The 144,179-nt window shown below is 43.2% G+C and overlaps 7 protein-coding genes and 3 long non-coding RNA genes across 15 annotated transcripts; 4 read left to right on the plus strand and 6 right to left on the minus strand.

Annotated features, from left to right (window-relative positions):
- Positions 1-8,193: 8,193 nt before the first annotated feature.
- Positions 8,194-12,678, plus strand: LOC139838138 (uncharacterized). The gene is made up of 7 exons (XM_071827498.1): positions 8,194-8,716; positions 8,822-8,886; positions 9,603-9,728; positions 9,823-10,507; positions 10,559-10,696; positions 10,950-11,184; positions 11,289-12,678. The coding sequence occupies exons 1-7, from the start codon at positions 8,194-8,196 to the stop codon at positions 12,676-12,678; spliced, it is 3,162 nt and encodes a 1,053-aa protein (XP_071683599.1).
- An 883-nt stretch (positions 12,679-13,561) lies between these two features.
- On the plus strand, positions 13,562-107,491 carry LOC127344746 (probable bifunctional methylthioribulose-1-phosphate dehydratase/enolase-phosphatase E1). 2 transcript variants are annotated; one of them, XM_071828445.1, is made up of 12 exons: positions 13,562-13,800; positions 26,875-27,011; positions 27,095-27,190; positions 101,787-101,906; positions 102,258-102,347; positions 102,819-102,980; positions 104,847-105,002; positions 105,142-105,291; positions 105,371-105,472; positions 106,485-106,594; positions 106,669-106,787; positions 107,021-107,491. In XM_071828445.1, exons 1-12 carry the CDS (start codon positions 13,575-13,577, stop codon positions 107,110-107,112), a joined length of 1,560 nt encoding a protein of 519 aa, XP_071684546.1. In that variant the 5' UTR covers positions 13,562-13,574; the 3' UTR covers positions 107,113-107,491. The 2 variants fall into 2 exon arrangements, with proteins under 2 accessions (XP_071684546.1, XP_051227038.2); XM_051371078.2 differs by lacking the exons at positions 13,562-13,800; positions 26,875-27,011; positions 27,095-27,190 and adding exons at positions 99,529-99,788; positions 100,068-100,204; positions 100,287-100,382.
- LOC127344748 (copper transport protein CCH) lies at positions 91,427-92,535 on the minus strand. The gene is made up of 3 exons (XM_051371085.2): positions 92,281-92,535; positions 92,062-92,137; positions 91,427-91,966 (listed from the first exon to the last, which is right to left on the minus strand). Exons 1-3 carry the CDS (start codon positions 92,284-92,286, stop codon positions 91,839-91,841), a joined length of 210 nt encoding a protein of 69 aa, XP_051227045.1. The 5' UTR covers positions 92,287-92,535; the 3' UTR covers positions 91,427-91,838.
- On the minus strand, positions 92,680-95,998 carry LOC127344747 (uncharacterized). 4 transcript variants are annotated; one of them, XM_051371082.2, is made up of 2 exons: positions 95,857-95,998; positions 92,680-94,641 (listed from the first exon to the last, which is right to left on the minus strand). In XM_051371082.2, the coding sequence occupies exon 2, from the start codon at positions 94,549-94,551 to the stop codon at positions 93,001-93,003; it is 1,551 nt and encodes a 516-aa protein (XP_051227042.1). In that variant the 5' UTR covers positions 94,552-94,641; positions 95,857-95,998; the 3' UTR covers positions 92,680-93,000. The 4 variants fall into 4 exon arrangements, with proteins under 4 accessions (XP_051227042.1, XP_051227044.1, XP_051227040.1 ...); XM_051371084.2 differs by having other exon boundaries at positions 92,680-94,644; positions 95,857-95,995; XM_051371080.2 differs by lacking the exon at positions 95,857-95,998 and adding an exon at positions 95,173-95,824.
- Positions 107,492-108,800: 1,309 nt separating the features above from the next.
- Positions 108,801-109,682, plus strand: LOC127338734 (amino acid transporter AVT6B-like). The gene is made up of 2 exons (XM_051364737.2): positions 108,801-109,243; positions 109,364-109,682. The coding sequence occupies exons 1-2, from the start codon at positions 108,865-108,867 to the stop codon at positions 109,528-109,530; spliced, it is 546 nt and encodes a 181-aa protein (XP_051220697.1). The 5' UTR covers positions 108,801-108,864; the 3' UTR covers positions 109,531-109,682.
- A 7,327-nt stretch (positions 109,683-117,009) lies between these two features.
- Positions 117,010-121,358, plus strand: LOC127344749 (uncharacterized). Of its 2 annotated transcripts, XR_007878175.2 has the most exons (4): positions 117,010-117,751; positions 118,328-120,744; positions 120,896-120,932; positions 121,042-121,358. It is a non-coding gene; the product is annotated as an uncharacterized lncRNA (long non-coding RNA). The 2 variants fall into 2 exon arrangements; XR_007878174.2 differs by having other exon boundaries at positions 117,010-120,744.
- A 10,253-nt stretch (positions 121,359-131,611) lies between these two features.
- Positions 131,612-132,155, minus strand: LOC127344750 (uncharacterized). Its single transcript, XR_007878176.2, has 3 exons — positions 132,037-132,155; positions 131,836-131,931; positions 131,612-131,675 (listed from the first exon to the last, which is right to left on the minus strand). It is a non-coding gene; the product is annotated as an uncharacterized lncRNA (long non-coding RNA).
- Positions 132,156-133,135: 980 nt separating this feature from the next.
- On the minus strand, positions 133,136-137,514 carry LOC139838139 (uncharacterized). The gene is made up of 2 exons (XM_071827499.1): positions 136,353-137,514; positions 133,136-135,258 (listed from the first exon to the last, which is right to left on the minus strand). Exons 1-2 carry the CDS (start codon positions 137,512-137,514, stop codon positions 133,136-133,138), a joined length of 3,285 nt encoding a protein of 1,094 aa, XP_071683600.1.
- An 829-nt stretch (positions 137,515-138,343) lies between these two features.
- On the minus strand, positions 138,344-138,934 carry LOC127340102 (uncharacterized). Its single transcript, XR_011755947.1, has 3 exons — positions 138,835-138,934; positions 138,638-138,746; positions 138,344-138,459 (listed from the first exon to the last, which is right to left on the minus strand). It is a non-coding gene; the product is annotated as an uncharacterized lncRNA (long non-coding RNA).
- A 1,348-nt stretch (positions 138,935-140,282) lies between these two features.
- LOC127340103 (protein MOR1-like) lies at positions 140,283-142,075 on the minus strand. Its single transcript, XM_071828446.1, has 6 exons — positions 141,978-142,075; positions 141,793-141,894; positions 141,445-141,627; positions 141,251-141,362; positions 140,465-140,541; positions 140,283-140,363 (listed from the first exon to the last, which is right to left on the minus strand). The coding sequence occupies exons 2-6, from the start codon at positions 141,841-141,843 to the stop codon at positions 140,292-140,294; spliced, it is 495 nt and encodes a 164-aa protein (XP_071684547.1). The 5' UTR covers positions 141,844-141,894; positions 141,978-142,075; the 3' UTR covers positions 140,283-140,291.
- Positions 142,076-144,179: the final 2,104 nt, after the last annotated feature.

The following is a 144,179-nucleotide window of genomic DNA, read 5'->3' on the forward strand; positions in this document are numbered from 1 at the left end:
ATGCCGAAGTGCCAGTTGCTGTTTTCTGCTGTTTTTGGTTTCAGAAATCCTAGTAAGGAAATATTCTCGGAATTGGACGAAATCAAAGCCCAGGGGCCTATTTTTCCACGAAGCTTCCAGAAGTCCGAAGACGAGACGAAGAGGGGCCACGGGGTGGCCAAACCCTAGGGCGGCGCGGCCCCACCCCTGGCCGCGCCGGCCTATGGTGTGGGCCCCCCGTGCCGCCTCTTGACTTGCCCTTCCGCCTACTTAAAGCCTCCGTGACGAAACCCCCAGTACCGAGAGCCACGATACGGAAAACCTTCCAGAGACGCCGCCAACGCCGATCCCATCTCGGGGGATCCAGGAGATCGCCTCCGGCACCCTGCCGGAGAGGGGAATCATCTCCCGGAGGACTCTACGCCGCCATGGTCGCCTCCGGTGTGATGTGTGAGTAGTCTACCCCTGGACTATGGGTCCATAGCAGTAGCTAGATGGTTGTCTTCTCCCCATTGTGCTATCATTGTCGGATCTTGTGAGCTGCCTAACATGATCAAGATCATCTATCTGTAATTCTATATGTTGCGTTTGTTGGGATCCGATGAATAGAGAATACTTGTTATGTTGATTATCAAAGTTATATCTACGTGTTGTTTATGATCTTGCATGCTTTCCGTTACTAGTAGATGCTCTGGCCAAGTAGATGCTTGTAACTCCAAGAGGGAGTACTTATGCTCGATAGTGGGTTCATGCCTGCATTGACACAGGGACGATGTGATGAAAGTTCTAAGGTTGTGTTGTCTTTGTTGCCACTAGGGATAAAACATTGATGCTATGTCTAAGGATGTAGTTGTTGATTACATTACGCACCATACTTAATGCAATTGTCTGTTGCTTTGCAACTTAATACTAGAGGGGGTTCGGATGATAACCTGAAGGTGGACTTTTTAGGCATAGATGCAGTTGGATGGCGGTCTATGTACTTTATCGTAATGCCCAATTAAATCTCACTATACTCATCATGATATGTATGTGCATGGTCATGCTCTCTTTATTTGTCAATTGCCCAACTGTAATTTGTTCACCCAACATGCTGCTTGTCTTATGGGAGAGACACCTCTAGTGAACTGTGGACCCCGGTCCAATTCTCTTTACTGAAATACAATCTACTGCAATACTTGTTCTACTGTTTTCTGCAAACAATCATCTTCCACACAATACAGTTAATCCTTTGTTACAGCAAGCCGGTGAGATTGACAACCTCACTGTTTCGTTGGGGCAAAGTACTTTGGTTGTGTTGTGCAGGTTCCACGTTGGCGCCGGAATCCCTGGTGCTGCGCCGCACTACATCCCGCCGCCATCAACCTTCAACGTGCTTCTTGGCTCCTCCTGGTTCGATAAACCTTGGTTTCTTTCTGAGAGAAAACTTGCTGCTGTGCGCATCATACCTTCCTCTTGGGGTTCCCAACGAACGTGTGAGTTACACGCCATCAAGCATATTTTCTGGCGCCGTTGCCGGGGAACTGAAGAAAAGTTACACCACAGAGATCTCTAACTCCCACGTCAACTTTGCGCCAGCAGCAAATTTCTGGCGCCGTTGCCGGGGAGATCAAGACACGCTGCAAGGGGAGTCTCCACTTCTCAATCTCTTTACTTTGTTTTTGTCTTGCTTAGTGTTATTTACTACTTTGTTTGCTGCACTAAATCAAAATACAAAAAAAAATTAGTTGCTAGTTTTACTTTATTTGCTATCTCGTTTGCTATATCAAAAACACAAAAAAATTAGTTTACTTGCATTTACTTTATCTAGTTTGTTTTATTTACTGTTGCTAAAATGGCCAATCCTGAAAATACTAAGTTGTGTGACTTCACAACCACAAATAATAATGATTTCTTATGCACACCTATTGCTCCACCTGCTACTACAGCAGAATTCTTTGAAATTAAACCTGCTTTACTGAATCTTGTTATGCGAGAGCAATTTTCTGGTGTTAGTTCTGATGATGCTGCTGCCCATCTTAATAATTTTGTTGAACTATGTGAAATACAAAAATATAAAGATGTAGATGGTGATATTAAACTAAAATTGTTCCCTTTCTCATTAAGAGGAAGAGCTAAAGATTGGTTGCTATCTCTGCCTAAGAATAGTATTGATTCATGGACTAAATGCAAGGATGCTTTTATTGGTAGATATTATCCCCCTGCTAAAATTATATCTTTGAGGAGTAGCATAATGAATTTTAAACAATTAGATACTGAACATGTTGCTCAAGCTTGGGAAAGAATGAAATCTTTGGTTAAAAATTGCCCAACCCATGGACTGACTACTTGGATGATCATCCAAACCTTCTATGCAGGACTAAATTTTTCTTCACGGAATTTATTGGATTCAGCTGCTGGAGGTACCTTTATGTCCATCACTCTTGGTGAAGCAACAAAGCTTCTTGATAATATGATGATCAACTACTCTGAATGGCACACGGAAAGAGCTCCACAAGGTAAGAAGGTAAATTCTGTCGAAGAAACCTCTTCCTTTAGTGATAAGATTGATGCTATTATGTCTATGCTTGTGAATGATAGGACTAATATTGATCCTAATAATGTTCCATTAGCTTCATTGGTTGCACAAGAAGAACATGTTGATGTAAACTTCATTAAAAATAATAATTTCAACAACAATGCTTACCGGAATAATTCTAGTAACAACTATAGGCCATATCCTTATAATAATGGCAACGGCTATGGTAATTCTTATGGGAATTCTTGCAACAATAATAGGAGTTCACCCCCTGGACTTGAAGCCATGCTTAAAGAATTTATTAGTACGCAAACTGCTTTTAACAAATCTGTTGAAGAAAAGCTTGGAAAAATTGATATACTTGCTTCTAAAGTCGATAGTCTTGCTGCTGATGTTGATCTTTTGAAATCAAAAGTTTTGCCTAATGAGAATCATCATAATAAAATTGTTACTACAGCAAATGCCATCCAAGTTAGAATTAATGAGAATATAAGATTAATGGCTGAACTGCGTGCTAGGTGGGATAGAGAAGAAAATGAAAAACTAGCTAAAGAGAAGAATGTAGCTAAAGTTTGGACTATTACCACCACTAGTAATGTTAATGCTACACATGTTGCTGCACCTCCTACTAATACTAATAAAAGAATTGGTGTTAGCAATGTTTCCACTTCTAATGCAAAGCGCGAAAAACTGCCTGAAACTGCTAAAACTGCTGAAACTGCCTGTGATAAAGCTGCTGAAATTTTTTCCAATATTGGGGATGATGATCCCATTGCTTTAGATTATAATGGTTTGAATTTTGATGATTGCCACATCTCTGAAGTTATAAAGTTCTTGCAAAAACTTGCTAAAAGTCCTAATGCTAGTGCTATAAATTTGGCCTTTACACATCATATTACAAATGCTCTCATAAAAGCTAGAGAAGAGAAACTAGAGCGCGAAGCCTCTATTCCTAAAAAGCTAGAGGATGGTTGGGAGCCCATCATTAAGATGATGGTTAAAGATTTTGATTGTAATGCTTTATGTGATCTTGGTGCAAGTATTTCTGTTATGCCTAAGAAAATTTATAATATGCTTGACTTGCCACCACTGAAAAATTGTTATTTGGATGTTAATCTTGCTGATCATTCTACAAAGAAACCCTTGGGGAAAGTTGATAATGTTCGCATTACCGTTAACAACAACCTTGTCCCCGTTGATTTTGTTGTCTTGGATATTGAATGCAATGCATCTTGTCCCATTATATTGGGAAGACCTTTTCTTCGAACTGTTGGTGCTATTATTGATATGAAGGAAGGTAATATAAAATATCAATTTCCTCTCAAGAAAGGTATGGAACACTTCCCTAGAAAGAGAATGAAGGTACCTTTTGATTCCATTATAAGAACAAATTATGATGTTGACACTTCGTCTCTTGATAATACTTGATACACACTTTCTGCGCCTAGCTGAAAGGCGTTAAAGAAAAGCGCTTATGGGAGACAACCCATGTTTTTACCTACAGTACTTTATTTTTATTTTGTGTCTTGGAAGTTGTTTACTACTGTAGCAACCTCTCCTTATCTTAGTTTTGTGTTTTGTTGTGCCAAGGTAGCCGTTGATAGAAAAGTAAGTACTAGATTTGGATTACTGCACAGTTCCAGATTTCTTTGCTGTCACGAATCTGGGTCTACCTCCCTGTAGGTAGCTCAGAAAATTAAGCCAATTTACGTGCATGATCCTCAGATATGTACGCAACTTTCATTCAATTTGAGAATTTTCATTTGAGCAAGTCTGGTGCCATTTTAAAATTCGTCAATACGAACTGTTCTATTTTGACAGATTCTGCCTTTTATTTCGCATTGCCTCTTTTGCTATGTTGGATGAATTTCTTTGATCCACTAATGTCTAGTAGCATTATGCAATGTCCAGAAGTGTTAAGAATGATTGTGTCACCTCTGAATATGTCAATTTATATTGTGCACTAACCCTCTAATGAGTTGTTTCGAGTTTGGTGTGGAGGAAGTTTTCAAGGATCAAGAGAGGAGTATGATGCAACATGATCAAGGAGAGTGAAAGCTCTAAGCTTGGGGATGCCCCGGTGGTTCACCCCTGCATATATCAAGAAGACTCAAGCGTCTAAGCTTGGGGATGCCCAAGGCATCCCCTTCTTCATCGACAACATTATCAGGTTCCTCCCCTGAAACTATATTTTTATTCCATCACATCTTATGTGCTTTTTCTTGGAGCATCGGTTTGTTTTTGTTTTTTGTTTTCTTTGAATAAAATGGATCCTAGCATTCACTTTATGGGAAAGAGACACGCTCCGCTGTAGCATATGGACAAGTATGTCCTTGGTTTCTACTCATAGTATTCATGGCGAAGTTTCTCCTTCGTTAAATTGTTATATGGTTGGAATTGGAAAATGATACATGTAGTAATTGCTATTAATGTCTTGGGTAATGTGATACTTGGCAATTGTTGTGCTCATGATTAAGCTCTTGCATCATATGCTTTGCACCCATTAATGAAGAAATACATAGAGCATGCTAAAATTTGGTTTGCATATTTAGTTTCTCTAAGGTCTAGATAATTTCTAGTATTGAGTTTGAACAACAAGGAAGACGGTGTAGAGTCTTATAATGTTTTCAATATGTCTTTTATGTGAGTTTTGCTGCACCGGTTCATCCTTGTGTTTGTTTCAAATAAGCCTTGCTAGCCTAAACCTTGTATCGAGAGGGAATACTTCTCATGCATCCAAAATACTTGAGCCAACCACTATGCCATTTGTGTCCACCATACCTACCTACTACATGGTATTTTCCGCCATTCCAAAGTAAATTGCTTGAGTGCTACCTTTAAAATTCCATCATTCACCTTTGCAATATATAGCTCATGGGACAAATAGCTTAAAAACTATTGTGGTATTGAATATGTAATTATGCACTTTATCTCTTATTAAGTTGCTTGTTGTGCGATAACCATGTTCACTGGGGACGCCATCAACTATTTATTGTTGAATTTCATGTGAGTTGCTATGCATGTCCGTCTTGTCTGAAGTAAGAGAGATCTACCACCTTATGGTTAAGCATGCATATGTTAGAGAAGAACATTGGGCCGCTAACTAAAGCCATGATCCATGGTGGAGGTTTCAGTTTTGGACATATATCCTCAATCTCAAATGAGAAAATTATTAATTGTTGTTACATGCTTATGCATAAAAGAGGAGTCCATTATCTGTTGTCTATGTTGTCCCGGTATGGATGTCTAAGTTGAAGAATAATCAATAGCGAGAAATCCAATGCGACCTTTCTCCTTAGACCTTTGTACAGGCGGCATAGAGGTACCCCTTTGTGACACTTGGTTAAAACAGTGCATTGTGATGATCCGGTAGTCCAAGCTAATTAGGACAAGGTGCGGGCACTATTAGTACACTATGCATGAGGCTTGCAACTTATAAGATATAATTTACATGATGCATATGCTTTATTACTACCGTTGACAAAATTGTTTCATGTTTTCAAAATCAAAGCTCTAGCACAAATATAGCAATCGATGCTTTTCCTCTATGGAGGACCATTCTTTTATTTTCAATGTTGAGTCAGTTCACCTATTTCTCTCCATCTCAAGAAGCAAACACTTGTGTGAACTGTGCATTGATTCCTACATACTTGCTTATTGCACTTATTATATTACTCTATGTTGACAATATCCATGAGATATACATGTTACAAGTTGAAAGCAACCGCTGCAACTTAATCTTCTTTTGTGTTGCTTCAATGCTTTTACTTTGAATTATTGCTTTATGAGTTAACTCTTATGCAAGACTTAATTGATGCTTGTCTTGAAGTGCTATTCATGAAAAGTCTTTGCTTTATGATTCACTTGTTTACTCATGACATATACATTGTTTTGATCGCTGCATTCACTACATATGCTTTACAAATAGTATGATCAAGATTATGATGGCATGTCACTCGAAATTATACGTGTTATCGTTTTACCTGCTCGGGACGAGCAGAACTAAGCTTGGGGATGCTGATACGTCTCCGACGTATCGATAATTTCTTATGTTCCATGCCACATTATTGATGTTATCTACATGTTTTATGCACACTTTATGTCATATTCGTGCATTTTCTGGAACTAACCTATTAACAAGATGCCGAAGTGCCGATTCTTTGTTTCTGCTGTTTTTGGTTTCAGAAATCCTAGTAAGGAAATATTCTCGGAATTGGACGAAATCAAAGCCCAGGGGCCTATTTTTCCACGAAGCTTCCAGAAGTCCGAAGACGAGACGAAGAGGGGCCACGGGGTGGCCAAACCCTAGGGCGGCGCGGCCCCACCCCTGGCCGCGCCGGCCTATGGTGTGGGCCCCCCGTGCCGCCTCTTGACTTGCCCTTCCGCCTACTTAAAGCCTCCGTGACGAAACCCCCAGGACCGAGAGCCACGATACGGAAAACCTTCCAGAGACGCCGCCAACGCCGATCCCATCTCGGGGGATACAGGAGATCGCCTCCGGCACCCTGCCGGAGAGGGGATTCATCTCCCCGAGGACTCTACGCCGCCATGGTCGCCTCCGGTGTGATGTGTGAGTAGTCTACCCCTGGACTATGGGTCCATAGCAGTAGCTAGATGGTTGTCTTCTCCCCATTGTGCTATCATTGTCGGATCTTGTGAGCTGCCTAACATGATCAAGATCATCTATCTGTAATTCTATATGTTGCGTTTGTTGGGATCCGATGAATAGAGAATACTTGTTATGTTGATTATCAAAGTTATATCTACGTGTTGTTTATGATCTTGCATGCTTTCCGTTACTAGTAGATGCTCTGGCCAAGTAGATGCTTGTAACTCCAAGAGGGAGTACTTATGCTCGATAGTGGGTTCATGCCTGCATTGACACAGGGACGGTGAGAAAGTTCTAAGGTTGTGTTGTGCTGTTGCCACTAGGGATAAAACATTGATGCTATGTCTAAGGATGTAGTTGTTGATTACATTACGCACCATACTTAATGCAATTGTCTGTTGCTTTGCAACTTAATACTGGAGGGGGTTCGGATGATAACCTGAAGGTGGACTTTTTAGGCATAGATGCAGTTGGATGGCGGTCTATGTACTTTGTCGTAATGCCCAATTAAATCTCACTATACTCATCATGATATGTATGTGCATGGTCATGCTCTCTTTATTTGTCAATTGCCCAACTGTAATTTGTTCACCCAACATGCTGCTTGTCTTATGGGAGAGACACCTCTAGTGAACTGTGGACCCCGGTCCAATTCTCTTTACTGAAATACAATCTACTGCAATACTTGTTCTACTGTTTTCTGCAAACAATCATCTTCCACACAATACGGTTAATCCTTTGTTACAGCAAGCTGGTGAGATTGACAACCTCACTGTTTCGTTGGGGCAAAGTACTTTGGTTGTGTTGTGCAGGTTCCACGTTGGCGCCGGAATCCCTGGTGTTGCGCCGCACTACATCCCGCCGCCATCAACCTTCAACGTGCTTCTTGGCTCCTCCTGGTTCGATAAACCTTGGTTTCTTTCTGAGGGAAAACTTGCTGCTGTGCGCATCATACCTTCCTCTTGGGGTTCCCAACAAACGTGTGAGTTACACGCCGTCAAGCATATTTTCTGGCGCCGTTGCCGGGGAACTGAAGAAAAGTTACACCACAGAGATCTCTAACTCCCACGTCAACTTTGCGCCAGCAATGGGCCGCCTCAAGCTGACGTCGAAGGAATCCAAGACCTTTGTTCTTGAGGATGAAGCTGATCCTACGTGGGGTTGCCCAGAGTGGGCGATCGTTGGTAAGGTCCTGGCTCCGAATACCTTGCACATACAGACGATCAGATCTGTTGTCAGACCGGCCTGGGGGAACCTTAAAGGTATTAAGGTGCATCCGATGGGACCGAATTTGTTCATTGTTGTCTTTGAATCAGAGACGGATATGCAGAAGGTGATGAGGGGTTCTCCATGGGTCCTGGGTAAGAATGCTATTTTGCTGAAAAGATTTGATCCGTTAGTGGAACCTATGGACATAGTTTTTGATCGCCTGCTGTTGTGGGTGAGGATTCATGGTCTGCCTTTTGCTTTAATGAATTCTGAGAGAGGTTGGAACCTGGCCGAGATGATTGGCGAGGTGGATCACCTGGAAGTGGATGAAGATGGTCGTGCTTGGGGTCCTTTCCTGCGGGCTCGGATCAATGTGGATATATCTGAACCCCTGATGCGATGTATTGGGGTTTTCTCAGCGAGATTAAACAAGACTTTGTACTATGAGGTGAGATATGAGAACTTACCCATGTACTGTTTATCTTGTGGCTTAATTGGGCACTCAGCTGTGGTGTGCCTCCATCCTGCGGAGAGGGATGAGGAGGACAAGTTACCTTGGAGAAATGGCAAAGTATGTGTTCCAGAGGTGAAGAAGAAAGAACGCTCGTTTTCTGGTCAAGGGTCGAACTCAGGCCAAGGATCTAGTACGCAGCCACCCGCCAAGGAGAAGAAGAACAATTAGGTGACCTCCCCTAGCAAACCCCGTAAGCCTAGAGCGAGGAAACAACCGGTGGGGGCTGGAAAAGAAGTTGTGCATGCTGGTGAAAACATCAAGGCCGGGAAGAAGAGGAAACAGACCAGGTATGTCCCAAAGATACCACAGCCTGTGCTTATGATTGAGAATGGGCCAGCAGCAAGTATTCCTCCGGCGGGGACAAGAGATTGTGGTGAAAATTCTGAAGAGGATCCACGGAGTGAGGAGTCACAGAAAAGCCAAAAGAATAGTTCAACTGTTTCAACATCTCGATCGGCGGATCTGGCGGAGGCTGATGAGCAGCCCCGCCGCACACAATGATTTTCCTATGTTGGAACTATCGAGGTTTGGGGTCGGACTCGACAGTGGGCGAGCTTCGTTGGCTCGTCAGGAACTTTCGACCTACCTTCCTTTTTCTGTCGGAGACGAAGTTGAAGGACAAAAGAGTATAGAATTTCATGTGGACAGGTACTCTAGTAGTTTTGCTGTTAGTTGCGAGGGTCTCAGTGGTGGACTCGCGCTTTTCTGGTTGCAGCCTTTCTCGGTCGATCTGAAGGGATTTAACGCACATTGCATCTATGTGGTCATCTCAGGTGATTCTGGAGACAAATGGCGAACAACCTTTGTGTATGGGGAGCCTCGAAGGGATAAACGACACGAATTTTGGCAACTTCTCCGACGTCTTCGGACTGAGTGGGACGGCCCATGGCCGTGTTGTGGTGATTTCAACGAGGCACTTACACATGATGAGCACTATGGCTCTAGTCGGACTCACAAATGCAACTGTTCCGAGAATGCCTTGAGGATTGTCAGCTTGTTGATCTTGGTTTTACTGGGCCTAAATATACTTGTTCGAATAGACAACAAGCGGACACTAATGTGAGGGTGAGGCTTGATCGGGCTGTTGGCAATGGAGCTTTTTCTGCGATATTTGATAACTGCAGAGTGGAGAATGTCATCAGAACAACGTCAGATCACCTAGCTCTAGCTATCTCCTTGGAATCCTTTGCGGCACCGGTGGCTCGGTCTCCGGTTCAGTCAGGATTCAGACTTGAAGCTGCATGGCTTCGCTCTCCCGAGTACAAGGACGTGATGCAGTCAGCGTGGGCGGCAAGCAAACTAGGCACTCCATCGCTCCAGGGTACTTGGGCTTCACTCCATTCGGTTGCGGTTTCACTCAAGAAATGGAGCCAGGAGACCTTTGGGTCCATCAGGAGGAAGATCAAGGGTTTTGAGCGCCAACTCCTTTTCCTCCGCGTCGGGCCATTATGTGATGCCTCTATTAAGGAGGCGCGAGAGATTGAGCTGAAACTCTGTGAGTTGTTTGAAGCAGAGAAAATAATGGCTCGACAACGGTCCCGTGTCGAGTGGCTGAAGGAGGGTGACCGCAACACTTCCTTCTTCCATGCGCGTGCGTCGGCAAGGCATCGCGCAAATACTATCAAGGCCCTGGTTCGTGAGGATGGGTCTCGATGTGACAAGCTACATGAAATCAAAGGTATGGTGGAGAATTTTTATGAATCTCTGCTTACCTCTGAACCTTGTGAAGCTACTGATGTGGTTCTTGAGTCTATCCGTGGAAGAGTTACAGATTATTTGAATGCAGACTTATGTAAAGAGTACACGGATGAAGAAATCAAGATTGCACTCTTTCAAATGGGTCCCACTAAAGCGCCGGGGCCTGATGGTTTCCCGGCTCTCTTCTACCAGACACTGGGACTTCATCAAGGAAGAAATATGTTCGGCTGTGAGGGGTTTTCTGAATGGAGATCCGATTCCTGAGGGACTTTGTGATTCAGTACTGGTGCTGATCCCCAAGGTGACCCATCCTCTCCATCTCAAAAACTTCAGGCCGATTAGTCTATGTAATGTATTATACAAGATTGCCTCCAAGGTTCTTGCCAATCGCTTGAAGCTGTGTTTGCCTGATATCATTTCAGAGCATCAAAGTGCTTTCGTACCGGGGAGGCTCATCACTGATAATGCGCTTATTGCTTATGAGTGTCTGAATACAATTCGGAAACAAAATGCCAAGAGGCCCTTCTTTGCACTGAAGATCGATATGATGAAAGCATATGACAGGGTCGAGTGGCACTATCTGCAAGGATGTTTGAGCAAACTGGGTTTTGCGCCTGCATGGATTAGTTCTGTGATGAGATGTGTCACAGAGGTACGGTATGCAGTTAGAGTAAATGGTGAACTAACTGAACCGGTTGTGCCCACAAGGGGTATTAGGCAGGGGGACCCAATCAGCCCATATCTCTTTTTGCTTCAAACAGAGGGCTGTCTAGTCTGCTTAAGGAGAAGGATGAATCTGGTCAGCTACAAGGTGTTCGTAATGGCAGACTTGGACCACCAATTTCTCACCTCCTTTTTGCTGATGATAGTATATTTTTCTCGAGAAGTGACGACCGTAGTGTCAAGGCTCTCGATGAAACTTTGCAACTGTATTGTGATGGGTCGGGACAGAAGATTAACAGGGAAAAGTCATATATATTTTTTGGCACTCATTGCGATCAGGGCGTTAAACAATCAGTTAAGGATGCGCTGGAAGTACACTCTGAAATTCTCCAGGACACTTATCTTGGGATGCCTACCTTTGTTGGACGTGTTCCCTCAGGATCCTTTCATTTCCTCCAGGACCGGCTGTGGAAAAGAATCATGGGTGCGTCTGATCGCCCCCTTTCAAGATCGGGCAAGGAGGTTTTTATTAAGGCGGTGTTGCAAGCTATACCGGCCTTCATTATGAGTTGCTTTCAAATCCCAGTTACCAATTGTGATCATATGCGAAGGGCTATCGCGGATTTCTTTTGGGGAACGGAAGAGGGCAAGAAGAATATGCACTGGCGCTCCTGGGAGTGGCTTTCTTCTCCTAAACAGTTTGGAGGACTAGGTTTCCGTGACCTGGTACTCTTTAACCAAGCCATGCTTGGCCGTCAGTGCTGGCGTTTACTCACCGAACCTGAATCGCTGTGTGCAAGGGTTTTGAAAGGAAGATATTTCCCTGTAACTGATTTTTGGCATGCAACCAAGCCGCGATCATCTTCCTACACATGTAGAAGCATTCTGTTCGGGAAGGAGTTGATCAAACATGGCATCCGCTGGGGCATTGGCGATGGCAAAAGTACGAGACTTCTGTCTGATCATTGGATTCCAGAGTTAGCTCCGGGCTTTCTTAAACCCCGTGGCCCTTTGCCTGAGGATGCTTCAGTATCTCTGATTATGGACAGTGATCGGATGATCTGGGATATTGACCGTATCCAGACTTTGTTTGATGAGGAGACAATAGTAAAAATCCTTCAAGTCCCCATTAGCAGGCATGGTGGTGAGGGTTTCGCTTCTTGGCCACATACCAAGAACGACGCGTACTCTGTCCGGTCTGCCTACCACCTGGCACGGACGGAGGCTTTTCATCTCGCAAGAAGCATGCCCAAACAGGGGCTTTCATCGACAGCGGAGGACGAATCTCCTCTATGGAAGAAGTTGTGGGCGATCAAAGCTCCAGGAAAAATGAAAATTACTTTATGGCGCTTCATTCATGACTGTCTTCCATCGGGTTATCAATTGAAACATAGACGTATCCCGGCTTCGGACGCCTGTGTGTACTGCGGAAGAGTAGAGCACGCCGTACATACGATGATGTTCTGTCACTTTGCAAGAGATGTCTAGAATGAATTGAAAGCATCCTTTCCGATCAAACTACAGAGGAAGAATTTCATTAATCCTAAGGTTTGGACCTTTGATTTCATCTCTAGGTCCGACCATAGGGGGAACACTTTGGTGGCAGTGGCTTTCTGGCATCTTTGGAGTGCAAGAAATGGGGTGCGCAACGGTGATCATATGAAGAACCCCCGAGAACTGGCCGAGCAAATTAAAGGGTATGTTGACATGATTGAGCTGCACCTATATAAACCTCTCTCTAACCATAGTCGTGATTCCAAATCTTCTGTTGCTAAATGGAGTCCGCCGCCAGAGGGAAAGGTTCAGGTAAATGTAGATGCAGCTATTTTCAAGACCTCCAAGCGAACGGGAGTTGGCGTTGTGATCAGGAACCACAGAGGTATATGCTTGGCTGCTTGCAGCGAGCTCCTTCTTGAGGTTGCAACGCCACAACTTGCTGAAGCACTGGCTGCTAGACGTGCACTGTCTTTCGCTAGCGAGGAGGGTTTTGATAAAGTCGTGTTAGCTTCTGATTGCATGTCAATGATACAGCGCATCAAGTCCACCACCATGGATCGCTCATACATGGGAGTGGTGATCCAGGATATACATAAGATGGCGGCGTCGTTCTCCTCCATCTCTTTCTGTCATGTCCCCCGTAGTCTCAATGAATCGGCACATATTTTAGCCCGCAGGGCTGAGTTGTATGGTTTTATTTCTTTTAGACATGTGATACCGGATTGCATCCGGGAAACTCTCTGTACTGATTATATTTGATCAATAAAGTGCCGAATTTCTCTCAAAAAAAAAAAGCCGCCACCTATCGGAGCGCAGGTGCAAAACTCACCCCACGCAGACCGCAGTCCCCAGACACGCGAGGAGGAGGAAAAGGCGACAAGGGAGCCATGTCGACCGGTGGCGCAGAGGCTGCGGCAGCGGCGGCGGCGGAGGGGATGGCGTCGGAGGCGTACCTGGCGCGCAACGCCGTGCGGGAGGCGCGGGAGCTGGTGGCGGAGCTCTGCCGCCACTTCTACCTACAGGGCTGGGTCACCGGCACCGGCGGCAGCATCACCGTCAAGGCCAACGACCCAGCCGTGCCCCTCGCGCAGCAGCTCGTCATGTCACCGTCAGGTACCTAACTTCTCTTCTGTTCCTTGCTTACGTTAGCCTGGCCTCACGGTGAACGAGCCCAACCTGTTCGATGAATTGTTAAGCTGGGGTGCGAGTTCCCACTCTCCCTGTTCTCCTGTTCTGTTCCTTGATTCAGTTAGCCTGATCTCACGGTAAATAAACCCAAACTATTCGATTGATGCTGTTGCCTTTGTGTCGAGTTCGCGCTTGCTCGTTCCGCTCAGTGTTTTACTAGGCGAAGTGAACTTTTATTATGAGTGTGCGGTGGTTCAACTGATGTTCTTTCTTATCGTCACTGACTTGTTTGCACGACTAATACTAGCTTGCACTAACCTCCCCGATAAGTGAAATGCGAATTGAAAACCAATTCTTAGAATTTTCCCCTACCTTGTGTAGTAGGCCTCTGTTTTCTTTTAAAGATGTGTTTGGGGGCACTCGACACTTTTAGACATAGTTGTCTTCAGTATTGTTGCACTCTGAAGAAACTTTGATTATAAGTACCTCTTCAGACTTTCAACATATGCTACAACACTATATGCTTCACATCGAGGTAATTGCACCACAGGTACAAGAACTTGCATCGTATGTGCATTTTCATACAACATCTTCCAAAACGTGTTCCACTCATACAAGAACTTGTCCAATATGTGCACAGTTCATACAATTGAATGTGGTGTCGACACGTGGCAGTTTGGAGGCGGGAGAGGAAGTTTTGCATCGCAACGTTTCAGAAACTGGATAATTACGAAGAGGTCCTCCCACCTCTCTGTATAACGACCGCGCAGAAATCACGCGCAGGACGTTGCCTTCCTTCTTTCTCTTCGTCGTGGGTGGCGAGGACGCAGCCGAGTTCGTGGGCGGCGGCGGCGGACATGGCGGACGATCCACGCCGGCGAGAGTGGCGAGACGAACCTCCGTGATTGCTTTGATACGCGTACAGCACGCGTCCGTTGGGAACCCCAAGAGGAAGGTGTGATGCGTACAGCGGCAAGTTTTCCCTCAGTAAGAAACCAAGGTCTATCGAACCAGTAGGACCCAAGAAGCACATTGAAGGTTGATGGCGGCGGAGTGTAGTGCGGCGCAACACCAGGGATTCCGGCGCCAACGTGGAACCTGCACAACACAACCAAATTACTTTGCCCCAACGTGACAGTGAGGTTGTCAATCTCATCGGCTTGCTGTAACAAAGGATTAGATGTATAGTGTGGATGATGATGTTTGCAGAAAACAGTAGAACGAGTATTGCAGTAGATTGTATTCGATGTAAAAGAATGGACCGGGGTCCACAGTTCACTAGTGGTGTCTCTCCGATAAGAATAAGCATGTTGGGTGAACAAATTATAGTTGGGCAATTGACAAATAAAGAGGGCATGACCATGCACATACATGTTATGATGAGTAGTGTGAGATTTAATTGGGCATTACGACAAAGTACATAGACCGCTATCCAGCATGCATCTATGCCTAAAAAGTCCACCTTCAGGTTATCATCCGAACCCCCTACAGTATTAAGTTGCAAACAACAGACAATTGCATTAAGTATGGTGCGTAATGTAATCAATAAATACATCCTTAGACATAGCATTGATGTTTTATCCCTAGTGACAAAAGCACATCCACAACCTTAGAACTTTCTGTCACTGTCCCAGATTTAATGGAGGCATGAACCTACTATCGAGCATAAATACTCCCTCTTGGAGTTACAAGCAAAAACTTGACCAGAGCCTCTACTAGCAACGGAGAGCATGCAAGATCATAAACAACACATAGATGATAGATTGATAATCAACATAACATAGCATTCACTATTCATCAGATCCCAACAAACGCAACATATAGCATTATAGATAGATGATCTTGATCATGTTAGGCAGCTCACAAGATCCAACAATGATAGCACAATTAGGAGAAGACGACCATCTAGCTACTGCTATGGACCCATAGTCCAGGGGTGAACTACTCACACATCACTCCGGAGGCGACCATGGCGGTGAAGAGTCCTCCGGGAGATGATTCCCCTCTCCGGCAGGGTGCTGGAGGCGATCTCCTGAATCCCCCGAGATGGGATTGGCGGCGGTGGCGTCTCTGGAAGGTTTTCCGTATCGTGGCTCTCGGTACTGGGGTATTCGCGACGAAGACATTAAGTAGGTGGAAGGGCGGAGTCGGAGGGCTGACGGGGGCCCCACACGCTAGGGCCACGCGGGCCCCCCTGGGCCGCGCCGCCCTAGTGTGGCGGCGCCTCGTCGCCCCACTTCGGTTCCCTTTCGGTGTTCTGAAAGCTTCGTGGAAAAATAGGCCCCTGGGCGTTGATTTTGTCCAATTCCGAGAATATTTCCTTACTAGGATTTCTGAAACCAAAAACAGCAGAAAACAGCAACTGGCTCTTCGGCATCTTGTTAATAGGTTAGTGCCGGAAAATGCATAAATATGACATAAAGTATGTATAAAACATGTAGGTATTGTCATAAAACAAGCATGGAGCATAAGAAATTATCGATACGTTGGAGACGTATAAGCATCCCCAAGCTTAGTTCCTACTCGTCCCGAGTAGGTAAACGATAACAAAGATAATTTCTGAAGTGACATGCCATCATAATCTTGATCAATACTATTGTAAGCATATGTAATGAATGCAGCGATCCAAAGCAATGGTAAAGATAATGAGTAAACAATTGAATCATATAACAAAGACTTTTCATGAATAGTACTTTCAAGACAAGCATCAATAAGTCTTGCATAAGAGTTAACTCATAAAGCAATAAATTCATAGTAAAGGCATTGAAGCAACACAAAGGAAGATTAAGTTTCAGCGGTTGCTTTCAACTTGTAACATGTATATCTCATGGATAGTTGTCAACATAAAGTAATATGATGAATGCAAATATGCAAGTATGTAAGAATCAATGCACAGTTAACACAAGTGTTTGCTTCTTGAGATGGGAGGAAATAGGTAAACTGACTCAACATAAAAGTAGAAGAATAGCCCTTCGAAGAGGGAAGCATCGATTGCTATATTTGTGCTAGAGCTTTTATTTTGAAAACATAGAGAGCATAAAAGTAAAGTTTTGAGAGGTGTTTGTTGTTGTCAACGAATGGTAGTGAACACTCTAACCCCCTTGCCAGACAAACCTTCAAAGAGCGGCTCCCATGAAACATTTTTATTTTTGGGTGGCACTCCTTCCAACCTTTGCTTTCACAAACCATGGCTAACCGAATCCTCGGGTGCCTGCCAACAATCTCATACCATGAAGGAGCGCCTTTTTATTTTAGTTTTGTTCAGATGACACTCCTCCCCACCTTTGCTTTCTCAAGCCATGGCAACCGAATCCTCGGGTGTCGTCCAACAATCACATACCATGGAGGAGTGTCTATTTTTGTAAAATTATGAAGGTTAATTAATTTGGGACTGGAAATCCCATTGCCAGCTCTTTTTGCAAAGTTATTGGATAAGCGGATGAAGCCACTAGTCCATTGGTGAAAGTTGCCCAACAAGATTGAAAGATAAACACCACATACTTCCTCATGAGCTATAAAACATTGACACAAATCAGAGGTGATAAATTTTGAATTGTTTAAAGGTAGCACTCAAGCAATTTACTTTGGAATGGCGGAGAAATACCATGTAGTAGGTAGGTATGGTGGACACAAATGGCATAGTTATTTGGCTCAAGGATTTGGATGCACGAGAAGTAATCCCTCTCAATACAAGGCTTAGGCTAGCAAGGTTATTTGAAGCAAACACAAGTATGAACCGATACAGCAAAACTTACATAAAAACATATTGCAAGCATTATAAGACTCTACACTGTCATCCTTGTTGCTCAAACTCTTACTAGAAAATATCTAGACTTTAGAGAGACCAATCATGCAAACCAAATTTCAACAAGCTCTATGTATTTCTTCACTAATAGGTGCAAAGTATATGATGCAAGAGCTTAAACATGATCCTTATGAGCACAACAATTGCCAAGTATAAAATTATTCAAGACATTCTACCAATTACTACATGTAGCATTTCCCGTTTCCAACCATATAACAATTAACGAAGCAGTTCAACCTTCGCCATGAACATTATGAGTAAAGCCAAGGACATAAGTGTTCATATGAAACAGCGGAGCGTGTCTCTCTCCCACACAATGAATGCTAGGATCCAACTTTATTCAAAAAAAAAATCAAAAACAAACAAAAAAAACATGCAGACGCTCCAAGTAAAGCGCATAAGATGTGACGGAAGAAAAATGTAGTTTCACTAGAGGAACCTGATAATGTTGTCGATGAAGAAGGGGATGCCTTGGGCATCCCCAAGCTTAGATGCTTGAGTCTTCTTGAAATATGCAGGGATGAACCACCGGGGCATCCCCAAGCTTAGATGCTTGAGTCTTCTTGAAATATGCAGGGATGAACCACCGGGGCATCCCCAAGCTTAGAGCTTTCACTCTCCTTGATCATATTGTATCATCCTCCTCTCTTGATCCTTGAAAACTTCCTCCACACCAAACTCAAAACAACTCATTAGAGGGTTAGTGCATAATCAAAATTCACATGTTCAGAGGTGACATAATCATTCTTAACACTTCTGGACATTGCACAAAGCTACTGAAAGTTAATGGAACAAAGAAATCCATCAAGCATAGCAAAACAGGCAATGTAAAATAAAAGGCAGAATCTGTCAAAACAGAACAGTCCTTAAAGACGAATTTTTAAGAGGCACCAGACTTGCTCAAATGAAAATGCTCAAATTGAATGAAAGTTGCGTACATATCTGAGGATCACTCACGTTAATTGGCAGAATTTTCTGAGTTACTTACAGAGAATTCAACCCAGATTCGTGACAGCAATAAATCTATTTCTGCGCAGTAATCCAAATCTAGTATGAACCTTACTATCAAAGACTTTACTTGGCACAACAATGCAAAAAAATTAAGATAAGGAGAGGTTACTACAGTAGTAACAACTTCCAAGACTCAAATATAAACAAAAGTGTTGTAGTAAAATCATGGGTTGTCTCCCATAAGCGCTTTTCTTTAACTCCTTTCAGCTAGGCGCAGAAAGTGTGTATCAAGTATTATCAAGAGACGAAGCATCAACACCATAATTTGTTCTAATGATAGAATCAAAAGGTAACTTCATTCTCTTTCTAGGGAAGTGTTCCATATCTTTCTTGAGAGGAAATTGTTATTTAATATTACCTTCCTTCATATCAATAATAGCACCAACAGTTCGAAGAAAAGGTCTTCCCAATATAATGGGACAAGATGCATTGCATTCAATATCCAAGACAACAAAATCAACGGGGACAAGGTTATTGTTAACCGTAATGCGAACATTATCAACCCTTCCCAAAGGTTTCTTTGTAGAGTTATCAGCAAGATTAACATCCAAATAACAATTTTTCAATGGTGGCAAGTCAAGCATGTTATAGATTTTCCTAGGAATAACGGAAATACTTGCACCAAGATCACATAAAGCATTACAATCAAAATCATTGACCTTCATCTTAATGATGGGCTCCCAACCATCCTCTAACTTCCTAGGAATAGAAGTTTCAAGTTTTAGTTTCTCTTCTCTTGCTTTTATGAGAGTATTTGTAATATGTTTTGTAAAGGCCAAATTTATAGCACTAGCATCAGGACTTTTAGCAAGTTTTTGTAAGAACTTTATAACTTCAGAGATGTGACAATCATCAAAATCTAAACCATTATGATCTAAAGCAATGGGATCATTATCCCCAACATTAGAAAAAATTTCAGCAGTTTTATCACAGGCAATTTCAGCAGTTTTAGCAGTTTCAGGCAGTTTTTCACGTTTTGCATTAGAAGTGGAAACATTGCCAACACCAATTATTTTACCATTGATAGTAGGAGGTGCAGCAACATGTGAAGCATTAACATTACTAGTGGTGGTAATAGTCCAAACTTTAGCTACATTGTTATCTTTAGCATTTTCTTCTTTCTCCCACCTAGCACGCAATTCAGCCATCAATCTTATATTCTCATTAATTCTAACTTGGATGGCGTTTGCTGTAGCAAATGACTTAATATCTTTATTTTCATTAGGCATAACTTTCGATTTCAAAAGATCAACATCAGCAGCAAGACTATCAACTTTAGAAGCAAGCATATCAATTTTCCCAAGCTTTTCTTCAACAGCTTTGTTAAAAGCAGTTTGTGTACTAATAAATTCTTTAAGCATGGCTTCAAGACCAGAGGGTGTATTCCTATTATTGTTGTAAGAATTCCCATAAGAATTACCATAACCATTACCATTATTATAAGGATATGGCCTATAGTTGTTACTAGAATTGTTCCGATAAGCATTGTTGTTGAAATTATTATTTTTAATGAAGTTCACATCAACATGTTCTTCTTGGGCAACCAATGAAGCTAACGGAACATTATTAGGATCAACATTTGTCCTACCATTCACAAGCATAGACATAATAGCATCAATCTTATCACTCAAGGAGGAGGTTTCTTCGACAGAATTTACCTTCTTACCTTGTGGAGCTCTTTCCGTGTGCCATTCAGAGTAATTAATCATCATATTATCAAGAAGCTTTGTTGCGTCGCCTAGAGTGATGGACATAAAAGTATCTCCAGCAGCTGAATCCAATAGGTTCCGCGAAGAAAAATTCGGTCCTGCATAAAAGGTTTGGATGATCATCCAAGTAGTCAGTCCATGGGTTGGGCAATTTTTAACCAAAGATTTCATTCTTTCCCATGCTTGGGCAACATGCTCATTATCCAATTGTTTAAAATTCATTATGCTACTTCTCAAAGATATAATTTTAGCAGGAGGATAATATCTACCAATAAAAGCATCCTTACATTTAGTCCATGAATCAATACTATTCTTAGGCAAAGATAGCAACCAATCTTTAGCTCTTCCTCTTAATGAGAAAGGAAACAATTTTAATTTTATAATGTCACCATCTACATCCTTATACTTTTGCATTTCACATAGTTCAACAAAATTATTGAGATGGGCAGCAGCATCATCAGAACTAACACCAGAAAATTGCTCTCTCATGACAAGATTTAGTAAAGCAGGTTTAATTTCAAAGAATTTTGCTGTAGTAGCAGGTGGAGCAATAGGTGTGCATAAGAAATCATTATTATTTGTGGTTGTGAAGTCACACAACTTAGTATTTTCAGGAGTACCCATTTTAGCAACAGTAAATAAAGCAAACTAGATAAAGTAAATGCAAGTAACTAATTTTTTGTGTGTTTTTAATATGGAGATTGCAAACAAGACAGTAAATAAAGTAAAGCTAGCAACTAATTTTTTTGTGTTTTGATATAATGCAGCAAACAAAGTAGTAAATAAAATAAAGCAAGACAAAAACAAAGTAAAGAGATTGGAAGTGGAGATTCCCCTTGCAGCGTGTCTTGATCTCCCCGGCAACGGCGCCAGAAAATCTTGATTGCTTTGATACGCGTACAGCACGCGTCCGTTGGGAACCCCAAGAGGAAGGTGTGATGCGTACAGCGGCAAGTTTTCCCTCAGTAAGAAACCAAGGTTTATCGAACCAGTAGGAGCCAAGAAGCACGTTGAAGGTTGATGGCGGCGGAGTGTAGTGCGGCGCAACACCAGGGATTCCGGCGCCAACGTGGAACCTGCACAACACAACCAAATTACTTTGCCCCAACGTGACAGTGAGGTTGTCAATCTCACCGGCTTGCTGTAACAAAGGATTAGATGTATAGTGTGGATGATGATGTTTACAGAAAACAGTAGAACGAGTATTGCAGTAGATTGTATTCGATGTAAAAGAATGGACCGGGGTCCACAGTTCACTAGTGGTGTCTCTCCGATAAGAATAAGCATGTTGGGTGAACAAATTACAGTTGGGCAATTGACAAATAAAGAGGGCATGACCATGCACATACATGTTATGATGAGTAGTGTGAGATTTAATTGGGCATTACGACAAAGTACATAGACCGCTATCCAGCATGCATCTATGCCTAAAAAGTCCACCTTCAGGTTATCATCCGAACCCCCTCCAGTATTAAGTTGCAAACAACAGACAATTGCATTAAGTATGGTGCGTAATGTAATCAATAAATACATCCTTAGACATAGCATTGATGTTTTATCCCTAGTGGCAACAGCACATCCACAACCTTAGAACTTTCTATCACTGTCCCAGATTTAATGGAGGCATGAACCCACTATCGAGCATAAATACTCCCTCTTGGAGTTACAAGCAAAAACTTGGCCAGAGCCTCTACTAGCAACGGAGAGAATGCAAGATCATAAACAACACATAGATGATAGATTGATAATCAACATAACATAGCATTCACTATTCATCGGATCCCAACAAACGCAACATATAGCATTACAGATAGATGATCTTGATCATGTTAGGCAGCTCACAAGATCCAACAATGATAGCACAATTAGGAGAAGACGACCATCTAGCTACTGCTATGGACCCATAGTCTAGGGGTGAACTACTCACACATCACTCCGGAGGCGACCATGGCGGTGAAGAGTCCTCCGGGAGATGATTCCTCTCTCCGGCAGGGTGCCGGAGGCGATCTCCTGAATCCCCCGAGATGGGATTGGCGGTGGCGGCGTCTCTGGAAGGTTTTCCGTATCATGGCTCTCGGTACTGGGGTATTCGCGACGAAGACTTTAAGTAGGCAGAAGGGCGGTGTCGGAGGGCTGACGAGGGCCCCACACGCTAGTGCCGTGCGGGCCCCCTGGGCCGCGCCGCCCTAGTGTGGCAGCGCCTCGTCGCCCCACTTCGGTTCCCTTTCGGTGTTCTGGAAGCTTCGTGGAAAAATAGGCCCCTGGGCGTTGATTTCGTCCAATTCCGAGAATATTTCCTTACTAGGATTTCTGAAACCAAAAACAGCAGAAAACAGCAACTGGCTCTTCGGCATCTTGTTAATAGGTTAGTACCGGAAAATGCATAAATATGATATAAATTATGTATAAAACATGTAGGTATTATCATAAAACAAGCATGGAACATAAGAAATTATCGATACGTTGGAGACGTATCACTCCGCAGTATGGTACGTCTCGTGGCCGTCCTCGTTTTCTGTTTCTCCTCTTCTTCTCTGTGTTTCTCGTCCACGGCCATGGATTTTCGTGGGGCCGATCTAGCCATGTGTGGACGATTAGCTGCGCAAAATCAGTGGGAGACGCCGTTGTACTGCTTAGGGATAGGTTTGGGCAAGGTTTTGGTCGAGATGGTAGGTGTTCATGTAAGGCGCCAGTAAATTTTGATCGGAAAAGCTGTGATTTTGTGTGATGAAGAAGTCGAATCAGCTCGGACCAATGCATCTACTCCATTGGTGTTATTGTGTTTGCAACAATGTAGCAGTAATCCATCTAGTTTATGAAGTTTAGGTCCAAATCGAAGCTGCACAAGTTAACTGAATATGAGGACTCAATTTTGTACTGAATTTTAACTGAAAATGTAGAGGTGGAAAAGCTGCCATTTTTTATGATGAATAAGTCGAATCAGCTCGGACCAATGCATCTACTCCATTGCTGCTATTGTGTTTGTAACAATGTAGCAGTAATCCATCATGTTTTATGAAGTTTAGGTCCAAATGGAAGCTGCACAAGTTAACTGAATTTTAACACTTGCATTTTTAACTGAATTTTGACACTTGAGCTGAATCCTGCAGATGATCCAGATAGATTTACTGTTGAGTTTGAGCACAATGGGTTTTTCTGTGGTCTGAAGGAGCATTTGGAGTACATTGGTGGGACTGTGGATTTCTTTGACAATTGCAACACTGATACTTTCTCACTTCTCTGGCTTGTGGATTTTCTTAAGCAAGGAGGGAATGAAATGACAGAGAGAACAAAGTTCTACTGGTGTGTTCCTGGGACTGACATGAGAGATGGATTGTGTCTCATTGAGAATGATGGTGACATTCTTGCAATGATGGCAGTTGTGAGAGAGGTGAAGACACTGTCAGTTATGGTTGATCACAACAATTTCTTGCAGGGGCTGAGGACAGATGTTGTGGTGCCAATTCCAAGGAAATACACTGGAGGTGGAGATGAAACATAGCAAGAGAAAGAGATTGTTGATGAAGAACCTATGTCATATGCATGTCTGTCATTAGGAGAGTTACAAAGTGAGGATGAGGATGATGTTGACACTGACAGTGACTTCTATGACAGTGATTATGATGCTGAAGATGGTGATGATGATCTGTTTGCAGACAACATTGACAAAGATGTTAATGACCACAATGAGTGCACAGACATTGTTGAGTTTGAGGATGATGCTGGGCTTGACCATGATAATCTGAAACTGAGCAATGAGCAGCAGAAGCTTTTGGAATACAGGTTCAAAGAATTCAATCCTGAAGTAGACATGGCAACCCCTGTCTTCAAAGTTGGAATGTTATTTTCTAGCATGGCTGAATTGCTTGTTGCAGAGCAGATAGACTCCAAGTGGACAAGCTTGTGCATAGCTGTTATAGCATAGACACATTCAAGAAAGCTTATGCATACAATTTGACTCCTCTTAGATCCAGGGTTCATTGGGAAAAAATGAATGCACCAATTGTGCATCCTCCAATCTACACAGAGGTCATGGGAAGACCAAAGAAGAACAGAAGGAAAACTCCAGAGGAGAAGGAGCAACATGGAGTCAAATCCATCACAAGAGCAGGTGTGACTATGCAATGCTCTGTGTGTGGAAACCCCAACCATAATAAAAAAAGGACATTCCAAGTGGGTATTGGATAACCTAAATGGAGCTACCAATGTGGAAGATGATGATGTGGATGATCCTTCTGTCATGCAACACTTAATGCCTATCACTACTGACCCTAGAAATGATCCAATGCATCAAATGAGAACACTGGTGCATCAAATGGGCCAAGAGGTAACTCCATGATCCATTACCAATTTTTCAATCTATGTTATTTGATTCAATGTTTCCCTGTACCAATGTGTCAACCAATGTTTCAACAGGCAGCAGCTCACTTCCCTATACCAAGAGTGCAACAACCATTACCTAAAGAAAGTGCCTTTGTAGTGTCTGCAAGAGAGGAACTACCACCTACAAGGCTAACCACTGCAAGTGCAAGTGCAAGAGGAAGAGGAGGAGGAAGAGAAGCTGGAAGAGGCAGAGCTAATGCACAAGCAGATAGAGGAAGAGCAAGAGGAAGAGGAGGAGGAAGACAAGCTGGCAGAGGAGGTGCAAGTGCAAGAGGAAGAGGAGCTGGCAGAGGAGGAGCAAGTGAAACAGGAAGAGGAAAAGGAAGGAAAAGAAAAGAGCCAAATATGGCAGAGGAGGCCACTTCATCACAACCAACTGTGCCAACTGCATCAAATGCAAGAAGAAGAGGTTACAACACAGGTCTAGGATCAACCTACTACTTGCTTTTTGGTGATGAGCAACCCAGAAATGAGCAACCTAGAAATGAGTTGCCTGATTTGAATGAGGCATTCCCAAGTGACAATCCTGAAGAAATTCCAATTAGTCAGACAGCACCTCAGTGATGAATTTGTAATGTTCTAACTGAATGATGTTTAGGATCATATTTATATTTCTAAACACTTGAATGCTATCAGTGCTACTGAAATGATGTTTGAACCCTACAATTTGTCTTCCTCTGTTACTGATGCCTGAATTTAAAGCAAGTACTTGTTGGAATTGAAGCAAAGATTCATATTTATTCCATAAACATAGTTGGTTACAAGCATGGTTTTCATCTAAACAAGCATGGTTACCACCTACATTTCCCAATTCTATCTCACACTGATCATAGCAACAAGCACTCAGCAGACAGAGAACAAGCACACAATTACATATTCCCTCCAATCCCTCCTTCTAAGCTCCTGCCTATGTTTCTTCAACAATTTCTTGTTCTCTACCTTCCTCATCTCTAGCTTTAGCTCCATCAGCAGCAATGAATTCTCCTCTTGCAGTTTCTTCTTCTGCTTGTAAGAACAAACATCAACCAAGTCAGAAACTGAATTTCAGTTAACACACCAATTTCAGTTAACACAGAAAATTAACTCACCAGTGTAGATGGAGACGATGATCCTCCTGCTGTCGATGACTCCATTGCCCAACCATCGTCATTCTTCCAGAAGTACTCACCTGTGATCGTCGCCCACGGATCTCCCTCCTTCCAGATGCGCATGTCCTCCTCCTTCAGTTTGCTGGGGGTGGTGGCGGGGGAGGCTGCCGCAGGCTGGCCACCTGAGCCTCCATGGCGCCAATCTGCTCCTCCAGGCTGACATTGCTTGGAATTGCCGGCCGCCAGCCATTGGGCTCTGCCATGGCCGCCCTCTCCTCCTCCGATGCTAGGCAGCAGTACAGCAGCATGTACTTCTGGACCAGCTTCTCGTACCTCCATTGCCCCTCCTCTGCAACCCTCTCCTCTGTCGCCGCAGTGCTGCCATGGCCTTCCTCCGCCACCGCATGTCGCAGCCCTCCGCGACGGCCACGAGCAGGAGCAGGTGCTGGAGCCACGGGCTTGCCACTCCACCGTGGCCCTCCGCGACGGGCAAACCCTGGCGGCGGCGGCCGGCCCGTGCTGTCCATGCTCCCCTCCCCTTGGTCCGCCATGCATCTAGGGTTCGCCGCCGCAGAGAGGAGAGGAGAGGGGAAAGAGACGAGCGGAGAGGAGAGGAAAGCTTCTGGTCGCGCGCGAATCTCGAATTCTGTAAGGACTTTTCTGCAAAAACGGTTTGACGGTTGACCAGGGATGCGTGGCAGCTCCAGACACCACTTGTACCAACGGTGCACATCCAGGACAAGTTGTTGTACCACCTGAACACACTTTTGAAGGTTTTGTATGAAAATGCACATAGGGTGCAAGTTCTTGTACCTGTGGTGCAATTACCTCCTTCATATCACTAACAAAACTTGTCAACTGATTTTTCTTTAAAATTTCGTCTCTGACACGATTATAGAGTAGTCGTATAATACAATGGTAATGTTATTTTTTAACTTGAGTTGACCATAGGAATGATATGTAGTGTTGTAAGTTCAAAAAAAAGCATATCAGATACTATTCATGTTGATGAGCTTAGAAATATTAGTGACGAGCTGACAACATGAGTCTTTATCTGGTTTAGGCGTGCAGAAGAAGAGGATGGTGGCAGACGACATGTACGTGATGGCAGCAGATGGCAAGATCATTTCTGCACCGCGAGCAAAGCCATGGCCACACAAGCACCCAAAGTGTTCAGACTGCGCACCTCTGTTCATGAAGGTCGTCAGGATTTCCTTTGTTTTATTCGTTCTGCCGTTTCAGATTCCCTTTGCATGTTGTATGATTTCCTTGATGTTCTGCAGTCTTATCTAATGCGAGGAGCCGGGGCTGTGATTCATAGCCATGGCATGGAGACTTGCATGGCAACAATGCTCGTTCCTGGCGCAAAGGAGTTCAGGGTGAGTCCTCCTAGTCTTTATTACGTTTCCCATGAAATTCAGCTAATGCACAAAATCTGCTTTGTGTTTCCATGAAATTTACCTAATAGTGCTTACTAAGAATGGCAATGGCAAAACCTAGACACATCATGTCTGTGGTACTTAAGATCAAGACTTCTTTATCCTTAGGCAATGCAATGCTTATAATAGAAGTGAAGTTGTGCGTTGTTACAATGAGTTGTGGTTGTGCCTCTAGGGCTCCCGGGATCCGGCTTATAAAGACGCACGGATCTAGGGTTTACATGGAAAGTCCTAGCCGGAATACAAGTTGCCTAACTACGGTACATTACATTACATTGGCGTTTTTCTCGCCACCTTGTCAGTTGCCTTCCCCGGATCCGCAACTGGTTGACGGGTGCCCGCCAGTGTCGTGGCTTGTCTTTTTTGGCACGACATTGGAGTCTCGTGTTCAAGTGTTTGTCTGTGTCGCTTTGTGGTTTGTGTGAGTGTGTTGGTTGTGTGGGCTTGGCCCCTTGCTGTAGGTTTTCGCTCGGTTTTCTCCTAAAAACTGAGCACCCTCTTCTTAATTAATATATGGGGCAAAGCTTTTGCCTCTTTTTCAAAAAAAAAAGAAAAAGATCCGTCTTTCCTTATATGTCGTATTGGATCCGGCTACCCCTGATGGGCTAGGCCGGATCTGACTACTTGAGTTGGTCGGTGGATCCGGCTTCTTGATCCTGTGATGGACTTCATCCTTCTTGATCTACAGCAACTGGGCTACCCGATGGGCCATACGCCACCATCACCATCTGTGGGCCACCCGGGCTTGCCGGATTCAGGCACTATCGATGGCACACCTATGAAGTATACCCACAACAATCTAGAACAAGCTCAAGATGCCAGGACCAAACGGTACTATTACCGTCCGTGGCAAACTTGAAGGAGGCTCGGGTGAAGAGGGTAAAAATACGCCTTCACTGTATCTGTCCTCCACGGAGAAGAGCTGAAGGAGATCAGGAGCAAGACCGATCCAGCTAAGATGCCTCCGACCAAGGGCAAGGTTTCCGCCTCAGTTCCTACCTTCAAAGATGCAGATGTTGTGGACCGAGATTCCTCCAAAACAGTAGTCATTGGAGCAAAACTCGATCGTAAATAGGAAAGCGCGCTCGTCGAGTTAGTCCGAAAAAAATAAAGATATCTTCACGTGAAAACCTTCCGACATGACCGGAGTACCAAGGAAACTCGCCGAGCACCCACTCAACATCAACCCCGGTGTGAAGCCAATGAAACAACCTCTATGACAACTTTGAAGATGAGAAGCACCACACCATTGGAAAGAAACTAGCTAAGTTACTAGAAAAAGGGCTTTGTAAAAGAAGTGATTCATAATGTCTGGGTGGCTAACCTAGTACTTGTACAAAAAAAACACCAAAGTATTAAGAATGTGAATTGAACGATTTTAAAAAGATTCTGATTTTACAGTGGAAAAAGAGGCTCATACTTACAAAATGTTCACGAAATAAGTTTGTGTTTAAAAAAATGTTCACTGGGAAAAATGGTTAAGATTTAAGAAAATATTCATGATAAATGTTCCGTTTTTGAAAATTGTACATGATTTTAAAAAGATTTGGATTTAAAGAATTTTCAATGGGGAAAAGGTTCAGATCTGAAAAAAGATGTTCGCTGGGAAAAAGTTTCAGATTGAAGAAATTGTTCATAATTTAAAAATATATCCAGTTTAAAAAACTATGATTTTAAAAAGGTTCAAATTTAAATAACCTTCATGATTGAAAAAATGTTCGGTGGTTCATACTCATATATCCCTGTATTACCCCAAAATAAAAGCGGAAACTAAAAATAGATAAAAATAGAAATATGAAATTAAAATAAAATGAAAAAACGAAATAGTAACACAAAACGAGAGAATAAGCCGAAGAAAAAGTAAAGAGTGAAAATGAAACAGAAAAGACGTGAAAGAGCCTCCGTGAATCTGTAAGTGCTAGACGGCCCGTCGGACCCGTTAGGTTTACATAGTATCGTTCTCCAAGTATATACTACGCCAATTGCTTTGGATCTAGAAGAGGAAAAACAAGGAGCGCTGATTTCCCAAACGGGAAAGAACCGAGCAACCAAAACCTAGAAAGTGCAATGGCGCCTCGGCTAAGCCTAATGGTGCGTGTCGTCGTGCCCCAGTTCGCGAGCGAGGCCGGATCAAGGAGATCCTTCACTTCGACATCAACGGGTATCCTCATTCCTTGCCGCACATGGGTAATTGGAGCTAGAGGAAGTGGAGTGGTCGGGGCAAGAGGAATCGGAGTGATCGGCGCGAGCGGAAGCGGAGTGATCGGGCCTAAAGTAAGCGGAGTGCTTGTTCCGGAAGTACTCGAACCAGCAGCCAACTCCCCCATCGGCATGAACTCCATGTACATCTTCTCTCCCCCTCCCCCGCCCTATCATGCTCTTCCGACCTCGTGAGGTAGACGAAGATGTCCCGGGCATGGCTGTTCACGCAAAGGAGCCATCTTGGACCTTCATATCCCAGATAACTTTGGTTATTGATCCAAAGGTGTTCGGTATCATGATTGCGCATTGTCGAACATGTATACAATGCGGTAATATATGATGATCGACGTAGTAGAAGAAATTTTCTGGGCTCATTACTTCGACCACTACGATCGGTGGTGTGGAGCGTCATCTAATTTCATATGGCATTGTTTTATTATTATTTTATACTAGATTTTTTTTAATTCTTTTTATTCATTTCTATTCTCTCGACATATATCTTAACCATTGCACTTTAAAATTATACTTAACAAAAGAACCAGTAATATAGAAGATAAATATTCAATGTTTTTATTGTACAATTAGCATTGACTGTGGAAGATGCACGCGCACTAAACTTAAATCATATATTGTGAGGAAGTGATTTTTGATGTCTCATTTTCAATTAAATATCTGGCTAAACCAGTTCGTTCTAGATTGTAGAATAACCAAAAGAATATATCATATCTTCATAGAATATAATTCGAACTACTTAGTGTACTTGGGGATACAAGTTTGATCTCGTATGTACTTTCGTTTTCTTATATGCCATGGCCGGGAGCTCTAAAGCTGACCGTGGTTTCGAGAGGGCATGTGTATCTAAATAGAAGGGATAACTAAAAAAACATGAAAACTTTAGAATATAGAAAGTAACATCGAAGGGGTTTGTACTTGAATCGTTGGATCTTAATTTGTTTATTTTTCATGGCCAAATATATCTTTTTTGTTCCTGAGTGCAACATTCAGAAGATTATGCACCCTTCCAACGCACTAGTATTTAAATAATCATTTGGGGGGTGGGGTGGGGGGGGGGGGTGATTACATACGTGTATTCTATGTGCTCTGTGGAAGAAAGACAAAATGATATGTCTCATGGGAACCCTTATTGTAGCACCAAGTTTATTTTTACACATGCCACACAAAAGGTTGGTTTTCTTGAAACAACTTGGTGCACACACAGGTTGTGAACATGTCCCTGCGACATTTTATACAGAATTTTTTGAGATTTTAAAATACATTTTAAATATACTTAAAATAAAATCCAAAATTCTGCTCCCACTAAATCAAGTTTTTTAAGTTTGACCAAGTTTATAAAAAAAATGTCTTCAGCGTCTAACATATTATGAGATGAATCTAATGAAACTAGTTTAGTGCTGGAGAAGTCTCTTTTTAAGACACAATGTAAAGATTTTAAAACTAATTGCTAATCACCCAAATATCTCTTCATAATTCGGCATCGATCGTCAAGACATAGGAATCAGACACAACAGGTCCACGGGCTCACGCTACTAGACGGTGTTGGTCAGCATCCATGCTCCTCTTTTGTTTGGTACATTGTTTTCTTAGTGAAGGCGTCGTTTTTTGAGAAGATGGATTTCTGCCGATGAGTATTTGTTACCGTGCTACAAGAAATTGATCACTATGAAGGGAATTTTATTTTTTGCAAGTATATTTTCTTTTTATAAACTGTGCGCATCCGTATTGCCATAGAATATTGCGTTGTTCCAGAAATTAGGTGTAATTAGTATCTCCGCGATAGTAATATATTCTCATTGTCGAAAAAATATGCTCCTCCTTTGTGCGGTCTACACTTCCATGAGATGAGATTGCAAGCCTCTAGCGGCTTCTCCTTCATGAAGTCTTTTCCACCCCGTGCGCCTCCTTCCTAGAAGTGAGCAACGTCGTCTACGATCTTCAGCCCCAGCTTTCTTGGAAGGCGATGCGATCAATGATAGTAGTCTACCATAGTTTTGACCAACCGATGTGCAAATCTTAACCTTGCGTATTTCACTTGAGTTAGATGATGTGATCGCAATAAGATGGAACACCTTTCATGATTGTCCTTGCTTGATGAAGTATTGCGGATTGCTCCACCATAATCCGCTATGGGAGAGCTACTTCTTCGGTACATCTTCACATATCTACGATCACCATATGGATGGCAATAATCTTCAAAAGTATGATCTCTTCGAGATTGCTCATCTTGAAATTGCACAATATTTCTTCTTTCTTCGTCTTATTGATGTCTTGAAGATATATATGAGAGATCACTTACTGGAAAACGATTCTAATCCGCCCACCGATTGAATCGCTAGTAATCGGTCGTGTCCTCTCGCGCCGCGCGTCCCCATACGTGGCATACATTGGGCCACTACCTTACTCGTCAAGCCTTATCTCCTCCTCCACTAGTCCGTCTCCCCGTTCCCCATCGCACTCACGAGCTCCCCACCGCGATGTGCCTCCGCTGCCGCTCAACCATGCACGCCGCCGCTGGCTAGGCATACGCTGCCACCGCCTGCCCATGAGATATATAGCTCCACCACTCCGGTTCCTCTTCTTGTTCGCCGCCGGCGTTGCAAAGCTACATTAGATCCCTGGGTACCACTGCTGTCGACACCGCTGCTGTCGCCGGCAAGGAAGGGTACTGGTGGAATTGGCAAGGATGTGTGAGGCGTGGATGGGTACCGCTCCATCCGTCTCCACTCGTAGGTCCAGGTCCCCACACACCGACGCAGAGGAGGAGCGCGAGGAGCACATCAAGGTGGAGCGCCGCCTCGACCACGATCTCGGTGGCTTCGAGATGGTGCAGCACTGCAGCTCCCCCTTCCGGCGCCGCCTCCCCACCAAATGTAAGTTTTGCAATGTGAATTTTTTGTTGAAAATGTAGGTGATTTTTGTGAGAAACATCTATGCATTATGTTGTAAAGGGATTCTCCATATGAAATTTGATGTGATTTATGTTGTCTTTGTTTATTTTTTGATTGGAAACCGTGGAAATTTTTGTAGTAAATTAGTCTCTAATATTGTTGTAAAGAGATATGTCAGATGTGATTAAAGTTGTCTTTATTACTATTTTTGTTTGAAACCGTGGGATATTTTGTTGTAAATTAATCTCTAATATTTTTGTAAAGAGATTTTTCAGATGTGATTAAAATTGTCTAAGCCGTGGAAATTTTTGTTGTAAATCCATCTCTAATATTGTTGTAAAGAGATTTCTCAGAGATGATTAATGTTGTCTTTGTTACTATTTTTTGTTGGAAATTGTGGAAATTTTTGTTGTAAATCAATCTCTAATATTTTTGTAAAGATCAGATGTGAGTTTTCTCTTCCATCCACAAAAAAATCTATATGGAGGAGACCGAACCTGTTTGACATTTGCAAAGCAACGCCTAGCAGGAAAAGGAGGAGGGAACGTGGGTGACGTCTGCGCAGAAAGCGACATCTCTAGGTTGGGTAGGTACAACGGAAAGCGACGTTTTCCCTATAATAGCATCGAACGGTCACACGGGTCCCATCCGATGGCCCATGCACGACCGATTTCCCCCTCCCCCCCCCCCCAAATCGGTCAGCCGAGGCCTAGCGTTCGCCTTAATCTTATTCTTCAAGATATAATTGTCGCTGGATCTTCTTCATTTTTTATTCTTGCAACCTTTGAAGTCAGCATGTGGTTCAAGCATTGCCTATGGACAAATTCTATAAATATAAATCAACACAAATATTAGTTCATAGGGATTGTCATTAATTATCAAAATTATACATGGAGGCTCCATGCACGTTCAGATATGATTTGGCCCTCTTAATATTGTGATGTCAAAGTAATATGCGACATCATGAATATACAGCAAACGAGAAAAGGAGCATTAATATAGGATGGAGGTTAACAAGTATTTTGACCTGCTTCCTTCCGATGGTCGATGTGCTTCATTCAAATGGTGGTAGTGTTTCCTTCAGACGCCACCGGATGATTATGCACGCTTCCTTCGGATGGCCACTATGCTTCATTCAAACTATCATAGTGCTTCAATCAGATGGTGGTTGATACGCGTATAGCACGCGTCCGTTGGGAACCCCAAGTGGAAGGTGTGATGCGTACAGCAGCAAGTTTCTCTCAGTAAGAAACCAAGGTTTATTGAACCAGTAGGAGTCAAGAAGCACGTTGAATGTTGATGGCGGCGGATGATACGTCTCCAACGTATCGATAATTTCTTATGTTCCATGCCACTTTATTGATGATACCTACATGTTTTATGCATACTTTATGTCATATTTATGCATTTTCCGGCAATAACCTATTAACGAGATGCCGAATAGCCAGTTGCTGTTTTCTGCTGTTTTTGGTTTCAGAAATCCTAGTAAGGAAATATTCTCGGAATTGGACGAAATCAACGCCCAGGATCTTATTTTTCCACGAAGCTTCCAGAAGTCCGGGGAGGAAACGAAGTGGGGTAACGAGGCGCCCACACGCTAGGGCGGCGCGGCCCAGGCCCTGGCCGGGCCGGCCTGTTGTGTGGGGCCCTCGTGGGGCCCCCTGACCTATCTCCTCCGCCTATTTAAGCCTTCGTCGATAATAACTCCAGTACCGAGAGCCACGATACGGAAAACCTTCCAGAGACGCCGCCGCCGCCAATCCCATCTCGGGGGATTCAGGAGATCGCCTCCGGCACCCTGCCGGAGAGGGGAATCATCTCCCGGAGGACTCTTCACCGCCATGGTCGCCTCCGAAGTGATGAGTGAGCAGTTCACCCCTGGACTATGGGTCCATAGCAGTAGCTAGATGATCGTCTTCTCCTAATTGTGCTATCATTGTTGGATCTTGTGAGCTGCCTAACATGATCAAGATCATCTATCTGTAATGCTACATGTTGTGTTTGTTGGGATCTGATGAATAAGTGAATGCTATGTTATGTTGATTATCAATATCATCTATGTGTTGTTTATGATCGTGCATGCTCTCCGTTGCTAGTAGAGGCTCTAGCCAAGTTGATACTTGTAACTCCAAGAGGGAGTATTTATGCTCGATAGTGGGTTCATGTCTCCATTAAATCTGGGGGAGTGACAGAAACCTCTAAGGTTGTGGATGTGCTGTTGCCACTAGGGATAAAACATCAATGCTATGTCTAAGGATATATTTGTTGATTACATTACGCACCATACTTAATGCAATTGTCTATTGTTTGCAACTTAATACTGGAGGGGGTTCGGATGATAACCTGAAGGTGGACTTTTTAGGCATAGATGCATGCTGGATAGCGGTCTATGTACTTTGTCGTAATGCCCAATTAAATCTCACACTACTCATCATAACATGTATGTGCATGGTCATGCCCTCTTTATTTGTCAATTGCCCAACTGTAATTTGTTCACCCAACATGCTTATTCTTATCGGAGAGACGCCTCTAGTGAACTGTGGACCCCGGTCCATTCTTTTACATCGAATACAATCTACTGCAATACTCATTCTACTGTTTTCTGCAAACAATCATCATCCACACTATACATCTAATCCTTTGTTACAGCAAGCCGGTGAGATTGACAACCTCACTGTCACGTTGGGGAAAAGTAATTTGGTTGTGTTGTGCAGGTTCCACGTTGGCGCCGGAATCCCTGGTGTTGCGCCGCACTACACTCCGCCGCCATCAACCTTCAACGTGCTTCTTGGCTCCTACTGGTTCGATAAACCTTGGTTTCTTACTGAGGGAAAACTTGCCACTGTACGCATCACACCTTCCTCTTGGGGTTCCCAACGGACGCGTGCTGTACGCGTATCAAGCTCTTTTTCTGGCGCCGTTGCCGGGGAACGAAGAAAAGTTACACCACAAAGATTTTCAACTCCCACGTCAACAGCTCTTTTTCTGGTGCCATTGCCGGGGAGATCAAGACACGCTGCAAGGGGAGTCTCCACCTCCAATCTCTTTACTTTGTTTTTGTCTTGCTTTATTTTATTTACTACTTTGTTTGTTGCACTAAAACAAAACACAAAAAAATTAGTTGCTAGTTTTACTTTACTTGCTATCTTGTTTGCTATATTAAAAACACAAAAAAATTAGTTACTTGCGTTTACTTTATCTAGTTTGCTTTATTTACTGTTGCTAAAATGGGTACTCGTGAAAATACTAAGTTTTGTGACTTCACAACCACAAATAATAATGATTTCTTATGCACATCTATTGCTCCACCTGCTACTACAGCGGAATTCTTTGAAATTAAACCCGCTTTACTAAATCTTGTTATGCGAGAGCAATTTTCCCACGTCAACAGCACGCGTCCGTTGGGAACCCCAAGAGGAAGGTGTGATGCGTACAGCGGCAAGTTTTCCCTCAGTAAGAAACCAAGGTTTATCGAACCAGTAGGAGCCAAGAAGCACGTTGAAGGTTGATGGCGGCGAGATGTAGTGCGGCGCAACACCAGGGATTCCGGTGCCAACGTGGAACCTGCACAACACAACCAAAGTACTTTGCCCCAACGACACAGTGAGGTTGTCAATCTCACCGGCTTGCTGTAACAAAGGATTAGATGTATAGTGTGGATGATGATTGTTTGCAGAAAACAGTAGAACAAGTATTGCAGTAGATTGTATTCGATGTAAAAGAATGGACCGGGGTCCAAAGTTCACTAGTGGTGTCTCTCCCATAAGATAAATAGCATGTTGGGTGAACAAATTACTGTTGGGCAATTGAAAAATAGAGAGGGCATGACAATGCACATACATGATATGATGAGTATTGTGAGATTTAATTGGGCATTACGACAAAGTACATAGACCGCTATCCAGCATGCATCTATGCCTAAAAAGTCCACCTTCAGGTTATCATCCGAACCCCTTCCAGTATTAAGTTGAAAACAACAGACAATTGCATTAAGTATGGTGCGTAATGTAATCAATAACTACATCCTCGGACATAGCATCAATGTTTTATCCCTAGTGGCAACAGCACATCCACAACCTTAGAACTTTCTGTCACTATCCTAGATTTAATGGAGGCATGAACCCACTATCGAGCATAAATACTCCCTCTTGGAGTTAAGAGTAAAAACTTGGCCAGAGCCTCTACTAATAACGGAGAGCATGCAAGATCATAAACAACACATAGGTAATAGATTGATAATCAACATAGCATAGTATTCTCTATCCATCGGATCCCAACAAACACAACATATAGCATTACAGATAGATGATCTTGATCGTGTTGGCAGCTCACAAGACCCGACAATGAAGCACAATTAGGAGAAGACGACCATCTAGCTACTGCTATGGACCCATAGTCCAGGGGTGAACTACTCACTCATCACTCCGGAAGCGACCATGGCGGTGAAGAGTCCTCCGGGAGATGATTCCCCTCTACGGCAGGGTGTCGGAGGCGATCTCCTGAATACCCCGAGATGGGATTGGCGGCGGCGGCGTCTCTGGAAGGTTTTCCGTATCGTGGCTCTCGATACTGGGGGTTTCGCGACGAAGGCTATAAGTAGGCGGAGGAGATAGGTCAGGGGGCCTAACAGGGGGCCCACACACTAGGCCGGCGCGGCCAGGGCTTGGACCGCGCCGCCCTAGCGTCTGGCCACCTCGTGGCCCTACTTCGTGACTCCTTCGGTCTTCTGGAAGCTTCGTATGAAAATAGGCCCCTGGGCGTTGATTTCGTCCAATTCCGAGAATATTTCCTTACTAGGATTTCTGAAACCAAAAATAGCAGAAAACAGCAACTGGCTCTTCGGCATCTCGTTAATAGGTTAGTGCCAGAAAATGCATAAATATGACATAAAGTATGCATAAAACATGTAGATATCATCAATAATGTGGCATGGAACATAAGAAATTATCGATACGTCGGAGACGTATCAGCATCCCCAAGCTTAGTTTCTGCTCGTCCCGAGCAGGTAAACGATAACAAAGATAATTTCTGGAGTGACATGCCATCATAACCTTGATCATACTATTGTAAGCATATGTAATGAATGCAGCGATCAAAAACAATGGTAAATGACATGAGTAAACAAATGAATCATATAGCAACGACTTTTCATGAATAGTACTTCTAGACAAGCATCAATAAGTCTTGCATAAGAATTAACTCATAAAGCAATAATTCAAAGTAAAGGTATTGAAGCAACACAGAGGAAGATTAAGTTTCAGCGGTTGCTTTCAACTTGTAACATGTATATCTCATGAATATTGTCAACATAGAGTAATATAACAAGTGCAATATGCAAGTATGTAGGAATCAATGCACAGTTCACACAAGTGTTTGCTTCTTGAGGTGGAGAGAGATAGGTGAACTAACTCAACATAAAAGTAAACGAAAGGCCCTTCGTAGAGGGAAGAATTGATTGCTATATTTGTGCTAGAGCTTTGGTTTTGAAAACAAGAAACAATTTTGTCAACGGTAGTAATAAAGCATATGCATCATGTAAATTATATCCTACAAGTTGCAAGCCTCATGCATAGTATACTAATAGTGCCCGCACCTTGTCCTAATTAGCTCGGATTACCTGGATTATCATCGCAATACATATGTTTTAACCAAGTGTCACAAAGGGGTACCTCTATGCCGCCTGTACAAAGGTCTAAGGAGAAAGCTCGCATTGGATTTCTCGCTTTTGATTATTCTCAACTTAGACATCCATACCGGGACAACATAGACAACAGATAATGGACTCCTCTTTAATGCTTAAGCATTCAACAATTATTAATTTTCTCATACGAGATTGAGGATATTTGTCCAAAACTGAAACTTCCACCATGGATCATGGCTTTAGTTAGCGGCCCAATGTTCTTCTCTAACATTATGCATGCTCTAACCATTCTAGCGGTAAATCTCCCTTACTTCAGACAAGACGGACATGCATAGCAACTCACATGATATTCAACAAAGAGTAGTTGATGGCGTCCCCAGGAACATGGTTATCGCACAACAAGCAACTTAATAAGAGATAAAGTGCATAAGTACATATTCAATACCACAATAGTTTTTAGGCTATTTTGTCCCATGAGCTATATATTGCAAAGGTGAAGGATAGAAATTTAAAGGTAGCACTCAAGCAATTTACTTTGGAATGGCGGAGAAATACCATGTAGTAGGTAGATATGGTGGACACAAATGGCATAGTGGTTGGCTCAAGGATTTTAGATGCATGAGAAGTATTCCCTCTCGATACAAGGTTTAGGCTAGCAAGGTTATTTGAAACAAACACAAGGATGAACCGGTGCAGCAAAACTCACATAAAAGACATATTGTAAACATTATAAGACTCTACACCGTCTTCCTTGTTGTTCAACCCAATACTAGAAATTATCTAGACCTTAGAGAAACCAATTATGCAAACCAAATTTTAGCAAGCTCTATGTATTTCTTCATTAATAGGTGCAAAGTATATGATGCAAGAGCTTAAACATGAGCACAACAATTGGCAAGTATCACATTATCCAAGACATTATAGCAATTACTACATGTAGCATTTCCCGTTTCCAACCATATAACAATTTAACGAAGAAGATTCAACCTTCGCCATGAACACTATGAGTAAAGCCTAAGGACATATTTGTCCATATGCAACAGCGGAGCGTGTCTCTCTCCCACACAATGAATGCTAGGATCCATTTTATTCAAACAAAAACAAAAACAAAAACAAACAGACGCTCCAAGCAAAGTACATAAGATGTGATGGAATAAAAATATAGTTTCACTAGAGGAACCTGATAATGTTGTCGATGAAGAAGGGGATGCCTTGGGCATCCCCAAGCTTAGATGCTTGAGTCTTCTTGAAATATGCAGGGGTGAACCACCGGGGCATCCCCAAGCTTAAAGCTTTCACTCTCCTTGATCATATTGTATCATCCTCCTCTCTTGATCCTTGAAAACTTCCTCCACACCAAACTCAAAACAACTCATTAGAGGGTTAGTGCACAATCAAAATTTACATGTTCAGAGGTGACATAATCATTCTTAACACTTCTGGACATTGCACAAAGCTACTGAAAGTTAATGGAATCGAAAAATCCATCAAGCATAGCAAAACAGGCAATGCAAAATAAAAGGCAGAATCTGTCAAAACAGAACAGTTCGTAAAGACGAATTTCTAAGAGGCACCAGACTTGCTCAAATGAAAATGCTCAGATTTAATGAAAGTTGCGTAGATATCTGAGGATCACTCATGTAAATTTGCATAATTTTCTGAGTTACCTACAGAGAATTAGGCCCAGATTCGTGATAACAAAGAAATCTATTTCTGCGCAGTAATCCAAATCTAGTATGAACCTTACTATCAACGACTTTACTTGGCACAACAATGCACAAAACTAAGATAAGGAGAGGTTGCTACAGTAGTAACAACTTCCAAGACTCAAATATAAAATAAAGGTGCAGAAGTAAAAACATGGTTTGTCTCCCATAAGCGCTTTTCTTTAACGCCTTTCAGCTAGGCGCAGAAAGTGTATATCAAGTATTATCAAGAGACGAAGCATCAACATCATAATTTGTTCTAATGATAGAATTAAAAGGTAAATTCATTCTCTTTCTAGGGAAGTGTTCCATACCTTTCTTGAGAGGAAATTAATATTTAATATTACCTTCCTTCATATCAATGATAGCACCAACAGTTCGAAGAAAAGGTCTTCCCAAAATAATGGGACACGATGCATTGCATTAAATATCCAAGACAACAAAATCAACGGGGACAAGGTTATTGTTAATGGTAATGCGAACATTATCAACTCTCCCCAAAGGTTTCTTTGTAGAGGTATCAGCAAGATTAACATCCAAATAACAATTTTTCAATGGTGGCAAGTCAAACATGTTATAGATTTTCTTAGGCATAACGGAAATACTTGCACCAAGATCACATAAAGCATTGCAATCAAAGTCATTGACCTTCATATTAATTATGGGCTCCCAACCATCCTCTAGCTTCCTAGGAATAGAAGCTTCGCGTTCTAGTTTCTCTTCTCTAGCTTTTATGAGAGCATTTGTAATATGTTTCGTGAAAGCCAAATTTATAGCACTAGCATTAGGACTCTTAGCAAGTTTTTGTAAGAACTTTATAACTTCAGAGATGTGGCAATCATCAAAATCTAAACCATTATAATCTAAAGCAATGGGATCATTATCCCCAATGTTGGAAAAAAATTCAGCAGTTTTATCACAGGCAGTTTCAGCAGTTTTAGCAGTTTCAGGCAGTTTTTCGCGCTTTGCATTAGAAGTGGAAACATTGCCAACACCAATTATTTTACTATTAATAGTAGGAGGTGCAGCAACATGTGGAGCATTAGCATTACTAGTGGTGGTAATAGTCCAAACTTTAGCTATATTATCTTCTTTAGCATTTTCTTCTTTCTCCCACCTAGCACGCAATTCGGCCATCAATCTTATATTCTCATTAATTCTAACTTGGATGGCATTTGCTGTAGTAACAATTTTATTATTATGATTTTCATTAGGCATAACTTTCGATTTCAAAAGATCAACATCAGCAGCAAGACTATCGACTTTAGAAGCAAGTATATCAATTTTCCCAAGCTTTTCTTCAACAGATTTGTTAAAATCAGTTTGTGTACTAATAAATTCTTTAAGCATAGCTTCAAGTCCAGGGGGTGTATTCCTATTATTGTTGTAAGAATTCCCATAAGAATTACCATAACCGTTACCATTATTATAAGGATATGACCTATAGTTGTTACTAGAATTGTTCCGGTAAGCATTGTTATTGAAATTATTATTTTTAATGTAGTTCACATCAACATGTTCTTCTTGAGCAACCAATGAAGCTAACGGAACATTATTAGGATCAACATTTGTCCTATCATTCACAAGCATAAACATAATAGCATCAATCTTATCACTCAAGGAAGAGGTTTCTTCGACAGAATTTACCTTCTTACCTTGTGGAGCTCTTTCCGTGTGCCATTCAGAGTAATTAATCATCATATTATCAAGAAGCTTTGTTGCTTCGCCAAGAGTGATGGACATAAAGGTACCTCCAGCAGCTGAATCCAATAGGTTCTGCGAAGAAAAATTCAGTCCTGCATAAAAGGTTTGGATGATCATCCAAGTAGTCAGTCCATGGGTTGGACAATTTTTAACCAAAGATTTCATTCTTTCCCAAGCTTGTGCAACATGCTCATTATCCAATTGTTTAAAATTCATTATGCTACTCCTCAAAGATATAATTTTAGCAGGGGGATAATATCTACCAATAAAAGCATCCTTGCATTTAGTCCATGAATCAATACTATTCTTAGGCAGAGATAGCAACCAATCTTTAGCTCTTCCTCTTAATGAGAAAGGGAACAATTTTAATTTTATAATGTCACCATCTACATCCTTATACTTTTGCATTTCACATAATTCAACAAAATTATTGAGATGGGCGGCAGCATCATCAGAACTAACACCAGAAAATTGCTCTCGCATAACAAGATTCAGTAAAGTAGGTTTAATTTCAAAGAATTCTGCTGTAGTAGCAGGTGGAGCAATAGGTGTGCATAAGAAATCATTATTATTTGTGGTTGTGAAGTCACACAACTTAGTATTTTCAGGAGTACCAATTTTAGCAACAGTAAATAAAGCAAACTAGATAAAGTAAATGCAAGTAACTAATATTTTTGTGTTTTTGATATAGCAAACAAGATAGCAAATAAAGTAAAACTAGCAACTTATTTTTTTGTGTTTTGATTTAGTGCAGCAAATAAAGTACTAAATAAAATAAAGCAAGACAAAAACAAAGTAAAGAGATTGGATGTGGAGACTCCCCTTGCAGCGTGTCTTGATCTCCCTAAGAACGGTGCTTAAAAATCTGCTTGATACGCGTACAGCACGCGTCCGTTGGGAACCCCAAGAGGAAGGTGTGATGCGTACAGCGGCAAGTTTTCCCTCAGTAAGAAACCAAGGTTTATCGAACCAGTAGGAGCCAAGAAGCACGTTGAAGGTTGATGGCGGCGAGATGTTGTGCGGCGCAACACCAGGGATTCCGGTGCCAACGTGGAACCTGCACAACACAACCAAAGTACTTTGCCCCAACGAAACAGTGAGGTTGTCAATCTCACCGGCTTGCTGTAACAAAGGATTAGATGTATAGTGTGGATGATGATTGTTTGTAGAAAACAGTAGAACAAGTATTGCAGTAGATTGTATTCGATGTAAAAGAATGGACCGGGGTCCACAGTTCACTAGTGGTGTCTCTCCCATAAGATAAATAGCATGTTGGGTGAACAAATTACAGTTGGGCAATTGACAAATAGAGAGGGCATGACAATGCACATACATGATATGATGAGTATTGTGAGATTTAATTGGGCATTACGACAAAGTACATAGACCGCTATCCAGCATGCATCTATGCCTAAAAAGTCCACCTTCAGGTTATCATCCGAACCCCTTCCAGTATTAAATTGAAAACAACAGATAATTGCATTAAGTATGGTGCGTAATGTAATCAATAACTACATCCTCGGACATAGCATCAATGTTTTATCCCTAGTGGCAACAGCACATCCACAACCTTAGAACTTTCGTCATCGTCCTGCATTTAATGGAGGCATGAACCCACTATCGAGCATAAATACTCCCTCTTGGAGTTAAGAGTAAAAACTTGGCCAGAGCCTCTACTAATAACGGAGAGCATGAAAGATCATAAACAACACGTAGGTAATAGATTGATAATCAACATAGCATAGTATTCTCTATCCATCGGATCCCAACAAACACAACATATAGCATTACAGATAGATGATCTTGATCATGTTAGGCAGCTCACAAGACCCGACAATGAAGCACAATTAGGAGAAGACGACCATCTAGCTACTGCTATGGACCCATAGTCCAGTGGTGAACTACTCACTCATCACTCCGGAGGCGACCATGGCGGTGAAGAGTCATCCGGGAGATGATCCCCCTCTCCGGCAGGGTGCCGGAGGCGATCTCTTGAATCCCCCGAGATGCGATTGGCGGCGGCGGCGTCTCTGGAAGGTTTTCCGTATCGTGGCTCTCGGTACTGGAGTTATTATCGACGAAGGCTTAAATAGGCGGAGGAGATAGGTCAGGGGGCCTGACAGGGGGCCCACACACTAGGCCGGTGCGGCCAGGGCTTGGGCCGCGCCGCCCTAGCGTCTGGCCACCTCGTGGCCCCACTTCGTGACTCCTTCGGTCTTCTGGAAGCTTCATGTGAAAATAGGCCCCTGGGCGTTGATTTTGTCCAATTCCGAGAATATTTCCTTACTAGGATTTCTGAAACCAAAAACAGTAGAAAACAGCAACTGGCTCTTCGGCATCTCGTTAATAGGTTAGTGCCAGAAAATGCATAAATATGACATAAAGTATGCATAAAACATGTAGATATCATCAATAATGTGGCATGGAACATAAGAAATTATCGATACGTCGGAGACGTATCAATATACTTGCTTCTAAAGTTGATAGTCTTGCTGCTGATGTTGATCTTTTGAAATCGAAAGTTATGCCTAATTAAAATAATGATATTAAGTCATTTGCTACAGCAAACGCCATCGAAGTTATAATTAATGAGAATATAAGATTGATGGCCGAATTGCGTGCTAGGTGGGAAAAAGAAGAAAATGCTAAAGAAGATAATATAGCTAAAGTTTGGACTATTACCACCACTAGTAATGCTAATGCTCCACATGTTGCTGCACCTCCTACTATTAATGGTAAAATAATTGGTGTTGGCAATGTTTCCACTTCTAATGCAAAGCGTGAAAAACTGCCTCTAAATCGCTAAAATCGCTAAATCGTCGTGATAAAACTGCTGAATTTTTTTCCAACATTGGGGACAATGATCCCATTGCTTTAGATTATAATGGTTTGGATTTTGACGATTGTCACATATCTGAAATTATAAAGTTCTTACAAAAACTTGCTAAGAGTCCTAATGCTAGTGCTATAAATTTGGCTTTCACAAAACATATTACAAATGCTCTCATAAAAGCTAGAGAAGAGAAATTAAATCGCGAAACTTCTATTTCTAGGAAGTTAGAGGATGGTTGGGAGCCCATCATTAAGATGAAGGTCAATGATTTTGATTGTAATGTTTTATGTGATCTTGGTGCAAGTATTTCCGTTATGCCTAGAAAGATCTATAATATGCTTGACTTGCCACCATTGAAAAATTATTATTTGGATGTTAATCTTGCTGATAATTCTACAAAGAAACCTTTGGGGAGAGTTGATAATATTCGCATTACCGTTAACAATAACCTTGTCCCCGTTGATTTTGTTGTCTTGGATATTGAATGCAATGCATCTTGTCCCATTATATTGGGAAGACCTTTTCTTCGAACTGTTGGTGCTATTATTGATATGAAGGAAGGTAATATTAAATATCAATTTCCTCTCAAGAAAGGTATGGAACACTTCCCTAGATAGAGAATGAAGTTACCTTTTGATTCTATCATTAGAACAAATTATGATATTGATGCTTCATCTCTTGATAATACTTGATACACACTTTCTGCGCCTAGCTGAAAGGCGTTAAAGAAAAGCGCTTGTGGGAGACAACCCATGATTTTACTATTGCACTTTTGTTTTATATTTGAGTCTTGGAAGTTGTTACTACTGTAGCAACCTCTCCTTATCTTAATTTTGTTGCATTGTTGTGCCAAGTAAAGTCTTTGATAGTAAGGTTCATACTAGATTCGGATTACTGCGCAGAAACAGATTTCTTGCTGTCACGAATCTGGGCCTATTTCTCTGTAGGTAACTCAGAAAATTATGCCAATTTACGTGAGTGATCCTCAGATATGTACGCAACTTTCATTCAATTTGAGCATTTTCATTTGAGCAAGTCTGGTGCCTCTTAAAAATTCGTCTTTACGGACTGTTCTGTTTTGACAGATTCTGCCTTTTATTTCGCATTGCCTGTTTTGCTATGCTTGATGGATTTTTCTATTCCATTAACTTTCAGTAGCTTTGTGTAATGTCCAGAAGTGTTAAGAATGATTATGTCACCTCTGAACATGTGAATTTTTATTGTGCACTAACCCTCTAATGAGTTGTTTTGAGTTTGGTGTGGAGGAAGTTTTTAAGGATCAAGAGAGGGAGATGATACAATATGATCAAGGAGAGTGAAAGCTCTAAGCTTGGAGATGCCCCGATGGTTCACCCCTGCATATTTCAAGAAGACTCAAGCATCTAAGCTTGGGGATGCCCAAGGCATCCCCTTCTTCATCGACAACATTATCAGGTTCCTCTAGTGAAACTATATTTTTATTCCATCACATCTTATGTACTTTGCTTGGAGCGTCTGTTTGTTTTTGTTTTTGTTTTGTTTGAATAAGATGGATCCTAGCATTCATTGTGTGGGAGAGAGACACGCTCCGCTGTTGCATATGGACAAATATGTCCTTAGGCTTTACTCATAGTGTTCATGGCGAAGGTTGAATCTGCTTCGTTACATTGTTATATGGTTGGAAATGGGAAATGCTACATGTAGTAATTGGTAGAATGTCTTCTATAATTTGATACTTGGCAATTGTTGTGCTCATGTTTAAGCTCTTGCATCATATACTTTGCACCTATTAATGAAGAAATACATAGAGCTTGCTAAAATTTGGTTTGCATAATTGGTCTCTCTAGAGTCTAGATAATTTCTAGTAAGGGTCGAACAACAAGGAAGACGGTATAGAGTCTTATAATGCTTACAATATGTCTTTTATGTGAGTTTTGCTGTACCGCTTCATACTTGTGTTTGTTTCAAATAGCCTTGCTAGCCTAAGCCTTGTATCGAGAGGGAATACTTCTCATGCATCCAAAATCCTTGAGCCAACCACTATGCCACTTGTGTCCACCATACCTACCTACTACATGGTATTTCTCCGCCATTCCAAAGTAAATTGCTTGAGTGCTATCTTTAAATTTCTATCCTTTACCTTTGCAATATATAGCTCATGGGACAAATAGCCTAAAAACTATTGTGGTATTGAATATGTACTTATGTATCTTATTTCTTATTAAGTTGCTTGTTGAGCGATAACCATGTTCCTGGGGACGCCATCAACTACTCTTTGTTGAATATCATGTGAGTTGATATGCATGTTCGTCTTGTCTGAAGTAAGGGCGATTTACCATGAATTGAATGATTTGAGCATGCATATTGTTAGAGAAGAACATTGGGCCGCTAACTAAAGCCATGATCCATGGTGGAAGTTTCAGTTTTGGACAACAATCCTCAATCTCTTATGAGAATATTATTTGTTGTTGAATGCTTATGCATTAAAAGACGAGTCCATTATCTGTTGTCTATGTTGTCCCGGTATGGATGTCTGAGTTGAGAATAATCAAAAGCGAGAAATCCAATGCGAGCTTTCTCCTTAGACCTTTGTACAGGCGGCATAGAGGTACCCCTTTGTGATACTTGGTTAAAACATATGTATTGCGATTATAATTCATGTTAATCCGAGCTAATTAGGACAAGGTGCGGGCACTATTGGTAATCTATGCATGAGGCTTGCAACTTGTAGGATATAATTTACATGATGCATATGCTTTATTACTACCGTTGAGAAAATTGTTTCTTGTTTTCAAAATAAAAGCTCTAGCACAAATATAGCAATCAATGCTTCCCTCTGCGAAGGGCCATTCTTCTACTTTTATGTTGAGTCAGTTCACCTATTTCTCTCCCATCTCAAGAAACAAACACTTGTGTGAACTGTGCATTGATTCCTACATACTTGCATATTGCACTTATTATATTACTTTATGTTGACACTATCCATGAGATATACATGTTACAAGTTGAAAGCAACCGCTGAAACTTAATCTTCCTTTGTGTTGCTTCAATGCCTTTACTTTGAATTTATTGCTTCATGAGTTAACTCTTATGCAAGACTTATTGATGCTTGTCTTGAAAGTACTATTCATGAAAAGTCTTTGCTATATGATTCAGTTGTTTAATCATTATCTTTATCATTGCTTAGAATCGCTGCATTCATCTCATATGCTTTACAATAGTATGATTAAGATCATGTTGGTAGCATGTCACTTCAGAAATTATCTTTGTTATCGTTTACCTACTCGGGACGAGCATGAACTAAGCTTGGGGATGCTGATACGTCTCCAACGTATCGATAATTTCTTATGTTCCATGCCACTTTATTGATGATACCTACATGTTTTATGCATACTTTATGTCATATTTATGCATTTTCCGGCACTAACCTATTAACGAGATGCCGAAGAGCCAGTTGCTGTTTTCTGCTGTTTTTGGTTTCAGAAATCCTAGTAAGGAAATATTCTCGGAATTGGACGAAATCAACGCCCAGGATCTTATTTTTCCACGAAGCTTTCAGAAGTCCGGGGAGGAAATTAAGTGGGGCGACGAGGCGCCCACACGCTAGGGCGGCGCGGCCCAGGCCCTGGCCGTGCCGGCCTGTTATGTGGGGCCCTCGTGGCGCCCCCTGACCTATCTCCTCCGCCTATTTAAGCCTTCGTCGATAATAACTCCAGTACCGAGAGCCACGATACGGAAAACCTTCCAGAGACGCCGCCGCCGCCAATCCCATCTCGGGGGATTCAGGAGATCGCCTCCGGCACCCTACCGGAGAGGGGAATCATCTCCCGGAGGACTCTTCACCGCCATGGTCGCCTCTGGAGTGATGAGTGAGTAGTTCACCCCTGGACTATGGGTCCATAGCAGTAGCTAGATGGTCGTCTTCTCCTAATTGTGCTATCATTGTTGGATCTTGTGAGCTGCCTAACATGATCAAGATCATCTATCTGTAATGCTACATGTTGTGTTTGTTGGGATCCGATGAATAAGTGAATGCTATGTTATGTTGATTATCAATATCATCTATGTGTTGTTTATGATCTTGCATGCTCTCCGTTTCTAGTAGAGGCTCTGGCCAAGTTGATACTTGTAACTCCAAGAGGGAGTATTTATGCTCGATAGTGGGTTCATGTCTCCATTAAATCTGGGGGAGTGACAGAAACCTCTAAGGTTGTGGATGTGCTGTTGCCACTAGGGATAAAACATCAATGCTATGTCTAAGGATATATTTGTTGATTACATTACTCACCATACTTAATGCAATTGTCTGTTGTTTGCAACTTAATACTGGAGGGGGTTCGGATGATAACCTGAAGGTGGTCTTTTTAGGCATAGATGCATGCTGGATAGCGGTCTATGTACTTTGTCGTAATGCCCAATTAAATCTCACACTACTCATCATAACATGTATGTGCATGGTCATGCCCTCTTTATTTGTCAATTGCCCAACTGTAATTTGTTCACCCAACATGCTTATTCTTATCGGAGAGACGCCTCTAGTGAACTGTGGACCCCGGTCCATTCTTTTACATCGAATACAATCTACTGCAATACTCGTTCTACTGTTTTCTACAAACAATCATCATCCACACTATACATCTAATCCTTTGTTACAACAAGCCGGTGAGATTGACAACCTCACTGTCACGTTGGGGCAAAGTAATTTGGTTGTGTTGTGCAGGTTCCACGTTGGCGCCGGAATCCCTGGTGTTGCGCCGCACTACACTCCGCCGCCATCAACCTTCAATGTGCTTCTTGGCTCCTACTGGTTCGATAAACCTTGGTTTCTTACTGAGGGAAAACTTGCCGCTGTACGCATCACACCTTCCTCTTGGGGTTCCCAACAGACGCATGCTGTACGCGTATCAGCCGAGTGTAGTGCGGCGCAACACCAGGGATTCCGGCGCCAGCGTGGAACCTGCACAACACAACCAAAGTACTTTGCCCAACCGTAACAGTGAGGTTGTCAATCTCACCGGCTTGCTGTAACAAAGGATTAGATGTATAGTGTGGATGATGATGTTTGCAAAGAACAGTAGAACGAGTATTGCAGTAGATTGTATTCGATGTAAAAGAATGGACCGGGGTCCACAGTTCACTAGTGGTGTCTCTCCGTAAGATAAATAGCATGTTGGGTGAACAAATTACAGTTGGGCAATTGACAAATAAAGAGAGCATGACCATGCACATACATGTTATGATGAGTAGTGTGAAATTCAATTGGGCATTACGACAAAGTACATAGACCGCTATCCGACATGCATCTATGCCTAAAAAGTCCACCTTCAGGTTATCATCCGAAACCCTTCCAGTATTAAGTTGCAAACAACAGACAATTGCATTAAGTATGGTGCGTAATGTAATCAACACAAATATCCTTAGACAAAGCATTGATGTTTTATCCCTAGTGGCAGCAGCACATCCACAACCTTAGGGGTTGTTGTCACTCCCCCAGATTTAATGGAGACATGAACCCACTATCGAGCATAAATACTCCCTCTTGAAGTTACAATTATCAACTTGGCCAGAGCCTCTACTAGCAACGGAGAGCATGCAAGATCATAAACAACACATAGATGATAGATTGATAATCAACATAACATAGCATTCATTATTCATCGGATCCCAACAAACGCAACATGTAGCATTACAGATAGATGATCTTGATCATGTTAGGCAGCTCACAAGATCCAACAATGATAGCACAATTAGGAGAAGACGACCATCTAGCTACTGCTATGGACCCATAGTCCAGGGGTGAACTACTCACACATCACTCCGGAGGCGACCATGGCGGTGAAGAGTCCTCCGGGAGATGATTCCCCTCTCCGGCAGGGTGCCGGAGGCGATCTCTGAATCCCGAGATGGGATTGGCGGCGGCGGCGTCTCTGGAAGGTTTTCCGTATCGTGGCTCTCGGTACTGGAACTATTATCGACGAAGGCTTATGTAGGCGGAAGGGTAGGTCAGGGGGCGCCACGAGGGCCCCACACGCCAGGGCCGCGCGGCCAGCACCTGGGTCGCTCCGCCCTGTTGTGTGGGTGCCTCGTCGCCCCACTTCGTTTCCCTTTCGGTGTTCTGGAAGCTTCGTGGAAAAATAAGATCACGGGCGTTGATTTTGTCCAATTCCGAGAATATTTCCTTACTAGGATTTCTGAAACCAAAAACAGCAGAAAACAGCAACTGGCTCTTCGGCATCTTGTTAATAGGTTAGTGCCGGAAAATGCATAAATATGACATAAAGTGTGTATAAAACATGTAGGTATTGTCATAAAACAAGCATGGAACATAAGAAATTATCGATACGTTGGAGACGTATCAGCATCCCCAAGCTTAGTTCCTACTCGTCCCGAGTAGGTAAACGATAACAAAGATAATTTCTGAAGTGACATGCCATCATAATCTTGATCAATACTATTATAAGCACATGTAATGAATGCAGCGATCCAAAGCAATGGTAAAGACAATGGTTAAACAATTGAATCATATAGCAAAGACTTTTCATGAATAGTACTTTCAAGACAAGCATCAATAAGTCTTGCATAAGAGTTGACTCATAAAGCAATAAATTCATAGTAAAGGCATTGAAGCAACACAAAGGAAGATTAAGTTTCAGCGGTTGCTTTCAACTTGTAACATGTATACCTCATGGATATTGTCAACATAAAGAAATATAATAAGTGCAATATGCAAGTATGTAGGAATCAATGCACAGTTAACACAAGTGTTTGCTTCTTGAGGTGGAAGGAAGTAGGTAAACTGACTCAACATAAAAGTAGAAAAAAGGCCCTTCGCAGAGGGAAGCATCGATTGCTATATTTGTGCTAGAGCTTTTATTTTGAAAACAAGAAACAATTTTGTCAACGGTAGTAATAAAGCATATGTATTATGTAAATTATATCCTATAAGTTGCAAGCCTCATGCATAGATTACCAATAGTGCCCGCACCTTGTCCTAATTAGCTCGGATTAACATGAATTATAATCGCAATACATATGTTTTAACCAAGTATCACAAAGGGGTACCTCTATGCCGCCTGTACAAAGGTCTAAGGAGAAAGCTCGCATTGGATTTCTCGCTTTTGATTATTCTCAACTCAGACATCCATACCGGGACAACATAGACAACAGATAATGGACTCCTCTTTTAATGCATAAGCATTCAACAACAAATAATATTCTCATAAGAGATTGAGGATTGTTGTCCAAAACTGAAACTTCCACCATGGATCATGGCTTTAGTTAGCGGCCCAATGTTCTTCTCTAACAATATGCATACTCAAACCATTCAACTCATGATAAATCACCCTTGCTTCAGACAAGACGAACATGCATAGCAACTCACATGATATTCAACAAAGGGTAGTTGATGGCGTCCCCAGGAACATGGTTATCGCTCAACAAGCAACTTAATAAGAAATAAGATACATAAGTACATATTCAATACCACAATAGTTTTTAGGCTATTTTTCCCATGAGCTATATATTGCAAAGACAAAGGATAGAAATTTAAAGGTAGCACTCAAGCAATTTACTTTGGAATGGCAGAGAAATACCATGTAGTAGGTAGGTATGGTGGACACAAATGGCATAGTTATTGGCTCAAGGATTTGGATGCACGAGAAGTAATCCCTCTCAATACAAGGCTTAGGCTAGAAAGGTTATTTGAAGCAAACACAAGTATGAACCGGTACAGCAAAACTCACATAAAAACATATTGTAAGCATTATAAGACTCTACACTGTCTTCCTTGTTGTTCAAACCCTTACCAGAAAATATCTAGACTCTAGAGAGACCAATCATGCAAACCAAATTTTAGCAAGCTCTATGTATTTCTTCACTAATAGGTGCAAAGTATATGATGCAAGAGCTTAAACATGATCCTTATGAGCACAACAATTGCCAAGTATCAAATTATTCAAGACATTCTACCAATTACCACATGTAGCATTTCCCGTTTCCAACCATATAACAATTAACGAAGCAGTTTTAACCTTCGCCATGAACATTATGAGTAAAGCCTTGATGACCCACAAGTATAGGGGGTGTATCGTAGTATCTTCGATAAGTAAGAATGTCGATCCCAACGAGGAGCAGAAGGTGTTGACAAGCAGTTTCGATGAAGGATTCACTGTAAATGCTCACAGACAAGTATTCAGGGAGTTTTGATGTAACAGATGAATAAAGTACGAGTAAGTAAAGTGCGAGAGTAACAATTGTAGAGAGTGGCCCAATCCTTTTTAGCACAAAGGACAAGCCGGTTTGTTTACTTATAATGACCAAACGTTCTTGAGGACACACGGGATTTTAGTCTAGTGCTTTCGCTACATACAGCTAATTAATCTTCATTGTTTTGATAAGTGTTGTGTGGGTGAACCTATGCTAATGTACCGCCCTTCCTAGGACTAATACATCCTTGTGATTATACCCCTTGCAAGCATCCGCAACTACAAGAAAGTAATTAAGATAAATCTAACCACAGCCTTAAACTCTGAGATCCTGCTATCCCTCCTGCACGATATACCAATGGGGGTTTAGGTTTCTGTCACTCCGGCAACCCCGCAATTGGCAAACGAGTACAAGATGCATTCCCCTAGGCCCATAAAGGTGAAGTGTCGTGTAGTCGACGTTCACACGACACCACTAGAAGAATAACACCACAACTTAAATATCATAACATTGAATATTACTCAACCATACTTCACTACTAACATTTAGACTTCACCCATGTCCTCAAGAACTAAACGAACTACTCACGAGACATCATATGGAACATGATCAGAGGTGATATGATGGTGAATAAAAATCTGAACATAAACCTTGGTTCAACGGTTTCATTCAATAGCATCAATAACAAGTAGAAATCAACACCGGGAAAGTTTCCCCTATCAAACAATCAAGATCAAACCCAAATTGTTACAGCGGTGACGATGTGCAGCGGTGGAGACGGCGGTGATGATGATGGAGATGATGATGATGGTGATGGAGATGATGTCCAGCTCGATGACGGTGACGATGGTGTCGATTTCCCCCTCCGGGAGAGAATTTCCCCGGCAGATCTCAGCCTGCCGGAGATCTCTTTTCTCTCTGGTGTTCTCCGCCCCACAGAGGCGGCTGTGTCTCTTCGCGACGTATCCCCTGGAGCTTAGGTTTTCGGGATGAAGATGTTCGCGAAGAAAAGGAGGCGAGAGGGGGCTGTGGGCTCCCTCCTCACAGGGCGGCGCGGCCAGGCCTTGGGCCACGCCGGCCTATGGGGTGGGCCCACCTCGGGTCCCCTCGGCTCCCCCTTCTGGCTCCCTTCGTCTTCTGGAAAAATAGGATTTTTCATATAATTTTCATCAACTGTTGATCTTCCGAAATATTGCATTCTGACGGTGCTTTTTCCAGCAGAATCCTGACTCCGGTGCGCGTTCCTCCAATAATCATGAATCATGCAAAATAGATGAAATAACATAAGTATCATCTCCAAATATGAAATATATCAATGAATAACAGCAAATTATGATATAAAACAGTGATGCAAATTGGACGTATCAACTCCCCCCAAGCTTAGACTTCGCTTGTCCCCAAGCGAAACTGAACTCGGTAAACAAGTCCACATGTTTATGGAGTGAAGAGTTGATAAATAAAATACGGACAAAAAGCATCATATTCATTCACACAAGACATTCTAGTAAACAAATTCCTCATATAATTCAACTTGGAACAAGTATAAGGTAATCACAACTAAAGGTGCATAAGAAATCGTAGTTGGTGATGGCAAACTTCGTTCTTGGTTAGAGAACAATTAACAGGTTCTACTTATCTTATCGAGCGGCGCTCTCATGTTAAAGTTTATATGGCATATCTTGCATACTTAATCATAATAGTTTCCTCATGATCATTGATAACTTGCAAAGCTATATTCATTCAGATAAAACTTGTACTAAACAAGGAAGAGTAAAGACATGATGAGGTAAATCACAATATAGTAGTTTGATCACAACAACTCAAATGCTTGCTTAAGATGGAAGGAAATAGGTTTACTGACTCAACATAAAGTAAAAGACAGGCCCTTCGCAGAGGGAAGCAGGGATTAAATCATGTGCTAGAGCTTTTTCAGTTTTGAAATCATATAAAGAGAGTAAAAGTAACATTTTGAGAGGTGTTTGTTGTTGTCAACGACTGGTAGCGGGTACTCTAACCCCCTTGCCAGACAAACCTTCAAAGAGCGGCTCCCATTTTATTTTTTATTTTTGTGTGGCACTCCTTCCAACCTTTCTTTCACAAACCATGGCTAACCGAATCCTCGGGTGCCTGCCAACAATCTCATACCATGAAGGAGTGCCTTTTTATTTTAGTTTTATTATGATGACACTCCCCCCAACCTTTGCTTACACAAGCCATGGCTAACCGAATCCTTCGGGTGCCGTCCATCAATCACATACCATGGAGGAGTGTCTATTTAGGTTAATTAATTTGGGACTGGGAATCCCATTGCCAGCTCTTTTTGCAAAATTATTGGATAAGCGGATGAAGCCACTAGTCCATTGGTGAAAGTTGCCCAACAAGATTGAAAGATAAAACACCACATACTTCCTCATGAGCTATAAAACATTGACACAAATAAGAGATAGTAAATTTTGAATCGTTTAAAGGTAGCACACGAAGTATTTACTTGGAATGGCAGGAAATACCATGTAGTAGGTAGTTATGGTGGACACAAATGACATAGGTTTGGGTTAAGGTTTGGATGCACAAGAAGTATTCCCTCTCAGTACAGGTCTTTGGCTAGCAAGGTTAATTAGCAAGCACTAGAGTTGAGGGAAACAAACAAATATACATGTGATAGAAACAATCATGCATCTTTCTTGTAAGCACAAACAATTTTAACTTCAGAATAATAAGCTATGAGCTAACAAGAAAATAAGACAATGAAACAACTACATGTATTTCTCTTTTCTACTTAAACCTCAAAGTTTTGTTGCTATTGACCAATGCTAAGTTTGCCAAAACCAAATAGATTTATTCAATGCTCCCAAAGTGATACCAATACTAATAACAAGATCAATCATATAATAAGGATTGCAAACTAAAATAAGATGTGCAACATGTAAATGATAAGGCTTCTCATTAATATTCCATAACGATAACTCACACCAAGGGATACATAGACAATCAACTAAAGGAGAGATACTTCCACACTGCAACCCATCTTACATGATAACTTCCCTACTCATGATATGACACTACTTGATAGTAAAAAAGTAAAGGATAGTGATGATGTGATACCGCGGCACTCCCCCAAGCTTGGAACAAACCAAGGGGATGCCAATACCGATGATGAATTACTCCTTCGGCGATGGTGGTGATGAATTCTTGACAAGCTCCTGAAGCTCATCAATCTTGTACATGAGGTTGCGGATCATCTCCGAATTGTGCTCGACGCGGTTAAGAAGTATGTCTGACGGCGAGTCCCAACTCTTGGAGTTATTTCCCCACTCTTCACCCTCAGGCTTCATCCTTCCTGCAGTGTTAGAACAATCTATATCCCAATTGCTAGGCAATGCTGCCTTGGGAGTCCTTTCAATCTGACTATTGAAAATTAGATTGCGGAAGGGATGGTGAGTGCCTGAAGAAGATGTATTTGGATCTATGTAATGACGTGGAACCCTTCCTCCGGTGCGAATTCTTGTGCTCTTGTTTGCACTAAAAGGGTTATCCACCACCTCGATGCTTGCGATGGTAGCACGCGGGTATGCGCGCCAGTCTTCCTCCACCTCTTCTTCATCCTCTTCCTTGACGCTCTTGTCCACCTCTTTCCACTCGGGATCTTGAATATCTTCATCCGAAAGCTCCTTGCCCTTGTTCTTGGAGACCATGGTGCTTCTAGACTGAAAACAGATCCTGGCAGAAACAGCTCGAAACAAAACACGTCGAGAAAACGATATACGGACCTCCAGGGGTCCGGGGGATTATATAGCAGGAATTTGTATGTAATAAGGAAAGTACCAGGTCGAATCAGAGTCGGAAAGAGGCGATGAGGCGGTCAGCTCATAGGGCGGCACGGCCTGGCTGGGGCCCGCACCGGCCTATGAGGGCACGCCCTCGTGCGTCTCCTCCACTCCGTTTCGATCTCGTAATTTTTCATATTTTCCAAAAACAGCAAAAACATTGTTCGGAAAGTAAATTGCGAACTTTTTATTACCAGTACTGTTACCTATTCAAAGTCGAGTTCTGGCGGACTGTCAATTTGACCTTTGATGAAAGCCTCCGGTGTTTCCACTCGAATAACATCAACATCTACATTGTAAGAATCACCTGAGATATAATGCTTGAGTCTTTGTCCATTCACCACTTGCGTGGCATTGCCTTGGAGAGAGCTAATTTTAATTGCTCCTGAACGATACACCTCCTCAACAACATATGGTCCTTCCCATTTCGAGAGTAATTTCCCTGTAAAGAATCTGAGACGAGACCGATACAATAGGACTTTATCCCCAATATTAAATTCTGTTTTGATAATCCTTCTATCGTGCCATTTTTTAACTTTCTCTTTAAAGAGTTTAGCATTTTCATAAGCTTCACTTCTCCATTCATCTAGAGAACTCAATTGCAGCAACCTCTTATTACCGGCAAGTTTAGGATCTTTATTTAATTCTCTAACAGCCCAATAAGCTTTGTGCTCTAGTTCTAAAGGTAAATGACAAGCTTTTCCATAAACCATTTTATAAGGTGACATTCCCATGGGATTTTTATAAGCAGTTCTATATGCCCATAGTGCTTCCTTCAATTTACTAGCCCAATTCTTTCTAGTTTTATTAACAGTCTTTTGCAAGATAGATTTAATTTCTCTATTTGATAGTTCTACTTGCCCACTAGTTTGAGGATGATAAGCGAAAGCAATTCTATGATTAATACCATATTTAGCAAGAGTTTTTCTAAAACCACCATGAATAAAATGAGAACCTCCATCAGTCATAATATATCTAGGAACTCCAAATCTAGGAAAAATAATATCTAAAAGCATTCTTAAAGAGGTCTCACCATCAGCACTTTTTGTGGGTATGGCTTCCACCCATTTAGTAACATAATCAACAGCAACAAGTATATGAGTGTTACCTTCTGAAGAGGGAAAAGGTCCCATGAAGTCAAATCCCCAACAATCGAACGGTTCAATAACAAGAGTATAATTCATAGGCATTTCATTGCGTCTAGAGATATTACCAACCCTTTGACATTCATCACAAGATAAGATAAACTTCCTTGCATCTTTGAAGAGAGTTGGCCAATAAAAACCTGATTGTAGAACCTTTTGCGCGGTTCTATCTCAGGCGTGATGTCCTCCATAAGCACTACCATGACATTTACTCAATATCTCTTGTTGTTCATATTCGGGAACACATCTTCGCAGAATACCATCCACTCCTTCTTTATATAAGTGTGGGTCATCCCAGAAATAATGTCTCAAGTCATAAAAGAATTTCCTCCTTTGCTGAGCTGAAAAGGTTGGAGGCAAGTACTTGGAAACAATAAAGTTAGCATAATCAGCATACCAAGGACTTTCTCGCGAGCTCACCTTTATTACAGCCAATTGTTCATTTGGAAAACTATCATTAACAGGAACAGGATCATAAGCAATATTTTCCAATCTAGACAAATTATCAGCAACAGGATTATCAGCACCTTTCCTATCTACAATATGTAAATCAAATTCTTGCAACAGAAGTACCCATTTAATAAGCCTTGGCTTAGCATCTTTCTTTTGCATAAGGTATCTAATTGCAGCATGATCAATATGAATTGTAACTTTTGAATCAACAATATAAGATCTAAACTTATCACAAGCAAAGACTACAGCTAACAATTCTTTTTCAGTAGTAGCATAATTTCTTTGAGCAGCATCGAGAGTTTTACTAGCATAATGAATAACATTCAATTTTTTATTTACTCGCTGTCCAAGAACAGCGCCTACAACAAAATCACTAGCATCACACATAATTTCAAATGGTAAGTTCCAATCAGGAGGTTCAACTATAGGAGCAGTTGTTAAGGCTTTCTTTAGAGTTTCAAAGGCTTCCTTACAATCATCATCAAAAACAAAAGGTACATCTTTTTGAAGAAGATTAGTAAGAGGCTTTGAAATCTTAGAGAAGTCTTTAATAAACCTCCTATAAAACCCAGCATGACCAAGAACACTACGAATACCTTTAACATCCCTAGGATAGGGCATCTTCTCAATTGCTTCAACTTTAGCTCTATCAACTTCAATACCTCTCTCGGAAATTTTATGTCCCAATACAATTCCTTCATTAACCATAAAGTGGCATTTCTCCCAATTAAGAACAAGGTTAGTTTCTTCACATCTCTGCAAAACTTTATCAAGGTTCCGCAAGCAATTATCAAAAGAATTCCCATAGACAGAAAAATCATCCATGAATACCTCTACAATACTCTCGCAAAAGCCATGAAAAATAGCAGACATGCATCTTTGAAAAGTAGCAGGGGCATTACATAAACCAAAAGGCATACGTCTATAAGCATAAGTTCCATAGGGACAAGTGAAAGTGGTTTTCTCTTGATCCTTAGTTTTAACAGCAATTTGTGAAAACCTTAATAACCATCAAGAAAGCAAAAATGAGTATTTTTAGATAACCTTTCTAACATTTGATCAATAAAAGGCAAAGGGTAATGATCTTTTTTAGTAACCTTATTAACTTTACGATAATCAATGCACATTCTATACCCTACAACTACTCTTTGAGGTATGAGCTCATCATTATCATTAGGCACAACAGTCATTCCTCCTTTCTTAGGAACACAATGCACAGGACTAACCCATCTACTATCAGCAATAGGATATATAATACCAGCTTCAAGAAGTCTTAATACCTCATTTCTTACCACATCCTTCATCTTAGGAATTAGACGACGCTGAGGTTCAACAACAGGCTTCGCATCATCTTCCATACTAATGGCATGTTGGCAAATAGAGGGAGAAATCCCCTTCAAGTCATCAAGAGTGTAGCCAATAGCTCCTCGGTGTTTCTTCAATATTTCGAATAACCTTTCTTCTTCAAACTCTGTAAGCTTAGAACTAATAATAACAGGATATATTTTCTTATCATCAATATGAGCATATTTAAGATTATCAGGCAATGGTTTTAAATCAAAGACAGGATCTTCCTTTGGTGGCGGTGTTGTACCCAGATCTTCTACCGGTAAATCATGCTTAAGAATAGGTTGACGAAGGAAAATTTCATCAAGCTCATCTCTTTCTTCCCTAAAAACTTCACTCTCACTATTCTCCAAATGTTGCTGCAAAGGATTATTAGGAGCAAGAGCAATAGATGCACACTGTTCAACTTTAAAATCATTATTAGGCAAATCAGCTTTATAAGGAGTTTTGGTAAATTTAGAGAAGTTAAACTCATAAGATTCACCAGCAAATTTAGTCATTTTTTCTCTTTCTTGCAATCTATAATAGCTCCACAAGTATTTAGAAAAGGTCTACCAAAAATGATAGGACAATATTTACTAGCAGCAGAACCAAGTACCAAAAAGTCAGCAGGATATTTAATCTTACCGCATAGAACTTCCACATCTCGAACAATACCAATTGGAGAGATAGTTTCTCTATTAGCCAGCCGAATAACCACATCAATATCTTCAAGTTCACAAGAACCAATTTCGTGCATAATCTCCGTGTAAAGCTCATAAGGAATAGCACTAATACTTGCACCAATATCACATAAACCATAATAACAATGATCTCCAATTCTAACAGATAGCATAGGAACACTAGCTTGCTTGGACTTATTAGGATGTGAAACAATATTAGAAGCATCTTCACAGAAAATAATATGACCATCCTCCACATTTTCAGTCACAAGATCTTTAACTATTGCAACAGCAGGTTCAACTTTTATTTGTTCTTCAGGTTCTATAGGTTTGTTTTCACTTTTATGAACCGCACTATTTATAGCAGAGTACTCCTTCATTTTAGCAGGGAAAGGAGTTTTTTCAATATAAGCTTCAGGAATAACATGATCTACAGTTTCAACTACAACACATTTATTAATAGATGAATCAATTTTATCTTTATACGGTTCATGATACTTATCAAAATTCTTCTTAGGCAATTCATAATGAGAGGCAAAAGCTTTATAAAGATTTGCAGCAACTTGAGAATCAAGACCATAAGTAGCACTCATATTACGAAATTTATCAGTATCCATAAAAGCTTCAATGCATTTATAATCATAATTTATACCTGATTCTCTATCTTTGTCGTTCTCCCATCCTTCAGTATTTTCCTGGATCCGATTAAGAAGGTCCCTTTTAAACTCTTCTTTGTTGCGCGTAAATGATCCAGAACAAGAAGTGTCCAGCAAGGTCTTGTCTTCAAAAGAAAGTCTTGCATAGAAATTATCAATAATAACATTACCAGGAAGCTCATGAATGGGGCATTTGAGCATTAAAGACTTCAATCTCCCCCACGCTTGGGCAATACTCTCTCCATCATGAGGCCAAAAATTATATATGCGGTTCCGATCCTTGTGAATTTCACTTGGAGGATAGAACTTAGAATAAAACCGGGGCACAATATCATTCCATTCAAGAGAATCCCCATTATCCAGTAATTTATGAAGGAGATATGCCCTAGAGGCAATAATAAAGTGGTTATTATTTATATCTTTATGTTTATGATAAATGTTTATATATCATGCTATAATTGTATTAACCGAAACATTAGTACATGTGTGATATGTAGACAACAAGAAGTCCCTAGTATGCCTCTTAAACTAGCTTGTTGATTAATGGATGATTAGTTTCATAATCATGAACATTGGATGTTATTAGTAACAAGGTTATATCATTATATGAATGATATAATGGACACACCCAATTAAGCGTAGCATAAGATCTCGTCATTAAGTTATTTGCTATAAGCTTTCGATACATAGTTACCTAGTCCTTATGACCATGAGATCATGTAAATCACTTATACCGGAAAGGTACTTTGATTACACCAAACACCACTACGTAAATGGGTGGCTATAAAGGTGGGATTAAGTATCCGGAAAGTATGAGTTGAGGCATATGGATCAACAGTGGGATTTGTCCATCCCGATGACGGATAGATATACTCTGGGCCCTCTCGGTGGAATGTCGTCTAATGTCTTGCAAGCATATTAATGAGTTCATAAGAGACCACATACCACAAGATTTAGTAAAGAGTACTTGTCAGGAGACGAGGTTGAACAAGGTATAGAGTGATACCGAAGATCAAACCTCGGACAAGTAAAATATCGTGTGACAAAGGGAATTGGTATTGTATGTGTATGGTTCATTCGATCACTAAAGTCATCGTTGAATATGTGGGAGCCATTATGGATCTCCAGATCCCGCTATTGGTTATTGGTCGGAGTGAGTACTCAACCATGTCCGCATAGTTCACGAACCGTAGGGTGACACACTTAAAGTTCGATGTTGAAATGGTAGTACTTGAATATGGAATGGAGTTCGAATATTTGTTCGGAGTCCCGGATGAGATCCCGGACATCACGAGGAGTTCCGGAATGGTCCGGAGAATAAGATTCATATATAGGATGTCATTTTATGTGAATTAAAATGTCGCGGAAGGTTCTATGGAAGGTTCTAGAAGGTTCTAGAAAAGTCCGAAAGAAACCACCAAGGAAGGTGGAGTCCACATGGGACTCCACCTCCATGGCCGGCCAACCCTAGTGGGGGAGGAGTCCCAAGTGGACTCCCCCTTAGGGGGCCGGCCACCCCCCATATGGGAGGTGGAACTCCCACCTCTAGTGGGAGTCCTAGCTTGGCTAGGTTTCCCCTCCATATGGAAGGTTTTGGTTTCGGGTCTTATTCGAAGACTTGGAGTCCAACACTTGGGGTTCCACCTATATAATGAGGGGCCAAGGGAGGGGGCCGGCCACCCCAAGACTACAAGCTGGCCGCCCCATTGAAGTGGCCGGCCACCCCCTCCCAAACCCTAGCCGTCCCCCTCTCCTCCATATCTTCCGCGTAGCTTTAGCGAAGCTCCGCCGGAGTTCTCCACCGCCACCGACACCACGCCGTCGTGCTGTCGGATTCAAGAGGAGCTACTACTTCCGCTGCCCGCTGGAATGGGAGGTGGACGTCGTCTTCATCAACAACCGAACGTGTGACCGAGTACGGAGGTGTTGCCCGTTCGTGGCGCCGGAACCGATCGTGATCAAGATCTTCTATGCGCTTTTGCAAGCGGCAAGTGAACGTCTACCGCAGCAACAAGAGCCTCCTCTTGTAGGCTTTGGAATCTCTTCAAGGGTGAGACTCGATACCCCCTCGTTGCTACCATCTTCTAGATTGCATCTTGGCTTGGATTGAGTGTTCGCGGTAGGAAATTTTTTGTTTTCTATGCAACGTTATCCTACAGTGGTATCAGAGCCGTGTCTATGCATAGATGGTTGCACGAGTAGAACACAATGGTTTTGTGGGCGTTGATGCTCTTGTTATCTTTAGTTTGAGTACTTTGCATCTTTGTGGCATAGTGGGATGAAGCGGCTCGGACTAACTTTACATGACCGCGTTCATGAGACTTGTTCCTCGTTCGACATGCAACTTGTATTGCATAAGAGGCTTTGCGGGTGTCTGTCTCTCCTACTATAGCGAAGATTCAATTTATTCTTCTATTGAAAACATTAGTATCAACATTGTGGTTCATGTTCGTAGGTAGATTAGATCTCTCTCGAAAACCCTAAACCACGTAAAATATGCAAACCAAATTAGAGACGTCTAACTTGTTTTTGCAGGGTTTGGTGATGTGATATGGCCATAATGTGATGATGAATATGTATGAGATGATCATTATTGTATTGTGGCAACCGGCAGGAGCCTTATGGTTGTCTTTAAATTTCATGTTGAGTAGTATTTCAAAGTAGTTGTAATAGTTGCTACATGGAGGACAATCATAAAGACGGCGCCATTGACCTTGACGCTACGCCGACGATGATGGAGATCATGCCCGAAGATGATGGAGATCATGTCCGTGCTTTGGAGATGAAGATCAAAGGCGCAAAGACAAAAGGGCCATATCATATCACATATGAACTGCATGTGATGTTAATCCTTTTATGCATCTTATTTTGCTTAGATCGCGACGGTAGCATTATAAGATGATCCCTCACTAAAATCTCAAGATAATAAAGTGTTCATCCTTAGTAGCACCGTTGCCAAGACTTGTCGTTTCGAAGCATCTTGTGATGACCGGGTGTGATAGAATCAACAAGTGCATACAACGGGTGCAAGACAGTTTTGCACATGCGGATACTAAGGTGGCCTTGACGAGCCTAGCATGTACAGACATGGTCTCGGAACACGTGATACCGAAAGTTAGAGCATGAATCATATGGTTGATATGATGAACACTTTGAGTGTTCGCCATTGAAATCACACCTTGTCTCGTGATGATCGGACATAGGTGCGGTGGATTTGGTTCGTGTGATCACTAAGACAATGCGAGGGATATTGTTTTGAGTGGGAGTTCACCTAGATTTTTAATTATGTTGAATTAAAATTTGAACTCAATTTGTCATAAACTTAGTCTAAACTTTTGCAAATATATGTTGTAGAGATGGCGTCCCCAATCAATTTTAATCAGTTCCTAGAGAAAGAGAAACTTAAGAGCAACGGTAGAAACTTCACCGACTGGTTCCGTCATGTGAGGATCTTCCTCTCTGGCGGAAATCTGCAATATGTGCTTGATGCACCGCTAGGTGACCCTCCTGCAGAAACTGAAACCGATGAAGTAAAAGCTGTTTACGAGACTCGGAAAATTCGGTACTCTCAAGTTCAGTGTGCCATCCTGTGCAGTCTGGAATCCGATCTTCAAAAACGTTTTGAGCACCACGATCCTCATGAGTTGATGAAAGAGCTGAAAGCTATTTTTTAGACTCATGCGGCCGTGGAATGCTTTGAAGCATCGAAACAATTCTTCAGCTGCATGATGGAAGAAGGCAGCTCCGTTAGTGAGCACATGCTCGCCATGACCGGGCATGCGAAGAAACTCAGTGACTTGGGAATAGTGATTCCTAACAGACTGGGGATTAATCGTGTCCTTCAATCACTGCCACCAAGTTACAAGAACTTTGTGATGAACTACAATATGCAGAACATGAACAAGGAGTTACTCGAACTCTTTGGCATGCTAAAAGGCCGAGATTGAGATCAAGAAAGAGCACCAAGTGTTGATGGTCAACAAGACCACCAGTTTCAAGAAACAGGGCAAGTCTAAGGGAAAATTCAAGAAGGGTGGCAAGAAAGCTGCCACGCCTCCTATGAAACCTAAGAACGGCCCTAAGCCTGATGCTGAGTGCTATTCTGCAAGGAGAAGGGACACCGGAAGCGTAATTGCTCCAAGTATCCGGCTGATCCGAAGAGCGGCCTTGTCAAGAAGAAGAAAGAAAGTATATCCGATATACATGTTATAGATGTTTATCTCACTGGTTCTCGTTCTAGTACTGGGTATTTGATACCGGTTCGGTTGCTCATATCGTAACTCAAACAGGAACTAAAGAATAAACGAAGACTACTGAAAGATGAAGTGACGATGCGCGTTGGAAATGGATCCAAAGTCGATGTGATCGCTGTCGGCACACTTCCTATACATCTACCTTCGGGATTAGTTTTAAGCCTAAATAATTGTTATTTTGTACCCGCGTTGAGCATGAACATTATATCTGGATCTTGTTTAATGCAAGACGGTTATTCATTCAAGTCTGAGAATAATGGTTGTTCTATTTTTATGAATAATATCTTTTATGGTCGAGCACCACAAAAGAATGGCTTATTTCTGTTAGATCTCGGTAGTAGTGATACGCATATACATAACATTGATGCTAAGCGAATTAAATTGAATGATAATTCTACTTATATGTGGCACTGTCGTCTTGGTCATATTGGAGTGAAACGCATGAAGAAACTCCATACTGATGGATTACTTGAATCACTTGACTTTGAGTCACTTGATAAATGCGAAGCATGTCTAATGGGAAAAATGACAAAGACTCCATTTTCTGGTATGATGGAGCGAGCTACTGACTTATTGGAAATCATACATACCGATGTATGTGGACCAATGAGCGTAGCATCGGCTGCGTGGTTATCGTTATGTTCTAACCTTCACAGATGATCTGAGTAGATATGGGTATATCTATTTCATGAAACATAAATCCGAAACTTTCGAGAAGTTTAAGGAATTCCAAAGTGAAGTAGAAAATCAACGTAACAAGAAGATCAAATTTCTACGATCTGATCGTGGAGGTGAATATCTGAGTTATGAGTTTGGCATGCATTTAAAGAAATGCGGAATACTTTCACAATTGACACCGCCGGGAACACCACAACGTAACGGTGTGTCCGAACGTCGTAGTCGAACTCTCTTAGATATGGTTCGTTCTATGATGTCTCTTACTGATTTGCCGTTATCATTTTGGAGTTATGCATTAGAGATAGCCGCATTCACTTTAAATAGAGCACCATCAAAATCCGTAGAAACGACACCATATGAATTATGGTTTAATAAGAAACCTAAGCTGTCGTTCCTGAAAGTTTGGGGTTGCGAAGCCTATGTAAAGAAGTTACAACCGGACAAGCTAGAACCCAAAGCGGAGAAATGCGTCTTCATAGGATACCCTAAGAAAACTATAGGGTATACTTTCTATCACAAATCCGAAGGCAAAATCTTTGTTGCTAAGAACGGAACCTTTCTTGAGAAAGAATTTCTCACTAAAGAAGTGACTGGAAGAAAAGTAGAACTCGATGAGATTGATGAATCTATACTCGTTGATCAGAGTAGCGTGATACGGAAGTTGTACCAGTACCGCCTACACCGGCAACAGAGGAAGCTAATGATAATGATCATGAAACTTCGAACGAGGAAACTACTGAACCTCGCAGATCGACAAGGGAACGTACCACTCCTGATTGGTATGATCCTTGTCTAAATGTCATGATTGTGGATAACAATGATGAGGACCCTGCGACGTATGAAGAAGCGATGATGAGCCCAGATTCCAACAAATGGCAAGAAGCCATGAAATCCGAAATGGGATCCATGTATGATAACAAAGTATGGACTTTGGTAGACTTACCTGATAGCCGAAAGGCTGTCGAGAATAAATAGATCTTCAAGAGAAAAACAGATGATGATGGTAATATTACTGTCTATAAAGCTCGACTTGTCGCAAAGGGTTTCCGACAAATTTAAGGAGTTGACTACGATGAGACTTTCTCACATGTAGCAAAGCTAAAATCTGTAAGGATTTTGTTAGCAATAGCTGCATTTTTCGATTATGAGATTTGGCAGATGGATGTCAAAACGGCGTTCCTTAATGGAGACATTGAGGAAGAGTTGTATATGGTACAACCCAAAGGTTTTGTCGATTCTAAAAATGCTGACAAAGTATGCAAACTTCAGCGTTCAATCTATGGACTGAAGCAAGCATCAAGAAGTTGGAACCGACGCTTTGATAAGTTGATCAAAGACTTCGGGTTTATACAGTGTCATGGAGAGGCCTGTATTTACAAGAAAGTGAGTGGGAGCTCTGTAGCATTCCTGATATTATATGTAGATGACATATTATTGATCGGGAATGATATAGAACTATTAAGCAGTGTTAAAGGTTATTTGAATAATAGTTTTTCAATGAAAGACCTTGGTGAAGCATCATATATATTAGGCATCAAGATTTATAGAGATAGATCAAGACGCCTAATAGGGCTATCACAGAGTACATATTTGGACAAGATTCTAAAGAAGTTTAGAATGGACGAAAGTAAGAAAGGGTTCTTACCTATGTTACCAGGCAAAGTCTTGAGTAAGACTCAAGGACCGGCTACGGCAGAAGAAAGAGAAAGGATGAGTAAAATCCCCTATGCCTCGGCAGTAGGATCTATCATGTATGCCATGCTATGTACTAGACCGGATATAGCACATGCTGTTAGTTTGACTAGCAGATATCAAAGTGATCCAGGAATGGAACACTGGACAGCGGTCAAGAATATCCTGAAGTACTTGAAAAGAACTAAGGATATGTTTCTTTGTTATGGAGGTGACCAAGAGCTCGTTGTAAGTGGTTACACCGATGCAAGTTGGAACACTGATCCTGATGACTCTAAGTCACAATGCAGGTACGTGTTTATATTGAATGGTGCTGCGATGGCTGGGCAAGCTCGAAGCAGTGCACGGTGGCGAAGTCTTCAACAGAATCAGAGTACATAGCGGCTTCAGAGGCTTCATCAGAAGCGGTATGGATGAAGAGGTTCATTGTAGAGCTCGGTGTGGTTCCTAGTGCATTGGACCCATTAATCATTTATTGTGATAACATGGGTGCCATCGCCAATGCACAAGAGCCAAGGTCACACAAGAGGCTGAAGCATATCAAGCTGCGTTACCACTCGATTCGCGAATACATCGAAGATGGAGAAGTAAAGATTTGCAAAGTACACAGTGATCTGAATGTAGCAGATCCGTTGACTAAAGCTCTCCCTAGGGCAAAGCATGACCAACACCAGAATGCCATGGGTGTTAGGTATATTACAATGTAATCTAGATTATTGACTCTAGTGCAAGTGGGAGACTGAAGGAGATATGCCCTAGAGGCAATAATAAAGTGGTTATTATTTATATCTTTATGTTTATGATAAATGTTTATATATCATGCTATAATTGTATTAACCGAAACATTAGTACATGTGTGATATGTAGACAACAAGAAGTCCCTAGTATGCCTCTTAAACTAGCTTGTTGATTAATGGATGATTAGTTTCATAATCATGAACATTGGATGTTATTAATAACAAGGTTATATCATTATATGAATGATATAATGGACACACCCAATTAAGCGTAGCATAAGATCTCGTCATTAAGTTATTTGCTATAAGCTTTCGATACATAGTTACCTAGTCTTATGACCATGAGATCATGTAAATCACTTATACCGGAAAGGTACTTTGATTACACCAAACACCACTACGTAAATGGGTGGCTATAAAGGTGGGATTAAGTATCCGGAAAGTATGAGTTGAGGCATATGGATCAACAGTGGGATTTGTCCATCCCGATGACGGATAGATATACTCTGGGCCCTCTCGGTGGAATATCGTCTAATGTCTTGCAAGCATATGAATGAGTTCATAAGAGACCACATACCACAGTACGAGTAAAGAGTACTTGTCAGGAGACGAGGTTGAACAAGGTATAGAGTGATACCGAAGATCAAACCTCGGACAAGTAAAATATCGCGTGACAAAGGGAATTGGTATTGTATGTGTATGGTTCATTCGATCACTAAAGTCATCGTTGAATATGTGGGAGCCATTATGGATCTCCAGATCCCGCTATTGGTTATTGGTCGGAGTGAGTACTCAACCATGTCCGCATAGTTCACGAACCGTAGGGTGACACACTTAAAGTTGGATGTTGAAATGGTAGTACTTGAATATGGAATGGAGTTCGAATATTTGTTCGGAGTCCCGGATGAGATCCCGGACATCACGAGGAGTTCCGGAATGGTCCGGAGAATAAGATTCATATATAGGATGTCATTTTATGTGAATTAAAATGTCGCGGAAGGTTCTATGGAAGGTTCTAGAAAAGTCCGAAAGAAACCACCAAGGAAGGTGGAGTCCACATGGGACTCCACCTCCATGGCCGGCCAACCCTAGTGGGGGAGGAGTCCCAAGTGGACTCCCCCTTAGGGGGCCGGCCACCCCCCCATATGGGAGGTGGAACTCCCACCTCTAGTGGGAGTCCTAGCTTGGCTAGGTTTCCCCTCCATATGGAAGGTTTTGGTTTCGGGTCTTATTCGAAGACTTGGAGTCCAACACTTGGGGTTCCACCTATATAATGAGGGGCCAAGGGAGGGGGCCGGCCACCCCAAGACTACAAGCTGGCCGCCCCATTGAAGTGGCCGGCCACCCCCTCCCAAACCCTAGCCGTCCCCCTCTCCTCCATATCTTCCGCGTAGCTTTAGCGAAGCTCCGCCGGAGTTCTCCACCGCCACCGACACCACGCCGTCGTGCTGTCGGATTCAAGAGGAGCTACTACTTCCGCTGCCCGCTGGAACGGGAGGTGGACGTCGTCTTCATCAACAACCGAACGTGTGACCGAGTACGGAGGTGCTGCCCGTTCGTGGCGCCGGAACCGATCGTGATCAAGATCTTCTACGCGCTTTTGCAAGCGGCAAGTGAACGTCTACCGCAGCAACAAGAGCCTCCTCTTGTAGGCTTTGGAATCTCTTCAAGGGTGAGACTCGATACCCCCTCGTTGCTACCGTCTTCTAGATTGCATCTTGGCTTGGATTGCGTGTTCGCGGTAGGAAATTTTTTGTTTTCTATGCAACGTTATCCTACAATTTATACCAATGGGCCGCTTTACCAGACAGCGATATAGAGAATAGTTTCATCCTCACTTCATCCATAGCAATACCTGCACACTTGAATAAACCGCATAATTCATGTAAGAACAGTAAATGATCTCCAGGGTGGACAGTTCCATCCCCTGTATAACGGTTATCCACTACATGTTCAATAATTTTCGTAGGTATTTTGTATGGTATTTCTTCCTCACATGGCGCCTCATCCACTACCTTTGCAGTAGTAGTAGATTTTCCAAATAAAAACTCAAGAGAAGATCTCTCCATAATGAATTATGGCAGCAGGCAGAAATAAAATCAGCACAAACAGTAGAAGTTTCCCTTACCAATTCCACTTACCAATAGCGCTTCACTCCCCGGCAACGGCGCCAGAAAATAGTCTTGATGACCCACAAGTATAGGGGGTGTATCGTAGTATCTTCGATAAGTAAGAATGTCGATCCCAACGAGGAGCAGAAGGTGTTGACAAGCAGTTTCGATGAAGGATTCACTGTAAATGCTCACAGACAAGTATTCAGGGAGTTTTGATGTAACAGATGAATAAAGTACGAGTAAGTAAAGTGCGAGAGTAACAATTGCAGCGAGTGGCCCAATCCTTTTTAGCACAAAGGACAAGCCGGTTTGTTTACTTATAATGACCAAACGTTCTTGAGGACACACGGGATTTTAGTCTAGTGCTTTCGCTACATACGGCTAATTAATCTTCATTGTTTTGATAAGTGTTGTGTGGGTGAACCTATGCTAATGTACCTCCCTTCCTAGGACTAATACATACTTGTGATTATACCCCTTGCAAGCATCCGTAACTACAAGAAAGTAATTAAGATAAATCTAACCACAGCCTTAAACTCTGAGATCCTGCTATCCCTCCTGCATCGATATACCAACGGGGGTTTAGGTTTCTGTCACTCCGGCAACCCCGCAATTGGCAAACGAGTACAAGATGCATTCCCCTAGGCCCATAAAGGTGAAGTGTCGTGTAGTCGACGTTCACACGACACCACTAGAAGAATAACACCACAACTTAAATATCATAACATTGAATATTACTCAACCATACTTCACTACTAACATTTAGACTTCGCCCATGTCCTCAAGAACTAAACGAACTACTCACGAGACATCATATGGAACATCATCAGAGGTGATATGATGGTAAATAACAATCTGAACATAAACCTTGGTTCAACGGTTTCACTCAATAGCATCAATAACAAGTAGAAATCAACACCGGGAGAGTTTCCCCTATCAAACAATCAAGATCAAACCCAAATTGTTACAGCGGTGATGATGTGCAGCGGTGGAGACGGCGGTGATGATAATGGAGATGATGATGATGGTGATGGAGATGATGTCCAGCTCGATGACGGTGACGATGGTGTCGATTTCCCCCTCCGGGAGAGAATTTCCCCGGCGGATCTCAGCCTGCCGGAGAGCTCTTTTCTCTCTGGTGTTCTCCGCCCCGCAGAGGCGGCTGTGTCTCTTCACGACGTATCCCCTGGAGCTTAGGTTTTCGGGACGAAGACGTTCGCGAAGAAAAGGAGGCGAGAGGGGGCTGTGGGCCCCCTCCTCACAGGGCGGCGCGGCCAGGCCTTGGGCCGCGCCGGCCTATGGGGTGGGCCCACCTCGGGTCCCCTCGGCTCCCCCTTCTGGCTCCCTTCGTCTTCTAAAAAAATAGGATTTTTCATATAATTTTCGTCAACTGTTGATCTTCCGAAATATTGCATTCTGACGGTGCTTTTTCCAGCAGAATCCTGACTCCGGTGCGCGTTCCTCCAATAATCATGAATCATGCAAAATAGATGAAATAACATAAGTATCATCTCCAAATATGAAATATATCAATGAATAACAGCAAACTATGATATAAAATAGTGATGCAAATTGGACGTATCAACTCTAAGGACATATTTGTCCATATGCAACAGCGGAGTGTGTCTCTCTCCCACACAATGAATGCTAGGATCCAACTTTATTCAAACAAAACAAAAACAAAAGCAAACAGACGCTCCAAGTAAAGCACATAAGATGTGACGGAATAAAGATATAGTTTCACTAGAGGAACCTAATAATGTTGTCGATGAAGAAGGGGATGCCTTGGGCATCACCAAGCTTAGATGCTTGAGTCTTTTTGAAATATGCAGGGATGAACCACGGGGGAATCCCCAAGCTTACAGCTTTCACTCTCCTTGATCATATTGTATCATCCTCCTCTCTTGATCCTTGAAAACTTCCTCCACACCAAACTCAAAACAACTCATTAGAGGGTTAGTGCATAATCAAAATTCACATGTTCAGAGGTGACATAATCATTCTTAACAATTCTGGACATTGCACAATGCTACTGAAAGTTAATGGAATAAAGAAATCCATCAAACATAGCAAAACAGGCAATGCGAAATAAAAGGCAGAATCTATCAAAACAGAACAGTCCGTAAAGACGAATTTTTTAGGTGCACCAGACTTGCTCAAATGAAAATGCTCAAATTGAATGAAAGTTGCGTAAATATCTGAGGATCACTCACGTAAATTGGAAGAATTTTCTGAGTTACCTACAGAGCCTACTGCTCAAATTCGTGACAGCAAGAAATCTGTTTCTGCGCAGTAATCCAAATCTAGTATGAACCTTACCATCAAAGACTTTACTTGGCACAACAATGCAACAAAATTAAGATAAGGAGAGGTTGCTAAAGTAGTAACAACTTCCAAGACTCAAATATAAAACAAAAGTACTGCAGTAAAACCATGGGTTGTCTCCCATAAGCGCTTTTCTTTAACGCCTTTCAGCTAGGCGCAGAAAGTGTGTATCAAGTAACATCAAGAGACGAAGCATCAACATCATAATTTGTTCTAATAATAGAATCAAAAGGTAACTTCATTCTCTTTCTAGGGAAGTGTTTCATACCTTTCTTGAGAGGTAATTGATATTTAATATTACCTTCCTTCATATCAATAATAGCACCAACAGTTCGAAGAAAAGGTCTTCCCAATATAATGGGAAAAGATGCATTGCATTCAATATCGAAGACAACAAAATCAACGGGGACAAGGTTATTGTTAACCGTAATGCGAACATTATCAACTCTCCCCAAAGGTTTCTTTGTAGAATTATCAGCAAGATTAACATCCAAATAACAATTTTTCAATGGTGGCAAGTCAAGCATATTATAGATTTTCCTAGGCATAACGGAAATACTTGCACCAAGATCACATAAAGCATTACAATCAAAGTCATTGATCTTCATCTTAATGTTACTAGAATTATTCGGATAAGCATTGTTGTTGAAATTATTATTTTTAATGAAGTTCACATCAACATGTTCTTCTTGAGCAACCAATGAAGCTAACGGAACATTATTAGGATCAACATTTGTCCTACCATTCAAAAGCATAGACATAATAGCATCAATCTTATCACTCAAGGAGGAGGTTTCTTCGACAGAATTTACCTTCTTACCTTGTGGAGCTCTTTCCGTGTGCCATTCAGAGTAATTAATCATCATATTATCAAGAAGCTTTGTTGCGGCGCCTAGAGTGATGGACATAAAAGTACCTCCAGCAGCTGAATCCAATAGGTTCCGCGAAGAAAAATTCACTCCTGCATAAAAGGTTTGGATGATCATCCAAGTAGTCAGTCCATGGGTTGGGCAATTTTTAACCAAAGATTTCATTCTTTCCCATGCTTGGGCAACATGCTCATTATCCAAGTGTTTAAAATTCATTATGCTACTTCTCAAAGATATAATTTTAGCAGGAGGATAATATCTACCAATGAAAGCATCCTTACATTTAGTCCATGAATCAATACTATTCTTAGGCAAAGATAGCAACCAATCTTTAGCTCTTCCTCTTAATGAGAAAGGAAACAATTTTAATTTTATAATGTCACCATCTACATCCTTATACTTTTGCATTTCACATAGTTCAATAAAATTATTAAGATGGGCAACAGCATCATCAGAACTAATACCAGAAAATTGCTCTCTCATAACAAGATTCAGTAAAGCATGTTTAATTTCAAAGAATTCTGCTGTAGTAGCAGGTGGAGCAATATGTGTGCATAAGAAATCATTATTATTTGTGTTTGTGAAGTCACACAACTTAGTATTTTCAGGAGTACCCATTTTAGCAACAGTAAATAAAGCAAACTAAATAAAGTAAATGCAAGTAACTAATTTTTTTTGTGTTTTTAATATGGAGATTGCAAACAAGACAGTAAAATAAAGTAAAGCTAGCAACTAATTTTTTTGTGTTTTGAGTTAGTGCAGCAAACAAAATAGTAAATAAAATAAAGCAAGACAAAACCAAAGTAAAGAGATTGGAAGTGGAGACTCCCCTTGCAGCCTGTCTTGATCTCCCCGGCAACGGCGCCAGAAATTTAGCTTGATACGCGTACATCACCCGTCCGTTGGGAACCCCAAGAGGAAGGTGTGATGCGTACAGCAGCAAGTTTCCCTCAGTAAGAAACCAAGGTTTATCAAACCAGTAGGAGTCAAGAAGCACGTTGAAGGTTGATGGCGGCGGAGTGTAGTGCGGCGCAACACCAGGGATTCCGGCGCCAACGTGGAACCTGCACAACACAACCAAAGTACTTTGTCCCAACGTAACAGTGAGGTTGTCAATCTCACCGGCTTGCTGTAACAAAGGATTAGATGTATAGTGTGGATGATGATGTTTGCAGAGAACAGTAGAACGAATATTGCAGTAGATTGTATTCGATGTAAAAGAATGGACCGGGGTCCACAGTTCACTAGTGGTGTCTCTCCGTAAGATAAATAGCATGTTGGTGAACAAATTACAGTTGGGCAATTGATAAATAAAGAGAGCATGACCATGCACATACATGTTATGATGAGTAGTGTGAAATTCAATTGGGTATTACGAAAAAGTACATTGACCGCTATCCAGCATGCATCTATGTCTAAAAAGTCCACCTTCAGGTTGTCATCCGAACCCCTTCCAGTATTAAGTTGCAAACAACAAACAATTGCATTAAGTATGGTGCGTAATGTAATCAACACAAATATCCTTAGACAAAGCATTGATGTTTTATCCCTAGTGGCAACAGCACATCCACAACCTTAGGGGTTGCTGTCACTCCTCCAGATTTAATGGAGACATGAACCCACTATCGAGCATAAATACTCCCTCTTGGAGTTACAAGTATCAACTTGGCCAGAGCCTCTACTAGCAACGGAGAGCATGCAAGATCATAAACAACACATAGATGATAGATTGATAATCAACATAACATAGCATTCACTATTCATCGGATCCCAACAAACGCAACATATAGCATTACAGATAGATGATCTTGATCATGTTAGACAGCTCACAAGATCCAACAATGATAGCACAATTAGGAGAAGACGACCATCTAGCTACTGCTATGGACCCATAGTCCAGGGGTGAACTACGCACACATCACTCCGGAGGCGACCATGGCAGTGAAGAGTCCTCCGGGAGATGATTCCCCTCTCCGGCAGGGTGCCGGAGGCGATCTCCTGAATCCCCCGAGATGGGATTGGCGGCGGCGGCGTCTCTGGAAGGTTTTCTGTATCGTGGCTCTCGGTACTGGAACTATTATCAATGAAGGCTTCTTGATGCGTGTGGTTGGCACGTCCGTTGGGAACCCCAAGAGGAAGGTGTGATGCACACAGCGGCAAGTTTCCCTCAGTAAGAAACCAAGGTTTAATCGGACCAGTAGGAGTCAAGAAGCACGTTGAAGGTTGATGGCGGCGAGATGTAGTGCGGCGCAACACCAGGGATTCCGGCGCCAACGTGGAACCTGCACAACACAACCAAAGTACTTTGCCCCAACGAAACAGTGAGGTTGTCAATCTCACCGGCTTGCTGTAACAAAGATTTAACCGTATTGTGTGGAAGATGATTGTTTGCAGAAAACAGTAGAACAAGTATTGCAGTAGATTGTATTTCAGTAAAGAGAATTGGACCGGCGTCCACAGTTCACTAGAGGTGTCTCTCCCATAAGACGAACAGCATGTTGGGTGAACAAATTACAGTTGGGCAATTGACAAATAAAGAGAGCATGACCATGCACATACATATCATGATGAGTATAGTGAGATTTAATTGGGCATTACGACAAAGTACATAGACCGCCATCCAACTGCATCTATGCCTAAAAAGTCCACCTTCAGGTTATCATCCGAACCCCCTCCAGTATTAAGTTGCAAAGCAACAGACAATTGCATTAAGTATGGTGCGTAATGTAATCAACAACTACATCCTTAGACATAGCATCAATGTTTTATCCCTAGTGGCAACAAAGACAACACAACCTTAGAACTTTCTGTCACTGTCCCGGTGTCAATGCAGGCATGAACCCACTATCGAGCATAAGTACTCCCTCTTGGAGTTACAAGCATCTACTTGGCCAGAGCATCTACTAGTAACGGAAAGCATGCAAGATCATAAACAACACGTAGATATAACTTTGATAATCAACATAACAAGTATTCTCTATTCATCGGATCCCAACAAATGCAACATATAGAATTACAGATAGATGATCTTGATCATGTTAGGCAGCTCACAAGATCCGACAATGATAGCACAATGGGGAGAAGACACCATCTAGCTACTGCTATGGACCCATAGTCCAGGGGTAGACTACTCACACATCACACCGGAGGCGACCATGGCGGCGTAGAGTCCTCCGGGAGATGATTCCCCTCTCCGGCAGGGTGCGGAGGCGATCTCTGGATCCCCGAGATGGGATCGGCGTTGGCGGCGTCTCCGGAAGGTTTTCCGTATCGTGGCTCTCGTGCACCGGGGGTTTCGTCACGGAGGCTTTAAGTAGGCGGAAGGGCAAGTCGAGGGGGCACAGGGGCCCCACACCATAGGCCGGCGCGGCCAGGGGTGGGCCGCGCCGCCCTAGGGTTTGGGCACCCCGTGGCCCCACTTCGTTCGTCTTCGGACTTCCGGAAGCTTCGTGGAAAAATAGGCCCCCGGGCGTTGATTTCGTCCAATTCCGAGAATATTTCCTTACTAGGATTTCTGAAACCAAAAACAGCAGAAAACAGCAATCGGCACTTCGGCATCTTGTTAATAGGTTAGTTCCGTAAAAAATGCACGAATATGACATAAAGTGTGCATAAAACATGTAGATAACATCAATAATGTGGCATGGAACATAAGAAATTATCGATACGTCGGAGACGTATCAGCATCCCCAAGCTTAGTTCTGCTCGTCCCGAGCAGGTAAAACGATAACACAGATAATTTCTGGAGTGACATGCCATCATAACCTTGATCATACTATTTGTAAAGCATATGTAGTCAATGCAGCGATCAAAACAATGTATATGACATGAGTAAACAAGTGAATCATATAGCAAAGACTTTTCATGAATAGCACTTCAAGACAAGCATCAATAAGTCTTGCATAAGAGTTAACTCATAAAGCAATAATTCAAAGTAAAGGTATTGAAGCAACACAAAAGAAGATTAAGTTTCAGCGGTTGCTTTCAACTTGTAACATGTATATCTCATGGATATTGTCAACATAGAGTAATATAATAAGTGCAATAAGCAAGTATGTAGGAATCAATGCACAGTTCACACAAGTGTTTGCTTCTTGAGGTGGAGAGAAATAGGTGAACTGACTCAACATTAAAAGTAAAAGAATGGTCCTCCGTAGAGGAAAAGCATCGATTGCTATATTTGTGCTAGAGCTTTGATTTTGAAAACATGAAACAATTTTGTCAACGGTAGTAATAAAGCATATGCATCATGTAAATTATATCTTATAAGTTGCAAGCCTCATGCATAGTGTACTAATAGTGCCCGCACCTTGTCCTAATTAGCTTGGACTACCGGATCATCACAATGCATATGTTTTTACCAAGTGTCACAAAGGGGTACCTCTATGCACTTTGTACAAAGGTCTAAGGAGAAAGCTCGCATTGGATTTCTCGCTATTGATTATTCTTCAACTTAGACATCCATACCGGGACAACATAGACAACAGATAATGGACTCCTCTTTTATGCATAAGCATGTAACAACAATTAATAATTTTCTCATTTGAGATTGAGGATATATGTCCAAAACTGAAACTTCCACCATGGATCATGGCTTTAGTTAGCGGCCCAATGTTCTTCTCTAACATTATGCATGCTTAACCATAGGGTGGTAGATCTCTCTTACTTCAGACAAGACGGACATGCATAGCAACTCACATGAAATTCAACAATGAATAGTTGATGGCATCCCCAGTGAACATGGTTATCGCACAACAAGCAACTTAATAAGAGATAAAGTGCATAATTACATATTCAATACCACAATAGTTTTTAAGCTATTTGTCCCATGAGCTATATATTGTAAAGGTGAATGATGGAATTTTAAAGGTAGCACTCAAGCAATTTACTTTGGAATGGCGGAAAATACCATGTAGTAGGTAGGTATGGTGGACACAAATGGCATAGTGGTTGGCTCAAGTATTTTGGATGCATGAGAAGTATTCCCTCTCGATACAAGGTTTAGGCTAGCAAGGTTATTTGAAACAAACACAAGGATGAACTGGTGCAGCAAAACTCACATAAAAGACATATTGAAAACATTATAAGACTCTACACCGTCTTCCTTGTTGTTCAAACTCAATACTAGAAATTATCTAGACCTTAGAGAAACCAAATATGCAAACCAAATTTTAGCATGCTCTATGTATTTCTTCATTAATGAGTGCAAAGCATATGATGCAAGAGCTTAAACATGAGAACAACAATTGCCAAGTATCACATTACCCAAGACATTAATAGCAATTACTACATGTATCATTTTCCAATTCCAACCATATAACAATTTAACGAAGGAGAAACTTCGCCATGAATACTATGAGTAGAAACTAAGGACATACTTGTCCATATGCTACAGCGGAGCGTGTCTCTCTCCCATAAAGTGAATGCTAGGATCCATTTTATTCAAACAAAACAAAAACAAAAACAAACCGACGCTCCAAGAAAAAGCACATAAGATGTGATGGAATAAAAATATAGTTTCAGGGGAGGAACCTGATAATGTTGTCGATGAAGAAGGGGATGCCTTGGGCATCCCCAAGCTTAGACGCTTGAGTCTTCTTAATATATGCAGGGGTGCACCACCGGGGCATCCCCAAGCTTAGAGCTTTCACTCTCCTTGATCATGTTGCATCATACTCCTCTCTTGATCCTTGAAAACTTCCTCCACACCAAACTCGAAACAACTCATTAGAGGGTTAGTGCACAATATAAATTGACATATTCAGAGGTGACACAATCATTCTTAACACTTCTGGACATTGCATAATGGTACTGGACATTAGTGGATCAAAGAAATTCATCCAACATAGCAAAAGAGGCAATGCGAAATAAAAGGCAGAATCTGTCAAAACAGAACAGTTCGTATTGACGAATTTTAAAATGGCACCAGACTTGCTCAAATGAAAATGCTCAAATTGAATGAAAGTTGTGTACATATCTGAGGATCATGCATGTAAATTGGCTTAATTTTCTGAGCTACCTACAGGGAGGTGGACCCAGATTCGTGACAGCAAAGAAATCTGGAACTGTGCAGTAATCCAAATCTAGTACTTACTTTTCTATCAACGGCTTAACTTGGCACAACAAAACACAAAACTAAGATAAGGAGAGGTTGCTACAGTAGTAAACAACTTCCAAGACACAAAATAAAAACAAAGTACTGTAGGTAAAAACCATGGGTTGTCTCCCATAAGCGCTTTTCTTTAACGCCTTTCAGCTAGGCGCAGAAAGTGTGTATCAAGTATTATCGAAAGATGGTGTATCGTTATCACAAGCTCCCCCATCCGTGGTGGTACTAAGGGATTTATCAATTTTAGGCCTATAGTAATATTTCTTTGGTTTAGGCACTTTAGAGACATACATAAACTTTTGCTCCTTACCCACATAAGCTTTCTCCTTATATTTAAGAGAAGAAAATGTTGAACCCAAGGTTCCCATAGCTTTTTCAAGTTCATCAATCCTATTAATTTGATCATCATGGACAACACAAGTTCCTAGGACACTAATTCTTTCATCAATTCCTTCTAAGGATTTATCAAGTTCATCAGTTTTATCAAGTAACGTTTCCAATTTAGTTTCAACACTTGGAAAATTTTTCTCTATGGTTTCTAATTTTTTTATAACATCTTCAAGAGAGATTTCAGTTTTAACTTCATCAACAGGGGGTATTACAAATAGACTTTCAATAATGCAGCTAGCTTCTAATGCAGGAGTACTTAAGAAGTTACCTCCTGCGAGACAATCAAGAACATACCTATTCCAGCTAGAGATACCAACATAAAAATTCCTGAGTAAAATAGTGGTGGAGTGTTTCTTAGTGCACCTATTATGGGCATTACTAATTCTATACCAAGCATCTCTTAAATATTCTCCCCCTTGTTGCTTAAACGAACGAACTTCAACTTCAGGGTTACTCATTTTAGCAATAGTAGATAAAGCAAACTAGATAAAGTAAATGCAAGTAACTAATTTTTTTTTTTTTGTTTTTGATATAGCGAACAAGATAGCAAATAAAGTAAAACTAGCAACTAATTTTTTTGTATTTTGATTTAGTGCAGCAAACAAAGTAGTAAATAAAACTAAGCAAGACAAAAACAAAGTAAAGAGATTGAGAAGTGGAGACTCCCCTTGCAGCGTGTCTTGATCTCCCCGGCAACGGCGCCAGAAATTTGCTTGATGCGTGTGGTTGGCACGTCCGTTGGGAACCCCAAGAGGAAGGTGTGATGCACACAGCGGCAAGTTTCCCTCAGTAAGAAACCAAGGTTTAATCGGACCAGTAGGAGTCAAGAAGCACGTTGAAGGTTGATGGCGGCGAGATGTAGTGCGGCGCAACACCAGGGATTCCGGCGCCAACGTGGAACCTGCACAACACAACCAAAGTACTTTGCCCCAACGAAACAGTGAGGTTGTCAATCTCACCAGCTTGCTGTAACAAAGAGTTAACCATATTGTGTGGAAGATGATTGTTTGCAGAAAACAGTAGAACAAGTATTGCAGTAGATTGTATTTCAGTAAAGAGAATTGGACCGGCGTCCACAGTTCACTAGAGGTGTCTCTCCCATAAGACGAACAGCATGTTGGGTGAACAAATTACAGTTGGGCAATTGACAAATAAAGAGAGCATGACCATGCACATACATATCATGATGAGTATAGTGAGATTTAATTGGGCATTACGACAAAGTACATAGACCGCCATCCAACTGCATCTATGCCTAAAAAGTCCACCTTCAGGTTATCATCCGAACCCCCTCCAGTATTAAGTTGCAAAGCAACAGACAATTGCATTAAGTATGGTGCGTAATGTAATCAACAACTACATCCTTAGACATAGCATCAATGTTTTATCCCTAGTGGCAACAGCACAACACAACCTTAGAACTTTCTGTCACTGTCCCAGGTGTCAATGCAGGCATGAACCCACTATCGAGCATAAGTACTCCCTCTTGGAGTTACAAGCATCTACTTGGCCAGAGCATCTACTAGTAACGGAAAGCATGCAAGATCATAAACAACACGTAGATATAACTTTGATAATCAACATAACAAGTATTCTCTATTCATCGGATCCCAACAAACGCAACATATAGAATTACAGATAGATGATCTTGATCATGTTAGGCAGCTCACAAGATCCGACAATGATAGCACAATGGGGAGAAGACAACCATCTAGCTACTGCTATGGACCCATAGTCCAGGGGTAGACTACTCACACATCACACCGGAGGCGACCATGGCGGCGTAGAGTCCTCCGGGAGATGATTCCCCTCTCCGGCAGGGTGCCGGAGGCGATCTCCTGGATCCCCCGAGATGGGATCGGCGTTGGCGGCGTCTCTGGAAGGTTTTCCGTATCGTGGCTCTCGGTACTGGGGGTTTCGTCACGGAGGCTTTAAGTAGGCGGAAGGGCAAGTCAGGAGGGGGCACAGGGGCCCCACACCATAGGCCGGCGTGGCCAGGGGGTGGGCCGCGCCGCCCTAGGGTTTGGGCACCCTGTGGCCCCACTTCGTTTCGTCTTCGGACTTCTGGAAGCTTCGTGGAAAAATAGGCCCCTGGGCGTTGATTTCGTCCAATTCCGAGAATATTTCCTTACTAGGATTTCTGAAACCAAAAACAGCAGACAAAGAATCGGCACTTCGGCATCTTGTTAATAGGTTAGTTCCAGAAAGTGCACGAATATGATATAAAGTGTGCATAAAACATGTAGATAACATCAATAATGTGGCATGGAACATAAGAAATTATCGATACGTCGGAGACGTATCACTTATGTAGGCGGAAGGGTAGGTCAGGGGGCGCCACGAGGGCCCCACACGCCAGGGCCGCGCGGCCAGCACCTGGGCCGCGCCGTCCTGTTGTGTGGGCGCCTCGTCGCCCCACTTCGTTTCCCTTTCGGTGTTCTAGAAGCTTCATGGAAAAATAAGATCCTGGTCATTGATTTCGTCCAATTCCGAGAATATTTCCTTACTAGGATTTCTGAAACCAAAAACAGCAGAAAACAACAACTGGCTCTTCGGCATCTTGTTAATAGGTTAGTGCCGAAAAATGCATAAATATGACATAAAGTGTGTATAAAACATGTAGATATTGTCATAAAACAAGCATGGAACATAAGAAATTATCGATACGTTGGAGACGTATCAGTAGTCATGTTTGCTTCCGCTGCTCCATGATGCAGGGGATTGGAGCGGCATGGGTGATGTTATGAAGCATCATGGATGCATCACTAGCCGCAGATCTGGTTGATAGTGAAGTAGGCCTGTCCAAGAGGTGAATTGTAAAGGATTACGCAGGTTTTAAACCTGAAAGTAAAAAAATATATGAGCAGTTGGAATCTAGGTCACTTGCAATGCACAAAAAGTTAGCTGACCCTGACAGTACATGGAAGCAAGGAAAAAGTAGCTTGCCGCAAACACGTGGATGCATAATTTTGTAACGAAGAAAGCAGCATCAACAATACTTACTATGTTACCTCACAAAGATCTAAAACACAAATAGACAGAAGATGTGATCACAAGTTACCTAGGCCCAACCCTTCATTAAGTCAAGCGTGTACAATTGATATCACAACTGCACATACAAAGGACTATTTGGATTTAAATGTCCGAAAAAATGCAGGAAAAATACACAATGCACACATTTGGACCAGTTCAGTTTCGATTACCTTATTTCCTGAATCATGTTTTCATAAGAGAGATCTGAGAGTGATCCTGTGAGCGCTGGAAGCAGACAATGGCCAACTACTTCGGCCGGATTGAAGGCTTGACGGCCTGGTCTACGGATGCTTCCGCCGCGGCGACATCTTTTTGTCACCGATACCTACTGCCGCCAACCACCAATTAGTTATGCCCTGGTGACGTCTCTACGTGGTGGAGCGTCATGCGTGCCAGCATACGAGATGTTGAGGTGGAGGGCTGGACTCGGGAGAGTAGAGTCTGGGGGTGGCGAGGAATCAGATCGAGGGAAGCGGAGATGGGAGGGAGCACTGCGGGGAGGGGAGAGATGAGCGGAATTGACGTTTATAATTAATGTAGAGGGGTGGGGTAGGGGCACAGACGGACGTTCATTTTGAGATAAGATCGACGGTATCGGGAAGGTCCGAGCATTCGTTTCCAATCGGATCCCGATTGTTAGTGTTTACCAATAATTAAAGTCTCATATCGGGTTATCAACATATCGTGAAGCAAATGGTTTAACATATGTATCAAGACGAAAGGTTCGTATCATAATAGCTCCCAACTTTGGTTATTGATCCAATGGTTAATGGTACCGTGATTGCGCATTACCGAACATGTCTACTAAGTTGCAGTAATATACACTGACTTCCGCATTAGAAGAAATTGTTCGCACCAACCATGTCGACCAACTACGGTTGGCTGCGTGAAGCTTCATCTAATTTCATATGCCATTGTTTTGTTAATTTTTTATACCATACTTTTTTACTTCTTCATATTCATTACTATTCTCTCGACATATATCTTAACCATCGCTGTTTAAAATTATACTTAACAAAAAGAACCAGTAATATAGCAGATAAATATTCAATGTTTTATTATACAATTAACATTGACCGTGGAAGATGCACACGCACTAAAATTAATTCATATATTGCGAAGTGATGTTAGATGTCTCATTTTCGAGATATTACCCCGTAATTAAATACTTGGCTAACCCAATTCGTTCTAAATACTTGGCAACCCAATTCGTTCTAGATTGTGAAAAAACTAAAAGAATATCTCATATCTTAATAGAATAATTTGAACTGGGTAGAAGTTCGCGATCTCGTATATATTTTAATTTTCACAAATACCATGGCCGGGAGCTCTAAAGCTGGCCGTTGTTTCCAGACAGCATGTGTATGTATATCTGTTCAAAGTAAATAGAAGGGATAACTAAAAATAATAATGAAAACTCTAGAATATAGAAAGTAACATCGAAGGGGTTTGTACTTGAATCATTGGATCTTTGTTTATTTTTCATGGTCAAATATATCTTTTATGTTCCTGAGTGTAACATTTAGAAGATTATGCACACTTTCAACAAGGTATTGAGAGAACAATTCGGGGCGATTCGCCCATACATATATGCATTCTATGTGCGCACCTTAACTTTCGAGAAAAAATGACAACTTTGGTGCTCTGTGGAAGAAAGACAAAAAAAAAGGTCTCGTGCAAACCCTTATTGTAGCATCAAATTTTGTATTTTTTACACATGCCACACAAAAGATTGGTTTTTCTTGAAACAACACTTGGTGCGCACATAGGTTGTGAACATGTCTGCGCGCGACAATTTCTATAGAATTTTTTAACATTAAAATGCATTTTAAATATATTTAAAATAAATGAAGCATATGCACCCCGGATCTGAGACGCTGCTTCCACCAAATCAAACTTTTTAAGTTTGACCAAGTCTAAAAAATACATATTATGCCACGAATCTAATGAAGCTAGTTTGGTGTTGGAGAAGTTTTTCTTTAAGACCCGGTGCAAAGATTTAAATTACGGTACAAACCCTGTTCACACGAGAATTTACAAGTAATTGCTAATTAGCCAAACATTTTTCCACAAAATCAGCCTCGGTCGTCAAGACACAACAGGTCCACGGGCTCACGTTCCAGATGGTGTTTGGTTAGCATCAATGCGCTCCTCTTTTGTTTGGTATGTTGTTTCCTTTTTTGAGATGTCATTTTTGGGAAGATTAATTCCTGGTGCTGTCTTGGGTTGTTTGGTACACTGCTATAAAGAATTGATCACTATAGGGAGGTTTTTTATTTTTTGTAATTCTTTTTTTATGTGCATCTACTTGATATGAATGATATATTCGTGATATTAATATATTCCTATTGTAAAAAAAATGATCCTCCGTTGTGCGGCGATTTGCATAAAAATAACCCAAAAGTGAAAGAAAAGCACAGACTGACCCTCCGGCGAAACTATTTCACCCATCTAACCCTTTTGTGTGGCGCCCCTCCCATCGGCGCCACACATGCCAGTGTGGCGCCCCTTCTGCCGGCGCCACTCTCCCAGCCGACGTGGCGCCCTCGACGCTGAGCTGGTGCGCCGATCCGACGTGGCAGCATGTGTGGCGCCCCTCCCATCGGCGCCACACATGCCAACTTATATCAAGTTTTCGGTCGAAAACATCCAGGGGCTCCGGACGTCTGGGACTTAGCCGTTTTGGCGAGCCTCTATGTGTGGCGCCGATGCCACGGGCGCCACACTAGCATGTGTGGTGCCGATGCCACGGGCGCCACACATGTACTTAAGTGTGGCGCCCGTGCCTAGGGTCGAAAACGAAACGAAAACGGACGGAAATATGTCTTATCGTTTTTGTTTCCGCCTATCTTAACGGAATCGAAAACGAAATCGAAAACCCCGAAAACGAATATGGAAACGAAAATCACCAAAGATGAATATGGAGAGGATACATGACGAATACGTTACGAAAATGAATATATGTCACAATAAAATGGTAGCATATTACCTTAGTTTGTATACCGAAAAGGCATGTATAACGAAGTAGACAAGAAGACAAGGAATATCACTCAACTTCAACAAGCGGCAATTCAACATAAAATACTACCTCCATCACTAAAAGGGTGTCTCAACTTTGTCCAAATTTGGATGTATCTAGACCCAATTTAGTATCTAGATACATCCAAAATTTGACAAAGTTAAGACATCCTTTTAGTGATGGAGGGAGTGACCGACATAATTTAACACTTAGACAAGCGCAAGTTCACATAAATATTTTTGCGTTGACACTAAGACTGTTCGTGGGCAGTCACTTGGTCGCCTGATCACTCGTCTTGTAGGAAGAAGCCGCGATCGTTGCGATCGCTTGGGAGTAGGGACTAGGTCTTGTGGAATCGTCCCAAACAGAGATGAGTCATCGGGACTGTAGGCGGCTGTCTATAATTAGTAGGTGGTCTGCAGGCCCAGTTTCATGTGTAAATGTAGGCCTACCAAGAACATGGGCCTCTCTAGGTTACATTTGCGAAAACTTTTCATATTTGTTTATCCGGAATTTCCTTTGCCGTTTTCGTTTCCGTCGGAAACAACTCCCTCGTTTTCATTTTCGTTTCCTTTTATGATTCTTCCGTTTCCTTTCGTTTTCCGCAAAATGACATTTCCTTTTCCCTTTTTTGCTCTCCATTTCCTTTTTCTTCGAAAACGGACGGAAAGTTTCCTTTTCATTTTCAACCCTACTCGTGCCCGCCCCAGCCCGACCACACCTCTTCTTCTCTCTTCTTTCTTCTCTGCTCCCAGGAAACCGCCGCCGCCGCCCGCCTCCCCTTCGCCCCCCCCCCCCACCAAATCGACCAAGGATTCGTCAGATCTATCCGGCCAACTCCTACCTCATCCATTCCTCAAGGTATTCCCCTTCGATTCCCTCCGATTCATCCACTAGTGTTGGTGGATTTGGTAGATTTGGATATGAACCCTAGACATGGAAATTTATGTTGGTGGATTTGGATATGAACCATTGATATGGAAATTAATGTTGGTGGAATCTACATTGTAGTATATGTGTTTGAACCAAATATTTGTTGGAACCCTAGATATGAAATTTTACATGTATGTGTTGAAATCCTATGTATGTGTTGAAATGTCTAATATTTGCCTAGCAAATGCATTCAAATGTGTTACATATGCCTAGTATTTGTGATGGAATAACTCATATTTGTTAGGAATGCCTAGATATGAATGTATATGTATGTATATGATGTATGTGTGATGGCTTATTTGGATATATTCTCATGTATGTGTTGCTCATATTTGTTATGAATGGCTCATAATATGGTGTATTTGTGTAAACATGTAGGATGGTGTGGCTCCTAGATCAAGAGTATGACAAGGATCACCGGGCTGTTCATATGACGGAGAGGACAACGGATCTTCACCCTTTGAAGATTCGTTACCATGGCACAGTGGATATATCGTATGACGAGAGGTACACGGAGTTCATCGAGCGTACCGGTCTTCTCCCGTTCATATCCCTTGTAAGCCGTGGGGGGCCGAACATGAACGCCGCGGCACTCACCGCTCTTGTCGACCGGTGGAGGCCGGAGATGCACACCTTCCACTTGAGGGCCGGCGAGATGGCCCCTACTCTCCAGGATATTTCCATGATCCTTGGACTACCTATTCAGGGCGAGCCACTGTGTATGAACACAGCTTCTGATGGGTGGCACCAGCAGATGGAGGCGCTTATTGGCAGGGCTCCTCCGCTGCCAGCAGAACTAAAGGCGAGGGCTCCCGCCGGCGCGTCTTTCTCTTGGATTAGGCTTAAATTTGGACAATGCCCGGAAGGGGCCAACAGGGACACTCTAAGGACGTACACCCGCGTGTACTTATGGTACATGATTTCGAGGACTCTCTTTCCTGACAGTGGGGGGAAGCTGGCCCATTGGTGTTGGCTGAAGGCGCTTACGGTGTTGGAGCACCGGTGGAGTTGGGGAACAGCGGCACTTGCCTACCTCTACCGGCAGGTGATGATTTGTTCTATGTACTATTTTCCTATAGTAGTGTGCTAGACAAAGTACTAACCAAATGTCTTATGTACGCAGTTGGACGAATCTTGTCGCAGGACTGGGAGCAGGACTGGGAGCAGCGGTATTGGTGGATGCATGCTCCTACTTTCCGTATGGAGCTGGGACCGCCTATCAGTTGGGCGTCCCAGGGTACTCAACGAGAGGCCATGGCCTCATCACCATGAGAACCTTGATCGGGAGCCGACTTGGGCATACCTTTGGGACAATATCTCGGAGATGACGAGCGATCCAAAGATCATGTACAGGCAGTACACTGCGGAGTTGGATACTCTTACCGCTGAGCAGGTAACCGATCACTCTTTTGAAATCCTAGTTTTCATTGATTCTACTGGCATGTTCTAAATTCTGAAATATTTGTATGCTGCAGGTGGAATGGGAGCCATATGGTACGTACTACCATATTGGCGCGGGGATGGCTGACCTCAACCACAAGTGCACGGAGGAGGCGCGGTTCTGGCGTATGCGCTGCCCACTCATATGCATGTGGCTTGTTGAACACCACCAGCCGCACAGAATGATGAGACAGTTTGGGCTGTATCAGGAGTGCCCACCTCAGTGGCAAGACACAGACAAGGAGCTTCATAGGTAAACTTCTGGAATCATGCGATGGAAGATTCTTGATAGAAGAGGTACAATCTAACTTCTTGATTCTTGCAGGCCTGATAGGCAGCGGCAGAGGAAGATCACAAATTAGCCAGTTCATCATAGCGGCCACGTTGCAGCATTCCTACACTGTTTGGAAGCGACACGGAATGCTGGCCCTGTGGAGATTGTGCCTCACGACTTGGCCGCTTTCAACAACTACCTCGAGTGGTTCCATGAAAACACGCGTATCGAGTTAGTGAAGCACGCGTATGCTGAGGACATCTTGGACGACCCCATCGAGTTCGATGAGGTTGCACAAAGCCAGCACGACACCTTTGCTCGCAGAGGGAGATCAACTTCTATTGCTTCCGAGCTGAACTTCGTGGTAATGGATTCTCTCACTAACTAGTACATCATCTAGATTGCCATGTGCTCGCTTAAATTGTGTATGCTATGTTTGTCACAGCGGACGGAGATCCAAAAAACAGCTCACGAGTGCGAGATTATGTGGGAGCAGAGCGGGAGAGATGAAAAGCCTGTCGGACCGTTGCGGCATTTCATTAAGGTATGATCACCAACTTTGAATGTACGCTATTATGTTCTGGTGGCTTTGTAACCATGAGTTCCATGACGCAGAACACTGCACGAAAGATGCGGCGGTTAGTCAACTTGCTAGGTTGCCGCGAAGGCGAAATTCCTACATCCTCCTCTTCTGAAGAGCGGGAGGTATGGACTATTTTGTTGCTGTCAAACATGTTCTTACTAATTTAAACTTTTGTAATCTCATGTGTTCATGTTTGTGAAGATTCCTGACGACGAGGAAATTCTGAGTCAAAGCATACCTCCAAGCAAGCCCCACGGTCAGCTTACCAGTTGAAGCCAAGGGGCAAGGCTCCAAACCGGTACACTCCGGAAGATTATGTCAACCGAGGAAAGAAGGTTGTCATTGAGGAGGATGAGGGGCCGCCGCGGAGATCATCTTTGTCGAGGATGAGGAACGACGAGCCGTTATCTTCAGAGGAGGAGGAGCAGGAGCAGCAGGAGAAGCAGCAACAAGAGCCACGGCAGCGGACGAAGAGGATGGCCGTCCGGAAGCAGCCCGTGAGGACGGCACGTCGAGGACGACACTAGGATGTGCTACGTGTTGTTGTGAACTATATCTTCATAAGTATCGAGTTGTGAACCCTATGTCATTTCGAACAATGTCTGTAATGCTACTTGTTGTTTGAATCTACTTGCTACGATGTGAGCTATGAAGTGTTATATGTGTATGTTCTGAAATTGCTACTTGTTGTGTCCAATGTTGTACTCAAAACTGTTGGAGTTTGGTAGGATTTTTCATGTTTTTAACACAAGTCAATGTGTGGCGCCCTTCACACTGGCGCCACACTGCACTGTGTGGCGCCCGTGGCATTGGCGCCACACATGCCAACATATAGCAACTTTTGGGTCGAAAACATCCAGGGGCTCCGGACGATTAGTCCTTAGCCGTTTTGGCGAGCCTCTTTGTGTGGCGCCCGTGGCATCGGCGCCACACATGCTAGTGTGGCGCCCGTGGCATCGGCGCCACACATAGAGCCTCGCCAAAACGGCTAAGTTCCAGACGAATTGTCTCACAGTATGTTTTGGGCAATTATAAGTTGGCATGTGTGGCAAGGATGGGAGGGGCGCCACACATGCTGCCACGTCGGATCGGCGCACCAGCTCAGCGTCGAGGGCGCCACGTCGGCTGGGAGAGTGGCGCCGGCAGGAGGGGCGCCACACAAAAGGGTTAGATGGGTGAAATAGTTTCGCTGGAGGGTCAGTCCGTGCTTTTCTTTCACTTTTGGGTTATTTTTGGCAAATCGCCCCGTTGTGCGGTGCTGCCTAGCGGTCTTGGGTGAGCTATATACACCTCCATGACCATGAGATTGCGAGCCGCTACCGGCTTCTCCTTGGGGAAGTCTTTTCCACCCCGCCGCCTCCTTCCTAGAAGGGAGCATCATCGCCTCCGGTCCCCAGCTTTCTTGGAAGGCGCTCCGATCAACGATAGTAGTATCATGGTTTTGATCGACCGATGTACTCTACATCCTGCCCACATGTTTCTAGCTAATGAATTGTTTCCTCGCTCGCCGTTGCTTTCAGTCCACTGTGTAGGGGCATACACGGATGCAGACGAACGCACGAGGCGGTGCCGTGGCAGCCGTGCCATGGCTCCAAACCGCCATGTACGCACACGACGAAGTCCTGACGTGTTCTCTCCTATATGCCAGCGCACGTTCCCTCGGCAGGACGTAATCGCGCGAGGAGCTTTCTCGGCAGAAAGAACAAGGAGAACAGCGGGACGCAACGCAACTGCATCTGAACTCGGCGTGATGCACAGAGAGAGCTAGCTGGGCACGGACCGCTGCAGATTTTTCTCCGCGGTGGCGCCGGTGGTGCGGAGAAAAATCGTCTTTCCTGGGGGAAGATGCATGCATGATGCACGGCCCAGGCCGTTGCCTCCACCGGAGAGACAGCAATGCTGCATATGCCGCTGCCAGCGAGCCATCTAGCTACGCGGGTACACGCTCTGCAAAGAAGAAAATTCAGAGCAAACGAACGGATGAACTCATGGCGTTTTCCTGTGAGAATCGCTGTTCTGAACTCTGAACCACGAACTGGTCGTCGTCGTGGATCCACACGTCGATCTTCAGGTCTCAGGTCTTCTGTTGTCATCTTCATCGCGATGCACCGGCAAGTGTTTTGGTGCTAGTTTGTGGCTTCTTGTAGCCGCTGATAGGTGCCCATGTGACCATATATGTCCTCCCCTCGATCCGACCACCGGTTTGTGATTGGCCTGTGTAGAGCTTCCTGCACTATCTAAAAATAAAAGTCTGAACTAATGAAAAAAAAGCTAGGCAATTCACTTATACGCTGCATATGGGTTTGATCTCTACCCTTTTCTCTGAAAGGCGGTGCCTTTCTTTGACTCGGACAGTTGGATCGGTGTCTGCGGGTGCTGGAAGGGCCAACGTTGCTGCTACCATGCAACTTGCTGAATAGATAAGGAGTGGCATGGTTCGAGGCAGACACCAAAGAGATACTAGTATCAATCAACCAGCAGTATGTATATATTGTAAAGATGAGAACTGAAACAGTCCCAACAAGTGACAGGATAACACAGTCACCCTCGTGTAGCTGTGTCCTGAATCCGGACGACAGATACATCGTACCCATTATTAATTTCCCGTCAAAAACGTGCGAAAGCTGGGTTCATCCTCTAAGAAGATGTTCCCATCGATTCAACAAGCACATGGGGCAGCTAACCCATTTCATAGAAACTCACCAAAAATTACTTGATATGGGGTGCGTGTAAGTAGCTTCTGAATCTCATGGTAACACACGAGCTAATACTGTAATACCTAGCTAACTATCATGCGCTCTGCTCTTCACCACATCAGCATGTCACCGTCTTCATGTTTTGCAATCGCCTTCACCACTTCCCCTGTGCTCTAGTCTTCACTCTTCACCCCAGTAGGATACCGTCTTCCCGATCTTCTGCAGAGCCTTGACCACTTCCTCTGGGGTAATGTTTCCTGTCACTGTGACCTTGTTCGTCTCCTTCTCGAGTTGGTAACTCTCCATATCTGCACGTAAGCCATAAGCCTCGTTAATTATATATATGCAGGTGTGGAAAGTGACTGTTTGTATCGACTATTGAGTGGATCAAAGGCCTCCCTACCATCGATCGTCTTGATCGCCTTCTTGATCGACTTGATGCACCTGTCGCAGTGCATCCCAACCTTCAACTCCACTACCTGCAGTTGCCATGTGAATACACTTTCAGGCTCAAGCTGTAGAGAAGGATACGGATGATCTGCTTCTAGTTGTACAATAACTCAGAACTTCAGATACAAATATACTGTTGCATGAACAGAAGAACTGAGTAGTAGTAACTTACAGCCATGGCTTCCGAGCGAGTAGAACAGGACCCTACTAGGTACTGTGCAGGTGCAGCCACCACTTCTCAGGCAGCTCTGAAGTAGAGATGGCTATGTCTCTGTATCCTGAAGCTTATATACTACAACTGTACCTCTCACTTTTCTGCAAGCAACGGCAACTTTTGTTCTCCACCGTGAATGATAAAGCACATAGTATCGGTTCACTTTCAAGCTGTCTTCAAAGAGGCAGGCATTTCACACTTGGAAAGGGCCACAGATTGCCGAAGTCTACCAGATACATGAGTAAGAATCTCCTTTTGAACTGGTTCCAGCTAATTCCTTCTGAAGTTACTGGTATATACACGGCCTAACCAGCTGCACTATTCTTCAGTCGGAGGCTTAAACACGACACTAGTCAGTTCTTACTTTCTGGCATCAACATGGTGATTTAATATTTCATAATTATCATAGTAAGAGCCTCATAGTAATCATATGAGGCTTTTTTTTCTCTTATAAAAAGGAACACGAAAAGATGAGTAGATGACACCTGTTACAGTGTTCCAGTAGCTGACCTGATCAGAAATGGACTAACTAATGACTAACGACCTACAGTCCTAAAAGAGAACATGACAAACCAAGAGCATAAGAATGTCAAATGATGACATCAATCCCAAAAAGGAAGATCTATTCGTCAGCTTCCGCATACTATACAACATCAGTCACCATCCAACAGCTGTGGGTCAACTTTTTAGCTGGCTGCTACCATTTGCCACAATTTCTTCATCACCAGCTTGCCTCTGCCGTCCAGACTCTACCACCGGTTGGACGGGTGGTATCATTTCGCCTTCCATCGCCAGTTTGATAACAACGTGGTTCCCCTCTCGCACTCCAAACGAGACTGGCACTTCTGGCGCAACCATCGATGCCGGTCCACTCTCTGGATCACCACCGTCCACCAGTTTCCTGTAGAAACTACCATCCTCCACGTTGTACAGGTTCGCCGTGCGGACCTCCTGTGCGAGCGCGCATGGCCAGCAGAACAGCCACTGCACATAGTCCGTCAGTGACGCTGAGCCGCAGCACCACCTGCTTCTGGGCAGCCCGAGCTTCTTCCTCATCTGGATCCTCCAGAAACCCCCGTACAGAAGCCCAAAGAAGCACAGGACGATCCCTGCAGCACCAAAGGCGTCGCTGAGCACGTAGTCGTGAATGTTGAGTGCCGTGATGTTGAACACCCAGAACGGCGCGACGCACAGTAGCAGGAACATGACGGTGTGCACGTACATGTTGCCCAGCCCGAGCCGCTCCATGTTCCAGCCGAACACGCAGAATGTGCACAAGAACGATAGGTAGCACGCCGTGGGATCCTCGCTGCAGTCGAGCAGCTCCCCTGCCCACATCGGGTTGCCGACCACTGTTCTTGCTTCAGCCGTTTCGACTTCTGTTGTGTAAGGATGCTTGGTTTCTTCACAGGAGGCAGCATCGTCGACGTCTCTGCCTAGAGGGCTGTACACGGTGTACACTCCCGCAACAACAGGCGCAGCGACTCCGAGGATGAAGAAGAAGTTATCGGCGAACTCGGAACGTGATCTGCTGGGGAAGCCCCAGTACAGGCTACAGTCAACGTACTGAGAGATGCAAGTGATGTGGAGGAGGGCCACCACGAAGGATATGTGTGCTCGCTCATTAGGCCGCTGGGTGCCATTCTTGCAGTAAACCTTTCTAAGGTCGGCGACGTCCTCTGGCCTCCACCGGCAGAGGAGAACAAGGTGGTGGATGAAGCTGGGATGCTGGTATATGCTCATGAGAGTGAAGAGGGCGTTGAGGATTTGGTTGTCGATCTCTATCCAGTGGTCTCTCAAGTCCTTGGAAGGAAATGCCTCGTTCAACAATCCTAGCAGGAGCAGTCCTAACATGGCACCAGCAGCAGCAACACAGAGCAGCCATATGAGAAGAGCAATGTTCAGAGGATGCTTGAGATGGTTCTTGCAAATGGTGAAGAGTGAGCTCCACTCGATTCTTCTGACGAAGTGAACATGGAGATAGCGGTGGATGCCGATCGATGGTAGCTTAAAACTTCCCAGTGGCGCACAAAGGTTGATTTCCTTTAGCCATTGCACTGAAGGAGTTGCTTTGAGGAAATCCAGAAGCCGTCTCTCATGATGATCTTCCCTTTGCATTAATCCATCATGTAGAGCAGGAACTGTGATGTGATATTCAGTCAAAATTGGTGAATTTGCATCTGAACATGGTGCGTCTTCTATATCATCCTCGGTAATATTGTGACTCATTTTGTTATGTCTGACTGAATTTTGTACTTTTGGCTGCCTAAGGACAGAGGATGATGATCTTCAGCTGTGGCTCAAAGGAATTGCAGCATTCTGCTATCAAATTGAAAACAAAAGAGGGTTACGATTGAATCGTGGATTTCAGACTTTAAGTAGGACGATTGCATACTTGTGGAACCACAAATATGCTTATGAATTATGATATGAAGATTTTGATATAAACGCAATAACATGTATCAAGTTCTCCAAAACTATAGTTGCGCCACACAGATTCTTCAGGTGTCATATCTAAAATGTTAACCAAAAGGCATGTATTAGTATATGTATATCAGCATGTCCACTGGCCACTAGGCTTCTTTCATTTCAAACCTAGTATCGTCGAGAAGTGTGAAAGAAATACCAAAAATATTCATTTTAACCTATGTGCTGCAAAAATCTAGGGAAAAACACCAACATGTATGAGATCCATTGATCATAACAGATATTTGCTCTTGTGAAGTTCAAAAGCATAGATCCCCACCAAATCCGTAGTCTTATAGAATGATCTTCCATTTCTTGAATCAAAGAGCACAGTGCGCATGAACTGGAAAAAAAAATGCAGAGCCATGTCAAAACTGAACATACCTCTCAGATGGAGAGGAGACACCAATCAAAGCAAATCTCCAGCCCGCAGGAACTGGACGAAAAGCTGCTCAATTGATCAACCGAATTCAGAGCACACCAGGCTCCGAGAATCCTAGGTGGAGTACAGTTGATTAATTGAATAAAGGGGGGAACCACGGGATTCTGAAGTTGTGATGAGCTACAGAACTAGTGCTGCAGAGGAGCTGAAATAGGGGAAAGCGGCAGCCGGCAGGCCGGCAGGTAGACCCCGGATCTTGACGAACGGCACCAACTACGGGGGTGGGTATTTGACTCAAACAACCGGAACAAAATCTTTCCTTGTGAGCGAAGGACTTCGGGTTCGCCGGAACATCGCTGTAAGCTTCTACTCGAGCAGTCAGTCTTGACTATTGACACATCACTAGTGCATCACTTAGACGGGACTTGAACAATTGCTTGCTCAATCTCGAAAAGAAAAGTGCTTGTTGCGCCGGCCCGATGGAACAAGTCAGCCGGTCAAGCTTGGGGGCATGGCGTCATGGCGATACATTACATGCCTAGTTAGTGTGGGGTCTACTCCTACGTCATGGATGGAACTTCAAAGTCCCAGACCGAGTCATTCTCGCCGTGCCTGCGCTGCGCGAGAGAGATCGAGTGCACAGGGGTTGACGGCGGCGCCAAGATGAGCAGCGGGGGTGGACTTACTAGGGAAAGATCGTGGAGAAGAGGTGGACGAGGAGCGGGTGGGCTGCACGCGCGCGCACCACCTCCGGGGCTCCGATACTCCGCGCCGCCCGAATCTTTGCTGACCTCGAAGACCGATGTGTCTGACATGGTCGCGCCTCCATGGTTCCCAGGTTGACCGGCCGGCCAAGAGAACGAGAACGGATTTTTTTTTTTTACCCACAAAGCTCAGTTTTTCTTTTTTCAAGCGACGCAATAGAATTTCGTTATCAATGAGATAACGAAACCATAAGAGCATCCCAGAGGTCCGCCATGACGTCTTTTTCTTCATCCGGATGGACGAAAACGATTTAATCGCGCTTTCGGTTTCTCGATTTCTTTCAAATTAGGCATTTCATCTGTCCGGGGAGTCCAGGCCATCCCCTGCCCCGGGGGAGCGCTCGGAAACTCCGAACGAAACGAAAGCGCGGAAAACGCCGAGAAAGTTTCCCACGCGGCTGGTGGCCCCAACTTGTCGGCGAGAGAGGCCGATCGTCGTCCTCATCGCACCATCTTCCGCGCGCTGAAAAAGCCTGCCGCCGGTCAGTCTTCGCCAGACACGTCGTTTTCACGCGTCGACCTCTATTTATCGCCGAACTACCGCGTCTGGCCGCATTCACCACACTCACTGTGCTCAATCTTTCCCAATCTTCCCAAATCTCGAGCGAGCTAGCGGCGATCAAACAATAGCAAACGACGGCGTGGCCAACAACGGCTTCGGCCGCGCGCTCTCTCCACCAATGGGAGGGTCGGCTCCTCCATATGGCGGGCTACCCGGCGCCGCCGGACTTTCGCACGCCGGGAGGATGGCGACTCAGCGCGGGCGGCGTCCCGATCCCGCCGCCCTGGAGGCGGAGATCGACGCGGTGCTCGTCACTCGCGCGGAGCCGCGCTTTTTCCCCGACAACTACGAGGCGTGGACTGCCTTTTTCCGGCGCAGGTACGACCGTGAACTCGCCGCTTACGACGGCCACCCTCCTCCTCCCGCTAGGAACAACGCCGACGGCCGTCGCCGGTGGTGGAGCGTGCCTAACCGCACCCTCGCGAATGTGCTCGCGCACATCGAGGGTGGGAACTCCCTCCTCTGGGGATGCCGCCGCCGGAGGCGGCTACCGTGTCGCGCCGACACGGCAGTTCCTGGACGCAGTCCTCCTCCTCGTCTGGGTCGAGGTCCGCGTCAAGGTCCGGCGGATCGGCGCCCCCCGGTTTTCATCAAGAAGGAGCCGGCGTCTCCGTCGACACCGGTCTTCATCAAGGAGCCGGCGTCTCCGACGCCGACCAGAGGACGGCGCTCCCTCTCGCCGAGGAGGAGGCCAAGCGCGCGGAGGATGCCGCGATGGAGGAAGCGATCGCCAGGTCGCTGAACGACCTGGTGCCCGCTGACAACACCCTCCCCATCGACGCCGCCCTGGAGTGGTCCAGGCGGGACTGGGAGCGCCAGGAGGCGGAGCAGTAGCGTCGGCTGCTGGACATGGCCGCCGCACGACAACCCGCCATCCGCGCCGCTGGACTGTCCGCGGCAACGAACGTCGCGCCTAGGCCCGTCGAGCTGATCAAGCTTGACGAGACCAGCGACGACGACATGTACCGGCCAACGCCGCCACGCGCCGGCGACCCTGGCAAGGGTTCGAGCCGCTGGTACGAGGCGGCGTCGCCCCAGGACGCCGCTAGCTCGAGCGACGGTGACGACGACGCGGACTACACGGCCTTCTACCGCCATTTTGGCATGTAGGAGGCCGCTATTAGTTTAAGTTGATGTTTCCCTGTCGCCGAATTCAAATATATGTAAGAATTTGGCCTATATATGTACGAACTCGCCTACATAAGTTAAATATCACTAAATTTCGCTTATGTTTGCACGAATTTCTCCTACTTCTGTCCGAATTCGCCGTATTTTGTCAAAAACTTTCATCCACCCTGGGCTCACCGCTGAAAAAATGGGCCTTCCAGGCCAAACTTTCATCTAATCCGGCGGTAAACAGCGCCGGATTTCAGCCTGGAGAGCCCCAACAACTGGAGATGCTCTAACCATATCATCCAAACGTGATAAAAAGGAAGCAAAAAGGGAGGGATCCCGCCTACTGCTAACGTTTCATGAACAGGAAAGGAACTAAGTAGCTTTTTATATGGTAGAATTAAAAGGCAAAAAAAAAAAAATACAAACACGGTGACCCAACGTACTACTGCATGTTGTAGTACTCAAATCGTTGACATAACTGTTATTACATCTCTCAGAGTGGTACAATAGAAATATATGTGAATCCAATACATGTCTATAGCACGTAAAAAAGAATACATGTCTATAAAAATACACACGAACGAAGATCAGCATAGACTCCTACTTTACAGTGCAAATAAAGCTTCAAAAAGACAACTCGTAGATTAACATATGGCTAACTCTAGCTGTAGAGATACTTAGTTTGCTAAATAAATTTGATAAAACTCTAGCTACTAAGGTGCTAGGATTAGGAAAATGGTTCCCTCATGTTAAGTCAATCAATGCCCTTTTTCACGACCCTGCATATTCATCCTTTTGTCCAAAACGCCACATCCCCGGTAGACATCTTCCGTATTTGCAGCTTTACCCCTAATATGTTGTGGACAGTCCATCGTAGATGGTAGAGCACCCTTCATCTATACTGATGGGAAGATTAAGTCCATCTCAGACTACTACGAGACCACTGAAACACAGCCTGACTCTATCAAGTTCGTTGATATGTGAGAGGAAAAATGTGCAGTTGACTTCCCTATTATAGATCTTATGGTTAACATGTAATATACGGTGCTAGAATTACTTACGACATTTGTTGTTAATCCTATGTGAATAAATTCTCAATTGCAACGGAACCTCCACCATCATCTCAAACCATGTTGCCATTACCCACCACATAGTCATATTCATAATTGTAAAATTAACCTTTTGCTTTTTAGTGTAGGAGTGATAAGTATAGTAGTTTGCAAGTAACTTGATAAAAATAATCAAATAGTATGAGTAAGACTGAACTTGCTTTTCTTAACTACAAGATTATTATGCAAGCAAAAGACTCCAAATTCTAAAATAATTCAATATCAATATCTTAGATATTGGATATCCAGCCCAATACAATACATAGCCTCTCGATGCAAACATCCAAACAAAAAGTAAATTCCCCTAAAAAACAAAGCGTAAAAGATTGAGTCGACGGATCGAATATTGAGATGGATGAAGTCATTACAGACGCATTGGTATTAATTTTTACTAATTGTTTTGTCATGTTTACTCCTCGATGAGCCGGGTAGACCATCCAGTTGTCTGAAAATCCAAAGTTGAAACTCCACCGCATTTGCCTGGGTTGCGGCCATATCCATGACGATGGCCACCACGAAATATGCCGCCCTGCTCGACTTCACCTACCACGAGGAGCATGGTATTCCCTTCCGTGAACACCTTCGCTCACGGCGTAATGTATCAGAGACAGATTAATACAGTAATATCCTCAACAAAAAAATGGAGTCAGATAAGAAAACGTTTATTCCCGCCCCGATGATTCCCGTCCCGTCACAGTCGGCCACCACCAATTCGCGACTGACACGTGGCCCCGAGATAGAGTAACCGCAGCACGAATCAAGCCGCCACCTATCGGAGCACAAGTCCAAAACCACCCGCAGTCCCCAGACAGTCCTCGGAGGAAAAGGCGGCAGGGGAGCCATGTCCACCGGTGGCGCAGAGGCTGCGTCGGCGGCGGCAGAGGGGATGGCGTCGGCGGCGTACCTGGCGGGCGACGCCGTGCGGGAGGCGCGGGAGCTGGTGGCGGAGCTCTGCCGCCACTTCTACCTGCAGGGCTGGGTCACCGGCACCGGCGGCAGCATCACCGTCAAGGCCAACGACCCCGCCGTGCCCCTCGCGCAGCAGCTCATCGTCATGTCACCGTCAGGTACCTAACTCCCCCATATGCTCTCATGTTATGGTCGCTGCTTACGTTAGCCCGGCCTCGCGGTGAACGAGCCCAACCTGTTCGATGAATTGTTAAGCTGGGGTGCGAGTTCCCACTCGGCCGAGGAATAGAGACGGATGCTGCTGCCTTTATGTCGAGCTTGCGCTTGCTCGTTCCGCTCAGTGTTTGCTGGGCGAAGTGCACTTTTATTATGAGTATGGTGTGCGGTGGATCAACTGATGTTCTTTCTTATCGTCACTGACTTTATATCTGGTTTAGGCGTGCAGAAGGAGAGGATGGTGGCAGACGACATGTACGTGATGGCAGCAGATGGCAAGATCATTTCTGCACCGCGAGCAAAGCCATGGCCACACAAGCACCCAAAGTGTTCAGACTGCGCACCTCTGTTCATGAAGGTCGTCAGGGTTTCCTTTGTTTCATTCGTTCTGCTGTTTCAGATTCCTTTGCATGTTATATAATTTCCTTGATGTTCTGCAGTCTTATCTAATGCGAGGAGCTGGGGCTGTGATTCATAGCCATGGCATGGAGACTTGCATGGCAACAATGCTCGTTCCTGGCGCAAAGGAGTTCCGGGTGAGTCCTCCTAGTATTTTTTTTACATTTCCCATGAAATTCAGCTAATGCACAAAATCTCCTTTTTGTTTCCATGAAATTAACCTACGAATGCAATTGCAAAAGTTAGACACATCATGCCTGATGTACTTAAGATCAGGACTTCTTTATCCTCAGGCAATGCAATGCTTATAATAGAAGTTAAGTCAACCACATTATGGACACCTTTTAATTCTGATCAATTGTGGAAGGATCATCATTTATACTCTCCATATTTCCATTTCTATGTATACACTTCAAGTATTATTAGCATATGATGCGCTGCTGGTTTGTGCAGCGATTCAATAATCTGGACTTTGGTTTTGCCCCATGTTTCGTTCGTGTCACTCAAAACATCACACCTGAAAAATCATTAATACTAGCACATGGTGCATAATTTGTATAGATTTGCTCTAACACAGATATGCATCCATTGTTTGGATCATTGATCCAGACTGTGATGTATACAGATCCTCTAAATTTGTCCATGCCGGGAAGTTAACATTTAGAATTGTGTATGGTTGGTACATTGATTGGAAACTCTTATGGTGGAGTGTGTGATATGTTTTGTCTTACATGTAGAATGTGGATGGTGTATGCAACTAAATATTTTATATGATTTTGAGCTCCAATATATGTCCCTTGAAAGTTAGTTAGGGGTGACATGCTGGCATGTCTAAAATCGAAACATGTGTGCTACCATACATGTTGCATGGTGCTATATCAAGTTATCAAGCCCACACCCATTGTATCGGCCAATGATATCCACAACTGGAATCAGAATAAAACTTAAATGACAGAGTTTTCAGATACCACTATACGAGTGACATCTGCGCTACTAATTGGTAACTGTAACGCAAATAGCATTGAACTTTCCAAAACTTTATCCGTGTGTGGCAGCAGCTTACAACTCACATTGATAGAAGTTCACTACGTCTTGTGGCGATTTCTTTCTGCTTGTGAAAGCTTTGCTGGAAGTTCACTGTCGCCCATCTAGAAAAAATAGCATCTCCATCTGTACACATAAAATCCATTAATATGTGGTTTATTTGCTGTTGTTACGGAGAAGTTCGCTAATTTTTTTTGGAAAGTTCACTTTTCTGCGGTTAGTTGTGCGTATGGGTGATTGATGTATGTGCTGCACTATTTACTGTCGGTGATACAGATGTAGGAAACTAGAAGTTCGGATTTAATTGTGGAGCAGTGCAGATGGGGGAGAACAATATCTGAAAAATTACGCGCCGACTCTTTTTTACTTTATTCATTACATAGATCCTGTTTTACATATCTCTCTAATTAAGTCCATCTCTATCTTCTAGTACTAAATTAATTGCTGTATGGGTATTCCTTTTGTGACCATATACTGCTCTGCTGATCTTACTCCAGATGACACATATGGAAATGATTAAAGGAATCAAAGGTCATGGCTACAGAGATGAATTGGTGATCCCCATAATTGAGAATACTCCTTATGAGTATGAACTCACTGACTCTTTGGCCGAAGCGGTATGGCACTAGTTTTTTTTCTTCAACATTCTATAATTCAGTTTTCAAGCAATTCAGTCTACAGTTACAAATACATGCTTCAGTTATATGTAGTTTTATCTCTCATGAATTTGTACTGATAGAAATCAGATGATTCCAGCAATGTGATTGGGCAACTTATAGGCCGCAATAATGACTAACACATCTCATTCATATGATCATTTAGTCTTTACCCTATAATAGTAGCACCATCGCTTTCCTTTGTATTATGGAGAGTTTGAGCAACTACCAAACAATATTTATTACAACAAGGTTAGCTTATGAACAGTATTTTGGTTGGATCTAGCAGTACCTCATGTGAAGTTATTACAGATCAAAGCATACCCAAAGGCAACTGCTGTGCTTGTACGGAACCATGGAATTTATGTTTGGGGTGACTCCTGGATCAATGCCAAGACACAGGTATTTTTTTTTATTTCCATGACCTAGGTTTCTGCATCAGTTTTCTCGAGAAAACGGAAAGAGATCTTTGTGTTTCGTTTCATTGAAAAGGTATAGTTTGTTTACACGCCTCCTAGAAGGTACACATCAATCAGTTTTCAGGTTGGGGTGCTTATTGTTGACTAACATTCTTCTCATCTCCTGAGTCATTTCGTCTCTTCATTTTAGGTTATCAGTTCGTTCAATATAAGCCCTTAAATCTATCTCCACATGCTACCTCCTCTTTTAGTTTTAATGGTCATTTTGCAATTTGCATCCAGATTTTCTGAAATTTAATCAACATTAGGTTGTACTTTTTTTTGCGAGGAATCTAGGCTGTACACATGTAATCTATATTAGTAGAGGGATAGTTTAGCCCCTTTTAAAAATAGAATTTATGATATAGCCTATGTGGGCAGATGTTCACTACATTGCTATGGCCTTGCTTTTCAGGCTGAATGCTATCATTATCTTCTTGATGCTGCCGTCAAGATGTATCAGTTAGGGATTGATTGGACGACTCCTGAGCATGGTCCAATAAACAGTGCCAAAAGATTGCGTACTGTTATAAGTCCTGATGTTCCTAATGGAGCTCATGCAGCTAAATCATCAAAGGTCAGTTCCTTGCTCCTAGTGATTTGTGAATTCAACCTCCTTTATAGTACTTTTAGATTAATATCATGGGCAACTGCTGTTGTAATATCATGTTTTCTTCAAGTTTTTTTTTTTCAGTCAGGAATGTTACTTTGTGTAAAGTAGTCCCATGTATTTTATTGAATTAGTTTAATTTTTTTTAGTTAATTTGAATTATGTAACTGGAGTTGAGTCCATTCATTGGAATATTTCGAGTTCAAATAATGCCTTGGAGAAATTATGTTGAATTCTGCATAGTACTTTTGGCTTGTGTGAATTTTGCTACAATATTAGGAGTTCAGTTCCTATTTTTCTCAACCATTTGCATTTTGATCTTCTTCAGCCCACCCACCACTCAAGCAACCAGCCTAGCCCTGCCCAATCTTCATCCCGGTCTCTAATTCTCTTTCTCTGACATGTAACTGTAGCATCTGTGTCAGATTTCTTCACCCTCCAGCAAACACACACATCAGCAGGCAACTCTAGAGTTTCCTCCATTGGTTCACCACCCACTCCCTTCTCTCTTCAATTTCCAGTGTGAAATTAAATCGCTATCACTTGAGGCACTCATCCCGTTGCTGTCCCATCCATTTTCCTTTATTTTCTCTCTACCAAAAAACTGTCACCATTAATGGGTACTCTCTCAGTTTGCATTAGTACTTACTCCCTCCACCCCGTAATGTAAGCTACTATTACAACCAGTTACAACCTATAGAAGGGAGTAGATCCCAGTGGTAAACTTATGCAACCTGAGGTGTCACTGTAATGGTTGGAGTTGCCTGGAAAAGCCGGTGTTTATGGTGTGGCGATATTTCAGCAATCTGGAGAGGAAGGCAGTGATGGAACTACCCTCGTGAATCGTGATGGTGCGGTGTAGATTTTGTGGATATGAACACCATTTAGACGAGATTGTTGAGAAGCTGATAGTGGAAGGAATTGGACTCAAAGCTACTTTTGGAGCAGGTGGTCCAGTGAACTATGCAGCAGACGCTGGGAAAGCAGCATCTGTGCGAACTCTTTTATGGGCTTCAGGTGAGATTGTCCGAGAGAAAACAGAGAGAAGAGGCGTGCTAACAGATTGCTTTCCTCGTATTGGCTTTGTATAGAGCATGGAGATCAAGAAATGGCATGGTTCGTGTACGTCTGTGCGCTAATGGTTACCGTTTCTGGTTGAGATTAAACAAGGAAAAAAGATGAGAGATAAAGGGGATGAGTGTGGGCGGTGACAGGGATTTAATTTGCACGTGCAATAGAAGAGAGTAGGAAGTGGGGAGATGAAGCGATAGAGGAACGGCTGTAATTTCCTGATGCTGTGCTGCTTCATGTGTTCAAGAAATGTGACACAGAGACAACTTACAAGTTACAAGTGAGAGAAAGAGGATTAGAGATTGGGCTGCAACTTGGGCTAGATGATGAGTTGGTGTCTGTTGCTTTGGCGTGGGCTGAAGGAGAATAGAATGGACCAAGGAGCTGGGGTTCCAGCCGAGTCGGTTAATGAGAAATTAAAGTAACTTTGGAATTCCTGGAGAACGCACCAAAATAGAAAATAATCAAGTAAACTATCGCTAACGGGTATCTCTATCGATATTTTCCTAATATATGGACTTAACACAAATCACATAGCTTTAATTAATTCAAACACTTTGAATGAAACACATGAGACAACTTCTGCACAAGTAACATCCTTGCAACTGAATTTTTTCATAGAACCCTTTGAGAAAATAGGATGTTATAGCGGATGTTTTTGCTTGTGTTTTTCCTTAGCTGGTTTACGTTTGGTATATCTGGGCACTTAAGTGTTCACTTATTTGTTGAATGCTAGTACTCACACTTTTTTGCTCATTGCAGCGTTGTGTTGTACTTGACATCGAAGGAACAACAACTCCAATATCATTTGTGACTGATGTTATGTTTCCTTATGCCCGTGATAATGTGCGGAAGCATCTGATTTCTACATACGATTCTGAAGAAACCAAAGAAGACATTGAACTATTGCGCATCCAAGTAAGTTATGGTATAGGAATTTAACTGTCCTGTGAAGGATCTAAAATCAAAGTTAATCATGCTAGTATATCGTGTTTGACTGCGCTTGCACAAATTACTTTGTTTATTCAAGTTTAACAGACTATTAACAATTATGCAGGTTGAAGAAGACCTGAGAAACGGAGTTGTTGGGGCTGTTTCAGTTGCACCCAGTGATGCTGGCAAAGAAGAGGTTATCAATTCGTTAGTCACTAATGTTGAGTCCATGATCAAAGCAGACCGGAAGATTACATCATTGAAACAACTTCAGGTACCTTTCACATTCCTTCCCAGAGCCGGAACTATATCTTTTTTCTTTGATGGAGTTCTGTTCTAATGGCTAATTCCAGGGTCATATATGGAGGACTGGATTTGAAAGCAAAGAACTGCACGGTGTTGTTTTTGAGGATGTTCCCGGGGCGCTGAAGGACTGGCAATCTCACGGTGTGAAGGTATCTATTTGGTCAAACTCTTCCGAAGTATAATTTTTCGACTTTTGTGGCACAAATTTGGATTGTCATCAGATCTGTTTATTGTTCATGCTTATTTTTATTGTTCATACTTCGTAACTGAGTTATTTAGGTCAGAGAATTGACTCCTGAGCTATTGTTGAGACAATACCCACTACAGAACTCCGTAAATCTCTCTGTTGTGTACTAGGGTTGCAGGGAGTTAGGGGAAAGGCTTGTACCCCTAGGGGCAAGATAGAAGAAGTGTTGTTCTAGTTCTTGCTTGATTTATTTCTCATAGGGGGTCCTCTTTACATATAGGACTAACACTCATATTTAACAACACACAGATCTTACTTGTAATTGGCATATGGCCCAAGCTAAATGTTATCTTCCTAATTTAAAGGATAAACCTCCTAATTGAGAGATCACGGGGATCTTCTTCCTAACTTGCTGCTGGGTGGGTCATTTACTAAACGCACATATCTCATTCACAGCAAATAGTTTACTTCAGTACCGTGCTCAACCATTGAGATGGTCATAAAAAAAATCAGTTGCTCTGCGGTTCGTCTGTTCTACTTTCATATGTAGGACTGATGCATGTAAGCAATATGGATTTGAATAAAGCAGAATGCTCAGCCCCTCGTAAACTGAGAAACCCAAAAAAAATTGGCTAGTAGGTCGTCAGAAGTTCTAATGAATTTATTAGCATGTAGAGAAGCACAGAAAAATGATTTCTGATAGACCAGAAGGATGCTAACCTTTCGTTGCATTAATTGAACACATTATATGTAACTGAGCTGTGTTGAACTTGAAAAAGATAATGTTAAAAGGAGTAAACAAGAAATGATGATAATAACTATAAGTTGGTTTAGTCATGTGATACGGTCGTATACTATGAATGGTAGTTAAGATATTATTAGAACTTGAGTTTCAAGCGTATAGTCTTGTATATGTATTCCTAGATTTGTGAAGTGTCCAGTCACTTGATATAAGATCATATGCTTGCCAATAGGTTTACATATACTCAAGTGGCAGTAGAGAGGCACAAAGGCTACTATTTGGCCACTCATCCCATGGTGATCTGCGACAATACTTGTGTGGTTTTTTTGACACCACAACAGGGTAAGCTTTCTATTTATTGTTCTATTTGTCCCTTCAAAAATGATTATGGAATTATCACCCTCTAATATGAACAGAAACAAAAGAGAAGCAAGGAGTTACTTCGAGATCACAAAATCACTTGGGGTGGACAAGCCATCTGAAATCTTATTTATCACAGATGTGTTCGAAGAAGCTGTTGCTGCAAAGAGTGCAGGTACCCCTATGCTAGTTCCACTCTAATATTAGGATATTTGTAGACAAGTCATGTAAATATAATGTTTATGTCTTATGGAGTGTTCACACTTTTTTGGCCTGCGTGCGTCACTCGTGAGCTAAGATAGTGTTCATTATTGCACGGTTGTATATGTGCTTCTGTTCTTAATATCTTATCTTCTCTCGTGGGATAGACTTGGATTTCACTGTTTATCTAACATTGTTTCTCTTCAGGTCTCGATGTAATAATCTCTATTCGCCCGGGGAATGCACCACTTCCTGAGAATCACGGTTTCCGGACAATCAGCTCTTTCAGTGAGATCTGAGAAATGTGCAAGAGACAAGCATGCGGGAGAATCACCTTTGGATGTGTATGTGGCAGTGCTTCGTGGGCCACTGGATCAGTTCTTGTAATAGCAGGATAGCGCCTTATTAGCATGGCATCCGATTGCAATAAAATCAGGTGGCAGAATAAAAGTGGGAAGAATTGTAGTAAGAAAAAGAGAATGGTGCGAAGAGGGTACGAGTGTGTTTGTGTTTGTGAGTCGATCGAGCTCATTTGGTTCACCTTCGAGTCCTGTGTTTGTGAGTCTCTGTTTGGTTCACTTTCGAGTTCTGTGATGTCATGAGGTAAAATTTACTCGTTGGCGAGATTTCAGCTCTTGCTATGGACAGTAGAAATAAATTTGATGAAGAATGGGGTTATCGAGTGGGAGTTATGATGTTGCAGTCGTGCAAAACAGCCACATTTTAAGCAGAATTGTACATAGAGAACACCATCTTGTCTCTAGAGCCTGAAAAAGCTCCCTTCTTTCTACGCCTTTGCTTTCCATAGGGCACGTACAATCATGTTTTTATCGAAAATTTACATGGCTTCATGACATACCACGGTAAACAGCTACTCCCCTGTACACTTGTATTGGATATAGTATATGGCTGTGTCAATTAATTTTAGCCAGATGGAGTACTGAAAGTACGAGAGATGTTCCACACGGTTGTATATTATCATTTTAAGAACTTGGTGTCGCAAGTTCATAAATTTAGCAGTAAATGCATGTAAACTCCAAATGGAGCCCCAACTTTAATGAGCTCAAGATATATCAAAATTCATACTATTTCAAAGATTTTTTACTTTCTCCGTTCATAAAAAGATGTCAGATATTTATCTAAAGTTAGATATCTATACACCAAATAGTGTCTAGATACATCTAAATTTATACAAACTTGCGACATACTTATATTGATAAAGGTAGCACTCCCTCAAGCCCATGTACATCCGAATTATAGGAACGAAAGGAGTAGAAAAGTTGAATATGTAGTCAATGATGTATAAAATAAATGTGTAAAATTTTAGTATGAAATATTTTGTATTATAGGATACACAAAACTGACAAAACCGTGGAGCTAAGTATAGTGAATAATGCATATTTCAAAATTTTAAAATTTTTCAGATTTTGTCAGAACTGTATAATATTTATTTTCCATATTCTTCAAAAATGTTTTTGATAGGGTTGGTGCACATAGTAAGACGGATTTTTTGAAACACTCTTTTTTAAGAAAGTGTTCTTTTTTCGGGGAGAAAAAAGTAAGATGTATGATGTTTACTGCCTTCATAGGCCATAGAAGCGGCGATCATACACCAAATAAATTGCCAACTATTGCATGAGCAGTGACGATGATCGATCTAAGTTGTTCGCAACAGATTGGAGACAAAAGATGAATAAATGAACACGTTTTGCTTAAACATCCAGTTCATAATCGTGTCATTGCGAAACACGAACCCGGGCGCATAGGCGTCCAAGTACAACGACCTCCTGGCTCCTGCCCCGCCTCTCCAATCATTCTGCCTTCGCCTGTCCCGTTGTATGCATCTCACCCATGGAATTTACCATGCTACACACCATTACCAACTTCTGCTTCGGCGCTCATGTTCGCCGCGTCGGGGTATGAGAGTAATTTACTGATTCAATACTTGGCCTCGTGTGCCATATTTAATTAACCACTCCCGAGTCCCGACGGACACCGTCCACACCACACGCCCGAGAGCAACCCGAGGACGAGGCCGCCGGCGAGCGAGCATGGGCGGGCGAGCTGGCGCCGCTGAGCCGCTGCTGCTCCCGGAGCACTCCGGCGGGCACGGCGGCGGCGGCGGGGCGTCGGTCTCCGGCGCGGTGTTCAACCTGTCCACGAGCATCATCGGCGCCGGCATCATGTCGATCCCGGCGGCAATGCGCGTGCTCGGCGTGGCCCCCGCGCTCGTCCTCATCGCGGCCGTTGCCGTCCTCTCCAACGTCTCCGTGGAGTTCATGCTGCGGTACACGGGCTGGGCTCCCAGCGGCCCGCCCTCGTACGCGGGGATCATGGGCGACGCGTTCGGCCGCGCCGGCGCCGCCGCGCTCAACGTCTTCGTCGCCTTCACCACCGCCGGCACTCTCGTCGTCTACCTCATCATCATCGGTAAGCTAGCCCTCGCGACGACGCGAGCGCTTCTTTGGTACATTCGTATTGCTGAGTGTGTGCACCATGGTCCATGGCGCCTGCTGATCGCATCGAGAATTATCTGCTGGTTTGTCGCAGGGGACGTGATGTCCGGGAGCGCGGGGGCGGGCGAGGAGCACGCCGGGGTGCTGGGGGAGCTGTTCGGCGCGCGGTGGCTAGATATCAAAAACTACACCGGAGAACTCTGCAAGAATGGGTTGACCTGGAACGTGGGGATAACAAAACGTCAGCCCCGCATCATGTAGTGCATCTTGAGTGAATAGCATAAAACCACGACATTGGTGGCGAAATTTATGAAAGACCACCACTTTTGGTTTGCGGGACAAAAAACCACCACATTTGAGTTGGTTTTTTGCCGAACACCCAAATGACGATTTTGCAGCGAATTGACACTCAATCTGACCGTCCGACCCCACGAACTGTGCTGACGTGTCAAAACATTGACGGGAGGAGAAAACGGCCGTTGCCGTTGCCGGTCGGACGTGGGCCCCGCCGCGCGCCCAGATAGGGTTAGGGTTTGGACGGTCGGGACGGTCAGCGCCTCTGTCTCTCCTTTTGAACACGGATGGCGTCGTTCACTGCTGACTCAGAGGATGGCGGCGGTGGCGGCAGCAGCGCCGCATGACGGCGAAGCGATGGCGCTATGATCAGCGGAGCCGGCGGTGGCGGCGCAGGCGGCTGTGGCGTCGCACGCGAGGACGTGGCCGCGGTGGGGCAGCCGTCGCCGGAGCAGAAAGCAGCCACCGCTTTTGCGAGAGCCGTGGTCGCTTCACCCTGCAAGACCAGCCACCGGTGGGCGTCAAGGTTCGGCGGCGGCGTCGAGTAAGCTCACTCCTCTCTCCCCTCCCCTGCCACCGGTGTTGTAGATTCTTTGCACTAGGCATGATAGGCGTCGAGTAAGCTCAGTTGTCATCTCTGTCTTGATAATATGAACAACTATTTGCAGTTTGGATGATGATATCTGGGAGATTAGATTTCATTTTAGTGGTGAAGATAATTTAGAGAGGACTATTAGCAGGTCAGACATCACTGTGTTGAATTTGCTAGCTCTGGTAGAACAACGTGGCTATGGCATCAGAGACTACATGTACTATGTTAAAGAAAGAGGCAAAGGGAAGGAAGGAATGGAGGTAGTTGATAGCATGGCAAAGGTACATGAAATGCTTGAGCTTTATGACAGTGAGAAGGTACTCAATATAACAGTGGTGAAGGACAAAGCGGAATGGCCAATTGGTTTGAACAGAGAAGATGTTGAAGCTACAAATCTAGTTGATGTCCCTGTTGTGTTGTCAGATAACAAGTCAGGGGTCAATTTCATGGCAAAGGAAGTGGAGGAGGTGTATCCAGTGGCAATAGACTACAGTGATGTTGTGTACATTGGTACACAACACAGCAGCACCATGAATAAAGGGAAGGGAAAAGAGGTTGCTGAATCAGATGAAGATGAAGACTTGGAAGATGGATATGACAGTGATAAGGAGGTAAATGATAATGAGGTTGGTGAATATGAGGCTGAGTACATGTACTATGATGGTGAGTACAGACCTGAACTAGCAGCAGCTGAGAGGGAGGCAGCTATTGAAGCAGATTTGGAGCTAATGAGGGAGTTTAGGAAGAAGAGGCATGCAGCACAAAATGCAGAGAATGAAGAAATAATGGAGAAGCTGCAAAAAATGAAAGAACAGAAGGCTGACCCATTTCTTCATTTTGAAGGTGACACTGATGTTGAAGAGATATTTGAACCAGAGGAAGATTCAGAGGTTGAGGAAATTACAGAGAAAATCATCCCACTGAAGAACAAGGCAGCAAAGTGTGGTCCTACTAGTAGCTCACATCATGAGGTGGTTAAATTTGAAGAAGGAAATTATTTCATGCCCACATCTGATGAAGAGAGTAGCCCTGATGAGGTTGCAGACAGTGATGATGATGGGTTTGTGTCAAAATTTGTATCTGCCAGTGGAAGGAAGAGGAGACTGAAGAAAATGAAGAAAAGAGTTTGGTATGATGAAAACAGGGCAAACCCACATGAACAGATAGGTATGAAGCTTTGTTTCACTGATGTATACCAGTTCAGGAGGGCTCTAAGGACATACCACATAGCTCAGCTTAGGAACTTTCAGTACTGGAGGAATGACAGTGATAGAATCATAGTTCTTTGTCCTAGAGCAGAAGATGGTTGTCCCTTCTACATCAGTGCCTCAAAGATTGCACATGAGAAGACTTTTTTGCATAAGGAAAATTTTAGGGGTTCACACTTGTATTGCCTCTGGACAGCACACAAAGGTAACTATTGATTGGCTAGCCAAACAGTCTGAGCAGGCTGTTAGAATTGATCCAAACACAACTGTTGACACACTCATTGACAATGCAAAGCAGAAGTGGGGTGTACCAGTTCCCAAGAGCAAAGCTTACAGAGCAAGGAAGAAGGCATTTGCTGTTGTTATGGGTGACCAGAAGGCACAATACACTAGGTTGAGGGACTATCTTCAGGCTGTCCTTGACACTAATCCTGGCAGTAGGATCCAGGTAGACAAAGGATTGTGACAACAAAGAATTTAGTGGAGCATCCTAGCACAAACCCAAGGTTTCATGGGTTATTTTACTGTCTGAATGCATCAAAGGAAGGCTTTCTTAATGGCTGCAGGCCCTTCATAGGTAATTATTCTTGTAAATGCATTACTTTTTTCCTAGCAGTAACTTTTCTTTGTTATCTTACCCACACAATGACACAGGGGTAGATGGATGCTTCATTAAATTGAGCACTGACCAACAAATACTTGCTGCAACAGGTAGAGATGGGAACAATAACATTTTCCCTATTGCATTTGGTGTGGTGGACAAGGAAGACACTGCCAGTTGGTTATGGTTTCTGACTCAGCTTAGGTACTGTATTGGGGAGTCTGGAAAATTTGGAATGTACACAATTATTTCTGATAGGCAAAAGGTTAGTGCAGTAACATATATTTTGTCTATTACAGTTCATTTCTCTTTCCTTTAAAAGGAAACAAACAGTAACAATTGTTTTGTTCATGTTTGCAGGGACTTCTCAAAGCTGTATCACAAGTGTTCCCACATTCTCCTCAGAGGTTCTGTTTGAGGCATATTTATGCCAACTTCCAATCTGCTGGATTCAGAGGGCCAGAACTGAAGAAGCACATGGATGCAGCTAGTTATTGTTACACAAAACCAGAATTTGACAGAGCAATGGATGCTATGAAGGCAGATTGTGAGGAGGCTTATAATTGGCTCATGCAGATTCCTGTAGAGACATGGGCCAGGCATGCTTTTGATACAAACTGCAAAACAGATCTTGTTGTGAACAATATTTCAGAAGTGTTCAACAAAATGATCCTGGATGTGAGGAACAAGCCTATCAGAACAATGCTAGAAGGGCTAAGGAATAAAATCATGGTAAAGAACAGTGGGACAAGAGAGAAGACAGAGAGAACCAGATGGGAGATCACTCCACACTATACTGAGAAGTTGGAAGAAGCAAAGAGGTGGTCAAGAGAATGCACTGCAAAGAATTGTGATGTTGACCTGTGGCAGGTTAGCAACAGCAAAAGAAATTGTGCAGTCAACCTAAAGAACCACACTTGCACCTGTAGGAAATGGGATATCACTGGAATACCTTGCAGTCATGCAGTTGCTGCAATTATGAAAGTGAGACAGCATCCAGAGGACTATGTACATGAGTTCTTCAAGAAGCCACTGTACAAAGAAGCCTACAAACATGTTGTGTACCCTGTGCCTGGTCCAGATGATTGGAAAAAGACTGAGACTGATGACATAGACCCACCTGTTTTCAGAGAGAAGCCAGGAAGGAAACAAGTTAAAAGAAGAAAGGGACAATTTGAAGTTCCAGCACCAAGAGACACCTCTAGGATGGCCAGTATTACTTGGCAAAGAATCGCAAGGTTGTTGGCCATAGGTACACTAGTTGCCAGGCACCTCTGAAGCCAGAGCTGCAAGTTAGGAAGAATAAGCACCAGGTAAAAATATTTGTATGCTTAAGCCATGTACAGTACTTGCTTTTGAACAATATTCACTTAATTTGAATGTTTATAGAGTACAAGGCAAATTGATGAGGCACCTCCAGCAGCAGCAGCACCTCCACCAGCACCTGCACCTCCAACAGCAAGAGCAGCACCAGCAGCTCCAAGAGGCAGAGCAGCAGCAGCTCCAAGAGGCAGAGCAGCAGCAGCAGCTCCAAGAGGCAGAGGAGCAGCAGCAGCTCCAAGATTTTCTGCACCAAGAACAAGCAGTGCTTCTGCTCCTGATGTCCCAAGGAGGGTTAGTGGAAGGAAGAGACTTCTGACAGGTAGGATGAAGGGCTATCTGACAGCTGGGAAGTTTACATATCGCCAGGATCCACCTGCCCCTGCTCCTGATGCATAACCTGATGTTTAAGCATGTTTAAGACTCTGTTGTCAGTGCATTGGTCCAAACTATGTTGTCATTTCAAATTTGAGACTATGTTGTACTGTATGGGTGAAACTATATATGTGTGCACCTGTTAAGACTATGTTCTAAAATGATGGTCCAAACTATCTTGTTGATCATGTATGTTGTTTCATGTATGTTGTTTCAAAATCTTGCTGATCATGTATGTTGTTTCAGCATAGTCCTCACCCTCATATCTTGCTGATCATGTATGTTGTTTCAAAATGTTGCAATTGATGCTCTTAAGATTAAGTTTCAGACTATGTTGGTAGTAGTTGTTGTTATTTACATAACCATAGAGCCTCTCGAGGGTTTTACATAACCATAGAGCCTCTCGAGGGTTTTACATAACCATTGAGCCCCTCTCGATGATCCAAAATGGTCGACAACTCTCGGAAAACCCTCGAGGGTTTTACATAACCATAGAGCCTCTCGATGATCCAAAATGGTCGACAACTCTCGAAAAACCCTCGAGGCTTCTTAAAACATCATGGGCTAAAATGGTCGACAACTCTCGAAAAACCCTCGAGGCTTCTTAAAACATCATACATGATCTATATGGGCTAAAATAGTCGATAACCCTCGGAAAACCATCGATGCTTCTTAAAACATCATACATGATCTATATGGGCTAAAATAGTCGATAACCCTCGGAAAACCATCGATGCTTCTTAAAACATCATACATGATCTATATGGGCTAAAATAGTCGATAACCCTCGGAAAACCATCGATGCTTCTTAAAAGCACATACATGATCTATATGGGCTAAAATAGTCGAAAACCCTCGGAAAACCATCGATGCTTCTTAAAAGCACATACATGATCTATATTAGCTAAAATAGTCGATAACCCTCGGAAAACCATAGAGGCTGCTTAAAACCACATACATTATCTATATTAGCTAAAATAGTCGATAACCCTCGGAAAACCATAGAGGCTGCTTAAAACCACATACATTATCTATATTAGCTAAAATAGTCGATAACCCTCGGAAAACCATCGAGGCTGCTTAAAACCACATACATTATCTATATGAGCTAAAATAGTCGATAACCCTCGAAAAACCATCGAGGCTTCTAAAATTTACAGTTAAACACACAGTTAAACACACACAGAGTTATAAACCAACACAAGATTCAACATAACAACAGGGGTACATAGAGTTCAATGGAACAGTACTAACTATTCATAATAGGGGTACATGGAGTTCAATACTACATCACTAACAGTTCATAGGGCTACAAATACTAATTGGTAGACAGTACTACATCACTATCACATCTTACTGCTCACATATCTGCTTGATCTTGACCAACTTGTCATTCCTAGCACTGCTCAACTTAAACAGATTAAATAGCTGATACTCTAGCTTCTTCTTCTCTTCCTTCAGCAACGAAGTTTCTTCCTCCATCATCTTCATCTTTCTGTCATCAGCAATCTTGCCCTCTTTCAGCTTAGCCACTTCATCACGGGCTTTCATCAGCTCATTTTCAAGTTTAGTCTTATTCTCCCTCAACTTTTCCTCATCACTACCATTCATTATCTTGTCATAGTTTGCTTGCATAACCTGCCTCTGAGTATCATTCATAAACTTGGAAACATCTGCCATCAGGCTGGAATACTTCTTCTCCACCTTTATCCTCTCTTCATTCAAATCTTTCACAATCTTGCCATTCTCAATCTTCTCATCCAGCAGTGCATTGTGCATGTCATGGTACATTCCCCACAGCTTCAGCAATGTGTTCTTCATTGGCTGTGGCCACTCATCATCAAGCCAAGAGTGGAAGCCACAATTCTCAATGTAGTGCATCTTAAAGTTATTTATTTCATCAGTACTACATAGCAGACATCGAATTATTCACACAAATGGACTTATTCAGAGTTAATGCTTGTTATTTCAATTATTCATAGGCACTGGACTGCATTTATTCATACAAAAGCAACTATTTATTTCTTTACTACTACATAGCATACATGCAATTATTCACACAAATGGACAATTAGTACTGCATAGCTACATCTAATTAACATGGCTTGCCATTCTTCTGTGAGCATTGTATCGATCAACTCATTGCCAAATTAGAAACAGAGCTACTGCTACAGAGCTACTGCTACAGAGTTCGAAGTGTGAGCAACATACCCCTTCCACAGAACACATGTAGAAGCGACGGCCGGTGTTCGTTCCTTCAAAAGCGACACGCTTCACCGGCTCCTTCTGGTGGAGGCGGCACACCTCCGGGCAACCTGCCGCCAAACCCGTGAAGGTTGGTTCGTCCCAGCTGTCTGGGCAGTAGTCCATAGGTGCGAAGTCCTAATTACAAACAAAACCTTCTCAATTCCACCAAATCGACCAGAAAAGGAGAGGAAATTGACAAAAATCAAAATTCCCAAATCTGCCCAAACCCTAACCCTAGATGCAGAGTAAAGAGGTACTTACCCCTGGCCACGAAAGAGCCGTGCTCGACGACTCGCCATCGTTCCAACTGGGCATTGACGGCCGGCGGGCACAAAATGCGGCGGTGGCGGCGGCAAGGATTGCGGCGGCGGCGGCGGGAGCAGAGTGACTGGAGAGGAGACTGAGGGAGAGTGACGGGAGGGAGAGTGACGGGAGGAGACTGAGTCGTAACGCTATCTGGGCGCGCGGCGGGGCCCACGTCCGATCGGCAACGGCAACGGCCGTTTTCTCCTCCCGTCAATGTTTTGACACGTCAGCACAGTTCGTGGGGTCGGACGGTCAGATTGAGTGTCAATTCGCTGCAAAATCGTCATTTGGGTGTTCGGCAAAAAAACCAACTCAAATGTGGTGGTTTTTTGTCCCGCAAACCAAAAGTGGTGGTCTTTCGTAAATTTCGCCACCAATGTGGTGGTTTTATGCTATTCACTCAGTGCATCTTACATACCTATCTACAAATAGCATGGCTATGCTGCAAATATTATACCCTATATAAAAGTTGATCAAAGTAATGACCTCCACAACATTTTGACCACTGTAGATACGGTATTTATCCTGATTCTATTCCAATTGTTATGTGACACGTTTTCCTTTCATTAGTCGGTGGGTGGGCTGGTTTCGTTTTTATTTCATTTTTGCCTTAGAAGGGCTACCGGTTACCGGCTGGATCCTGTAATGCCATGCGTTCTGTCTTCCTAACATAGCGGCCTAGCAGTATGGGTGTTTCAACGTGCCAAATTCTCATTGTATCACCGCTTAAAAAAATTCTGGGCTTTTGTAGATAGACATCGTGTCCCCTCTTTTTATTCACGCCTTGGTCAGTTCGTCTACCCCGGTTCTGCCGCCAAGCAGAGACAGCGCCCGTTCCCCTCCTCCCATCCCCCGTCCCACCACGGCCCACGCCGATCTCTACCGCGAGCTCTGGCCCCCTCGACATGGCATAGCCGATGGCAGTCTGTGCCGTCAATCCGAGAAGCCTCCTCGGCCCGTTGAGGGCCAAGCGGTGCTCGCCGCCGTGGACCGTCTCCCATTTAGTGGTGAAAGCCGGAGATGGATACGGAGGAGGAACTGGACGAAGATGGAAAGAAGAGGAGGGGAAATTGGAGGAATATGGGGTGAAGAGGAGGATATGGAGGAGGTCAGGAGGACAACGCCACAGATGAGGACGAGAGCGCAAGGTGCACGACGACGGGATCTCAGCGGGAGTAGCCCCACTAGCGTCGGGATGGGGAGGAGCGCTTGGGTAGAGGTGTTTCTACGCCTCCAGCAGCCTACCTCTTCTCCTCCCAGCCCTTCTTCTGCTCCCGCACGGCCCTGAGACAGGGCTAACGCCGCCGGCTGTTTATTTGGCAAGGGCGATGAGGGGCACAGGAGATACAGCAGGGCCTGTGCTGTAGCTGTTTATTTGGCAAGGGCCTGTGCTGCTTCTGCCCTTGGATGGCGGCGACTTGTGAGGGCTGTTTGAATGAGGGCGACTTAGGCGGGGGTTGTACTCCGCTCCCTCCAATCTGCCGGCGCAGCCTTTTCATCCTGACGGGACAGCCACCACCGGAGCAAATCCATATTCAGGTGATTTCCACAGTCAAGGTAGTTATTTATTAGATTTTACCCTGCCTACATTGATTTAGTTGGGATCATTCCTTCCAAGGTTTTAGTTTTTTTAGACTATTTCAGTTTGTATGCCAAGCTAGAAATTTGATTATAAAAAGGTGTGTCTTAAGCGTCATGCTAAGAGAAAGAACCGTTTGGTTTTCCAATCAGATTGATCTTACACAGGCTGTCTATTCACTGGATTACTATCTTCCTTATTCTTTTGTTTATCAAGATCTGCATCATATCCACAAAGTTAGCAGGTGGAGTGTACTTTGCTTTGATGGTGATGTTCTAGGTTTGTATGTACTATTTAAAGTAAAATGATTTTCCTTGGTCTGTACGGAATAAGAACTGATTATTTTAAATCAGTAACGGGAACAAGACTATCCTCAAGCACCAATGATTTCTGCAAATGTCAGCTACATCAACCTACAGAGGCTGATACATTTCCAAACACACTGTTATTGTTTGAATGTATTTTGTTTCCTTTTAGGATAGATATTAACCTCTTTATGCCCAACTCCTGAATTATTTGTGTTATGCCAATGCAAGATGGCCACCTCTCACCATATGCATTTTGTCGGCAACAACCAGTATTTGGTCAAGCCCAACTCCTCCTGGAGCTTAAACTGCGGGGCACTGCACTCAACATGCAAGGATCGGTCTAGACAATTGTCCTTTTCAGATTAGGTACAGGAGCTTCCCCAAGACTTCTGATTCCTACGCACCAGAGGTCCAGAGTAGCAAATATGATTCCTTTATTGTGGACTTCTGCAACACGAAATATTGTTCTGTGGATGAAGAGGTTACAACTAATTGACTCATTTGATTAGATGTTGTTTTCCTTGAAATCTCCATTATTTGACACACGCATTTCAGTTAATTTATCGAGTTATATTTTTTCTGCATCAAGCTTCTTCAGTAATGGCTTTTTAGTGTCTCGAGTAAGCTCTCCACCTGATATCTCAATATGGAAAAAAAACGAAAATTTCTGCTTCAAGCCTTCAATATTAGCGAGAACTGAAAAAATCGGAAGGGCTTGGAGCTGATGGATTTGTTTGTTCATGAATAAGTATGTAAAAAACCTCCAATGAAGCTCCTAGACAGTGTCATCTTTACTGTTTTACCATCACAACCAACTCCAATAAGAAAACGAAGGAAGCCAGGAATGCGCCAACATATGCTGTCAGGTGGAGGCCTAAACATACTCCGAAAAATAAAATTCAGGTTTGTGCTATAAGATTCCTGCCAAGCATCACTTTACTTTTGCAGTGCTGTCCTCTGAGTTGACAAGCTAATCTTATAGAAACTCGAAATCCACGATGCTTCTGTCATATATTTGTACACTAATACTTACATATATCATGCAAAAAGGAGGTGGCCTGGGCAAAAAAAATGTGACTTTTGTTCCCTGCTTCTCCCCTGTTTCATACATACTATGATAATCATCGAGATAGATTGTTCTTAATCAGGTGAATGTTTCCTTCATAGGGTATATTTTTGTAACTACATATTCTGTCCGTGCTTATATAAGATCAAAATGTACACTGATTGCCAATTTTTTAGATTATTTATGTTCAATTTACTGCTGATTTGTAGCACTACAGATCACATATGCATTGATTCATTTTTAAGTTAAAAAATGGGCACTATCTTATAAATCAGCAGAGCAAAGTAGAGCTCATAGTTAGGAGTGTCATGAGCTCTACATGATCGAGAAAATGGTTTTTCTTGGCTTGCTATTGTGAGTTAGATACCGAGAAATATATATGTTAGAACTCATTCGTGGTCTTGCTCCTTCTTTGATGATATTGATGTTAGATCTCAGTAAAGGTATTTTCCATCATGAGGCGATCTATTTCTCTTGATTTTAATTACAATTTCATGTGGATTGTAGCATGTTTCAAAAAAATCTAAATCAGCATGGCAAGTCCCTATGAAAATGCATTGGTAGGATGGTCTATTCTCTATAATTTGGGGAGTACTATAAATATATTGTATAAACTCATTTGTAGCTTCCATTTAGCTACCACCTGTGATTGGTGTTTCATTCTGTTAAGCAACAAGTAACTAATTTTTGAGTGCCTCTTTGGTTCAAATTCCAGGAGTCCACATTGCACTGTCTCATTATTTCAAATTGGTGCAATTATATTTATGTAAGGTACTAATGCCAGGTTAGTGAGTATTCTGTTATATATAGACAAAGGTCCGCCAAAGATACATATTAGTACACTAGGGATTATCATCTTCCCTTCTATGTTTCATACTGGTGCTGGTTTCATTATCATCGAAGTATGGAATAGATGCCAGCTACATAGATCCAGATCAAGTTTGTAGATCCAGTTTCACATTCTTCACTTAAAACTACCAAGGAATACGACACATATGGCTACAACAAGGGGGCAAACTGGCTATTATTCGTATGAGATGTCCACTCTCTATTGGTGAGGAGTTGCACAAATTGAGATTACATTTGTACTAATATTGTTGATATATGATAATCATAAGCAAGGAAATTTCTAGATCCTCAGTTTTCCTTCCATGGAAATTATTTTAAGCTTAGGTACTACTAGAGAATGATCATCACAAGTACTGGTTTAGAAATAATCATTACAAGTGCTGGTTGAGTGATACTTACATTTTTCTGAATTATCTCAGTACTAGGATAGCTTTAGGTTCAGATGCAGGCAATGATTATCACAAGTACCACTACAGTAATGTTTTCATTCTCCCGAGTCACATGCTGACTAGGTTTCTAACTAATCGCTCTACGCAAGGTTATAATACTTTCATTCATCCCTCAGTACTAGGCTTAAAAAATTAGTTTTCGTTGTATACATATCTTCCTATAAATGATGCAGATCTTTTCAGTCCAAGAAGCATTGAAATCTTGCTTCTATCCTATGGGATGCAATGGAAGGATGTGTGCCAGCTAATCGTAGACCAATTCAAGGCAGAGCTAAAAGAAGGTTCAGTTTACACCTTTGGAACATAACATTCATGGTTGCTGATGCGGCGCGGAAGAAATAGTGAAATACAGTGTAGTAGATCATTTGTACAGTACCAAAGTTACTCAGTGCTCAAAAGTTCAGGAATACAAAACCTCATGACTTTCCACAGTACAAGACATTTGAGGTCCAGACTTACAGGAGACAAGGTATTCACTTTACTGCACGTGTGATTCAGTGCTTATATTATTTGTTCTACTCTTATTTATTATTGTTTCTTCTTATTGTTCCAATATTTATTTGTTTCTTATCTGTTAGGTATCCACTTCAGTGTTGATGTGATTCTGCTAGATTAAATTACACACTACCCTCGCAGTATACTGATCCTACATGGTTCCCCCGGCAAGCAGTAAGATGCCATCTGCATCACCAGATCAACCTATTCCAGCCACTCAAGACAGAGAAAAAGCACTAGCAAGGTACTAATCTTGGATAAAACGTTTGATTCCCTGGCCTCTACCGGCAAAATTAATACGCATAATATGGTGGACCTATGTGCCTTACTTTCAGTATCCTGTAAACATAAGTACTTGGCCATGGATGTTGTATGATCGCCTTAATTATCCGTCATTGTCCAGTGTATATATGAACCTTATATTATGTGCCTCATCATATTTCTAATAAATTTTTAGAGACTGATTTTTAAATTGCTACAGTTCAACAATGAACAACTGAACATACACATGTATTATTTGCTAACATTGACCATACACGCCAAAGAGGTTAAGCCACGGGCGCGGCGTGCCGCCGCGCCTTTGCCTCCTAGTACAGTCAATTACAATGGGTGGTATTTATCATGATAATGTCAACTGTATTTAGAGTGGATCCATAGACCCACTCTTCAGCCTCTCCATTCGTGCTTGCAGCCCAGATAATGCTCTCTCGTCCATGGGTGGAATATTACTTGGTGTTTGTGGTTCACCATCCAGTCGTGTGCCCCCATGTAGCATATTACCGTTCATACTTGCCAATGGCCTTGTATGAGCTCCATCAAAATTACCTCCTACAGCTGCAGCTTGCATGCTTTTCACTCTTTCCCTGAGAGCATCCAGTGTCCCTGCTGGCGAAGAAATAAATAGTTCCAATAATAAAAAACAAATATCAATAATTTTGATACCATACAGTCAAATATCCAGATGCCAAAAGATAGCGTAAGAAGTAGACCTGAGGATTGGAATCTATCGGTCTGTTGTTCAGTAGATTGTAGCCTAATATCAGAGTCTCCTTGGACTCTGAAGGGATCATCTTCATTACAATCGGTTTTGCTATTTATCGATTTTGTGTGGACAGGAAAAGGTGCGAATTTTGGAGAAGGTATAGATGCTATTGGAGGTGGCGTTGATAATGGAAGACTAGAGGGTGTTCTTCCTTATATCTCAGTCAGAAGTACCAAAAGACTCAAACCCGTCCAAGGAGGAGATTACAAACCTGAGCAAGCCCATCCCTTTTTTTTCCAAACGATCCGAAGATCGGATTTTTCATTACCAGGAGATAACGAAAAATAGACGAGTATCACTTGCCCACCTGGCAAGTTTCGACACACCAGCCACACCATATATATACAAAACGCCAGCTGAGGCTAGCTAACAACGCGACCAAACTAACAGTTTTTCATCCACCACGGACAACACCAACGCACCAACTTATCAAACGAAGAAAGGACCACAACGTTTTCCAGCCAAAAGGGGCAGCATCAAAGAAAGCTTCAGCGCAACGTCACTTTTCTCCACCTTTTCTATTGTTCATCAAGCGATGTCGGCATGATCATCCTCCTCCATATCGCCCACTTCATCAGCAACATCCCTTGCTTCTCTGATCATCAGCGGCCTCTGCACTGGAACAGGCCTGTTTCGAGCCCCTTCAGTAGTTTTTTGAGCAGTAGCAAGCTTCAGTAAGCCATCAGCTCCCATACGCAGATCTTCAGCATCTTTTTCACCATGGAGACCTGCCCAGTATTTCATAAAAACAGTAGAATAACTGATCAATTCAACAGGATCCTTGACCATTTTGTGATCAAAGCGGGATCTATTTCTAAGCTTCCAGATCGCCCAACATATCGCAGCCAACCCCGCAATATGCGTGTTTCTGCTTGCAGGAATAAAACGTGGGATCCACCAAAAAAAACTGTGTAAAGGAGCCAGGTCTGGATTTTGCTCCAACCAGGTTACCAACTGCACTCCAGACAAACTTTGCCGCTGGACAGGAAAAGAAAATATGTGAGATGCTCTCACGATTATTGCAGAATTGACAGGAAGCATTTGCATGCCAATTTCTTTTCAGCAAATTATCTTTTGTAGCAATAGCATTATGCCAGATCATCCACAGCCAGATTTTGATTTTCAGAGGAATTCTACTTTTCCATAAGTGTTTGAACGTTCTATCTATGCCATTGCTGCATAGGTGATTGTACACTGACTTGACAATAAATTTGCCACTTTTTGTCCATTTCCAGTGAAGTTTATCTTGCCTATCAGTTAACACAGTTTGTGACATGATTTGATGCAGGCCATGAATCTATAAAGCAATATCAGGTGTCATCCACCTCCTGAAAGAGAAATTCCAATTCATGTTGGCAGCAGCAGCAACTGTCACATCTTGCTCAATACAAATGTCAAAAATCTCAGGGAATCTATCCTTCAAATGATTTTGCTCACACCAAGCATCACACCAAAAGCTGGTGTTTTTGCCATCCCCCACCTTCATCCTTCTCCCTTTCAAATACAACCGTTTCACCTGCAGCATATCAGACCAGAGGGGGAATCCCCAGGTCTTTTCTTTGTATGATATACACCACCATGATTCAAATATTTGTTCTTCATTAGATCCTGCCAAGGCCCAGATTCATTCTCTATTTTCCACCACTATTTACACATTAAGCTGATGTTGAACAGATGAAGATTTCTTATACCCAGACCACCTTTTTTCTTTGGTTTGCAGATCCACTTCCATTTAACAAAGTGATATTTCCTTTTATCAGCACTTCCAGCCCAGAAAAAAGATCTTATGGGTTTGTCAAGCTGTTCAATGGTGGTTTTATGAAGCAATCTCATAGACATCTGATAAACAGGCACACTGGAAAGGCAGGCATCAATCTTGACAACTCTTCCTCCAATGGACATGGCATTCCCCACCCACCCACTCATTTTCTTCTTTGTTTTTTAACCCAGAAAATTCATTTCAGTAACTGGAGTGCCAAGATACTTAATGGGCCAAGTCCCCTGTTGACAGTTAAAGAGAGCAGCAAAGAATTGTGATTTCACCTCATCCTCAAGTATCATCATGACTTCACTTTTCTCAAAATTGATTTTGAGCCCAGACATTGTTTCAAAAATATATAGGATGAGTTTCAAATTCACAGCTTGTTCAGCATCATCTTGAATGAGCAAAATAGTGTCATCAGCATATTGCAGCAGGGAAATGCCATTCTCCACCAGATTGTCTGCAAGCCCTTTGATGAGACCATTATGTTGAGCCAGAGTTATCATCTTGGACAAACTGTTGGCTGCCATGTTGAACAGGAAAGGGGCAAAAGGGTCACCTTGTCTTACCCCTTTACAGCTAGCAAAATAAGGACCAATATTATCATTCACTTTCACACTTAAAGTACCATTTGTTACCACTTTTTTAATCCAAACAAGCCAGCTGTTACTGAAACCTTTCTGAGAACAACAATCAAACAAAAAACTCCAGTTTACTTTGTCATATTCCTTCTCAAAATCAATTTTCAACACCACCCCCTGTTGTTTTCTGTATTTACTTTCTCTCAGAACCTCTTGGAGCAGCATAACCCCATCTGTGATATAGCTCCCCTTGATAAAAGCAGTTTGATGATTGAACAACAATTTTTCCATAACTGGAGTTACTCTGATAGTAAGTGTTTTGGTGAAGATTTTGAACAAAACTTGCAATAAGCAGATAGGTCTATATTTTTGGATCCTATCAGCATCATCACCTTTTGGGATTAAAGTAATAATCCCATAAATGATACTGGCAAGGTCAATTTTGTGTTCATATAAATCATGAAACACTGCCATAATATCTCCTTTGATAATGTCCCAACATGCTTGATAAAATTCTATGGGGAAACCAGCAGGCCCTGCTGCTTTGTTCTTCTCCATCTGATCCACTACATCTTTAACTTATTTTTCAGTAAATCTTCTGGATAAAGTCTCCCTGTCTGTGTCATCAAGCTTTTCTGCATTATCCCATATATCAACATTCAGTCTGACCCCTTGATGTCTACGCACGCTTCTATTCCTGTAGACAGTGTTGGGCCTCCAAGAGCAGAGGTTTGTAGAACAGCAGCAAGTTTCCCTTAAGTGAATCACCCAAGGTTTATCGAACTCAGGGAGGTAGAGGTCAAAGATATCCCTCTCAAGCAACCCTACAATTAAGATACAAGAAGTCTCTTGTGTCCCCAACACACCTAATACACTTGTCAGACGTATAGGTGCACTAGTTCGGCGAAGAGATAGTGAAATACAAGTAATATGGATGATTATAAGTAGTAATTGCAATCTGAAATAAAAATGGCAGCAAGCGAACATGTAGCAGAACTTGTTGGAAACGGTGTTTCAATGCTTAGAAACAAGGCCTAGGGATCATACATTCACTATTGGACACTCTCAACAATGATCACATAATTGGACAATTAGATAACTTCTCTTCACTTGTGCTACTCTGAATTACTCTCCTATTGGAATCACTAATCATCACGTAGTGGCTACGAAAGCTCCACTCAAAGTTCATCAAGTACTTGACAAACACCACTCATAGGGATATCCTCATCAAATCATAATCCAAGATAATACCGTTGCAATTTAGACCGAGTACTAACATAGCATACACACTGTCAATAATAGCCATGAAAGGGGGAATAGATCACATCAATACTATCATAGTAATAGTTAACTTCATAATCCACAAGAGATTACAATCATAACCTACGCCAAGTATTACATGATGCACACATTGTCCTCTTTACATCATGGGGGAGGAATAGACTACTTTAATAATATCACTAGAGTAGCACATAGATTAATAGTGATACAAAGCTCATGATCACATAAAGATCACACAATGGGAGAGAGAGATGAACCACATAGCTACCGGTAGATAGGGCTGGAATTCGAGCCGAGTCGAGCCAGCTCGGCTCGACTCACTAAAGCTCGGTCAACAATCGAGTTAGCTCGACTCGACTCGTTTAACAATCGAGTCCGAATTTGAAACTTGGCTCGACTCGTAAAGCTCGCGAGTAACTCACGAGTAACTCACGAGTAGCTCATTTAAAACTGTTAAATAGAACATGTAAAATGTACAATACATTTTTCCGAATATTTGGGCATGAATGATGAACAACAAGCATCATGACTATGGTACTAGAATAATATAAACCACAACGATAAATATCATGAGAATAAGATTGCTAAGTTGATAAACCGCAAATATACTTGCCCATTTTGGTGGGTTTGGGCCGACTCCATTTTTACCGAGCTAAACGAGCTACTCACGAGTTCGATGAGCTCGGCTCGTTTAGCTTGAACTCGTTTAACTACAAAATATGAAACTCGGCTTGGCTCGTTATACACCGAGTTCGAGTCGAGGCGAGGCAAGTCGCGAGTTACTCATTTAGCTCGCGAGTTTCGAGTTTTAATTCCAGGCCTACCGGTAGAGCCCTCAGCCTCGGGGGAGAACTACTCCCTCCTCATCATGGGAGTCAGCAGCGGCGATAAAATTTGCGGTGGTGTCGATGGAGATGGCTCCGGAGGCAATTCCCCGTCCCGGCAACGTGCCGGAACAGAGACTTCTGTCCCCCGAACTTGGCTTCGCGATGGCGGCGGCTACGTAACTTTTCGTGGATGAAGACCGATTGTCGTAGGGTTTTCGGGGCAGGAGCTTTATATAGGCGAAAGGGCGGCGCAAGGAGGTGCCCGAGGGGCCCACCCCATAGGGTGGCGCGCCCCCCTCTTGGCCGCGCCAGCCTATGGTATGGAGGTCGTGGGCCTCCCCCTAGCTTGCCCTTCTGGCTCCGTGTGTCCCTTGGAAAAATAGGAGGTTTGACTTTTGTTTCGTCCAATTCCGAGAATATTTCCTGTGTAGAATTTCTGAAACCAAAAACAGCAGAAAACAGGAACTGGCGCTTCGGCATCTTGTTAATAGGTTAGTACCGGAAAATGCATAAAAATGATATAAAGTTTGAGTAAAACATGTAGGTATTGTCATAAAACTAGCATGGAAAATAAGAAATTATAGATACGTTAGAGACGTATCACCCCTCTATCTTCTGCAGGGCCAAAGAGATTTTTATAGAACTGAGTGGCATGGCTCAACAATTCATCATCACCTTGAATAACAGATTCTTCATTTTTCAAAGAGAAAATCTTAGATTTTCTTTTACAGACATTAGCCATTCTATGAAAGAAAGCTGTATTACTATCTCCTTTTAGTAGCCAATTATCTCTTGCCCTTTGTTGCCTCTAGAAACATTCCTCCTTATCTAGAATATCAAGCATTTCTTGCTGAAGCGCAGCTTTCTGTTGAATATCAGGAGCAGACAAAGGAGATAATTCTTCTTTCATTTCCAACTCAGCAAGCAGGAGAGAAATGTCACACTTTCTTTTTTTATCTCTCCCCCTTAAATTGTGTCCCCATCCCTTCAAACTATTCTTTACAGCCTTGAGTTTTTTCTGGACTCTATCCAAACTGTTCCTTGCTCTGATATTTTGCTGCCAGATTCTACCAACTCTGTTCAGAAAATCTTCTTCTTTAATCCATTTTTTTTTTCAAACCTGAATTGATACTTCTTTTTTGGCTTATTCTCCATGGTATCAAGGATTAAAGGATTATGATCAGAAACATCTCTGCTCAACTTGTGAACTGTTGTCAAAGGAAAAAAATTCTTCCCAGTCACTGCTCATCAGGAATCTATCCAGTTTTTCAAGAGTGGGATCAGCCTGATTATTTGACCAAGTATATTGACCTCCAGATAAGTGAATTTCTCTCAAGGCATAAGTATTAATAATAGAATTGAACATATCTGTCCATTTATTGGTTCTCATGCATTTGTTCTTCTCAGAGGAAAATCTAATGATATTGAAATCTCCTCCAATGAGAATAGGGTGTCTTTGATCACTGCAAACCGTGCCAAGTTCTATCAGGAAATCTTCCTTATCACTCCTCTGAGCAGCACCATAAACAATAATAAAGCACCATGTCACTCTGAGCTTAAGATCCATCAAAGTAACTTTGATGAAGAATCTGCCAACCACAGTATCAGTGATAGAAAATCTGGACAACCTAAAACCACCCAGAATTCCACCACTTCTACCAATAGAGCCAATCCATTTCCAAACAAACAAATTCTGAGGGTCTATAGTCCTGAAAAAAGCAGGAGAGCAATCTTTCTTGATTGTTTCTTGCAGCCCAATGAAATCCACCTCTTGATCTCTGATAAAGTCAACCAAAAAACAACTCATACCCTTTTTTTCCACACCCCTGCAATTAAGAGTTGCACCTATCATAAATATCTTGGGTTTCTCTTTCTACATCTGGTTCCAGTGACAATGCCACTCAAAGGGTGAGCATTGTTCACCTTTCCCAAGGCAGCACTTGATTTTGACTGTGCTCCTTCAAGAGAATCACCTGATTTTATTGGTGATCCCTTTCTCCTTCCAGAATTGATCAGACTTCTCCTTTTCTTTCTCTTTTTCCTGGACAGAACGGGTGTAAAACCATCTTCATCTTCACATCCTTGTTCTCTATCAAATCCCAAGAGCATGATTCTTTCTGTGTCTGACTCAGTTTCTGGTTCAGTGCCAGTGTGTGCTATAGCAATTGCATGTCTAGCTTGTTCGAGATCTTTCAGATAATTGATATCATCCATAGTAAAAGTTTCAGGATTAACCCCTATTTCTAAGGCCCTTACATGAATAGCATCATCATCAAGTAAAGCAAAGGAATTATGGGAGGTTAAATTTGTACCTGACACATCTCTTGCTGCAACATTTTTGACTGCTTTGTCTGAAATCTTGATGGAGTGTAGGTCTTGTGAAATAATCCTGGAGCTCATGCGGATAGGTTAAGGACCACCACCTGCTTGAGATAAAGAAGCATCAATTCTTGTTTCATTAGCCTCCCCACCTACAGGGTTATCAACTTGAGACAGAGGGTCTTCTTGGGTGCCATCAAGCTCAGATTGAGATCCCTCATCACTATAGCAACATTTCCTTCACGCCGAAGAGTAGGGACAGCTAAAGCAAGAATCCCCTGACCAGGGTTGATGTATTGAACAGATGTAGCAGCATCTTCAGAATCAGATCCTTCATAATCCACCTTTTCATCAGAGATATCACACTCATTAGTTGCCTCAATAATGGGACCCAATTCTTTCCTGTATTGTTTCTGGAACATGTAGGCCTTGTCACTACCAGATTTTGTCAAGGTGTGAAGAAAATGAGCATAAGATGGCGAAACAGAAGCACTCGATGAGGCTTGTCCAGGAGATACAAATCTTGAAGCAAAAGAATCAGAGAGATGAGTAGTTTCCTGAGGATTCCCAATAGGTGGCATGGAACCAGAAGCACCAGTGTTAATGTCATGTACAACACTCTCCATTTTATCTTTCATAGCACATTCCAAAGTGTCAGTTTCAAAGAGCTTTCTCTTGCCAGTACTCTTCTCAGAAGTTACAAAGATAGCTGCAACAGTTTGCCTGTGAGAGGCATTATTCCTATCAGTGTTACCATTGACTTTAGGAGGAGCAGACTGAGATCCAGCATCAGGGTCAAGCTTGCCAGTTCTTTGTCTTTTTGGAGATCCATTACCAGTCCCATCACCTTGATTTGCATCAGCAACAACAATCCTTGTGCCAGGGGTAGGAGTGGGATCACACAACTCTCTGGTATATTGCAGTTCATAGAAGCCACCTTTGATTTCAGCAATTCTGGTATTTGGAACCAGGGCCAGATCCTGACTCCCAATCTTCACTCTGACATAGGAGAAGTTTCTCAGAAAATTCTTATCCATAACCAATGGTTTCCCAAATAGACTAGCAGCATAAAACACAGTGGACCTGTTTCTGAAATCCATTGGAATCCTCTTCACCCTGAACCATGCCTCCTGCATCATAGCTATAGATTGAATGTCTCCAACCCACTTCTCTAAAGAGATGATAGCTCCTGGAACAGTCTTCATGAATAACTTCCCAAAATGAGCCAACTCATCTATGGCTTTAGTAGAAGGGAACCTTGTTCTAAACTCTATAGGTGAAACCTCCTTGGCAAAAAAACGCCAGTTTATCTTCATAGATTCTGCCCAAACATTGAATTCATGCTCTATATTCCTGCAATTTACATCACCCTTCTCCACAATAATGTGAGCATAGTTTAACTGTTCAACTGGATGAGATTCTGCTTCAGGAACATGAATGGAATAAAATCCAGATCCAAATTCCTCGCTGCCATAGAACGGAGCCATGTAATTCCACGGTTCCCTAGACTGACAAACATCAAAATGGTGTTCACCACAACAGTGCATGCAAGAACCTTTGAATTTAGTGAACCTAGTATCAGGATTTGGCAGTAGGTTGATTCAAACCAAGACCAGACGGAGGTACAGAGGACCCCATCGGATCTGGCACGGCATTCGCTAAGGGAGCAATGTTGAGACTAGACACAGACTAAGGCTGATTCATACTAGCATCCCCCCTATCAGATCCTACCGCTGCAATCGTAGGCAGAATAGAAGGTGAGTTATTCAGACTTACATCGATTGATCTGTTCAAGTCCTCCAGATGAGACGAGGCACCAGGCAGCATCTCAGATCGATGCGCCCAACGATCACGTGAGTGCAGCTCTTCCTCCTTGCGCCGCTTATCTTCCATGGCCCGCTCACGAGCCACCCTCTCGGAGATACGGGAAGCTTCACGGCGACGGTCTTCGTCAAGTCAACGGCGCTCCTCGGCCCGACGTCGCTCCTCCTGGCGGAGTCGCTCCAGATCTGCTTGACGCCTATCCTCTTCACGACGACGCTCATCCTCAGCTCTCCAGTTGGCGTCGCGGCGCCTCTCATCTTCCCATCGCCGTTGTTCATCACGACGATCAGCTTCAGATCCGGGGCGAGGGCGATTACCAAAGTAATTTCTCGGAGGCGATCTCCGCGTAGGGGAGCGCCTCGGTCCTCCGTACCGTCGGTCCATTGGTGGTGGCGCTTGAAGTACTTGAGCGAACGATCTCCGGTCGCCGGCGAGATTGCCAGCCCAACACGGCGGTGGATTTGCTGTGGGGATCTGAGGGCGTGGTGCGGCTAGGGTTGGAACGAACACGACTGCCCCAGTTAGATTGGATCTAGGGTTGAAGCATGGCGGCGTGGGCGAGGATATGGGTGATACGTGTACAGTATTGGGCTGCGGCCCAGCTCCGCGTTGCAAACAGGCCGCCATGGATCGAGCCGCATCAAGGTTTTTACCGAGTCGGATCACTTTGCAAGCGCGCGAGCAAATCGCGACGAGAACAGGCTTCCATTGGGAAAACCGGGCCAATCTTCACCCAGGCGCCATTAATCCACCTGCAAGCACCATTAGAAATCGAACCCAAGTCTATCTCCGGCCCAATCTGCTGAGAATCGAATCGATGGAGCGTGGCGCGAAAGCCCGCAGATCTGATGAACCCCTGAATTCGTTGGAGGATCCCGTCGGTGGGGAGGATGATAGTAGCCTTCCGTGTCCTGATCGGCGGCGAAGGAGGGAGGGGGGCGGAGACGGTGGTGGCGGCGACGATATCGCCGGGATCGGTGTCGGAGGCTGTGGTGGTCGCCATCCTTATAGTACGTCGGCCATCCCTGATGTACGTTCTAAATGCTTCACTTGCATTCTGAAGCTGAGCAAATATATCAACCTGAGGAAAGCATGTTCTTGAATCAGGAAATAAACCAGAGCAGACAGCTTAAAATGGCGAAGATTAAAAAAATCGAAGTTACAAGTTTCAGATTTACTTTTCCAATGATGCAAGCTGTACTAGTGTAAAATCAACATCGATACTACTTGATAATATATACCTTTGGGTACAGCTGGGTTATCCTGTACAGCTCCTAAAGACCAATAGTACATGTTTGCTTATCACCAATTTTCTTGAATACTGCAGCAAGCTCTTGCTGATCATACCCAAAACAAAGGCAAACAATGTATCAAATAAGTGTGTGAAGTTGAATACAATTAAACTACAAGCATGACGTGACAAAAGAAACAAGTGGTGCAACCTTCAATTGTGCATCAGTTGAATGAACTGATGGATTTGCATTGTTCGATGCGGTGTCGCCCCAGTGAGTTTGGCCCATAGGTCCAGATGGCGTCAACATGCTTGCTGCTGCAAGGGTCTAGGATGACCCAATAGTATTTGCTTAGACAAAAGGGAGGCACGTAGAAGCTTTCATGGAATGATCAAAGGACATGATATTCAAATCCTAGCTGAAGATTAAGATCAATGTATGCAAGAATGATTGGCTGAGGTTCAGCATCTATAGGGACCATCGAAAGAAGACCTTTTATTGCTGTACCTCGAAGCTTTACAAGTTCATGCAGCACAGTTTTGACCATTCTTAGTGGTTTGTCATCAGCTCCAGCCCTACACCATATGCATGCATCTCATGTGACTGAAATACAAAAGGAAATGATTGAAGAGATAAATATTCAAATCTAATGGGTCAGCACAGACCTCCTCCGTATCTCTTCCATCCCAAGTTCTTGTAAATAAATATGAACACTCTGAAGAATGCGATCAAGGTCAACTTCGTATATCGTACTTTGAAGAACCAGAAAAGATGACATATGCCATCAAAATTGACACCCTGTACATATTCACAACAGTCCATACACAAATAGCAGCATACCTTTGTCAATTTAATTAAACATTTTAAATATGAGAACTTCTGATTTTTTACAGCAAGGGACTCTGATGGAGTTGCGCATGCATGGCCATCTTGAAGGGTCTAAAGGCCTCAGTAAGTTGATTAGTACAACAAATGAGGATGTTCTCTCAGCATTATCCTGCTCAAAGTAGAATCGTAAACACAGCAGACAGCAAGCTTAAGAGAATATGTAAAGAAATACACATACCAGGATTAAGCATTAAGACTTTAAGAGCCTTGAGTGTCAATTTTGGTGTAACGATGCTTAACCCTCTCGGGCCATCGGTTGCGTGTTATATAGAGTAGGGAAAAGCCCCCTACGTGGTAATACATGAGGTGTACGTGTATAGTTGGAGTACTACTCCGTACATATACACGTACCATATTACATACGCTAACATCCCCCCTTAATCTAAAGCACGGGAGAGGTTTAGATTACGCTTAAACTCATCTAAGCTTTTAACCGGAAGAGCCCATCAGCTATTTGATCTTTGGTGGAGATAAATTTGATAGCCAGGCGGTTGTTTGCAACACGTTCACGAACAAAATGATAGTCAATCTCAATATGCTTTGTGCGGGCATGAAAAACAGGATTTGCTGAGAGATAGGTCGCCCCCAAGTTATCACACCAAAGACAAGGCTTCTCGCGAAGACGCACGCCAAGTTCACGAAGGAGAGCTTCCACCCATATTAACTCTGTAGTGGCATTCGCCAATGCTTTATATTCAGCCTCAGTACTGGAGCGAGAGACAGAATCTTGTTTCCGAGCAATCCAAGAAACCAAATTTGGACCAATGAAAATAGCAGAACCTCTAGTAGAGCGTCGATCCTCTATACAGCCTGCCCAATCAGCATCTGAAAAGGCACTAAGAAGGGTAGAAGAAGACTGTCTGAAAGTAATACCAAGCTGATGTGTATTTTTAACATAACGAAGGATGCGTTTAACTGCAGTCCAATGAGCAGTAGTGGGAGCATGAAGATATTGACAGACCTTGTTTACCGAGAAAGACAAGTCTGGGCGAGTAAGAGTGAGGTACTGGAGAGCACCAACAATACTGCGATACTGAGAGCTGTCCTCAGGACCAAGAGGAGTACCTTCATGTAATGATAGTGGCTCAGATGGAGACAGAGGCGTAGGCGCCGGCTTGCAATCAAGCATACCAACTTTGGCAAGAAGGTCATGTGCATATTTTGCTTGTGTGAGAAGAAGATTATCAGCAGTCCGGTGAACTTCAATACCAAGAAAGAAGTGAAGTGCACCCAAATCTTTAATAGCAAAGTGAGCATTGAGATCCTGAAGCAAGACTGATATAGCACGATCAGAGGAGCTGGTCACAATAATATCATCCACATAAATCAGAACAAATATAGTGACACCAGACTTGTTGTAGAGGAATAATGAGGTATCAGCCTTGGAGGGGATAAAACCAAAATCTTGTAATTTTGCACTCAGCCGAGAATACCATGCTCGAGGAGCTTGCTTGAGGCCATAAAGAGCTTTGTCAAGTCGGCAAACATGATGTGGAGCATCAGGATGTTCAAAACCAGGTGGTTGTTTCATGTAGACTTCCTCTTGCAGAACACCATGAAGAAACGCGTTCTTGACATCTAGCTGCCGAAGACTCCAACCACGGGAGACAGCAATAGATAGAACAATTCTGATAGTAGCGATTTTAACAACTGGACTGAACGTATCTTCATAATCAATGCCATACCTTTGTTTAAAACCTTTAGCAACAAGACGTGCTTTGTAACGATCAATTGTACCATCAGCACGACGCTTGATACGATAAACCCACTTGCAGTCAATCAGATTTTTAGTTTTGCTAGAGGGAACAAGAGTCCATGTTTTATTTTCCATGAGAGCATTATATTCTTCTTGCATCGCAGCACGCCAATGAGGATCATTGAGAGCGGCAGGTAGATTTCGAGGCTCTCCTGAAGAAGCAAGCATGCCATAGCGAACAGTGTCGTCAGTATATTTTTTCGGTTGTCGAATACCTTGTTGCAGACGTGTGTGAGGTCGAGGAGGAGGGGCAGCAGCGGCATCCGGCTGTACTGTCGAGGCACCAGCAGGAGCACTGCTTGCATCACTCGCAGGCGTGGACGGCGGGGAAGACGAGGCGCCAGGGCCACGCGCATGGGAGGACAGCGACGTGGCGGGGCTGGGCTGCTCCAGCGCGGCCGAACCTTCCTCGGGAGCGGGCGACGCGGCGCGTGAGCCTGACGATGGCGACGCGGGAGGATCCTCCTCGGGATCAGCGTTAACAGAGGTGTTAACAGAGTCGGCGGTAGAGGCCAAATTCGAGCCATCGTCAGTATGGGCTTCAGGAGCATTGTGTGGAGCAGTAGTTTCACCAGCATCTGTAGTGTCCTGTGGAGCATCATAGAGAGGAACCGTGACAGGCACAATAGTAGTCATATGATCATCAGTTATAGAGGCACTCTCATGAGAAGTATGTGTGGGTAAAAGGAGGATTTCTCGTTTGAGTAGAGCACCAGCATTGGGATGTAGGGCTTGAAAGGGAAAGACATTTTCATCGAAAACAACATCTCGAGATATGTAGAAACGGCCTGTAGAGACATCAAGACATTTAACACCTTTATGCATGAGACTATAGCCAAGAAAAACACACCATTGTGAGCGAACAGCGAGCGTGCGTTTGTTATAGGGTCGAAGGTTGGACCAACAGGCACAACCAAAAATACGAAGTGCATCATAGTTGGGCATGACATGAAGAAGGCGCTCAGCTGGAGACTGAAAATCAATAACTTTGCTAGGGAGCAAGTTAATGAGAAAGGTGGCACTGAGAAAGGCTTCGTCCCAATATTTGAGAGGCATTGATGCATGTGCAAGCAAGGCAAGACCAACTTCAACTATATGACGGTGTTTGCGTTCAGCAGAGCCATTTTGTTGGTGAGAATGAGGACATGAGACATGATGTGTAATGCCAGCCTTTTGAAAGAAAGAGTTTAATTTTTCATACTCACCCCCCAGTCAGTTTGCATAGTGACAATTTTTCTATTAAACTTACACTCAACATATTTCTGAAAATTGAGAAAGGCTTGATAAACATCGGAGCGCTTTTTAAGCAAATAAATCCAAGTAAATTTGCTAAAATCATCAATGAAGCTTACATAGTACGCATGTTTTCCAACAGAAAGAGGTGCTGGTCCCCATACATCAGAAAAGACCTGTTCCAAAGGAACAGTGGATCGACTGGTAGAGATGGGGTATGGCAACTGGTGGCTCTTGGCAAGTTGACAAGAGTCACATACATAAGGAGTACTCTCTGGGGTGTAGTCTATTTTATTTCTTCTAAGAACTTGTTGTACGACAAATGAAGAAGGATGTACTAGACGGCGATGCCACGTGGAGGAGGACGGCTTTATGGTGATGAAGGCATGCTTGGAGGCTGCGGAGGCGATGGGCATCAGGGGATAGAGGCCTCCATAGCACGGGCCTCTAAACAGAATTCGGCGTGTTGCTTGGTCCTTTATCAAAAAATGAAAAGGATGAAACTCAATAAAGACATGATTATCAAGAGTAAATCGATGTACGGATAAGAGATTTTTAGTGGCATTAGGAACATGTAAGATATCAGTAAGGCGGAAAGAATCATGAGGAGTGCTTAAAACTGAGTGACCAATATGACTAATGCGCATACCTGTGCCGTCTGCGGTACGCACACGGTCTTCTCCTGGATATGGATCATAGGTGGTGAGCTTGTTCAGTTGACCCGTGAGATGCTCAGTAGCCCCCGTGTCATAGTACCAGTTGGTGTCAACTCCATGAGCAGCAAAAAAATTTGCACCTTTGTTGTCACGATCACCGCGGTCAGCGCGGTTAGAGCGATCATCTTCGTTGCGCCACCAGCAGTCACGAGCAGGATGCCCATGAATATCACATATCTGGCAGGTGACGTTGACGTAGGGCGTGGGGCGACGGTCACGGCGTCGACCACCATCATCACGGCGGCGACAATCATCATCATAGCGACGAGGGCGGTCATCGCGGTATTCCTGACGTGGACGGTCTTGGCGTTGCCGATCATCATAGCAAGGCCGGTCATCCTGGCGGGGACGACGGTCGTCGTAGCGGGGGCGGTCCTCCTGGCGCTCCTGCTGACGTGGGCGGCGATCATCATGGCGGGGGCGATTTTCAAGGCGAGCCACGTTGGCGGAGGAGGTAAACCCCGGCTCATCAGTCTTGTGTTGCCGGTCGAAGGCTTGAATTTGAGTTAGAAGTTCGGCGAGGGTGGTGTTGGGATTGGCATTGACAACAGTATGGAGGTTGTTGTAGTGACTCCCGAGACCTTGCAGGACATAGTAGATGAGCTCATCTTCATCGAGAGATTTTCCCACCGCGGAAAGTTCGGCGGCAATGCACTTCATCTTGGCAACATATTTTTCCGCGGACATATCACCTTTGCGCGTGTTGTTGAGGGCCGAGCGAAACTGTTGGACCCTAGTTTTGGACTGGCCGGAGACATGGGCGTTGAGGGCTGCCCAAACAGCGGCAGAGGAGTCGAGGCCGACGACGTGAGCGAGCACATCGGGCGACAGCGCATTGAGAAGCCAGCGCAGAACTTGTTGATCACGGGAGATCCACGCCTCGTAGTCGGGATTGACGACGGTGATCGGCTTGTTGTTGGCATCCTCGGTGGAGATGGACTCAGCGGGTGCCTTGTCCTTACCCTCAACCAGATCAAGGACACGGGCGCCGCGTAGCGCGGGAATCACCAGTGCCTTCCATACGAGCGCGTTTTCACGCGTAAGCGGCTGGGATGGAGGTGTCCCAAGCGCAGCAGCGAGAGCGGTGGCGGACATGGACGTAGAGGAGGCCATCAAATCGGAAACGAGAACGACGGCAGGGACGCAGCAGCAGCGATTTGTTGTTTGGTTTTGGTGTGAGCGGCGGCGGCAACAATGCGGCGGCGGCTAGGGTTTTTGGTGTATGGGCGGCGGCGGCAGCAGCAAGTGCAACAGCGGCGGCTAGGTTTTGTAGTGTGGCGGCGGCGGCAGACTAAGGCTGCGGCGGCGGCTGATGGTGTTGGTGGCGGCGGCAGCAAGGTGCGGCGGCGGCGGCTTTGTTTTAGGGTTTCGGCAGCTAGAGGGAAGAGACCCGCTCTGATACCATGTCAATTTTGGTGTAACGATGCTTAACCCTCTCGGGCCATCGGTTGCGTGTTATATAGAGTAGGGAAAAGCCCCCTACGTGGCAGTACATGAGGTGTACGTGTATAGTCGGAGTACTACTCCGTACATATACACGTACCATATTACATACGCTAACATTGAGTAGTTGACTACCATCATCCATAAGAGGAACTCTTTCATCTAAAAGCCAGAGTAGTAGCTCTGTGATAAGATTGTCTAAGGTACCCTCCTTCACAGCATGAGCAAGTCGTTTGATCTGGAAAGTCTGCAGAATAGCAACCAACTCGTAAACAACATTAAACAAATATATAAAAAGGAAAGAAAAACGAGCATAGACTTATTAACAGACCTGCATGAGAGTATTTAAAACGTATTTGCAAGACCTTGAAGAAGCACCAGCTAGGCTGAAATTAAAGGTTTAACCTGAAAGATATGTCATCATCGAAGTTAGCAGAGTTACCGAAAGCTAAGCTGAAGAATACAATGAAGGCTTACCATAACAGACAAGCATGAAACTAATCTGTAAGCTTCTTTGATAAGATCGTCAAGCACAGAGCTTTCGGGGTCAACTGCCTGAGTTAGCTCATGGCATATGACTTTCATTCCTTCAACAGACTGCATGAACAAAAACATAATATCAATGCTTACACTTCAACAATGGATGTAGAAATGCGGTAAAGCAAATAGGTTGTTACAGGTAGATATCAAATACAGTAACAGAAAAAGGAAAGAACAAAGAGCACATCAACGACGGAAAAAGAGGTGGCCGAACTATGTATGTAACAGCACAAACCTGCTCAGGCAAACCTAATGCAACAATATCAAGAGCTTCACGCCAGTCTGCAGGACCAGCCGCCATCTGCCTAGGTACCATATGGGCATCGGCATAACCAAAGTTTACCCTATTCATAGACAAGCATACACAAGTGGAGTTGTGTTATGGAATACAAACTCCTATTACAGGCCCATTAAATAAGATAGCTGGAGCACCTTGGGGTCATCGATCCTGCTATTGAACGGGAAACTAACTCCCCACTTTGTTCTGCTACATCAGACCTATATCCAAAGAATAAGAATAAGTAGAAAGATGATGCCATAAACAGTACACATCTGGGTAGTGAACCAAGAAGTGAACTGTTATGTTTTTTGTTCAAAATTGCCTGTCTTGCATTTTCACTCCTAAAAGTTGAGTAAAAGAAGCAATATATAACTCCTCGAAATAGGCTTTCGCCCCGCTATATTAATATAGCACACCACCGATACAACATAGGATCTATTGCTGGGGCAAACAACACAAAGCAAGCCCAAAATAAAACACAAAAGAAAGAGAAGAGAAACTAATGCCGAAAGGGTCGGATCAATGAAAACGGAGATGCCTCGCAACCGCTGCGCCCGCCGGATAATGCCCACCACGCTCCTAGCACTCTGAAGTTCCGCGTACCAAGAAACACCTTCAAGAAGGGGTGCGACGACGACGCCACTGCTGCCCGGAGTAGTCCTAGGGTTTCCCCCGGTACGCGCAAGGACTAGGAAACAGGGCTTCACCCAACGCCCTTCAAGAAGGAAGAATGGCGCCCGCGGGAGTCACCGCGTCGGTGCCGGCAAAGCCGACAGGGATTTCTCCCGACCCTCGGAACCTTGCCTTGGACACTCCATCGTGCTCCACCACACTCGCCACCCACCACCATGCGCCACCACGGCCTTGCAAGCACCACCGTCGTCTCACCGTGACCAACGAAGCGGGGTCATCACGAACAGGAAGAGCCAACCAGGAGCGAGAGGCAGCACGTCAGCAGCCACGCCGGAGGTACCACCTCCATCGCCACCTGCGGACACTGACTGGCCGCGGCGACCGGAACACACCAGGCCCACCTGGCCCGGCCGAGCCCGAGCGGGCTCGTGAAGTTCCAGTCTATGCGCTGCAGTGTACGCGCCGCCGGCCTCGCCGCCCCGAGCTCCGGCCTGCCCTCCGTCCGCCTAGAGGAGCACCACAGGGCAGGGAGTCGGCCCGCCCGGACCCAGATGGGGCCCGAAGGACCCAGATCTGGGCCAGGCAGTTGGAGCCCTGAGCTGCCGCACCGTCCCGCGGCCAAGGAGCCACGCCGCCGCGTTGCCACCTGCCGCCACGCCGCCGGGAAGGAAGCGCCGCCGCCGGAACCCCGCCGACCTGGGAGCACCGCCGCCTTCCTGCCAGCCCCGCATGGAGAGGATGCGTCGGGTAAAGAAGGGCCACCGCCGCCGGCACCGCCCGGGCTTTGCCCGGCGGCTTCCGCTGGCGGCGGCGACGGGGGGAGGGGGGACGGGGGTGGAGGAGGAGAGCTAGGGTTGGCGTCCTGGAATCGCAAGCGGGGGAGCGACCCGAGGACGAAGCGGGGACAGAAATAACCAAGAAGCAATATATAACACAGGGTGCATGCATTTAAAACAAGGGAACTAACACATTCTCTCTAACTGAACGATCTCAAAGCTGCTCGAGCATCACCAGGCCTTCCTTCTCTCCTCTTGTCCATTTCCCGAGCCTGACAATATACCATCATAAAACCTTTGCTTTATCAGGTAAATGAACGGTTTTACACTACAAATGCTACACATTTATTGTGGACTGATAGACGATAACGACCTTCCATTTAAATCTATCATCGAGCATACTTCTTTGAGCATCTGAAAGTTTTCCAACAAATCGCCAAACATCGTCCCCTGCATGACCAAGAGAGTAGACTAAGAACATCTTGGGAATCAATTTCTTTCAGATGAGGGTGGACTTTTGGAGCAGGTGCTTGGTGAGCACCCGTATCCATACCGTGTATACTGCGTCAAGATTCGTGCAAATTCTTTTTGTTCCCCTCTCAAACAATTTCTCATTTTTGTATCTCTCGCACCACACATTGTTTGAACAAAAAATTTTGCAGATCACTTAAACATAACAATTAGAACATGGGAAAAATATTTTGTATTTTTTATTTCATTGTGTAAATATATATTTCAAGAATTTATTTTGAATTTTAAATAATTTGAAATTTAAAAGTGCACAACAAAATTCAGAGCTATTTTTGTCTCATTCCATTTGTCATTTTTTAGTGAATTGCAAAAAAATCAAATCAAAATATTACATAATTTGAGAGATATAAAAAAGAGAAAATGAAAAAGTGTGAGGGTGCGCAGAGCGCACCTGCTCTCTCACACTTTTCCCTTTCATTACTTGTCACCAAGCCGCAATTATAGCTCATACCCTTAAGTTCAAGTATGAACGAAAACATGTTTGATGAAAAAAGGAATACAATTCTCAAGAGTAATGGTCCAGGTAGTAAAAAGGCTTCCAACACAGGACCAGGTAGTACCAAATAAAAAAAAGGTCTAATATAAAATGAAGAATCAAGTGCTGGAAATATTTAGGGAAAAGCCATACCAAGGTTCTTGTAAGCAGTGGCAAGCGTATTAAGAGCGGCTTTCCTGATTTCTCCATCACGCTCTGCTGTTAATGCAGCAACAGATGGCAAATTTTTCAACAAATCACCAACCTGCAAGAGCAGAAATAAGCATGACCATAAGCAAGAAATCTACCAGCTACTACAGAAAGGTGGATGTGAGGGATATACATACCTCAGTCCCGTTATTATCCATGAAATATCCAATAATATCAACACACTCTATCCTAGTTCGGTTATTCTTGGAGCGCAGTCTCTCCAAAATGTAGGGAAGTGGTTTTGGAAGAGAGTAAATATTCATCATTTGCTTTATCAGCTCCCCCATTTTCTCCCTGACTTTCTCAATGTTGTGACCAGACTGCAATAGGAGAGTTATTTAGGTTCGAAAAGGAAGTCCCATACTGCAATATAAGTACTATGTGTGTTCCAACAAAAAATCTAGGAAAAATATATTTCAGGACAGTGTTTGAAAGAATTTTCATCCAATTATATTTAGCAGCGTTAAATTTCCAATGGTACCTACCTTCTCTATAAGGCAAGGCAAGAAGATTGCAGCTTCTGCTTCCGTTAACATGTAAGGTTGATCTTTCAGACCATCAAATAGCTCCGGTAGAAAGTCAAGAACCTACAAGTCAAAATAAACAAAATACTCAGAACTAATTTTGCTATGCCTAGAAAAAAGAACTTATGTTTCCGTAGCTAGCATACCTTCAACAAACAAGTTGTGTTAGATTAACAGAAGCGCAAGAAAAACCATCTTAGTAAGATATCAAGAAGCTCAACCACATCTTTCCCACTTGAAGGAAGTGCCTGCAAAATTGGACAGTGTCGCAACAAAAGGATCATATCAGCTAAGGTTACACAATCAAACAGGAGAGATATAGCACTGGTAGAAAAACAGGCTTCGGGTGAGCCCCATAAGTCGCGAAGCTGCAGGAACCGCGACTAATGGTACCTTTAGTCGCGGTTCGGGAGGCGAACCGCGACCAAAGGCCTGGGCCCAGGGCGCTCGGTGGCCAGCCGGTGCACGTGGGGGGTCTTTAGTCGCGGTTGGCTGGCCAGGCCAACCGCGACTAAAGGTGCCCGAAGGCCTTTAGTCGCGGTTGGCCAGGCCAACCGGGACTAAAGCCCCTCCCCTATATATACCCATCCAGCAGCCAACACTTAGCCATTTGGTGCCATTCTCTTCACAAGCTTCACAAGTGGGTGTTAGGTTTGCTTTTGGTTCCTCTTATGCACATAAGGTGTTTGATGAAATGCCCCAAGAGCATGAAACAAACATGATATGAAGTGTTGGAGCCACACTTGAGCTTTCTCATTTATTTTTTCCTCCTCGATCGCGGTTAGCAACTTGAACCTTTGATGTGTCGTTGATAAAATGTGCATGTGTGTGTAGTTCATTGTTTAATTTATATTGTTTGTAGCTAGTTAGTTTAACAAATGCATGATGGTTAATTATATATTTTATATTATAATAATGCAGATGAATCGACAATGGATGTACGGTAACCGACTCTCCGGCGAGTTCAGTGCGGGTTTGAAAGATTTCCTCGTAGTGGCTAATGCGAACAAGCAGGGGGGTTTTGTTATCTGTCCATGTGTTAAATGTAAGAATCAGAATGGTTACTCTTCCTCAAGAGATGTTCACATGCACCTGCTTCGGCACGGTTTCATGCCAAGCTATAATTGTTGGACCAAGCATGGAGAAAGAGGGGTTATAATGGAAGAAGATGAAGAAGGGGATGATTTCATCGATGAAAGCTATCTTGCTCATTTCGGTGATACTTTCATGGAGGATGCTGAAGGTGAAGGGGAAGGTGAAGGGGAAGGTGAAGAAGAGGCACGTGATGATCCCGTTGATGATCTTGGTCGGACCATTGCTGATGCACGGAGACGCTGCGAAACTGAAAAAGAGAGGGAGAATTTGGATCGCATGTTAGAGGATCACAGAAGGCGCTGTACCTCGGATGCGATGATGGTCTGAAAAAGCTGGGCTGCACACCGGATTTGCTGAGATGGAAGGCACAGCAGGTGTAGCTGACTCGGCATTTGAAAACTTGCTGAAAATGTTGAAGAATATGTTTCCAAAGAATAACGAGTTGCCCGCCACTACGTACGAAGCAAAGAAGGTTGTCCGCCCTCTAGGTTTAGAGGTTCGAAGATACATGCATGCATCAACGATCGCATCCTCTACCGCGGTGAATACGAGAATTTGAATGAATGCCCGGTATGCACCGCATTGCGTTATAAGATCAGGCGATGACCCCGGTGACGATGTTGAGGGCCGTAAACCCGTGAAGAGGGTTCCCGCCAAGGTGATGTGGTATGCTCCTATAATACCACGGTTGAAACGTCTGCTCAGGAACAAAGAGCATGCCAAGTTGTTGCGATGGCACAAAGAGGACCGTAAGTCGGACGGGGAGTTGAGACACCCCGCAGCTGGACCGCAAGGCAGACAGCTCCACAGAGACTTCAAAGATATTGCAGCCGACGCAAGGAACATAAGATTTGGTCTAAGTACGGATGGCATGAATCCTTTTGGCGAGCGTAGCTCCAGCCATAGTACCTGGCCCGTGACTCTATGAATCTACAACCTTCCTCGGTTGTGCATGAAGCGGAAGTTCATTATGATGCCAGTGCTCATCCAAGGTCCGAAGCAACCCGGCAACGACATCGATGTGTACCTAAGGCCATTAGTTGATGAACTTTTACAGCTGTGGGGCAGACCTGGTGTCCGTGTGTGGGATGAGCACAAAGAAGAGGAATTTGACCTACGAGCGTTGCTTTTCGTAACCATCAACGATTGGCCTGCTCTTAGTAACCTTTCGGGACTGTCAAATAAGGGATACAATGCATGCACGCACCGCTTACATGAGACCGAAAGTGTACATTTGCCAAATTGTAAGAAGA

This window comes from Lolium perenne, chromosome 3 (assembly GCF_019359855.2).
Source record: "Lolium perenne isolate Kyuss_39 chromosome 3, Kyuss_2.0, whole genome shotgun sequence".
In the NCBI taxonomy this organism is placed as follows: Eukaryota; Viridiplantae; Streptophyta; class Magnoliopsida; order Poales; family Poaceae; genus Lolium; species Lolium perenne.

Bases quoted from the DNA above. Each gene is read 5' to 3' on its own strand.
- LOC139838138 (XM_071827498.1), top strand. From the start codon at position 8,194: ATGGGCCGCCTCAAGCTGACGTCGAAGGAATCCAAGACCTTTGTTCTT. The intron at 8,717-8,821 runs GTATTGGGGTTT...TTGGGCACTCAG, and splicing joins ATCTGAACCCCTGATGCGAT to CTGTGGTGTGCCTCCATCCT. The intron at 10,697-10,949 runs GTTTCCCGGCTC...ATATCATTTCAG, and splicing joins TAAAGCGCCGGGGCCTGATG to AGCATCAAAGTGCTTTCGTA.
- LOC127344746 (XM_071828445.1), top strand. From the start codon at position 13,575: ATGTCGACCGGTGGCGCAGAGGCTGCGGCAGCGGCGGCGGCGGAGGGG. The intron at 27,012-27,094 runs GTCGTCAGGATT...GATGTTCTGCAG, and splicing joins GCGCACCTCTGTTCATGAAG to TCTTATCTAATGCGAGGAGC. The intron at 105,473-106,484 runs GTATCTATTTGG...GCTTGCCAATAG, and splicing joins GGCAATCTCACGGTGTGAAG to GTTTACATATACTCAAGTGG.
- LOC127344748 (XM_051371085.2), bottom strand. The intron at 91,967-92,061 runs GTAGGGAGGCCT...GCTTACGTGCAG, and splicing joins GGCGATCAAGACGATCGATG to ATATGGAGAGTTACCAACTC.
- LOC127344747 (XM_051371082.2), bottom strand. From the start codon at position 94,551: ATGAGTCACAATATTACCGAGGATGATATAGAAGACGCACCATGTTCA.
- LOC127338734 (XM_051364737.2), top strand. From the start codon at position 108,865: ATGGGCGGGCGAGCTGGCGCCGCTGAGCCGCTGCTGCTCCCGGAGCAC. The intron at 109,244-109,363 runs GTAAGCTAGCCC...GGTTTGTCGCAG, and splicing joins CGTCTACCTCATCATCATCG to GGGACGTGATGTCCGGGAGC.
- LOC139838139 (XM_071827499.1), bottom strand. From the start codon at position 137,514: ATGTCCGCCACCGCTCTCGCTGCTGCGCTTGGGACACCTCCATCCCAG. The intron at 135,259-136,352 runs GTATGCGCATTA...ATGTCTCTACAG, and splicing joins GCGTACCGCAGACGGCACAG to GCCGTTTCTACATATCTCGA.
- LOC127340103 (XM_071828446.1), bottom strand. From the start codon at position 141,843: ATGTTAACGGAAGCAGAAGCTGCAATCTTCTTGCCTTGCCTTATAGAG. The intron at 141,363-141,444 runs GTATGTATATCC...CTGCTCTTGCAG, and splicing joins TGGATAATAACGGGACTGAG to GTTGGTGATTTGTTGAAAAA. The intron at 140,364-140,464 runs GTCGTTATCGTC...GTATATTGTCAG, and splicing joins ATGATAGATTTAAATGGAAG to GCTCGGGAAATGGACAAGAG.